At 36.8% G+C, this 144,179-nt stretch overlaps 1 protein-coding gene across 1 annotated transcript; it reads right to left on the reverse strand.

Annotated features, from left to right (window-relative positions):
- Positions 1–83,874: 83,874 nt before the first annotated feature.
- On the reverse strand, positions 83,875–84,494 carry LOC121478116 (cyclin-dependent kinase 2-associated protein 2-like). Its single transcript, XM_041732961.1, has one exon. The coding sequence runs from the start codon at positions 84,445–84,447 to the stop codon at positions 84,037–84,039; it is 411 nt and encodes a 136-aa protein (XP_041588895.1). The 5' UTR covers positions 84,448–84,494; the 3' UTR covers positions 83,875–84,036.
- Between the last annotated feature and the right edge of the window lie 59,685 nt (positions 84,495–144,179).

A 144,179-nucleotide genomic window follows, 5' to 3' on the forward strand; every position in this document is an offset into this window, starting at 1 on the left:
TCCAAGAAAACAAAACAAAACAAAACAAAACAGTATGAGTAAATCTGTGCTCCTCTTCCCCTACCCCAGGGTCAAAGGTAGAAATTGTCTACATTTAAATGAAAATGAGTGTGTGCTTTCTTTTCCTTCCTGTCCTCAGACAATCAGATAAAACTCCCTGATGTCCTGCCAATCAACAGGACAGTTAGTTTGGAGATGAGACTAGTACTGTGATAGTGGTATTTGCAAGTCTGGCTAGATCTGCTCTGGAGACAGCAGGGCTGTGGGTGGTCAGTCTTCTCTCCTTTTTGAAATCTTATCATTGTCAGCCTGGCTGAGATAAAGTTCATTCCTAACTTCTTGTTTGTGGGGAAGATTTCTGTGGTCCTTTATTTGTACTGGCCACTCAAGAGCCTGGTCCTATAACTCAGGTGGCTATATTAGTCAAGGAGAAAAAGGAATGATTGGTAGTTCTTTAACTTTTTCATTTAAATTAAAAATAAAAATCATAGTCCTTTAAGACTCAAGAGCTAAAGTTTGATGATGTAAAAGGCTTCACAAATTACATTAAGGTTTTTTTGAGTTTTTATCAAGATGATCTGTTTAATTTTCCATTTAATTTCTAAAACTATGTAGCACTGAATGTATGGATGTGAAATATTTCTACAGCCATAGATTTATATGAAAGTTATATGTAAATGTTTGCTTATTTTACATGAAGATTAAGACCAAGTACACTTTTACAAAGTCTGAAATATTACAATATTTTGAGTGTTAAAAGTCCAAAACTAAAGGCTATTTATGGATGTGTTTTGCAAACTTCATTGGAAGCAAGGTGTTTGAAATGGTTTTGAAACTGGGCCCTTCAGTGGATAATAAAAGAATAAAGATAAAGCCATTGTAACCATTTATGAAGAATAGTTAGTGTAATTTAAAGACCAGAAATTAGAGGCAGATCAAATTTGAAATCATAAGACAATAGTTTCTCTGAAGTTTTTGAAATATTGAATAAAAATGTAAAATTAACATTTAGGTTTGGATCATATATTAGGGAAAACTTATTTTTTTATAGCATTTGTGAGGCAAATCTGACTCGCAAAGAGTAAGTGAAATAGTTTAGGAATTAAAATTTTGCCTCTGGGTAGCCATACTTTATAGTGTTACCTTAGAAATAAGTACGATCAACCTCTTCCACATGAGAGACCCAGTAATGGCTTTCCCTTATACCTCACCATTGCATTACCTGAAATTCTCCTCAGAAGACATCCAAGATTTTGTCTTCAGCTCCAGGTAGCAATATTAGAACAAAACATATGGCAGCCCTGCTTAAAATATTGAGGCCGTCTCAGATGGCCTTGCCATTTGATAGGAAATCAGAATCAAAGTATGTGACACACTGCCCAAATCACAATTTTTTCCATATAAACCCTGATTCCACTTCTGCAGTTATATTTCAATTTAAAAGAATTTAGAAAGAACTGGGTGTCTATTTTATTTATATTAGTGTAGGTGTATGAATGAATAAATGAATCAATAATAAAATGAATAAATGAATCAAAGAACTAGACTTTTCCTGAGATGACTGCAATGTGCCAGGCACCTTGTAAGGTCCTTTTCGAATATAAATATTTTATTTAATCTCCACCATAATTGTCATTATAGATTAGGAAACCGGTACCCAGAGTGGTCGGCCCATGTTCAGATAACCTAATTAATAGCAGAACTGGAATTCAAATCAAGGCCTATTCAGTTCTGGGCCTACTTAATTATACCTTAATTGCCAAAACCCCTGTGAGATCCAAAAGTTTCATTTTAATTTTGTACTATTTCTTTCATCTAAAAATCTGTTTGCCTACCAACCTCCTTGAGATGTTATTGGCCATTTGATCTTGAATGGAGAGATGGGAGATAAGCTGAAAAACATTTTTAGAGAGTCATTCAACATCTTTTCCAATGCAGCCAAAAAAAAAAAAAAACATTAATATTATATATTTGTGGCTGCTGTAGTTGCTCTCATGTTGGTTAGAAAGCCTGGACGTGAGGTCACAGCAAGCTTTTCTTTTAAATCAAAAGCAGATCAGCTACAACTTTTTAAATCCTACCTGGCACACATGAGTGTGCTTCTGTGAAAGTTTATAGTAAAATGAGGAACTCAAGTGTCCTACAGCTGACAGGTAGCAAAGGAACAAAAATGTAAAATATAGTTAAAACACATACTTTGAATAAGAAAAGGATAAACCCTGCAATTTTGCAGATATCCATATAATGTGAAAGTTGATGTGAATTGATGTACATGCTACATAGCTGTCCAAAGCAAGCATAAAGCTAATTTAAAAATAAACAATTCATTCTTCAATACTTGCATTAAATTCTTATTCTTCAAGAAATGTTATTCCTAAAATGATTTAGACTTGCCAGATATCTAAAAAGCTGTACATCACTCAACTAGTGGAAAACAGTTTATCTGTATCAACAGGTGTCTACTAAGTGTCCTTTCACGTTTGACCTGTAGTTTATACAAATTCCTTCTTGTTGCCACCCTTCTCTTCCTTCCACTGTGTCTCTGGAGGTTTTCTATTTTACTTCTGCTTATCTAGGCTTGTTCTTCTCCATGCAATCTTTCCCACTTTACCTATCTTTTATGGACTCTTAATTCTATTGCACACAGAACGATGGACCCCTTCCAGTAGCTGACTTTTCACTAATTGTTAATTCTTAGACCGCATCTTTCTTACGTGCTGGGATCATGTTATATACTTGTTCTGTGTTTGCTATAGCTATTCTTAATGGGCTAGAATGAGGGATTATCTTTGTACATTATTTACTAAGAACTAAGGCCAGGAAATATATGTTATATGTAGAAACCATTGGACTCAACATAAGTTAAGACATTCTAATGAATAGAGCTCTGCATGAAGGAGGGTAAAAACAATGTTTAGAGGCAGGGGGGGTTTTCAAATAGAGACCAAATGATCCTTTAGAAGGGATTGAGGGAAACAGATTTGCAATTGACAATCAGTGAGGTATTCTGAGCCTGGGACCTGGGTGTAAGTGATGTTATTACCACGGATATTCCAAGGAAATAAAAGAATGAAGGAAGAAGGGTAAAATCTGTTTCATCATACTTCTTGTTAAAATGTAAATTCTCCCCCAAAGCAATCCCAACTGCAAGCAAGGTCATGGTCTCAAATTAGGTATTTCTTATTATCCATGCATTACAAAAAGTATTTGTGAATGGGGATGCTTTTATTTCATACTTATTAGAGTATAGTTTGCTGCCCCAGATAGTAGAAACCAAATAAAACCTGCCACCAGGTTGAAACTCATTTTACTTCAGTCTCTTTTGTTCTTCATATGAGTCTTTGATATATTGTTTTTCCTTATAAAAATAATTGTTAATTTTAACATTTAGGGGGAAAAAGATATCATAGAATTAGCTGGGTTTGTGGTTGTATGCTTCCTTCAGTTCTTACAGGATGAATTGAAGATAAGTGTGGATCCATTGCCTTATCTCTTTATTAAGGCAGAATGTAGTATCTTGGCCTGTCTGCAGGCCTCAGATGCTGACACCATGTGTATATAGATTCTGATAGCTTCCATTCTGTGAATGAAAGTGGGAAGAAAAAGGGAATCCTCAATCCAATCCATCATGAACACAAATACAACCACCTAGAGAAGTGTATAATGAGTATAAAAAGCATTCTATAGCCTTTGAGAGCATGAAATAAGTATAGCTCCACAGGAAAAGGGAAAGTATACAATAATCTATCCCCAGCCAGGTAAGTTAACTACCATATTAGGATTTTACTCTACAAACCTCCTGTTCCTTGTGAAATGCATCTACAATAAAGGAAAAAGCTGTAAAAACAATGGCCAGTGGCTCACTCTAATTACTATTATGTACCTATGCATACATATATTTATTCATTCATTTACTGAAATGTTGGTTTGGTTGAGAAAAACAAACGTGCCTAATTTTATGTCTTTACTACTCATATATTTACCTGTTAATCTGAGGATGCCATTGTTTCTGATTTATTATCAGGCTTTTATTACCCTCTATAAGAGTCTTTCAGGCTCCAGAAAGTTGTGAAGTCTTTAGCTGTGTTCCTAGGCAATGCATTCTCACTGATCATGCTCTAGAAAAAGAGTCTGTCCAGTCTAAAAGTCATGATTCTTCTCTGAAGAGATCCATAAAGTATTCCTCCAGTCTGTGGAAGTTTCTGTCCCTGTGACACCATTCTTTCTTGTTTTTGCAGGGTGATTAGTTCTGAAGGTTCCATGTGTTTGTTCCTTACTTAACTCTAAATATCGTTGGCAAGAATCATTGCAGTTTTAATAAATTGTAATTGTAAATAGGATGTTCAGACTGGCTTTGGAAAAATAGTTACATTGGCATCATCAATTCAGGCCTCCAAGCATAAGAAGTTCACAAAGCCTCATACTTGCAAAGATGTGGGTCCTCAAGCCCATCCCAGGACACACCTGGTAACAACAGTGCTGATGACACTGATACAGAGCCTCTGTGTCGGGGGGCATGTACTATTTAGGTGTATGCTGTATCTGCCATTACTGTGGTGCCAAAGGAATTATATCACCTCCCTGCAGCCTGGCAATACCAAAATACCTCTTGGCATCTAGCTGCAATCCTGTCATACAGATTCTCTTCCTTGAGACACACCAGCTATAAGCAATTAAACATGGAAGGTTAAGTTCAGACATAAATGTTTTATAGCTCTGAAAAATACTTTAGGAACAGTCTTATTTTCCCTTTGCAGCTTTATCCTTTTAAAACATTTTAAAAATCAGCTTTTAATTTTTCTTTATTTTGTCTGTGTTCCTTTTTTTCTATTCCAAGTGTAATAAGGCAAAACATAGAAACTGCAAAATATAGTCGAAATGAAGCCGTGAGTCATTAAAATGTAGCTGTATTTTCTCAAAGGTCAAGCTTGCCATTTTTATGCTATATCCTTGAAGGTCTTTTAGGCTAGGTTATTAGCTGCCTGCTTATGAACTACCAATGGTTCATGTCTGTGATGTGACATCAGCTATTTTCTTTTTGGATATTTGAGAGCAAATTGTTGCTGACAGGAGATTATATGTATTCTAGAGTTGTGATGTCTAATACAGTAGCCATTAGCCCCATGTGGCTTGTGAACACTTGAAATGTGACTAGTCCAATTGAGATAATCATACATCAAATTTCAAAGTTTCAGTATGAAAAAAAGAATGTAAAATATGTCATTAACAATTTCCATGTTGATCCCATGTTGAAACGATCATATCTCAGATACACTGGGTTAAATGTAATATCCCATTAAAATTTATTAAAATCAATTTCGCTTTTTAAAAAATCTTTGACTACTAGAAAGTAAATTTACATAGGTAGTTCACATTATGTTCCTTCTAGCTGACATTGTTCTAGAGAGCCTGCCACGTGGTCAGGAAGGCACCAAATAAAGCCTCTTGGAAACATCTACCTCTTCAACAGGTGGAGAGAAACTTTCATTCCACAGACCCTCAGAGATCCGAGCGGCGCACGCAGTTCTTTCACACTGTGGGGCGTACGACATGCCCTCTGTGCTCAGGGCGGATGAGCTCTGCATGAAGACCATCTTCCAGTTCCCACAGTTCACGGTCAGAATAAGCACATTTCGGTCTTCTTCCTATTCAATGCCATCTGAGGGAATGTATCGGGAGATGAAATTGCTCATGTCTTGTGCTTTCATCTAAGAATTCTAAATAGCCACCTAAATCAGGATCTTTTATTGTCCTAAGAGGAACATAACATTCTTATTTGAACTATCATGTAAAGGATGTGAAATTCTGTTCAAGTATAGACTGGTACGCACTAAGGGAAAGATTCCATGGATGCGGTCTTGTTGATTTTTCTTCTGTCAGGGGCCAGAATACATCAGGTAGAAAGGAACCAAATAGTCCTTTTCACACATGGAAACTTTAGCTGCTCCTTCCCTCCGCATGTGACATCCTGTTTATCAACAAAAAGTTACCTTGGTTATGAGAAAGTAGGTCCTATGCATAACTGACTCACATTTTCATTGCTTTGGTTCCTGTACAAGTGCCATTTTCTCTTGCCTACACCACTGTGACACCTTTTTCTTTTTCCCATCATGTCCCCTTCTGTACTCTCTGGCACAGCAGCCTGAGTAATATTCCAGAATTCTAGATCATGTCATGCCACTTTCCAGATTAAACCCCTCTGGTACTTTGTCATGGCGCTTGAAACAAAAGTCATGCCTTTACCTGGGGTGATGAGGCTGTGTATGCTCCGGTCTTTGCTTATCTCTGGTGTGTTCTCTCCTTCCTCACAAGGCCCTCTAGTACATTCTTCATTCTTAGAATAGACTAAGCTCATTCTTGCCTTTCGGCCTCTGCACTTGCTGTTTCCTTTGCGTGCCCTCTAACCTCCATTTTTCACATGCTTACTCTTCAGCTTTCAGCTTAGATGTCACCTCCCAAGAGAGACCTTCCATCATCTGGAAGCAGCCAACAAGTCACTTTCTGGCACATGATTCTCTTCCCAAAGGTGCATATCATGATACCATTTTATCTTGTTTGCGGATTTATTTTCTTCTTGACTGTCTCTTCCTACATCCTCACAAACACTTCAGCCCACTTGAAGAAAAACCCTACATATTTTATCTTATTCCCTGGCATATCATCATCAAATAGAACAGTACCTGGGTATATAATGTATGGCCTGGGACTGTGAAATAAATGAAAGAATATATTGCAGTTATATCAAGACAGACTCTTCCTTGCTCCCATACCCACAAGTTTCTCTTAGTAGTTTGAAGATGTCATGCTTCAGAATCTTTCATTTCTTCATCACAAACTGGTGAACTTTTCCTTAGAGGAGACCTCTTGTCAGAAAATAACAATGTGTAGATATTTTGTCCAATTTCAACTTGAAAAATGGGTAATGCACTGGTCACAGAAGGACAGAAGCTTTAGCTCTCTCTTGACTTTTACACTCCATTTGATATACTCAGGGTCTGTATTGCTATGGTGTCCATGACCCTGTGTGCCTGGGATTTATAACCTCCATAGTATAAGTCAAGACCAGTAGTTATGTTCTATTTTTTTTTTTTTTGTAGGCTCCACATCCAGCATGGACCCCAGTGCAGGGCTTGAACTCATGAACTCAAGACCTGGGCTAAGATCAAGACTCAGATGCTTAACCAACTGAGCCACCCAGGCACCCCTGTGCTCTAATATTTTTATCTGACTTTGAATGATGTCAGGAATAAAAACCTGATTCTTGGCTTATCTCACAGACTTAACCAATAGCCCTGTCTCTGTTTGCCATTTAAATGGTGAATTGTCAAATATACTAAACTCAGGGCACCCAGGTGAGGAAGCAATGAATTCAGCTTTATCTTCTCCTCTACTCTGACCATGCATACTTTGTAGTGAGTTGCAAGTCTTCTTGCCCACTCCCTCTAAGGAAAAAAAAAAAAAAGAAATAGAAATTAAAGACGTAGATAAGTCTTTGATGCCAGAAATACCTCATTGGACATGAACACCCTGAATAAGTTCTATATATTAAACAACTTTTTTTAGTCTGCATAATTGATAATAAATACAGTACAATCATTTTTAGTTTTTTTTAGTGTACTTTAAAGAATTTCTTTAGTGAGAATTTTTTTTTCAGAGCAGAGAATTCTGTACTTCTAATAGCCGACACATTTTTAACATTCTATGAATTCAATCTAGAGATATAATGCTGGCATCATTCTTTAGGGGCACTGGGGAACAGAGGACAGGAAATAAATAGTTGGACAAAGTTGTACCAATCAACAAACTATTTGCATAGTCTTATTTGAACTTAGTTATATATATAAAATGTAGCACTTTAATTCTAATTTTACTTTTGAATTATTGCTTTACTATTTGTGAAAGCATTTATGTTCTATTTATGCAGAATCATTTTTGTCCCCAAATTAGTAAATCTTCTTTTCAAATGTGTCCTATCATGGTTCATGAATTCACAGCCGACTTGATTTACAGAGAGAATGGCTGCTCATAAAATCTGAGCATAACGAAGTCTCTTAGATATGAAAGAGGTTGCCATTTTTGAGATTGCTGAAAAGATACCAAGAGGAGAAGCATGTCATTTTATTCTGATTCCTAGATGGAGCAGTGAATTCGATTTCTAAGAAGAACAAGATATTTAACTTCAGAATGTAGTCCAATTTTAGCAACATCATTCTTAAAATGTAGGGAATGTAAAAAAGTGTCTTGTTTTAGGCAACCTGTTCATTAGGCATAAAGAAAACTTCTGGTTTATTTATAGACTTCTTGAAATGTTTAGTACAGCTGAGGAATTCGAGTACCTCTCAATTAAAAGAAAAAACAAAGTCCATAAAAATAAAGATTTGGCTGGAGAAAAAGAGATGTCCTCTCAATATATCTTTTAAATGTTTTCTAAGGTGTTTTTTTTTTTTTTTTCATTTTTAATGAACACCAGCAGTGGAGCTGAACTCCAGGCTGTGAATAGATTCATAGAACAAAAGCAAACAAAACAAACTAACCAATTAAAAAAAATCTGTCTATAATATAGAAGTGTATTTATACTTATTTTGTATATTGGCTTAATAACTGAGAACGAAATGGAAGCATCTTTTGAAGGTTATGTTTAGCTTTAATCCCACCTCGCACTCTGACAAGTCTAGTCTGTCTCTTGGTGAGAGTGTTTTGGCAACCTCAGGTTGAGATGGAGCAGATTCACTCATTCCCCACAAACCCTAAAAATGTGCATCTGAAAAAAAAAAATAGTGACAGGGACTAAGTCCCAGAGATATTCCCCAGGAACTCAACCCAATCTGTGGTACAGTATGTGGTCTGACCCAGCTGGGCACCAGGCCGGCCTTGGCCACCATCTCTTCTGGCTGGACTCCTCCCCAAGGTAGGGCTTACCATCACAAAATTGCCAACCAGGGCCCACGTGGGTACAGAACTAATTTAGCCTCCTGTACACTTGATGAATGAAGAATTTCCTCTTGGGACTAAATTATAGGGCTTGTTGGAGTTGCTCTTTCGTGATCTGTTATTTGGAGGTAATTTTCCAAAAGGGCTGGAACATATGGCCATGAGCTAGAATAGGATTCACCATGAACAGCTGCCACATGCTGGCCAGCACATCCCACTGGGCTCATCCTCTCCACCAGCCTCCCCCGCCTCTACTCTTGCTTCTCAAGAGGAGGCCCAGCTAAGAGAACTGGACTTATGTTAGATCTTTACTCTCCTTCTTAATTAAACCACAAGAATGACATCTGCCCACCTTTTTCTACATCTGGGTTTCTAGAAATGTAACATCTTGTCCTAACACGCTTAAAAACAGATGAGCAGGCCTTCCCCTCAACCCCCAATGTGGATGATTACAACCTTCTGTCAAATTCCACTTACCCTCCCTCCCTGTTGGCTGGAAGATAAGCTTCTGATCTTCCCTTGGCTTTTTGAACTGTTGGAAGCTGTGTAAACACAAGCTGCAGGTTAGTCAGATTCTGTTTGACCCAGGGCCTGCTGAGTGCAAAGAGATTACATTTGAAAACTCCCTTGTCTAATTAAGCAATGGTGACCTATTGCAGGGTGGTTGCTGATGAGGTCAAGTAGCAAGAGGTTCCAGGACAACCTGCTGCAGCTGGTCATTTGCTGATAAATAAGGAACAACTAATTTTCAGTGAGCCAGCTTTCCTACAGAGGTCTCATTTCATAAAATACTTGAATTTGGTTCTTTTTCTGAATTTCACATGTGCATTTTGGCACTTCAGAAAAATCTTTAACAGCGAGAGTGATGAGGACCTGTCCTATAATGGCAGCCTTTCTGTCCTTGGCCTTTGCCCAGCAATGGCCCATTCAATGCTTTACCTGATCTGCTGTGCTGCTCTGCTGCACCTTGAGCTCTATTTGGACCACTGACTTTTTCCAAATCCTGAAAGTCAGATAAGGACCCCTTTTTATTATTGACATGGATGGGGTTTAGTGGTGAGGGTGGGAAAGGAAGCCCCAAGAAATAGATCACCAGACCTGGATCAAATTGTGTAATCATGATCCCTTATTGAGTATCCACCACCTAGCAGAAGCAGTTGTAGGATCTTCTTATATCTCCAACCCCTACCATGATCCTCAGAATAAGAGTTATTATTCCTGTTTTACTGCTGAGATTTCTAAGGCATACAGAGGTTAGCAGCTTTCACAAGAGTACACCACTACCAGTAAATGAAAGGTGTTGGATATGACCCCACGTGGTTAGGCTCTAGGGCTTGCCCATTCCAGGGAACTGCACTGCTTCCTTGTGGAATTGAAAGTGTCTGGAGACCCCTGATGAGGGCTAACATTTGATGAATGCCGATTCTCCTTGTGGGTAAGTGATAAAAGTGAAGATAAGAACTTTGGAACCTTGGAAAAGTTATCAAAGAAGCCCTCCCATTCACTATCATGCCCCTAGATAGGTTTATCCCTAAATCTCTTGTAGTGGGTATGTATTGTTTCTGCCAGCAGCATCTATTTCCCAGAGTTCTGGAAAAACATATGCAGAATTCCTTTGGGATACCATCCCTTCTTCAAAATTCAGCTCATATGTTCTGGCAGAGTCAGATCCCTCAAATGCCTTGCTTGCTGTGATTACATTTGGACCAATCGGAGTCTGTGAAATAAAATACATGTTTTTATGGAACACTGCAGAAAAGACAGTTTGCCTTCCCCTCTGTCCTCGAGTAAGGAGGACAGGCTGGAGTTACTTCTGTCATCCTGCCACCATAGGTTGCCATCTGAATGTATCTGAAAGACAGAAGGAAACTGGGTCTTGATGATATTGCTGGAATCCTGATACAGATGTGTGTGATCTCCCTCTGTGCTTCACTTTAGGAAATTCGGAATGTTTTAGATATTTTCAAACTCAAGAGTTCAAGAGGTTAAGTATTAATGTCCTGCCAGATCCATGCATGCACCTATCTCGTGATAAGACAAGAGTATAATGATGTCTGTCTGTCTTAAGAGCCAATCCTTTTCCATGGAATCACACTGCTTTTTGAGTTAGAGAAAGGACATTGCCACACATTTTCAACAATGTGTTTTTCCTTTGTGAGCAACAGAGGATGAAGTGTGACGATTCTAAAATCACATCTCTTGTAAAACCTTTCATCATGTCTGTCAGTTCACTTTTTAGCCTTCTCATAGGTTGAGCATATCAAGAGTTATAAATATTTCTGTTAATCATCCCCAAGAAAACAATGCAAACTCTCTGATGAAAACATTTTCTGATGCTCTGTAACTTTAGTTTTAGACAATTCGGAATAGTATCATACCTACATTTCTCTTGCTGTGTTTTTTTAGCTAATGCTCTCTTTAGATTATATGTAAAACTATTTTTCATATCCTTCAAAAGCTAAAGCAAAATTTCCCCAAATTTTCGGCAATTTTGAGGATAGTGAAAAGTATCTTGTCCTCTTATTTTTCATTAGAGGGCCTAGTTTCTAAACATCACAGACATTTATTTTTGCTCTCCTTGAAAGTCTTGCCAGCTTCTTTGTCATCCACTCTCAATAATGGGATTAAAAACTAGATCCAGGACTAATACCAATGCCACATCAATTCTGGGTATAAAAGAAAGATCACAACTCTTTCATGCTCTGCTCCTAAATGTGCTAAAATTACTAAACTTTCTTAGAGGCAGCTTCTCGTTCACTAAAATAACCCCAATGTGTATCTGCTCCATTGAGATATTTGGTAGCATCATATACATCTCAAAACTAATAATGATCTGTTCTACTTGTCCAGGTTTACGGAGTTTGCAGTTTCATGAAATTAATCTCTTATATTCCTTTTACAACCCTCTAAGGTTGATATTATTATCTGCATTTTAGATATTAGTATTAAATGGTTTAGGGATTAAGTCATTTGCTTAAATCTTCCTAATCCCACCAATGGTGAGACTGTATTTTACACTCAGGTGTCTCGATCTAAGTTCAGACTTTTTATGGTTCCAGATAACATATCAGTATTTGGAAAACTTCTTTGAATAGAGGGGAGGAGTTTGAAGTAAAAATGCCACGATGTTGCTTCTTTTCTCTAGGTTAAAGTGAGCTGATTCTCTAAACATTTGAGAATGGCTTATAATGTTTTCTGTTCATAGTTATCCCTTGTGGGAACCACAGGAATTTTGATTTTCCTGACCATTTGTCCTCCATTGGACCCAAATGTTTAAAGGACATTATTTTTATGTGCCAATGATTGCAGTATTTGCATGTGCAAATCAAGTAATTACTTAACTACCCAAATTGTGCATGCAACTAAGGTAATTATGAACCTAGAAAATTGCCATAAGAATTTGACCCTGGAAAAATTATGATAGCAGAAAATGAGTGTTGGAGTGGAAATTTCTTGCAAGGCTGATTTTGTTGTTGTCATTGTTGTTTAGTGGAAATCTAAGCTAGGCTGATTAAGTTGCTCTCTATGCCTCAGCTTTGACATCTGAAGAATGAAAATAATAATGCTTGCACTACCTACTTCCAATGCATAATTTCCACGTGAAGAGAATTAGGACAGTGCTAACAAGTGATTTGAAAAAGAATGACAAAATGTTTAAAAAGGGAATATTATTTTTAAGTAGACTCATTAACCTTCACTTTTGAAATAAATAGATATTAATATTTTTATATGAATCTTTGGCTCATCAACCCAAAATATGTCATATTGTGATTAAATAAATGTAAAAATTTTAAGATAAAGTGGTCAAAAAAGAAAATAATTGTTATCTATTTCTAGGGTGCATAATAATTTCTTATGTGGCTCTCCTAACAATTATATGTGGCACATGGAGAAAGACAGACTAGCCATGGTTATCTATGAGGAAATTAAAACTTACTAAATTTGGAGGGCTTGTGCCAGTTACAGGAGCATCTAAGAGGCAGTAAGAATTTAGCACCAGGGTGTCTGACTCCAATTATCCTTTTTTTATAATTTGGACATGCCTGTTAGAGAGACATTGGTAGCTATAGACATGAATAGGTCGTGATACTAAAATGAGTCAAGAAATGGATCTGCTTCCCAATAATTTGGTGAATGTAGTAACTTGAATTGGATTGACTTGGAGATTACTATTGCATTATAGGCAGGAAAAGGACTTGCTAAGAAAACTAATGATATACTTTTAAAAAGGTGGAGGCACTTAAAATTAACTTAAGAAAATAACTAAATCAGTGGATGTGATTGTACTTTGTCAAAATAGGTACAAAGGGATAGAGACTAGATCTATCTCCTTGAGCAGTTAGCTTGAGTTCCTGTCCCACAAGAAGTAACTCACTTTACTCTAAAGTTTTCTGTAATTCAACTAACCTTTGCCTTCCAAATGTTCATTGCAATGAGGTCATTATCATAATTGTTAGAATATCTGATAAAAGCATGCACGCATTGATACAATTCGGCAAACCATACTTAGGTTCCCAAGCCTTTCAGCTACTGTATTGGTTCTAAAGAGCATAAACAATGGAAGGAGTTTGACGTTTCCAGATCCAAATGATATTTTAAAGGTGATTCAGAGGGGGCAGCCTGGGTGGCTCAGCAGTTTAGTGCCACCTTCAGCCCAGGGCATGATCCTGGAGACCAGGGATCGAGTCCCACGTCGGGCTCCCTGCATGGAGCCTGCTTCTCCCTCTGCTGTGTCTCTGCCTCTTTCTCTCGCCGTGTCTCTCATGAATAAATAAATAAAATCTTTTAAAAAATAAAAAATAAATAAAGGTGATTCAGAGAATGTGTGGCAGGAATGGAGCATCAGTCATTGAGCCTGACTCTACATTCTGTTCTCTACTTATGTGGTGTTGCCAACTGTCAGCAGAGATCTCTCCAGACAGAAAATGACCAAAGATTTCTTGAATAGTAAATTAGAGTACTCCACAGGATATAGGCCACTAAGTCATTTATACCCCATGACCTGACAGGAAGAAAAATCATCACCTCCTTTTAGAGTGACCATAAATCTCAAATTGTGTTTATTATGGTAAAATAAACAGTCATCAACATCATTCACATTTTTTCCAACTTTAGGAATTGTCAGATATATTATATACCATTATTATATTCTATCTTTGACTCATCTTTTAAAGGTCAAGGATGTTATATGAATAGCTACCATTTCTTGAGCATTTACTGGGAACTGGTCCCTTTGCTAAGGATGTAATCTCTTATCTAATTTAGCCTCAACAATAGTCCTAGAAGTTAGGTATTACTGTATTCTTTTCCTACATTTACAGATAAGGAAATGGAGGCTTATCGAACTGAAGTAATTTGTCTAAACTCACAATGATTGACTTTTATATGTAAGTACTCCTGTGAGGTACTTCTGTAGGGTAAGAACAATACATCTATAGAATGAATTTTCTTTTAACTGAAGGCGCACCAAGTTCTACTTTTTCTACTCATATTTATAGATTCTAGTTAGGTCAGATCGGTATAATAGACACAGGCACCTATCAAGATATAGCTATGTGCTGGGTGCTGGGGATATAAAGATGATGGAATAATCGATCAGGAGAGACATCATCGCAACACATAGTTGGAATTTGAAAGCTAATATTGAGAAAAGGCTCCTAGGCAAGGTTCTCCAGCTGTGGCAAGGTAAAGGAAATTCAGCCTAGATCAGTCCTATATAAATACCTTAATTTCTCTAATTTAGGGTTTCTCCATTTAATTTCTACATTACAACTTGTTGATGAAAATTAAAAGGTAAAGATTCTTCACCAACTCCCTAGAAGATCAGTGGTAAAGGGAAGGTTCGTGTACTCCATTGTCCTGTTGTGATAGCACAGGGTCTCAAATAGCTCTAAAGTGGTACTAGAGCCCTAGCAAACTTATGATTTATCACAGTCATCTAGAGCTATGTTGTCCAATACAAGAGCTAATAAACACTTAGAGGGTGGCTAGTGGGAGTGGAATATGAAATACACACTGGATTTCTGACATAATGTGTGAAAATAATGCATAAAATCTAGCAATTTTATAATGATTACATGGTGAAATGAGAATATGTTGGACATATTGGGATAAGTAAGATATACTATTAAAACTAATTTCATCTATTTCTTGTAACTTTTTTAATTTGACCATTAAAATATTTAAAATTACATATATGGCTCACTGTATTTCTGTAGGATAATGCTGATACAGAGCTTACTTACTCTACTCGATATAGATTCTTTTAAAAATATTTCCTTGGAAGAGAGAATTTATATTTTATATTGAATGGCTTCTCAAATAGCAGAGAAACATTTTGAACCAATGCTGTTTCTTCCTCTACCACCCAGATTTTAATAAAACCTTTTAAATATGATCTATTAAATGCAAGAGTTTTCAGAAATCTCAAAAGAAAAAATATTTGGAAAAAATAGTGAAAGCAAATTTTAGAAATTAGAAAATTGGTGAGGGACAAAGTTAGAATACAATGTTAAAAAAATCCCTCTTTGGTCACAACTTTCTAAATTGTTTAAAATTAAATTTTACTTAAAAAAATAACAGATCATGGGATTTTCCTAATGTTGCTATCTCTTTAATTACCTTAAATGATTATGACTTGAGGCTTAGTGTTTGATAAAGACTTCTGTCAGGGGACTCAAGCCCTGGACCCGCTTTTCTCCAATGTGTCATTCACTCTCTTCCCTTAACTATTCATAGTAGGGAATGGAATAAAACAATCTTTATTTTTTTTCTTTAAACTGGCCGTGTTTTTGTATGCACCATACACTACATTTACAAAAAATTTATAACTGGAATGAAATTCCGAGTCTTCATGTGATTACCCTTCATGAAAGTTATCTGACTCAGTGTTTTCTGTTTTCTCCAAGTGTTGTGTTTGTTTAATTTTGATCTGTAGCCAAGGAAAAGTTGCATAATTTATAGATTACAATGTTTGAAAGAGTAATTATATTTCTGCACATTGAATGTTCTCTTCACAAGAAGTAGGGGAATAGACTACATCCAAAAATGTTTTCAAAACCTCTTAAAAAGAGAATGTGGCATATGATCTTCTCAATAGATGCAGTGAAAGCATTTGACAGTATATACAACATCAATCCCTGATTAAAACTCTTCAAAGTGTAGGGATAGAGTGAACATTCCTCAATAACTTAAAAGCCATTTATGAAAAATCCACAGTGAATATCATTCTCAATGGAGAAAAACTGAGAGCCTTTCCCCTAAGATCAGGAACACGACAGGGATGTCCACTCTCACTACTGCTATTCAAGATACTACTAGAAGTCCTAGCCTCAGCAATCTGGCAACAGAAAGAAATAAAAGGCATTCAAATTGCCAAAAAAGAAGTCAAACTCTCCCTCTTCGCAGATGACATGATACTGTATATAGAAAATCCATAAGACTCAACCCCAAGATTGCTAGAACTCATACAATTCAGCAATGTGGCAGGATACAAAATCAATGCACAGAAGTCAGTGACATTTCTATGCACTAGTAATGAGTCTGAAGAAAGAGAAATTAAGGAATCAAACACATTTACAATTGCACCCAAAAGCATAAGATACCTAGGAATAAACCTAACCAAAGAGGTAAAGGATCTATACCCTAAAAACTACAGGATACTTCTGAAAGAAACTGAGGAACATCTTAGGATTTGTATGGAATCAGAAAAGACTGAATAGATATAGGGATATTGAAAAAGAAAACCAATGCCAGGGGCATCAGAATGCCAGATTTCAAACTGTATTACAAAGCTGCAATCATCAAGACAGTGTGGTATTGGCACAAAAATGGACACGTAGATCAATGGAACAGAATAGAAAACCCAGAAATGGGCCCTCAACTCTATGGTCAACTAATATTCAACAAAGCAGGAAAGAATATCCACTGGAAAAAGGACAGTCTCTTCAATAAATGGTGTTGGAAAAATTGGACAGCCACGTGCAGAAGAATGAAACTAGACCATTCTCCTACACCATACACAAAAATAAACTCAAAATTGTTGAAAGGTCTAAATGTAAGACAAGAATTCATCAAAATAGTAGAGGAGAACACAGTCAACAACCTTTTTGAACTTGGCCACAGCAACTTCTTGCAAGATACATCTATGGAAGCAAGGGAAACAAAAGCAAAAATGAACTATTGGGACTTAATCAGGATAAAAAGCTTCCGAACAGCAAAAGAAACAGTCAACAAAACTAAAAGACAACCTACAAAATGGGAGAAGATATTTGCAAGTGACATATCAGATAAGGACTAGTATCCAAGATCTATAAATAACTTCTCAAACTCAACATCCAAGAAACAAAAAATCCAATCATGAAATGGACAGAAGACATAAACAGACATTTCTCCAAAGAAGACATACACATGGCCAACAAGCACATGAGAAAATGCTCTTCATCACTTGCAATCAGGGAAATACAAATCAAAACCACAATGAGGGGATCCCTGGGTGGCGCAGTGGTTTGGCGCCTGCCTTTGGCCCAGGGCGCGATCCTGGAGACCGAGGATCGAATCCCACGTTGGGCTCCCGGTGCATGGAGCCTGCTTCTCCCTCTGCCTGTGTCTCTGCCTCTCTCTCTGTCTCTGTGTGTGACTATCATAAATAAATAAAAGTTAAAAAAAAAAAAAACACACAATGAGCTACCACCTCACACCAGTGAGAATGGCGAAAATTAAAAAGACAGGAAATAAATGTCAGCCAGGATATGGAGAATGGGGGAACCCTCTCACACTGTTGGTGGGAATGCAAACTGGTACAGCAATTCTGGAAAACAGTGTGAAGGTTCCTCAAGAAGCTAAAAATAGAGATACCCTACAACCCAGCAATTGCACTACTGGGGATTTACCCCAAAGATACAGATGTAGTGAAATTCCAGGACACCTATACCCCAATGTTCATAGCAGCAATGTCCACAATAGCCAAACTGTGGAAGGAGCCTCGGTGTCCATCGAAAGAGGAATGGATAAAGAAGATGTGGTCTATGTATACAATGGAATATTACTCAGCCATTAGAAACGATGAATACCCACCATTTGCTTCAACGTGGATAGAACTGGAGGGTATTATGCTGAGTGAAGTAAGTCAGTAGGAGAAGGATGATCATCATATGGTTTCACTCATACAGGAAATATAAAAAATAGTGAAAGGGATTATAAGGGAAAGGAGGGGAACTGAGTAGGAAAAATTAAAGAGGGGGACAAACCATGAGAGCTTCCTAACTCTGGGAAACAAACAAAGGATTGTGGAACTGGAGGTGGGCGAGGGGTTAGGGTAACTGGGTGATGGGCACTGAGGAGAGCACTTGATGGGATGAGCACTGAGTATTATACTATATTTTGGCAAATTGAACTTCAATAAAAAATGTAAGAAAAAAATTAAAAAGAGAATTTGAAATTGATTAAGAGAAACAAGAGACTATTGATGTGATGAATAAAATATATAACTAATTAAATTCTATTGAGGGAGGCCTCTATTATTTTTGTTACCAATCTAAATCTGTCATTTAAAAATAACCAACAAAATCAAACTTTTGCAGCTTAAAATTGCTATGAGATTATAATAGAAAATAACTCATATGGTAGAACTATATTTTAAATGTATTTCATATCATTCATTATTAATGTTGTTGGTAATAATAATAATTTTATAAGATTATATAAATTAGCACCTTTCCATAGACACACTTTGTGAATGCTTAATATTTCATGATCTCATAGCCCTATAATAACTATTGTATTAGAAATGCTAGTAATTCAGGTCTATAAAGTAAATGAAAGGCTATTATAGCTGTAATTTTGTTTCTTAAACTTGCCACTTTTTAAATGTAGACATTAAACCTATGACTCAGGAAAAAAAATAAACCTATGACTCAGATGTCTTACGATATTATGCTTTTGTCATTCCTTATATATTATATATATACATAGATAAAAAATATATTAAAATAGTAGTTCCCTGGTTAAAAAAAAAGTGACTCTTTTTCTTCATAAATATGTACCAATTTGTTTTTTGAAGATTTGTAAGCCATGTGACACATTTTCATAGTTTATAATCATATCAGTTTAATTAAAAATATTAAGATGGTGCCTTCAGTGTTCCTTAAGGTTCTCTTTAAATGTCAATGAATGCCAGAAAGAGTTCTGTCTTTTGCCTTACTGTTCCAACTGTCTGGTTCTAACTTGCTAAAATGAGTAAGAATACTCATAACAGAGTAAACAGAAGATTGGGTTTGGGGAGGTTGCAAATTTCAGCTATATTTGAACTGTAACTATTGCATATAAATGTCAATCACTATGAAATGTTTCATCCTTCTACCCAAAGGTGCATGCATGCCCTGTTCAGCTCAAGCCCCTGCCTTTAGTATGTGTTCTGAAGTCACTAAACTGAACTTCTGTACCAAAGCTCTGCATTATCTATATAATTGAAAGGTTTGGCCTCATATCTTAGCCTGAATTGAAGTAGTTTTAGCAACTTAGACCCTTTGGACAATAACCAAGGGATAAAATAAGTAAATAAATACTGAGAGTATTAAGGTGAATCTACTGCTGGCTAAGGCAGGAAAATTTTATCCAACATACAGGAGGTGTGACCATGCTGGATGAGACATAGAGTATCAGATAATTTGAGAGAATTGTGAGTTAGATTGTAAATAGGTATATGCACAAGAAAACAGTCCCTGAAGATACCATCTCTCCAACCAAGGTAAGGGGGTCCTTTGCAAAGGCTTAAGACTTTACAAGGAAAAGGGACTAGTTGGCTCAAACATGTCTTTGACTTGTCATTTCTGGATTGGGTGATTGTAGGGTACTTTGGTGCTGGCCAATGGCTGAATCCCACATCTATTTGTGGTTTTCAGGAGCTGTGTTGACCCACAAAGCCTATTAAGGTTAAGTTCAGATAGTTTAGTTGAGTCACAGACTGCAAGGAGTAGTCAATCATCAGGCCACTTTTTTGCTGATTCTCATCTGTTTTGTAGAAAGGGCCACTCTAAGTTTTTCTTTTGGAGGCAGTAACACTCACTGTTTCACAATCTCATTCTCTCCACGCACAGGGTCAAATAGCAGGTTCATTGTCCTCAAATCACAGCAAAGATTTTCTGTATCACAGGTGAAATAAGAGCTTCTTAAGAGCTTGCTGAGAAATAGCCATATGATGAGGTAAATGTTAGTGATGGAAAGGAAAGTCACTCAAGGTTAACCCAGTAGAAAAAGAAATGAAAGGTGATTAGTTCCTCTTTAAAAATATTACTATCATAAGTACTGTTACTAAGAACCCTGTATGTGAATGAGTAGGTCCATTCTTTCAGGTCTCACTTTGGTTATTGAATTCTCTGATTTTAGTTTTCTATATGAAATAATGGTACAATAAGCACTCTGTGCTTTAGTTACTGTGGCATAGAATGATTCTGAACACAGTAATTTTCATCCTGCATTATTAAAACAAAGCAATTTTCTCAATCACCTTGTCAAACTTCAGGGAAATGTGTCAGTACTCTTATGGGATATTTTTGAGTCTTTTATTTTTGGTTTTTGATGTTTATTTAAAGATATATTCATCTATTCAAATATTCAGGTACTGGCAATTGTTCTAATTAATGTCTTATATAAAACATAGTTTTCTTTACTAGAAGGTGGAAAAGATATGTAAAGTCTAGTCTCTGCTCTTAAGGAATTTAAATCTGAGTGGAAAAGTAGCACAAGTTATCATTGTGGTGTTAGGCATAAAGAAGATTAGTAATAATTTTACCTGGCACATTAGAAAAAATCCTCACAGAATAGAAAAGCAAATTTTGAACTGTGTCTCAAAGTAGAGGTTGGGCAGGTGAAGAAAAGAATGAAATGAAATTCTTTTCTGGAAGAAAATACTCCATAGATATTCCATAGAGAGATGGAACTGATTACTATGGCCTGGAAATAGTGAGCAGGGACATGCAGCATTAATAGTCAGTGGGAGACAAAAATCTGGAAGGATAGGAATAGAAGGGAAAAAGATAGACCTTTAGATACCTGACTAAACATTCCCTTTGTTTTGTTACCTTTTTGTTTATGTTTATCTATTTTTGTAATAGGGAGCTCCAGATAAATTAAGTTGTTCCATCTTGCAGGTTAGGTAGACACCACTGTCATCATTGTAAAGGATGAATTAGAGAGCATTGAACCTGATCAAAAGTGGTCACAGGAGTCTAGGGAAAAGATCATGAAAATCTAGATGCTGGTGAGGGGTGAGGGAGATTGATTTTTGAGGCATCTTTGAAGGAAGACAGATAGATGTTGATCATCAATTAATAGAAGACAGAAGGGAGAAGGGGAAATCAAAGCAGAGTTGCTGTTTCTAGCAGGGACTCATGAGGATTGAAAAACAGTTCTTTTGGTTGGTGATACCACTCAACACAGATTAAAATAATGTATTGGGGCAAAAAATAATATTTGGTGGTTAAGTGTCTGACTCTTGATATGGGCTCAGGTCTTGACCTCACAATCATTGAGTTTGAGCCCCACATTGGGCTCCAGTGTAGGTGCTTATAAGAGTAAACCAAACTTTAAAAAATAATGTGATGGCTCATAACTAAAAAGTCCAGAAGTAAGATTTGGCTGAGATGTAGGCATCCAAAACACGCCACCATTTCCTCACCTTTCTTTATCTCTTGGCCTTATACCTTCCATGGTGGATTTATTCTCAGACTGTAGGTGATGGCCATAAGGCTGACAACAAAACCAGCCCTAAACCCTCTTACACTGTTGGTGGGAATGTGAAATGGTGCAGCCACTCTGGAAAACTGTGTGGAGGTTCCTCAAAGAGTTAAAAATAGACCTGCCCTACGAGCCAGCAATTGCACTGCTAGGGATTTACCCCAAAGATGCAGATGCAATGAAATGCTGGGACACCTGCACCCCGATGTTTCTAGCAGCAACCTCCACAATAGCCAAACTGTGTAAGGAGCCTCGGTGTCCATCGAAAGATGAATGGATAAAGAAGATGTGGTCTATGTGTACAATGGAATATTACTCAGCAATTAGAAACGACAAATACCCACCATTTGCTTCAACGTGGATGGAGCTGGAGGGTATTATGCTGAGTGAAGTAAGTCAATCGGAGAAGGACAAACATTATATGGTCTCATTCATTTGGGGGATATAAATAATAGTGAAAGGGAATAGAAGGGAAGGGAGAAGAAATAGGTAGGAAATATCCGAAAGGGAGAGAGAACATAAAGACTCCTAACTCTGGGAAACGAACTAGGGGTGGTGGAAGGGGAGGAGGGCGGGGGATGGGGGTGAATGGGTGACGGGCACTGAGGAGGGCACTTGACGGGATGAGCACTGGGTGTTATTCTGTATGTTGGCAAACTGAACACCAATAAAAAAATAAATTTATTATTAAAAAAAAAAAAACAGCCCTACATCTTTTAACTATCAAGTCCAGCAGCAAAGAGAGAGCTTCCCTCTCTTTCCCTGAAAAGTTTAATTTGGCACCATCTCTGAACCCGTCACTGTGAGCATTAACATGCATTCTCTGATTGAACCCTGTGAATAAGAATAACGGAGAGGGGTTCCTTAAGGAAAAATTGGGATCCTGTTTCCAAGAGAAAGGAAAATGGACTTTGAGCAAAACACTGCAAATCTTATCTTACAGTTTACTACCTTAGTGAAACCACTAAGGTAGTAAATACAGAAGGAAGGAATGTCCAGGTGGGTGGATGAGGAAGGAGGAATGAGTGGTAAGAATGGTTTTGCATGTATTGCTTTTCACATCACAATGCTTATTAATAATTATCAAGGAGGACCATAGTCCTCATTCAGAGCCTGATTCTATCAAAACCAGGCAATATATGTAGTGCAAAGATATTATATTGCTTTGTATTTTTCTGTTACACGTGTAATTCCCCCCCCAAAAAAAATTTGATGTGCACAGGGAAGGCACTTCTTTATTAATCCATTATAAATCAGACAATAATTTTCAAATGTATTGTAATAATGTTTATGAATATATGCAAAGATGGTCAAACACTTGTATTATTTCAGCTTCATTAATGTGACTTTTTCTTTTTGCTTAAATGTCTGAAGACTGTGCCAGATAATACTTTTTTACTTTTTTTCTTTCTTTGTCATTTTTCTGGAAATTTCAGTTAAGTGTATCATATAGAAATAGACTGCATACTGGCACATTTTATGATCAAGACTTTTATAGAAATTTTCCATTACATAAAATATTTGGGAACATACATTTTAATTAAATCATCAGTTTAGCTAATGGATAATTTCTTCATGTACCATGCATGAGTCTAAACAATGGGAATATGAGTTCAGTATACATACACTTTCCACCTGTAGTACTGAATGTTTATATTAAAATCTTGCAATACTAAGCTGCTATCACTATAGATATATTTTTGAAATGTCTGACCCATAATTAAAAATGTAGAAGTTATAAGTCAATGGGGATTTCTTTGTGCTGATCCTGTGATATAACCTGACAACCTAATTTTAATTTGATTCTCAATAATATTTATTACATAATGGCATAGGCATAATTTTTACATTTTCACTATTCTCATAGAAAATTTGCATTTAAAGTTAAATGGGACTCCAAGCTGGCTCATTTGGTGGCATGTGCAACTCATGATCTCAGGGTCATGAGTTCAAGCCCCACACTGGGTGTGGAGCCTACTTAAAAAAAAATATATATATATATATTTAAATATATATTTTAATATATATATATTAAAGTTAAATGTAGTTCTGAAATAGTCAAGCAATGTTAATAGAACTTTGATAGTTAAAGTTTATGGAGATGTCACATAGGAAAGCACTGGATTCAGAAGACACAAATTCAAGTTCTAATATTCTTATATTTTTAGTAGTATAATGTGGAGTGAATCCCTCACATTCTTAGAACCCCAGTTCCTTTTCAATAAAATGGGGAGAGTGGACTTATTAGGGAAGATAAATATAAGGTGATACTTCAGTGGGTTGGTTTAGAAAGCGGAGAGTGGAGAGTGGCCAGTGGTGAGTCCACTCAAACTTCATATAGGAACTCACAAGTTGTTAAAGTGGAGGAAGAATGAGTCACACACCATCTGTGGAAAGTTATGGAATTGGATATGGCAACACCTAGCCCCCCCCAATTTTCTCCCATACACGTTGTCCCAAGCTTGGTTTTAAGAATGGGACATTAAACTGTGTGTGAGTATATTTGGCAAATGGTAAAGCACGCTGTGAATGTATGATATTATTTTACAACTCATCTCAGAAAAATTGATATTTTTTTCATATAAGATAAAATGATACACTTTCTTTTTCCACTTACATAAATCTAAAAAAATCAGTCGTTGTTTTGTTTTCATTAGATAATCTTAATGTATGCAATAAAGGAATGCAGTGTAAGGAATACATTAATGTAAGGAATAAAATAATTTGAACCAATGGATAATGCCTAGTAAGTACATGAGAAAGACACAGGTTCCTAAGAAAATAGAGTTTACAGAATAGGGAGAAATATATTTTATAGTGAGAGACACACACACACACACACGACGCAGTAAGAGAGTGAGCTTTATATATATGTGTGTGTATATATATATAATCCCCCTCTCTCAGGATTCTAGATTGGATTCTAGAAAGCATTCCTGATGGGTTTGTTGGAATCAAAGCTTGCCATATAGATAGAATATTTAATTAAAGTTAGGACATATGTTCAGGGAGGAAAAAATCAACCTGTTGATGTAATCATTTTAGTCAATTTAGTGAAAAGGTTGGGCAGATTGGTATTTGGTTTTAGGTTGACACAAATATCTATGTTGGTATTTGCAGTAAACCTGGAGGTTTTGATGAAATGTGGAGGTGATTGAGCGAATTATAGTTTGTAGGTTCTCAAGAGTTTTGGAATCTTATTCTCTCTGTGTAGTGTGGAACTAGCTAAGCATGGTTTGAGTAACTAGTATGAAGTGATAGAAAGGGAAAAATAATTTCTTCTCTGTGGAAAAAGAAAATTTCCTAAATAATGGTTGCTGACTGTGGATGTATTAATAAAGCAATTAGTTAACAGAGTCTCTTAAAAAATGATGGTGAATTTTGACAACATTTCATTTTAATAAAGATTTATTTATTTATTTATTTATTTATTTATTTATTTATTTATTTTAGAGAGAGAGGGAGAGTGTGTGAGTGGGAGAAGGAGCAGAGGGAGAAGAAGATTCCCCACTGAATCCCTGTCACAGGGCTTGATCTCACAACCCTGAGATCATGATTTAAACTGAAACCAAGAGTTGGAGGATCAACTGACTGAGCCACTCAGGTGCCCCTGAATTTTGATAAAATATTTTAAACTCTACATAGAGGGATGCCTGGGTGGTATTGTCCATTAAATTGCTGACTTTTGGTTTCCACTCAGGTCATGATCTCAGTGTCTTGGGATAGATCCCCACGTTGGGCTCCATGTGCAGTGGGGAATCTGCTGGAGATTCTCATTCTCTTTGCCATTTGCCCTGCTCCTGCCTCTGTGTGTGCTCCTCTCTGTCTTTCAAGAAAGAAAGAAAGAAAGAAAGAAAGAAAGAAAGAAAGAAAGAAAGAAAGAAAGAAAGAAAGAAAAAGAGAGAAAGAGAGAGAGAAAGAAAGAAATAAAAAGAAAGAAAGAAAGAAAGAAAGAAGAAAGAAAGACAAAGAAAGAAAAAAAGAAAATGCATCTTTTTTTTTTTTTTTTTTTAAAGAATCCTTCAATATGTATCAGAATTAAGATGCTTCCTGGCAGAATTCATGGATACATGATTTGAAATAATTTGGCAAAAGTGAAGATTATAATAAACTTATATTTAACTTTTTTTTACTTATCAATTTACCTGGGATATTTAAAAAGAATAATGTCCAGTGCTGGATGAGGATACTTTGAAATGAAAGTTCTAGCATTACTGTTGTGTAGTATGATGTGACAATGAAAGTTGAATGTTTAAAAGATGTTCTATTCTTATAAATTTGCCCCCATAAAATGATGTTCAGAGACATAGGTACTTAGGGCACCTGGGTGGCTCAGTTGGTTAAGTGTCCAACTCTTGATATTGGCTCAGGTCTTGATCGTACAGTCATGAGTTTGACCCCCACATTGGGCTCCAATGTAGGTGCTTATAAGAGTAAACCAAAATTTAATATCACAATAGGGGAATTTTTTGGTAAGTTAGTTATAATCACTTGACAAAACAATATACAGCATTGAAATCACATTCGGGAACAATTGGTGAAGATAATTGAAAATATTGACTTTATTTTGAATTTTCTAAATAAAAAAGCAAGTAAACAGCACATCAAGTAAAACAGTATAGAATGTAGAATGAACAGAAAAAAAACATTTAAATACTGGGAAAAAGTGGTTATCTCTAGATAATGGTAAAAGGAGGAATGTTTATTTTGTGAGTGTTTTACTCTAACTTCTAAATTTTGTAAAGTATATATTGTTACATTGTGATTTAGGAAATAAATATGATAAACATTTATTCTGGGCCATTCAATTTTTTGGTTAAATGTCTAGCCTCCAACTGTCTACCTTTAGACTTAAACTCCCTCTTCTCTCAGTGTGTCTTATTTACACTGAATTTTACTCACATTCCAAAGGATTTTTCTTACAAACACACCCAAAAGAAAGCAAAAGGGCTAAGGCAGGCAATAATCAGACATCATCATAACAATCTAATAGATGTCTACCCTGCTCTTTCTTAACTATTTTCAACAGTCTGAAATTTTCTATCAACTTCTGCCTCTCATTGGTCAAATACCATGCTCACCTTTCATCCCAAGACCCAGGTCCTCACAGATTGCTGAGCGCTGAAAGCCCACTGAGACAAGGGGATTTATTCTACAGTATCAGAAGAGGAAAATCATTCTGAATAAATGCCTTAGCATCCTCTGAGCATCGCCCTTTTCCCCTTTTCCCCTCTACAGTTTATTAACAGTCTAGATCTTTTGAGACTGTAAACATTTTTCTAGTTTTCCAACCAGCTCCACCTGCTGGTGCTAACCTGTGTTTCTAAATAATCTGTACCCTTGTCTCAGATAATGTAGAAGTTTTCTGCAAAATATGACATCCTTTTCACATTTTCTTATTTCTGCATCACTTAGTTCCTGGCATGAGAAGAAAGGGGGTTAGATCTGTTTTAGAATATTTTCTTTTGGTTTTAAACTGTGCTTTATTTGAGTCACATTTAATTGCTTTCAGGTAAACAGATGAACAATACTAGAAAATATACCTCAGAAGAGTACACTGAGGTTAGGCTTGGAGGGACAAGCTGTCAATTACCTTCTCTTAGGCTTCCATAAGGATAACTTAGCAGAACTCTACTGTTTGGAGAACAGGATATTTTATTTGAGAATTCAGTAGACAGTGACTCAGATTTTGAATTTCTTGGATCTTTTATGATGTTTGACAAACAGGTATGAGGCCCCTACCTGCTTTGAAAAGTGTAACTAGAGGTCAGCTGGTTATTTTTCAGAAGTTTCTTGTTCTCTCTTGAATTCTAGTGGATAATTCTAGCCACATTTCAGATAGCTATTTATCTAGGCATCTGCCAGGGGTCTTTATAAACTGACCACCCTCCACCTACATCTCTGAAAAGTCTAAATCAGTGTTAAAATACTTATTGGAAAATACTTTGGGAAGCAAGAAAAAAAAAACATAGTGAGTGAGTGTTTTGAAGGAGTTGATACTTGGCACATTGGCTGTTGTTCCTCTTAGGGGCCCATTGATAATAATCACTCATTGATTTTTAGCATCCTCTTGCCCCATGCACTGTAGAGCCAGTAGTTGGCTTTGGGATTGATACTGTTGGCTGGATTAGCATGTGCCTGGTGAGATAGCAAGGGGAAGGTGCCAAGAACCTGGGAGAGAGGCTATGTTTCCCAATGTTTACTCTTTGATCTTACTCTTCATGTTCTCAACTCTTTACTTGAAGGGGAAAAAGTTTGTTGTAGTCAATCCAAAGCTTCCTTCCTGGTTATTTTCCCAGAGACTTGGCCTCAAAAGTTTACTCTAGATATATTTATTTGGCATATGGTATATTTGTTCAGTGCCCTTTAGCAAAGATGGTTAGGTGCACACACACACACACAACACACACACACACACATGCACACACACACACAAGATTCACCTCTTGGTTCACTATGGATTTCAAGATCATAAATCATGTTGAGCTATAGCTACTAACAATGAATTATGGGCCTTTTCTTGACATCTCCTCTACCTTGGGTTATCCTAGATTTTTAATTAGAATCTCTGCAATCATTGATGCATGGAACATAAAAGGACCCAAGTAAGAAGGACTGAAGATGTAACACTTGGTTCTGACATGACTTTTGGTCATTTTTTGACTGTTTACTACTCTTTCATATTTAAATTTAGTGTAATAGATTCTGAATCTATTATACACTAAAATATTTCTAAATCTAAGCAGACCTTACAACAATTCCTGAAAGACAGAAAGCATTTATGTTCTCTTCTCCAAATTTTTGAAGTCATTTTTGCTTGTGTGAAGGTAATCAAGTAAAAAGAGAAATCCAGACCAAATTATTTCTGAATACTTCCTAACAAATGTGAACATTTCCCCCAGTATTCTCCTACTTATTAATGAAAGAAAGAGGCAGCTGCTCTTTCAGATACCTTTGAGTGCTCACTAGGAATGATACCAACAAAGTTAACCAATTCCAGATATCTTCAGGTCTATGCATGTTGTAAGGATAAGGATAGTAGAGTATTGGTTTATGTCTTAATTTGACATGGCAAATCCCTGCAGGCTTCATAATATCTTTATGACATTTTCTCTTTGCTTTCTCTGATCATTTTGCACAATAGGTCCTCTCCACTCTTCCCTATGGATTTAGCTTCTTTTTTTTTTTTATCACTGCCACCTGGTTTTCTGCTGAAAAAAAAAAATTCCCTTTAACCTCTTTTACTTTCTAAATTCCAGTGTTCTTGACTCTACCATTTGGTTTTAAGTAGTGTAACCTAAGGATATATTAAAGTTCTGAGTTCCTCCAATTAAATTATTTTAGGGTTATCATTTTCAAAGTGGACATGGTTATAGATGTTATACATTTATAAGATTTATTCTATATTCACTGGTATGTATACTTAACCTCTCTCCTTGATCTGGGAAGTTATTTTAATGCCATAGGATGATGATACTTCTATTTAAAAAAAAAAAAAAACCATGCAACTCTATTTTAAATAAAAAAAAATGTATTTGATTAATTGAGAGACTATGTAAAAGTTCAAGGTTAAAGCCAGCAACATTAGTTTTATATCCCAACTTTACCAGCTATGACCTCTTTACAGGGGTGTGCTGAGAAATGTTCAAAACAATCAACTATAGAGCAAAAACATACCCTGATTTAGGGAGTTTGCCAATTTCCATGTAGTGTTTTCAAATCTACTGTGACTAATTTTAAGCTACAGACAAGAAGTTGGTAAATTCATGTTGGGAAGCAACATGTATAATTGGCTCTCTCCAGCCTGTGTGATTCTGGTCTAACACATGTCCTGTAGACATTGGGTGTGACACATAACTTCCCTGAGTCTTAGTTCTGCTATGTAAAATGGATTTTGTTAGGACAGAATGAAGTGGCCTATGAGAAAAACCTGAATATGGTATCACAATAAATATTTTTCCTGAAACTGTCCTTTAATGTAGCTACTATATTTCAGGGACATATTGTACATATAAAATATATTGTTTTCTTTAAATCTTTGTTGTAAAATGTAATTTTTTACCTCAATACCAAACTTTATTTATCTTAGTAATATTTGGGTTTTAGTGTTTTATTCTGAAATCAATGAAACCTAAGATATATAAAAAGAAGAATTCTATAATTATGAAGCACACTCTGTTCCTCAAGCAGTTTTATTTTGTAACAGCATTTAATGGTTATGCATTAATAACTGGATATTACAACTGAATTTGTAATCTTCCTCCTGAATCAGAAAGAGAGAGAGAAGACCCTTCTCTAATTTTGAGATTAAAATTAGGTCTATTTTTTTGCCCACTGGCAACTCTAGATCCCAAGGATTTGGGAAAAGAGCAACATGTCCCAAAGATTTGGGAAAAGAACTATATTACTGAAGAGATTTATTTAATTGAGTCATAAAATGTTTGCCCCAATCTCTAATAAATACTGCTAAGTTTTACTTTACATGAACTGTTAATTATTTTTAAGAAAAATCTGTCCTTTCCTTATCTTAACCCCTGAAAATTATGGGGTTTTACCATGTTGAGTCACTTGACCTTGTTCCTTTTTCTGTTCAGCCGTGCCAATGATAGAAGTACTCTAGCTCTCATTCAGTCTCTCTCCTTGACTTGACTGCTGGCTTTGTTTCAGTTGTCTGTTTCTTCTTTCCCAAAGAAAGTTCTGGAATGGTAAAGAGGAAGGTAACAAGAGAGTGAGTTAAACTGGTCAAAAATTAAGTGATTACCTAACATCTTCTAAGTCACATAGACTATGGTATACATTCATAAAATCTTCAGAGGGAGAGGAAAAGAACGAAGCCAAGTAGAGAAATATGGAAGGATGATATTTAAGGAAAGGTCCACAGGTGCAAGACAAGAATAAACAGTAAGGGGTCCATTTGTTTATATACAGTATATGCCTGCTATTGTGCTACAGTGGTAGAGTTGAATATTTGCAACATGGCCCTCAGAACTTCAACTATTTATTAGTTGGCCCTTTTCCAGAAAGTTTTGTTGACTACTTTATTGCATTTATTACTCCATCCTATTGTAAGTTCTTTCTTTCTTTTTTACTTCTTTTAGTCTCTTAGAATCACTTCTCCTTAGATATTTATATGATATCCTTTGAGTGAGTTTCTCATGGCTTTGACTGACTCTGCAGTGCTAGTTCTTAAGGTCATGACAATGATATATTTAGTTATTTGTGTTTTTTTTTAAATAATATTATGTTGTATATGTGCGACAACTTGCCCCTGCCTCTCCCCCACTCAGTGTATCATTTGCTATTTTCCAAATTGATACATTTTAGCAGTTGTATAATATTCAATCTTATAGACAGAGCATGAATTTAACCAATGTGTGGTTTGGTTGTTTCCATTTCTTAGCAATTGTAAATGGCTAAAAAAGACATCTTTATAGGTATATTTTTGTAGTACTATTCTAATAAGAAAGAAACACTAAGAAGTGGAGTTGCTGAATCCAAGAATATCTATTTAAAAATATTCATAGAGTGATTGCTGAAATGATCCCATCTTCTGGCTGTAGACATTTTGATGTCTTACAGCCCTCTGCCAAACTGCTACCAGAAAAAAAGAATCAACATTAGGACCAAAGGAAGGCACAAAGTATATAAAAGAGCTAAAAAAATAAAAAATAAATAGCTTACACATTTGTTTCAAATTGAGTAAAATGTATACAATATTCATAGTACCCAAAAGTGGATATGATATACATTTAACACTGTCTTTTTGTATTTCCCAAGGTAGTATTTCTTTTTGGAAAGCTAATTAGTAATCTATCTGTCTGCTTCTTCCTTATTCAGGTCTGGGAGCTTCCTATCCATTCAAAATTCCATTTAGTGAAATTCCATGAAATTCTAATGAAATAAATATAATGGCAGCAGACATATTCCCCTACCATAATTCTCTTCCATTCTGACATACCAAAAGATGACTTCATGGATATTTATTTGATGTTAGGGCTGTGGGATTTGGATTTTGAAAGTTTATATTTTTTCTTTTCACCAAAAGTGATAATTAGAGGAGGCAGATGACACAACAGTTAGAAATCAAACAGCTCAATGTAGGTAGGCATCTTTTTACATTTCAGCAAATTACTCAGTCCTGCAAAGCCACAGATAGTGTTGTTTCAATGTCATATTTCTAGATCTCTTGACCTTTTAAACTTCACAAGAGGAACTTTTTTTTTTTTTAAATTGGGCTCCATGCCCAGCAAGGAGACTAACATGAGTCTTGAACTCACAACCCTGAGATAAGGACCTGAGCTGAGAGCAAGAGTCAGATGCCTAATTGACTGAGCCACCTGTGCCTCCACAAAAGGAACACTTTTATATTTATATAGTTATCAAAATACAGATTTCTTATGCAAAAAAAATTTCAATCTTCTTTTTACACAAAGATGTTGATTTTCATAAGTTGGGGAATTGATTAGTACTGTCCAGTTGGTTTCTGAAAGGTATTGTCTATTATTCTACCAATAATCTATCCCTAGTAGATTCAATTTTATTCAGGTAGCATTAAACCTAGGTAATTAAACTCATTTATTATAATTTATATATTGTTGTTAACAAAATATGCAACTAAATATAAGCATAATTTGAATGTTTTGATATCTCTTTCATGCTATAGAGGCTGTACTTCCCTGACCTTTTTTTTTTTTTTTTTTTTTTTTTTTTTTTTTTATGATAGTCACAGAGAGAGAGAGAGGCAGAGACACAGGCGGAGAGAGAAGCAGGCTCCATGCACCAGGAGCCTGATGTGGGATTCGATCCCGGGTCTCCAGGATCGCGCCCTGGGCCAAAGGCAGGCGCCAAACCGCTGCGCCACCCAGGGATCCCCTTCCCTGACCTTTTGATTCAAGCTAACTTAAAGAAAAGAAAGCTATTAAATGCCTAGCTTTGAGGATGTAACCAGTATCTTGAAAATCTGTATTGACAGTTTACATAGTATGATACTTGAGTCAGACTTGGATCCAAATAGTAATATTCTATTTGCTCGTGTATAGCTTGATAAAATGACCAAACTCTCCAGGCTTTGTTTGATTTATTAACCAAATGGGATTAAATATATCATGGTTGCATGATTGCTCTGGGAATAAAGATGACCAATAAAGAGGAATGATTGCAAGTCTTTTCCTTATTAGTTTCTGAATTTTCCATACAGACGTTTATTCTTGATATTTTTTAAAGATTTATTTATTTTAGAGAGAGAGAAAGAAAGAGCACATGAGCAGGGGGAGGGGCAGACAGAAAGGGAGAGAATCTCAAGCAGGCTCTGTCTCCCTGCTGGGCATAGAAAGCTGATGTGGGGCTAGATGTCACCAACCTGAGATCATAACCTGAGCCAAAATCAAGAGTTGGATGCTTAACTGACTAAGCCACCTATGTGCCCTGACATTTCTTTTTTTAAAGAAAGGTGAATAGGAAAAGGGATTCCTGGAGTATAGTTGATAGGAGGCCATGTGGGTGTTGTTATTTCTGTCTTGAGGCTCTTCCAGTTGAGATTCTGAGAGCTGGCAGAGGAAAGCTCAAATAAAAACAGCTGCTTTTGTGTACCTTATAACATGATGTGGCTGTTTGCATCAACTTCTTTTTATAGTGAACAAAGCTCTTCAGGAAATGGCAAAGGTTTGGCTTTAAGATAAGAGTGGAATGGCACAAGAGTACTCATGTATTCCATGTAACATTTATAGACTAAAAGGTGCGAGCTTGTGGCAAATGGCTCCAAGCACAAGATTAAAAAAAAATATTTCCATCACAAAAAGAGGCAATGTAACAATAAGGAAATCTACAAGAGATGATCTTAAGGTTTTCATCTCATTAAACGTCAGGTCCATCTTTCATCAGTAGCAGGAAAAAGGATCTGATGATTGACAAATGTGTATAGAGCTTAGGAATGCCAAAAGCCTGCAGTGAATCTTATGGAGGAATAAAACAGCAGTTTATTATGTGTATGCTCTGTCAGTTATTGTAAGGCATTTTATGTTCACTGTAATGTACATCACATTATTTTTAATGGGGATACTGATGATCAGAAAGATTGGATAACTAAACTAATAGATTTGTACTGACTAATCTCAGAGGCCAGGATCCTTTCTATTTTATTCAGGTGTAATAGTGCAATAGGTGAATACTTTAGAATCTTTATAGTTAAATAAGCATATTCGTGAACAATACATAAATCATGTTGAATGTTGTCTTAAGTTGGGTTCTTTAAAAGCAGAGCTTGAGACAGAAGTTGGTATGCATGATTTATTGCGGGAGTACTCTCAAGTGATTGATGTAACACTATGTAGAAAAGCAGAAATGTGTTAAGCAAGAATATGGGTTCATGGCCTCCTGTAGGAGGATCCCTTGAGCCTGAATGGCACCACAATTTGAAGCAAAAGGGTCAGATTCTGTACCCCTGTATCAGCCATTGGCTGTGGGTTAGCCCCAGTGGGGACAGAGGCTGGCCTCCTAATCAGGGTGACTCCTGATTAGTCAAGGGCAAATCTATGAAGGAAGTAGCAGTGAGTTGGCAGCTGGGGCCTGGGTACACCAAGAGTGACCACTACATATCATAAGTGTTGTACACCTGTACCAAGAAATTAGATGCTATTTAACACATTCTCTACAACATAGAGTGACTTGCCAAGCTGGTTTCAAGTTAAGTCTTGAAAGTCACATGTCACATGTATAAATCTTACAATTTATCTAAAGGCCACAATAGTAAAATTCAAGAAGCTGAATGGCCACTAATAGCACCTACTATGCCATTCTCCAGAGTTTAAATCTCACAACATTCTTCCAGGGAGATGTAATTCTGCTATTCTTTAAGTGTGAAAACAAGTTATTTGGTGGTAAAATCTCTTCTGTATCAATACTGATTCATTTATTTTATAGACTTTATTACTTGAATTCATAGGAATATTTACATGTTTTAATGAAGGATTATTAATGAGTTTTAACACATAGTACCTTAGGTCCTACTACCAGTGTTGTATGATATACACAAAGTGTACTTTTTGCTATCACAATATCTGGAAAATTCTGAATTCCAAATCATGTGATTCACAATTCTAGAGAAGAGATTGTAGCCCTAGCTTATCATTCCCCTAAATGAGTGAGGAATGGAGCTCAGAAGCTTTAAGTGTCTTGTCCAAGACAAAATAGCTAATACAGGATCCTCCATTCAATTTGCATCTCTCTGAAAACACAATTACCTATATTGCATTTTCCAATATCAGGGTCCAGAGATGCTAAACCAAGACCTACTTCAGAAATATATGCCAGTTTTCCTTCCCAGAAGACAAACTATAAAAGCACTGAATTTTGAATTTGGACAGGATCTCTGAGAATCCATTAAGAGTATGACTTGCTTAATGTAGGAATTTGTTTCACAACATCCAACCAGATTATCTGGCAGACATTTTGCACATATCCAAACTCATTGCTTTGTAAGGCAGGTCATTTCATAGGACTCCAAGGTTTAGAAAGTCCTCTTTTGAATCAGAATCCATTTCCTATACACTCTACCCATGTGCCCTAGTCTTGGTCTTAAGAAGACTGTAGACTGTTAAGTATTTCTTCTACCACATTTTACCCAGCAAATATGTGGATAAATGGCAAGTTCTACCTCACTAGGATTTTTATTCTTTAAACTCAGTGTCTCCATGCCTTTTGCCATTCTATTGGATCTTTTTTTGGAAGATTCTTTTCACGAAGATCTGCTTTATGGCCTAAAGCTTTCAGAACTTTAGCATAAAGTGAGGAGAAAGAAGAAGAAAGTAAGTGGAAGGAGCACTGAAAGAAAGGACACATTCTTAGAGCCTTGTCCCTACTGAGAACCAGCCTTTTTCCTGCTTTTGAATCCAAAGGCAAATTCAACCACAGTTTAAGTAAGTGAGTATCAGAAGATTTGGCCATGTGATGGGCATAGAAGTAGGTGAAACCACACGATGGAGGTTTTATGGTTCCATGAAGTTATTCTGTTCACTATGGAACTGCTTGATAGTGACTAGAAAATACTGGGGTCAGAATCCAGTCCCCCAGCAGAAGCTAACTCGAACTTCAGATGCCCATCAGGATATTTTAGCACAATTTCCTCCTAGTGATTCTTGATTGGATTTCAGTCTTAAAAGTCTGTAGAGATTTTTCTGGCACTGAGCACTATGTAAGTTTTCAACATATATTTACTGAATAAATGAATGGATAATTGAATGGTTGGGTAAATTGATTTTTTCAGTTATTATTTTAAAGGTACCCATTTGGGATATGCCTCTCTTCTGTTTTTCAATGCCTGTCCATTTTCCCATCTACCATTTTCCCATTATTCCTGACACATAAAGGGTACTATTTGTGGCTCTGAGACTCTTAAATATTTCCAGAAATGTAATTTTTGTCTGATACCAGAGAGGTGGACTAATGCAATCAGTCTTTCTAATTTTTCAGAGGACAGTCTTGTTTGGCCACACTCAGGGTCATCAAAACCTACCATAACACATTTTAAGACAAAGCAATCAAGGCAAAGGGAAGCAGTGATTATCACTTAACTGTCACATGGTAATTCTAGGATTTGTCTTAATCTAATAACATGGAGAACCATAAAAATAAGACAGGGTCATAAGAAATAAAATTTACAAACTTGATTCATTATATGTCTGAAAAAATAAATTCTGCAGCTCAAATCCTATCCACTATAAATACCCCAAAACACATAGAAGATACATACTCTCTTTTGCAGTTTCTCTTTTTTCCTCCCCCAAAGATAATATCATTAAATTCTTTGAACCTTATCTTTGAGCTATTTAGAAAGTCTTGATAAATGTTTCCAATTAAGTATTTTGTAAAATAGATGCTTAAGATCAGGTTTTTTTTTTAAGATTTTATTTATTTATTTGACACAGAGAGAGAATTGCAGGAGAAGGCAAGAGGGGTGTGAGAGAGAGAGAGAGAGGGAGAAGCAGACTCCCCACTGAGCAGGAAGTCCAACAGCAGGAGTCTATCCCAGGACCCTGGGATCATGAGCTGAGCCTATCCCAGGACCCTAGGATCATGACCTAAGGCAGACACTTAACTGACTGAGCCACCCAGGCGCCCTGCTTAAGATTAGTTTTATGAGAATATTTCCAAAAGGAAAGAAAAAATTGGCACATCAGATTATAAACTGAACACCTTTATGTAAAAAGTGAAAGCTGCTTTTTATTAATTCCAGTCTTTTGACATATTGAAAAGCTTATGTAAGACTTTATAACTTACTCTGACTGTGTTATGCATTATCATCTTTTAAAATATTCCTCCTGTCTCTTCTGTGATAAATATACATTTAATAGCTTAATAACATATTGTTTTAGATATTGCCATTTGTGCTTCCAACAGCCATTATGTTCCCAACAGTTTTCTTTATGCTGATTAATGAGAGAGTGCATTGGAAAGACTACAAACTGGGAACACGGAGAGAGAGGCTTTGTCATCCTAGAATTAATTTCAGGTAACTCTATTGAGTTCTGATATCTGCTACATATTTGTTGCAATATTCAGGAGAATATTTACACTTTCTTGGACTTAATTGTGACTATATCCTTTTGATCTAGAAATCTGGAATTTTAGTTCCAAAGGATTTGAGCTTAGACTAGCATCTTCCATTTATAAATGGTGACTAGTATTATCATTTTCCTTCACTCCTTGAGATTAGTAATAAAAAACATTAGTGGCAAACAGATTTGTTTTTATAATAAAGTAATAAATGTTCACATAGAAAAATTGAGAAATGTAAAACAAAAAAAATCACTTTATTTATTTAAAAAAATCTTTTTAACCACCATTTATACAACCCAGACATAACTACTATGAATGTGTAGATTCCCACACTTTTTACTGTCTTTTTAAAATATATTCAATCTTTAAAAGATAAAAATACAAATATATGTGCAAAAATAGAACAACACAGAAAATTATAAAGTGAAATATTAAAATTCTCTTCTCTCCTTGCCAACTTCAGTTCACCTTCATACTTCCTGGTCTTAGTTTTCTCTAGTACTGTCTTTGCCAATGTGACATCTCTTGATTTGCCTTCTTTAGCCTGTACATTATAACTCTTTACTGAGAAAAATGAGGAGTTTGTTCATTTTTCATCACACCTGTTCCCTCCTTTCTTTGCAGCTTTTGATTTTGCATCTACATTTAGGCTTCTCATGGGATCAAAGAATTAGATTAACTCTATGTCTTTAAATCTGAAATTCATGAGTTTTTTCTAATTATTGAGGATGATGGTTCAAGCACTCATGCAAACTAGATTCATATTTCTGCTAACTTACCCGCAATTAATGGGGAGGGATCTTGGAAGATCATTTTTATTCTCTGGTTATTAGATTGTTTACTTATGAACTGTTAGATGTGAATTAAAGGTCCCTTGTGATTCTGAAATTTTACTATCCATGGGTTGTTGGGAAGAGAACCACTCTTACTCAATGCATTCAGTTAGAACAGTCATGGGGACTGAAGGGTTATCTCTAACACCAGAGGTTCCTATCTTATTTTATCTTTTTACTTTAACTTCAGTTGAAGTTAAATATATACATCTATATCCCAGTGATTGATGAAGAGTTTATTGGAGGCACATACTCTTAGGAATTATGTCATAAATAATGGTATTTCCAGCAGTGTGCTTGGAGTCAGCTTGTACTGGCTTGTTTGAAGCTAATTGTTTGAATCTCTTCCCAACTCCATGTTCAGTGTCATCATGTTAATAGGTTGAAATTATCCCTGATAGGAGTCTTTACACCATGAAAATCAGCAAACAATATGAATTAAAACTCTTTTTATCTTTTTCCTAGAGAGTCAGTGTCCAGAAAAGAGTCCACATAGCAGGCCTTCAACTACTATCTTTACCTAGTGTCTGAGAGGCTGCATTTGTGAGGCTTCTCACCCTACCCTAACTGATAAGAGTCCACATGGTGTCTAAGCTGCTTGTGCAAATGATGTAGATTATGCAAAACACCTGTTTTCCTTCCAAGAGTCTGGATTCTTGATGTGTGCTAGGCATAGGGTTATCTACATGACCAGTTTCAAATAAAAATCTTGGAAACTGGGCAGCCCGGGTGGCTCAGCGGTTTAGCGCCGCCTTCAGCCCAGGGCTGATCCTGAAGACTCCCACGTCGGGCTCCCTGCATGGAGCCTGCTTCTCCCTCTGCCTGTGTCTCTGCCTCTGTGTGTGTGTGTCTCTCATGAATAAATAAATAAAATCTTAAAAAAAAAATCTTGGGAACTGAGTCTCTAATGAGCTTTGCAGGTAGACAGTATTTCACATGTATCGTCTGAATTCAATATTGAAGGAACTAAGTGCATTGTCTGTGACTGCCCTGAGAGGAGTCTTAGAAGCTGACTCCTGGTTTCCTCTGGACCTTACTCCATGTGTCTTTTACCTTTACTGATTTGGTTTTGTATACTTTGGCTGTAATAAATCATAGCTCTAAGTTCAACATGCTGAGTCCTGTCAATCTTCTAGCAAATCACCAAATTTGGAGGTGGACTTGAGGTCCCTCAACACAACCAGTTTATCAGCACACCAGTGGTCATATCATTAAATTCTTTTCAGTCTTTACTATGAAATATCACCATATATAATATCCTGGAAGGAGGCTCATGACACATTGTAAAGGAGGAAACACACAAAGATATAATTCATTAAGTATAAAATGTGTGTGTGTGTTTCTTTGAAGCTATAGAAAATGATATGAAAGATTATATGTTAAGCCATTAATATTTATTGGGTACTTTGGAGGATGATATTGAGTACAGAATATAGTACTTCCTCTTCATGCTTTGTATAATAATAATGATAATAATAATAATAAATAAGATAGTGGAATTTATCAATGACTCATTTTATTTTCCAATAATATTGAAATAAAAATACAGATTAGGCAAAATTTTATCACTGAATGACACTAGCTATAATGTATTTTTAAATAGTCTATATCATGGGAAACTCCAAATTTTAGTCAGATATAACAAAATTTGGTGTGCTAAGGAGCCTCCAATGATAAATGACTAAAAGCATTGCTAATGGACATTTTGGGTATCTGGCCCTTGTTGGTTCTATTGCAAACATCAGGGGAATTTTCATGTCTTATGTTGAATTTTCATGTGCAGTTTGCCAAATCTGTCTTCTCAAATACTGTTGGTCCAAATTTATCAATTTGCTTCATTTGGCTTCTGGTTGTTCAGCAATTTTTCTCTGGTATATATTTGTGAATAGAGATGGATAATCATAGGTCACTTCAGTATCAGGATGACAGGTATTTGAATAATTGATATAGGCATATTGAAAACAAGAAGTAGAAATATGATATATATAGAATTGAAGCTTAGATTAAACCTAATGGCACTATTAAGAATAATGACCTAAAGTTTTTTTCTTCATTTTCTTCAATTCACTAATAAATAATTCAAAAGGTATTATTTTCTCCATTTAACTCAAATACTTATTGGTAAAATCATCCCCACATTTCTCCTCTTGGCCCCCACCTATAACTCCTCAAGGAGCTATTGTGTTCTAAGTAAATATTAGGTTATTACAGTTGCATTCATGCATATTTGCACAGTAGACAGTTAAATCAGTTCTGTTACTATGTTCTATAAAACTACATAATTACAGACCTTTCAGAGTGCATCTTATTAACTTGGTTCATGACTACTTCAAAGCAGACCTGCTGCAGATCAGTTGAGTCAATATTCACAAGGTATTTTTCAGCTTTCAGTCTTGGAGAAAGTAAAAATACTGAGGCTTCTGCATATTTTTTAATGAAGAATTGGACATTGAACTAAAAATTTCACACAATCATCCAAGATTTTTAAATATCTAGATGTTGGATCCTCTATTTTATAGCTTTATATGTGAATAAAATATCAAGTGATTTCCTGAATATATCATTTTTATGTGAAATTTGAATCAATTATTAAATACACTGTAGCTAGGTTCAAGAGAAGCCAATTGACAAATCAGAATGTAGGTTTATTTTATTACAATAAAGAATATGCATTTCCAGTGTATACACACCTAGATCTGTGATATTCAAACCTGATGCTCTAGATGGTCCCCAATCTTTGGCACCTGAGTTTTTAGAAAACTGAATTAGCCTGCAGAGGATTCTTTGGACATTTTGGAATAAGATCAAGGGATATGAATAAGGTTGGAGACCTTAGTGCAGACTCAGGTAAACCTAAGGGAACAGGTTCACCCTAATCAAGGAACACCTTGCTCATTCTCAAGTTCTTTCCATCCACATAATTGAGACAGATCAAGAAACACCAGAGGCATACTGTTGGCTTTTTCATTCTTGTTTCCTGGTTGATCACATTTCTTCGGTTTGATGCATATTTCCCTTAAATGTCTTATCAATTAGACTATATGTTTTTGATGACTCTATCCTCTTTAGTTAAATATTCCTTTCCCCACAAGGGACAAAGAGATAGGTTGCTTATTTCCTCACTTACTGATGCCGTGTCTGGATCAGGATTATACCACTGGACATCCAGCTATATTGTCACTGTCCCCATCTCATTCCAGTTGTTATCTTTTCCTTCTTTCACTGAAGAATGAGTGTGTTGTCTTCTTCACTCCAAGTCTTGCCATCATCCTTGGGGACTTCCACATTCACAAGTATAGCTCATCCAACCTCCTGACCCAAATCGATACCTGATTTTCAATAACTTGCCCTGACCCTAACTGAGCCACACTCTCTCATGGCTGAGCAGGCCAAAAGCAATACCTACTCTATTTCTGAACTGTTGAATGAAAATGTTCACTGAGTGATCGTATACCACCATTCCATCTTCAACCCCCTGCTTCATTGATGTCCTTAACAACCCATCTGGGAAAGCTGTAAAACTAGACCAATCCAGACATTTGCTTTCTTTATCTCCACAGTTAGACAGCTGGACATAGAGGAGATGGAACAGTCCAAGCTTCCCAGTATCTGGAACGGTTTAAGGCCTTGTAGTCTAAGCTTGAGGTCCTGGGCAGAGTTGAGTCAGAAAGCCTTTTGACTCTGACCACCCAGCTCATCCAAGAGCAGCTCCCCACCTGTGAAGCCAAGGATACCGTGACCTACGAGCAGAAGCTGCAGCAGTGGCATCTGGAGCACTTGATTTCGTATGCAGCTTTCTCTTCCCTTCTCTACTGGAGCCATTTCAAATTTCCTTAAACACTTCTCTCTGAACTCGGTACCTATTCCTTCACAGCTATTTTTACTTCCTATTTTAAAGATAAAATGAGTTCTGTCAGATGGGAACGATCACTACTTCCAACCTTTGTTCCATATTCATAGCTACCTCTATAATGCTTTGTTGACTATTTCTTTTCGGCCTTGTTTTCCTTGCCTTCTCTCTTTTATTTCCTGTCCAACAGTATTTCACCAAGTTCAGATCACTTGTAGATGAGTAATTAAAAAGAAAATAACAACCTACTTCAAGCACCAATTACCCCACAATACATGCTCTATTTCTTTTTTTCACTGAAGCCAAGCTTCTCCCCACTCCCCCCATTTTCTTATTGAGATGAAATTCACATAGCACAAAATTAACCATCTTAATGTGAACAATTTGGTGGCTGTTAGTACATTAAGAAAATTGAGCAACCGCACCTTTACCTAGTTCCCAAATATTTTCATCATATGAAAAGAAAGCTATGTTTCCTATTACTCCTTATCCCCCCTTTGTCCAAGCCTCTGACAACCAACAATCTTTTTTTTCCTGTTTTTATCAATTTATCTATTCTGGATATTTCAGGTAAATTTGCACAATTCACACAATGTGTGTCCTTCTGTGTCTTGTTTCATTTTACTCCGCACAATGTTTTTAAGGTTCATTCATGTTGTAGTGTTTATTAGTACATCATTGTTTTTCATGGCTGAAAAATATTTTGTTGTGTATACTTACCATGATTTGTTATCTGTTCATCCACTGATGACAATTTGGGCTGTTTCCATCTCTTAGGTATTGTGAATACTACTATAAACAAACATGAATGTCCATATATTTGAGTATCAATTTTCAGTTTTGGAGGGGTTATATATGTTGGGGTTGAATTGTTAGATCATATGGTAAGTCTATGTTTAACTTTTTGAAAAACTGCCAAACTATTTTGCAGAGTGGCTGAACCATTTTACATTCCCATCAGCAATGTATCAGGTTTCCAAATTTCTCCAAATCCCCCTGATACTTTTTATTTTCAATATTTTGTTGTAGCCATCATAGATGGTGTGATGTAGTTCCTTATTACAGTGTGGTAGCTCAGGAGATAGAGCTCCTCCTTCCCTAGTTTGCTGTTGTTGATATTTGATTGTCTAGATGTACATTTGTTAGTGACTTTTCCAAACAATTTTTGCAAGACTATATCCCTTCTACATGTGGTCACTAAAGTGTTCTGTTATCTCAGTGATCAGCCAATGGCCTGACATGGATTTCCTCAAATTATTTCCTTAAAGTCTGCCTTTTATTCGGCTGTGGAATCATACTCACTGACTGCACAGAGTTTACAAGACCCACCACAGGTGGGTCCTAGAGTCCTCTTTTGCACATGTGTTGATATTGGGCATTTAGGTTTCACTCTGTCTATGTGACGTGATGAAGTTTGAGTGAACTTCTCATAGAATTTCAGCCATCCTGTCCTTCATTCAACAGTCTGCAGCTACCCAAAGATTTCTCATTAGATTCCAGAGTTCCAAAAAAATTAATCTGTTAATCTTTGTCAGTTTATGATTATTTCAGTGGAGGGACCAGTTTTTTAAGGCCTTATTCCACCATTTTCTGTGATGTGACATGTGAAGCCAAACTTCTATATTTTGTCTAATACACTGCTAATCAAAGTATGATCTGTGGACAAGTACCAATCTGCAAAATATTGAGAATAACACAATATTAACACAAAATATTGAAAATAACACAATATTATCGTAATGTTCAAGTGGCAATCAGTACATTTGTCTCCTTAAAAAATAATGTAAATCAGTGCTGCATAATAGAAATGTACTACAATCTACATATTCTAGTAGTCTTTTTAAGAAAAAGCAAGTATCACTTCAAAATATTATCATTTCAGGCACCTGGGTGGCTCAGTTGGTTGAGCATCTGCCTTTGGCTCAAGTCGTGATCCTGGGATCCTGGGATCGAGTTCTGCATCAGGGTCCCCACAGAGAGCCTGCTTCTCCTTCTGCCTGTGTCTCTCCTTCTCTTTGTGTGTCTCTTATGAATAAATAAGTAAAATCTTTTTAAAAACTACTATCATTTCAACATGAAATCAAGTGAAATTGTTATTTTATATTTTTTATCCTAAATCTTTGAAATGCCCAGATAGAGAAATAGATTTGTGTGCTTACACACACACACACACACACACACACACACACACATTTCTCTCTATATATGTATACATAGAGAACATATCAATTTGCACAGTCACATCTCCAGTATTCAATACTAGTGGCTGCCACATTGGACAGTGCAGGACTGTGAAGAACTTGTGAATTGAGTTCCATGTAATGTGAGTTGTATAGTTATAGGAGTCCACAAATAGTTTGAGAGACATTGAATTAATGAACTGTCTCTAGGTTCTTACATCCTATTTACTTCTTAACTTATTGCATTATGGCTTCTAACTCCACAATTCACTCAAATAGCTCTTCTCAAGATCTTCATGAGTAACAATATGCTATTTATATCTCTTTGTGCATAAATAATATAGCAAATATTCCTTTGCTTGACTGCTTAACTACATTTAACTATATTGAATAATTCCTCTTCCTTGAAGCCTCCTGTTCACCTGGGTTTTATTAATTAATTTTATTGTTCATTAAACAAAAGTTTATTAAACAGTTGTTATTGACTTAGAAATGTGCACAGCACTGAGGATACAGTGGTAGATAGATCAACAGAGCTTTTATCTAATGGTGGAGGTAGCCATCATCAGAAAATAACAACAACAACAACAACAACAACAAAAAACAACTGTAAAATTGAAATTGGCAAGTGCTGCAAAAGTGAGATACGTGGTGCAAATAGCAGAAAATAATATTGGTAGTAAATATTCATGTAATACTTATAATGTGCCAGCCATTTTTCTAAACATGTTACATTTATGGACTCAATCTTCATAACAAGCCTGTGAAATAGATACTATTATTAGCCACACTTCATATATAAGGAAGCTTAACAACAAGGTTTCATAAATACCCAAGGGTATATATCCAATATACCTATAATATACCAAGTGTGGTATAAGAGTTTGAACCTAGGTAGTTTGGTGCTTATAAGCCATGCACATGACCATATTACTAAAGGGATTAGTTGAAATGGAGAGGGAAGTTTTTATCCTCTAGGAGTGATGATTGAATCATACAGAGCCGTGTAGGTGTGATGAAAAGTCTGTTTTTCATCTTACAAGAAGAGAAACTATTAAAATTCTTTAAGAACAAGTATAATTTATAGGGCAATAGTGGGTGGACCACCATGAGGAGAACGTATTATAAAAGGATGAGGATAGTTGGAGGAACACCAGTTATAAGCCAATGCAGTTGTCTCTGAAAGAGAGGTAGCTTAAAAGGAAGACAGTGTGTGGAAGAAATGGAGAACATTTCTGTCCACAGAACACACTTCAGAAATGTGTAGATTGTAAAAAGTCAGTATTTAGTGATTACTTGGGTATATGCAATTTATGAAAAAGAAATTTCAGGAATTACTTCTAACTACATGATGATGTGCATTACTAGTGAGAAGTTGAGATGAAGAACTCTTGGAAAGAAACATATAGGAGCTGGGAGTTTGGTTTTAGATATGATGCAGTTGAGGAACCTTTAGGATGTGCAGTAGAGACCAGAGGAGAGCTCTCAAAGGGATAAAATATATGATTATCTCTTAAAGGCAGTTGAGACCATGAGGTATCAGTCACCTAAAAAGGGAAATACAGAAAGAGAAGACAAGAGAGTCTAAGGTCAAGAGCTCCAGAATTTTATAGTAAGATAAAGGAGGTTGATGAAGTGAAGGAGAGAAGGAATGAGAAGCTTTAAGAGTAAGAGGAAAACTGGGGTCATGTCATGCCACTGGAACCAAGGAAAGAACATGTTTCAACAACGCAGTGGTCGTCACTATCTAATGCTGTTGAGGGGCCCGTGAGGATAAAGTCTGAAAACTGTCTACTAAACAGAAGGACACCAAGTTACTGGAGGGTTTATTCAGATCTTTCATGAAGCTTCCATGAAACAGAGTTCCTAATTTGAGAACCTCTTTCAGTAGGATTTGACACAATTATAACTTAAATTTGTTCCTGTCATTTTTGATTGGTGTATCTCCACCACTAGACCTTAAGTTCTAGGAGTGCATGGACTTCTTTTGTGTAGCAGTCTGTGACTTTATTTGCCATACATCAGCACTTACCCTACTGTCTAGGTCACTGTGGGAAGTGTGTGTGTGTGTCTGTGTGTCTGTGTTAAATAAATGAGCTATTTCGAAAAGAAGGATTAACTGTTATAACAGCAGCTCAAAATCCTGTTCTATTTTGCTTTCTCTTTTATATTAGACTGAAGCTCATTTGATTGCTACTAAAAGTTACAAAAAGGCCTCCATCATTGCAAATGATGGTACAGGTCATTGCTATGTGGGTAGCTTTTCCTTAATATTTAGGGAAAACTTTCTCATTCATGAACAAAAAATATATTATTTGTTTATGCTAAATGCAATTTTATTTTATTTTTTAAAGATTTTATTTATTTATTCATGAGAGACAGAGAGACAGAGAGAGAGAGGGAGACAGAGAGAAGCAGAGACACAGGCAGAGGGAGAAATAGGGCTCCATGCAGGAAGCCTGACCCAGGACTCGATTCCGGGTCTCCAGGATCACACATTAGGCTGGAGGTGGCGCTAAACTGCTGAGCCACCTGGGCTGCCCAATGCTATTTTATACATGGTGTAGTCTTCTTCATTTTCAGAACTTCCTTTCTGAACGTAAATACTATCTCAGTGTGACTGGACTTTGATTTAACTCTTACAGACTTTTCAATATTTTATTTTCCAAAAACTTGTATTCTAAATAGCTTTCTCAAAGAACTGAGTTTATAAGAATTTGTTAGATCCGTCATACCTATTGATTTTCTACCCCCATTTATTCTCTCTTGCTTATTCTCATGATCAAACCCTGTCACTACCTCTACCAATTACTGCCATTCACCAGGATGCTAGATTGAAGGCAATCAAACCATGGATTTTGAAAATTTTTTTCTCATGCATATTGGCATTTATATTTCTTTCTTTCTGGCTTCTAATGCCTAGATTTGTTTTCTCTTTGCCTTGAAAGTATATTGGGAATAGGACATTGTGTAAGTTCTGTTCTACTTGACTCATAAAAGAAGAACAATGTGCTCAGTGGTCTGACTCTGTAAATCATTCTCATTGTGCAAACCATCAGTGTCTCAACAGAAAAAGAAGATAAATATTGCAAAAGAGAGAAGGTTCATCACGGATTGAGTAAAAGCTTAGAGACTATGATTATAGAGTAAGGAAGTACCATAGGTAAAATTACACACTAAAAACCAGGTTCCTAAACCTTGCATGTTACTTTGTCCACAGGAATACATAGCTTTGTTTATAACTCTCAGTGATGTACTTTGCTCTACATACAGTCCATCCTTTACCATGCTGATAACTTGGACTCTGTAAAGCCTTCCGATTCCCATCCCCTCATTTTCTACCCACTTTGTTTACCTTCTCCTGTGCCATCATAGTAGTCTCTCCTCTCTCTGTTCTTTTTCTCATCACTCTAATATTTAACATGAACATTAGGAGGCTTGATTTCTGATTTGTTCAGTGCTGGCATACTGGGAAAGTCTCTTTTTCATGGCAAGCAATTTGGATTGCTCTAAGACGAATTTATTTTTAAAGTTCCACATTGCACATTGTTGGCTCTCCAATATCTTCTGGCAATAAGGCGCCAACAAGACAGAACACATAAAAAAGAAGAAAAACACCCAAACATTTTCTTTCCCCTTTTCCATATTCTCCCCAAGCCAAGTTTGGAATGGCTTAAGGGAGGGGTTTTTCTTTCCCTTTTTTCTTTGCCTAAAACTGGCTGCTGTTAAGCACCTTTTTGGATTCAGACACTTTCCTGTTGGCCTTTCCTGAGGGAATCTACCATTGAGTTCTAGCACATTTTACTTATGCAAGAAACACTGCTTAAGGGGGAAGCAGGTCTTCGGTTGAAGAACAACAGGCTCTACATTTTAAAGATCCTCTCTGTTGAGTGGAACTAACCACATTCCTTCAGATTTAAGGCTTGGTTAAGTCTTTAACCCATTCTGACCATTTGCAAGACCACGCACAAAAAATAAAAATATCAAATGTGCATGTAATAGTTTGTCACTATGTGAGGTGAATCAGTAGTAGAGGGCAAGTGTTTGGTCTTTGAAGATGGTTATGAGCAACAAACCTGAAGTTTCTGCTAAAGGTCTCAAGTCTTTCACTGCAAAGAACTGTACCCTTGGAGAAGGAGTTTAAATACACAATTCATCAGAGTTACCACTGAATCACTTCTCCTTTGTTTCTCCTTTTCTTTCATCATTGCATACATCTGCAGTCCTAAGTACATGAACATTCGTTCCCTACCCTAACCATTCCAGGTCATTGTCACAAAGGATGTTATCTAGATAGAATTTTTCCCAGTGAGTAGTGCACAAGTCACTTCACTCCACGGTTTTGCCTTGGTCTCCGAGCATCTGTGTGCTATAGAATGAAAGTATATAGAATACTGGTTTACCCATTTTCTTCTTAATAAAGAAGAAATAAGTAAATTCTTTTAACCCAGAAAAATTAGCCTGTCCAGAACAGATATCAAAGGCAGTGTTGTTTTTGTAGAACTTAGCTGAGACTTTGAATTACAAAGTAAACTGGCAGAGGCTGAGAAGTGAAATTAAGTTGAGACTGTACCACTGGGAGAACATCCTCTTTGTGTTTCCAATAGATTCTAGGAATCTAGAAACATGTTAAGCCCCTAGTTATTTTTTAAAGCATCAAAGACAAAATGATAATGAACAAATAAACTTGCATACCCACATACAGAAGTGCAGCAAAGAAATAGATATATACCACCTGAGCCTTACTGAACAGTTATATCTATTAATGATGATGAAAAAGTCCTTCTCTGATTTATTTGAGATTAGAATATAGAGATGTTGGGGTCAATGTTTGTGAGCCCCTTTACAGTCAGTCTGATGTAAGCAGATCATAAGCCAACATTCACAGGCTACACAAAGGAAAGATTTATTAAGCAGCCAGAAATCCAGACAGCTAGCAGGTTTGGCATTATTCTGCTCACCACAGTAGAAATCACCCCAGACTGTGTTAATGCCTGTTTGGTTGCAAATGTCTCACTGCTGCTCCTATGGTGCTCCTTGGGCAATAATCCTCATTTGGAAGAGCTGTTGGCAACCCACATTTTTTTTAAAAGAATAAACTGCCAAGCACCAAATACACTCATCATCAAATAACAATGATGGCAGCAAAAGCAAAACAAAGGGATTAGAATCATCTGATAGTCACTTTCTTTTTGGCCAATGAGGTTCTTTTTGTATACATTTATAGAGTCTTTATGTTTTACCATATTTCTCTTTTAATTATTTTATCCCAGAAGACACCAATTACATTTGTTCTGTCTTAAATAATACTTCATATCCCCCAGTTGTGGCAGAATTGTATTTTCTTGACCAAGGTTTGCCAGAGGAATAAGATTTGTGAGTGCACCAGCCCCATTGTCATGCCCTTAAAGACACTGGATGCACTTCCAAGAACTCAGCTTAAGTGCTAAGAAAAATGATCTGTATCCTTATCAGGATCAAGCTCAGTTTCTTTTTCTTAATCTCTCATTTTCTGCATAGCACCAGTCCTCACACTGCAAGATTTACACTGAGAAGGCACAATTCAAGTTTCAGTTAATTAAGTGAACATATCTTGCTTTTGGCTATCGAAGAACCTTTCACTCTTTTAGTTGGTGACGGTACTGTTTTCCTTTGTGAGCGTCATCCCTCCTCCACTCTCATGAGATGTGGTCTGGTGAGGCTAACATAATAATTTCTGGATCTTCTGAACAGGAGGTGGGGGCAGAACCTATAGTAGACTCTATTGGGGGTCTACCCATATCCCTTCACATCCCCTCTCCATTACTATTCCTATAATTCTGGCTTCCAGTAGCCAACAAAAGTATGATTGTTGGGAGACTGAATTCATGCTGATGAAACCTACTGTGCCCACACACAAGGCTCATGCATAGGCGGGTGAGACATACCTACAGGGAAAAAAGTCCCCCTGCAGGTAGCCCATACTTAGTAATTAATGGATGCAGGGTGTATAAATACCCCAAATATATTCCAAATACCTCACTTCTTGGCAAGGGTAATTCTTACATATTTGTTTTGCCAGGGAATATTCCTGCAATATTAAGCTCTGATTTTTCACTGGTATCTGATTTAACATGCCTGTATTGGCTGACTTCCCTGTCACCCACCTATGTTCCTTGCAACTTCCTGAAACTGTTTTCCCTGAAATCCTTGGCTCAGGATCTATTTCTTGGGGAACCAGAACTAAGACCGAACCAAAGCCTGGCACCTAAGAACATTCCATTCCCTGGCTTCAGCGACTGATTATGGATGCAAAGCTGACCCACGCCAGAGCAATGACAGACCCAGGCCTTTTTCTGGAACTGTTAAATGAGAAGTTTTTTTCTTTCTATTGGGATTTCTTAGTGTATGAAATGTAAGCTGATACTGTTCCTCATCTTTCCTATGACATAAGAAAAGCCCTTTGAGAGCAAAGTCAGCACATAAGAAAACAGTGCCAGCAAGTAGACAGGGAGATTTTCTTGATGGGTTCAGCCATGCCTGAAACTCTGATCTACTTCATTGCCTATTTTCTTCTCTCACCATTTTGAAAGTCAGGCTAAATTTCTACTTTTTGAAACTGAAAGAGTTCTGATTAATGCAGATATGGAATTGAAGGTTCAATTTCTACTTGCTTTCAATGCAGTGGTAGCCAGCAAGCTGGGGGTCAGAGACCATAGTCCTTCAATTTATGATATATATGGTGGTCAGCTGTTAGCTGTGAATGAAAAGCATGGGCTCTGGAATCTGAATACAGAGGAGCTTGTTTTTTTCTGTTTTTACCACAAAAGTTGAAACAGGCCTTACTCCAATTTTGGTTGGGAAAGAGGAAAAAATTCTTAAATATTTCACCGCCTTTCTTCTTACATGAGAATTTTTGTAAGATATGAGCAAATGGTCTTTGAGGACAAAGTGTAATATAGTGAAGAACTTTGTCCACATGACATAAATAATTATCTTAAATTTTGCTGTGTAAATTGCAGGCTGCATTTTTTCATTTTAATTAAGCAATGGCAAAAATGGTTTTGTGGCATTTTTCTTTTAGGATTGGGAACCTACACACATCAGCTTTGTGCATGAGAACCAGAAATTAAAACTGACCACAACTAATGGGAACCTGCTCAGGCCCATTTTATAGGCTCTGCTGAGGGAAGTGCAAAGAGAAAACAGACTAAGCAAAGAAGGAAAAACTTAATTCTGCCTTTTCAATAAGTTTTAATAATGTACAATCTCCCAGAAAGTAACATATGATCGGAATTACAAATTCTGGGTTTGTTGCTTTTCTACCATTAAGGATTTGTTAAGTACCCAAGGGGATTTGTTGGTCCTTTATATGTTTAATTCAACTCCAATGTCTTCAATTAGAGCATGCTGTCAAAGTAAATAGCATGCTGAAAATACGTGGTTGAGAAGGACTGATGCCAAATCTTGAGGTGTACCCACCCAAGTGGAAATTCAAGGGTAGGTGGTTATTTTTTTTTAAGATTTTATTTATTTATTCATGAGAGAGAGAGAGAGAGAGAGAGAGAGAGAGGCAGAGACACAGGCAGAGGGAGAAGCAGGCTCCACGCTCGATTCCGGGTCTCCAGGATCAGGCCCTGGGCTGAAAGCGGTGCTAAACCGCTGAGCCACCCGGGCTGCCCAAGGGTAGGTGATTAACTGAGGGAATCCTTGCTATCAAAGTGACCTCTTCTAGAATGGTCTGTTGAGTGTGCGCAATCTTGCTATTCTGTGCATATTCTGTATATGAAGCAACATAAAAACAAATGGGCATCCAGGAGATACTTGTCACAGTTCTTAGCCTTTTTTAGTGATCCCAGGAGGTATCTTCTGCTTGGGCTTTTTGAATCTCCTATGTTCTCTCTCTTTTTAGGCTAAGTTTTATAGAATGTTATGACATAGCTCTTCTATGAAGGCATATGGGAGCACCTAGGTATTCGAAAGCTCTCATGAGGGTTACAAAATATGCAGAGAGAGAGAGGTTTTATTAACAACTGTGGTGACTCCACAGCAAGAAAGGGCTGGCAAATGTACTTCTAATCTGATCTCTGCAAGTTGCTCTTGTCTTTGGGAATTTTTTCAGAATTCAGTTAGGGGACTGGTGTCCAGCTGCAGTTGTTTATGTTTATTTTTTAAAACTTCTCTATTTATTCAGTTGGCTTTCTTACATTAGACTTCATTACACATTGTGGCATTGTTGTGGCTGTTTTTTTTTCTTGTCCCTCTTTCTACGATTCTTCCCAAAGATGAGCTCCTTGCAAATGTGAGATGATCAAAACCAAAGAAAGCAGCCAGAGAGTTGTTTATAATTCAGTTGTAAATTCATTGAATGGAGAGAGATTCTATCAGTTACCCACTGAAATGTGACAAATCACCTCAAAACCTGGTGCATTTAAATGAGGATGTATTATTTTACATCATTAAGTAGACTATGAAGTAATCCTTCTGTTGGTTTTACCAGGGCTTCTTCAAGTGGCTGCATTTATCTGTGGATTGGCTGGAGTTGGAAGGTTTACAATAGCCTCATCTTCTCAGTAGTAAGGAAAATGCAAGTGGTAAATTCAGGAAAACCCTTGGTAAACTGCTTTCCTAATGAGTATGAGCTGGAGAAGATAGTCCCAGTACATCTTTCTCTGATACAGGGAATAGAGGGGTGTCTAGGCTGAAGCAGCAGAGCAGTTGAAAAATTATTACATTACTGGAGGTATTGTAAGGTAGAGCCTCATGCTAAGCTTCTGGCAAAGGTGAACAAAGTTGTTTGGAACAAAGAATCTTGCTTTTTCTATGGAGAAGAAAGAGGAGTATGTTGGTAAATGAAATGGTTAACAGTTGGTTCTCTGCAAATTGTATCTTGATAAAGCTATTAAGAACATTTAAAAATGTGTTTATAAAAAACAACAACAAAACTCTTGATCTGAAGCATTTGCCAGTTTCCTTTGTGTAAATGCTTCTTCTGTGACTAATACCACACTTTTGCTCAAGTTGGGGAAGCATGCACATAATGGACTCTTGTGAGCCTGTGTGAGCCTGCTCTAGCACACTGATCAGAAATAATAATAAAAAAAATAAAGCATTATAAGGAAGTGGAATATAGAAGGTCTCTTGTTTCTAAATACATTGGAATAGTGAGATAGAAATGTAAGAATAGGGTATGAGATAGATTCATTGGTGAAATATGCTACTTTTGTAAGAATAACTTAAGTGGTCTTGAAATGATAGCACAGGCCCAAATGCAAAACCAAAGACCAACAAAACAAAACAAAACAGAAAAGAAAAGAAAAAAATATAACAGGAAATAAGGGCAGGAAAGTTGAAATTGCTCAGTTTGACCCCAAAGTCACACTTCAGTCCCTGGGTTTGGTTCACATATCAGCACCTCTGAGAGATTTGACCTGAAGTGGGGTATAGTATAAGATATACCCTTCATTGAAGGATATCTGTGAAGGCTGGTGGAATGGAAAGAGCCTGATGAAAAATTTGGGAATCTGGGCATGGTTCTGGCTGTTATTAGCCCAATTTTTTTGGCCTTGAACATTCAATTTATACAAGTTCTGAGTTTTCTGAGTCACTTCTTTGCCCATCTTTGCTGTATAAATGTATCTCAAGGTAACAATGATCACTTTTTTTAAGAGTGATTGCTTCTATTAAAAAAATGTAAAATAGTAAAAGTACAATGCAATAATGACTTCCTTATTTTTGGCGTAGAGTCCAGGGTGGTCACTCAGGGAAGAGGAAGGTCCCATTGACTTGACTTAAAAGTGGGGAGAAAGCATTTATAGTTCTCAGAAATATCTTTGACAGTGGCAGATATTGGTCCCAGAAGAATACATGATGCTCTCAACGCCAGCCAACATGGGGGAGAAGGAGATGATGCCTTCAAACTGGTCCTGGGTCAGATGGTGATGCTGTGGCTTAGCTCACAAGTACAAACAGAGTCCCTCTCCCTCAGGGAAACAGCAGTAGAGGTGTTGACTAAAGTCTACCCTACACTCATCCCAGCTTCTTATACTGGTCAAATGGAGTTTTGACTTTGCTTGTCAAATGGAGTTATTATTCCTAGAGATCTGGTGACAATTTTTTAACAGCAGAAAATTACTCCTACAAAGGTTTTTATTTCTCTTAGGGGAAGATTATATATATATATATATATATATATATATATATATATATATATATATATCCCTTCTGTGATATCTGTCTCTAGAATAGCTCCGTAACTAACAAAGAAGGACCCGATTCAAGTTCTAGAATTGTACTATATGAAATTACCCAAAATTGATTCATTGTAAAAGTCTAATGTTGGCAATATCATAAAGTTTGCACACAATTTATCAAATATTTATTCAGCTTAGTAGAATCCTTTAAAAATAGCCATAAATACAAAGTGGGTCTCTTCAGCACATATGCTCCATTTCTAGAGTATGTCCTGAACTGATCTTCACAAACTGTGAATTAATTATATTAAACTTTCTGTTTTATTTCCCAGTGTGCATTCCTCTGGACCCATGACTCACTGTCCCTTCCTTGATAAAGACTTTGTCTTTTTCACTTTTATGGAGGCAAAGGCATAGGTGCTCTGACCTTCCAGTGCTGACTTCAGAGATTCAAACAGCTTCCAGGGACACCAGCCAATCCTGTTTATTCATGCAATATATATATATACTTCCATTTTGCCAGAACATATGCATATGCATATGTTTTTATGGCCACCTTGTGGTACTTGAGTGTCACTGAGTATATGGCATTTTGGCTTCTTGCTTGATACATCGGTTAAAGAACCAGTTGTGTACATATAAAGTCAATCTACTCTGGAGTCTGCTCACTCTCTGAGCCTCCAGGAGAACTATGAGAATTTAAGACACTCTGCAAGAGTGGAGTATGTTTATCTATTTACTGCCTCTGATGTGGAGGAGGGTTAGTCATAAGAGATTTCAGGTTCAACTCTAAGCTATTGGGACTGTGTTTGAAAGGATGTCATTCGGAAAGCAATTTCAAAAACATTTAGTTATCAGGACTCCTGGTTGGCTCAGTGGTTGAGCGTCTGCGTTTGGCTCAGGGTGTGATCCCGGGGTCCTGGGATCGAGTCCCACATCGAGCTCCCTGCATGGAGCCTGCTTCTCCCTATGCCTGTATCGATACCTCTCTCTCTCTGTGTCTCTCATGAATAAATAAATAAAATCTTAAAAAAAAAGTTTAGTTATCTTTTTGCCATGAGCTGACCAAAAAAGTTTAGTTATCTTTTTGCCATGAGCTGACCAAGATCTAAGTCAGATGGTCTGTTTGGATCAGTGACCTGATGAGTACAGGGGGCTAGTCATAACCAACCTGGTTATGTTTTTAGTTCAAGGCCTTTCTCAAAGCAGGGAATTAACCTAAATTTCTATGGGGAAGTATTCCTCCACTCCCACTCAGGAAGAAGTCCAGTCCAAACTTCATTCTTTCTCTTACCTTGAGGTGTATATTGACTACCCATGGTTTGGATATTTGGGCCCTGCCTCTATAACCTGCTGATAATAGATTCTAACAAAACAGGTGTATTTATAGCTGAATAGAAAAACTTGTTGTTTATTTATATCTTCATGTTGTCACAATTAGTGTCCATGTGCCCATGATCCTGCTACAAGTGTCCAAGTGGACTACTATGCACAGAGTGTTGATGTTTAAGACGCCTGACTTGAGATCCGTGAATTGGAGGGCTTTCCTGTGAGTAGAAGACTACTTTGTCCAACTGTACCAAACTTAGATAATTGGCTGCCTGAGAAACTATCTAGCTCACCACTAAAGTAGTTTGTCATTCAAGCACATGGCCTGCCATTGGGCTTATAGAGAAAACAGAAAAAGAATTGCATCTAATTACACTAAGATTATGACTATGATCTTATTTTGGGACTGGAATTCTTCAAAAGTGCAAATTCTATCTTAGAGCCAGAGACCTGAGCTACAGGAAATTCATCCATAAAGCTTGCAATGTGACAGTGTTCAACAGACACTTATCTGTCTCTTTTGAAACTAAAGTTCTGTAAGTATCTTGATTGCTGGTAAAAGTCTGAAAGAGTGTCAGGTGCTCACAAGAAATGAATTTCCAGGACCTCAAAAGGGATATGAATGGAAAGTTCATTGTCAAGTAAATTCATCTCATCCTTGGTTTTGTAATTTTATTTTGCCTGTGTAGTATCCCCACAGTATTGTACCTGTCATTAATCACATCTTCTAATAGCCTTAGGTTAAGAGATAATTAACTGTTTCAGAGATAGGTTGATTCAGTCTTCCCTAGGCTCATGATCTGGGATGTCCTAATGCAGCTATGTTACAGGTGTTGGAATGATGTGTGATTAAAACCAGGATTGGGTTAAGCTAATACCATGGGCTTGCAGGTCTCGCTTCAATTCAGGACTCAGAGCCTTGATATAGAGAAATTAATAAGGAATCCTCATGAGTTGGGGACTGGAAGTTGCATTGGGGTGAAACCCAGATAGTCACAGAAGGAAGGCTAAGATTCAAATTTAAATAAGAGTAGGAAAAGTCAGTGGTGTTGAGGATAGACATCTTTGATTTAGTCACAGAAAACCATGAAAGAAACTAGTCATTCTGAAAACTTGCCATGAGTTAAGAGATGGGGCACATGGTCTTGTTGCAACCATTTAATAGAGTCTTTCTCCAAAGGAAGTATGTAGGACCTAACACTCGAAAGGAAGATGGCATGTTATAGAGGAATTCTTCATTTTGAGTAAAGGCATGGTGCTATTCATTCTCAGTACAGGCATGGAGTGACACAGATGGCCAAAGAGAGTACTAAATAAACTCGGGACTCAGCATCAGGAGGAAAATAGCCATGACAATTACAGTTTATCTGTCTCCAGTCATTCTTAAATCTACATAAATATTGTAGGGTACAAAAGACCAAGTGTAGAGTGTATATAAAGCAAAAGAAAATGTATTAGTGATGAATGGTGGTCCCTTTCTATGACTCTTGTCAAATATAACTGTGTCAACTGCTCTCCTTAGTTTGGTCCTGTTGCTTTACAGCTGAGTTTCATGGAGGTTTATACTTCTTTTAGAGCATATACAGCTACTATAGAGAGTAAAAGGGATGTCAAATGCACAAAGCACTAGAGTCTCAACTGTTTCTAAATTGTTAACTCCTCTATTACCTTCTTTATTTATTAAGGTTACACTTTGGGGACAAAAGTTATGTTATTAAAAGTAACCACTAGCTAAGTTATTACCACCTGAAAATTTTGCATACTTTAATTTTCCCAGGAGGTATGAATATTACAACCTGTCTTTTTTTTTTTTTTTTTTTTTTAATTTTGGTCCTGGCCCCAGTTAGTACCTCTTCAGAGAATAGCAATTATCCACAAGGAACAAAGTCTTAAGGATCATAGAAGGCTTCATAACTACAAATAAGACCCAAGTGGGTAAATTTGCTCCCTTATTTCAATAGAAGCAGTTTATTAAATGATGAGGAAGTAATTAGTTAAAGACAAACTATAAATAGAAGGCTATCATTGGTGACTAGGTCCTGGAGACCTTTACCTTTCCCTCTTAGCATTCTTCTGACACTGCTCCTTTTAATACAATTAGTCATTTAGAGAGCAGAATTACCTCTTTACATTGAGAGATAAGCATAGAGTGCACTTAAGAAGTTTACTGTCCTGTGAGGGAGTGGACAGAGTCATTGTGAGTAATTGGGGCAAAAACAAGGAAAAACTCAGGGGCACAGGTGGAGGGCTGGGGACAGCAAGGTCAGAACAAAAATCCAAAAAGAGCAGAAAGTGAGTAGGAAGACTGAGTAGAAATTATCTGGAACACAGATAATAAAACAAGCAGTACAAAACATTAGAATAATAGAGAGCATGGCACATTGGAAGAAACTCAAGTGGTCCAATTTGCCTAGAGCAAACGGTAAAGGTGGAATACAAAATGAGACTGAAGGGATAGGGAAGGTTCTCTCTTCTTTTATAAACCCCTAAATCCTGTGGAAATTCTTGGCAAGAAACATCACAAGAGGAGGTGGATAAGAAGGAATTAGTGTCTTTCATGATAACAAGCTATTAAAGTGATTCAGCAGGGATTCCACATCATGTTTTCTGCCCATAAAATTATTCTATGAAATTAATGCTTCTATCTTTAGGACTATCAATAAAATCTAGGTTTTTATTGAAAAAAAAACCTAAAATTATGTGAAGGAAGATTACATACAAATATCTTAGGCTACATACCTTCGTGGTTTTGCCTCATTTTTTCATTAAAATCATACATGAGATATTCATGACTATGTTTATTTTACATAATTCTACATGTCATAAATCAGAAGATAGCATGTGATCTTGAAGAAGAAAAGGAAAGGTTTTTGTGTGACTCACAGACTGAAAATAAGGGAAATGCTTAAGTTAAAGGTTACACTCCAGAAATTAGGGTTGTATTGATATCTTCAAGACTTCTTATTCCATTCCATGTTCACCAGTTTGTGCAACCCATGAATTGTCACTCCCAAGAACCTAGATTTGAATAAGGTCTGGTACATTCTAAGTAATTCTCCTTCCTCCTATAATGTTTTCATTTTGTATTATGCTCTTCATTTTACTTTGACTCCTAAATCTTCTGAAGTTTTAAGGAGACAAAAAGCAGCATGGACCAGTGGAGTAGTGTCTTGTTCTATCACGAGACGCTCACACCACACCTTCAAGAAGTGTTCATAAGATCACCCTCTTGTTCTTGGGTGAACAGTCCAAAGCAGGACTCAGTCTCAGGACCCATGAAGTCATGATCTGAACAGAAACCAAGAGTCAGACACTTATCAACTTAGCCAACCAGGCATCCCTTAATTTATTCCTTCTAAGATGCTGGATGCCCAATGAGTGGCTGAGTGAGTGGAACACGAGTGGAATTCATGTTTTGGAATGGCAGACTTAATAATATCTGAGTATTCTTCTATCACATGATTTGTTAACACTACAGAATAATTAGTGGAAATAGAATTGCATCACTAGCCTGTGGATCTTACTCTTTCCCCATTAGAACACTAGCAAATCCGTTAGGATTTTTTTGTTTGTTTGTTTTTGTTTTTGTTTTCGTTTTGGTTGTGGTAGTGGTAAGGAGGGGATTCTAGGGACATATCTGGTCCTGATCTAATTTCCTATCTCCCAAATCTAGTTTTCATTATTTCCATGTTTCAAAATTGTTACACATTGTGTTTTTCAGAGTACCTATAGCCCTATGTCTTCAACTCCTCAGTGTATTGGAATATTGAGGTTACTTAACCACTTGGTGCCTTTTTTCTATGGTCTCAGTACAATGAGAAGTGTTTTTAAAATATTCAGTCTTGGGGTACCTGGATGACTCATTCTGTTGAGTGTCTCCACTCTTGGTTTCAGCTCAAGTCATGATCTCAGAGTTGTGGGATCAAGCCCCAGGTCAGGCTCCCCACTCAGCAGGGAGTCTGCTTGAAGATTCTCACCCTATGCCCCTCCCACTGCTTGTGCACATGTGCACACTCTCTCTCTCTCTAAAATCAATCAATCAAAAAAATTTAGTCTTTGCATAGAACAAGTTTAGTGTTAAATGTATAAATCAATGACTGTCACAACACTTGAGAGAGGACGTTTTTAAAGATTTTATTTATTTATTCATGAGAGACACACAGAGGGAGAGGCAGACATAGACAGAGGGAGAAGCAGGCTCCCTGTTGAAAACCTGATGCAGCGCTTGATTCCAGGACCCCAGAATCACAACCTGAGCCAAAGGCAAGATGCTCAACCACTGAGCCACCCAGGATCCTAAGAGATGGTTTATTGAGAATATATGGAAATTATTGAATTGGCAGAAGAAGACAGAACCCACTGAGATCATTTTTTAGAGAATAATATAAAAAGTTAGGATTCTTTTTTTTTAGTCAAAATGTAGCCATTATACTTTGTGATAGTCCCACTGATACTTTATTGCATTTATATTTTTACAAGTCTTTCTTCCTTACCAGAGGGCATTCTCCTGTATTCCACTCACTTTGTACCTTTACCACCCAGCATGAAACCTGGTATATATAGGAAGTGTTTAATAAATATGTGAGTCCCAAGTAGAGGAGTAACAGGTCAATGGATTGAGAAAACATGATCTGGGCTTTGAAAGAAGTTGAAGAATTTGATGTGATGAAGATGAGTTAAGAGAGCACATACAAAGACATGAAGGTGAATATGTTGGGGTATATTCAGATCATCATGTTGGATTGAGTATCAGCACTTCAATACATTTTTATTTTTTTTTATGTTTCCCATATATTGATTCTAAAATATGTTCAAAAGATTCCTTTTTCTACCCTGAGGATAGTGTGAGGTTTTTCTCTATCAGTCTACCATCAGGGTTATAATTAAGTCATTGAGTCTGTGGCCTATATTTATGATTACAATATATGATCAAGCATTATAAACACCAGGAAAATTGTATTATTACACTGTCTAATTATCACGTTAAGAGAATGACAGCAGACAAACGTTTCATCTCTTACTAGAAAGAAGAAATCTGACAGAACCTGGGAGTTCACTTTGATGTTGGATTTGTATATGAAAGTATCAAAGATTGAAACTATTTTCAGACAGAACTTATAATGTTGGTTTCATCCAGGCAGTTAGTTTTCTGCTCCACTATCATATTTTACTTTGAAGTGGCATAGCCTAGAGATTGTTATTAGTATATATTTATTGCAGTCAAAGGAATGAAATTCAAGAAGGTGAAAGAAAAATCAGAAGAACTCAAAGCCATCAACAGGTGTTGTAAGTTGGTCTATGAAATGTGTAAGTTGCTAAAAGATCTATGCAGTTAGTGTGAATGACCCAAATAGATCAGTGGTTACTAAAGTGTGGTCCTCACACCAGTAGCACCAGCAGCATGTTGGATGCAGATTCTCAGGTTGCACTCCAGACCTATTGACTCAGAAACTCTAGGAATGGGACTTATTTACCTGTGTTTTGATGAGTCTTCCCTCCAGGTGATTCTGTTGTCCACTAAAGTTTCAGAACCACTGACCTAAAGTAATGCATCAAATGGATCTCACGGATCCTCTTTACTTTTCTAATATTGGTGGTATGGCATGATATCTTTTGTGGGTATTCCAATCCTTTGTAAATTTGCTTTTCTGAGCAATTTTTCACTTAAATATGTTCTGGATTATGCTACTGTCTAATTGCTTTATATGTGTTCATTATGCATCCCTAAAATCTGTAAATGTCACCACAAATTGGTGTATCTTCTAGAACTATATCTTCCTGGCTGCAGAAACAGCAAAACACAAGGCATAAATGCTCAAAAACTTATTGATTTATTGACAATGCTAAGCAGTATCCATGATAGGCTCCAAAAAATGATTATAGAAGAAAATCATGCTACAGAGAGCAATTTCCTTTTATTTTCTCTTTCATCAATAGTGAAGAAGTCCCAAGTATCTCTTGCTATGCCGGTTTAGTTAGGAAGATGAAAAAAGAAAAGTGAATAGGATGAATTTTCATATTGAATTAGTTTCTAGGACAGAGACCATGTGTAGTTCATCTATATATGTTCATTACATGGCACAAGCCTGAAGTTAAAGGTGCCCCATGTTCATGACTTAGGCATTTAAGACTGATAGAAAAAGACAATATGACTCTAGTGCTGTTACCAAATAGTTATTTTATTTATTTGGTAGAGAGAGAGAACATGAGCAGGGGATGGGGGAAAGGAGGGGAGAAGCAGACTCCCCACTGAGTAGGGAGCTGGACATGGGGTTGGATCCCAGGACATTATGACCTGAGCCAAAGGCAGAAGCTTAACCAACAGAGCCATACAGGTGCCCCATGCTACCAAGTAGTTTTGAATGCCAATCAAGTTCTGTGTGGTGGTTGTTAAAAGACTTTGGAGTCAGCACATTTAAATTCAAATCATATGCTAGTGTCTTATCAGCAAGTTATTTCTTTTAAACTCAGTTTCCTCATTTTAAAAGTAGAAATAGTAATACTTTTATCATATAGTAATTTTGAAATTTAAAGAGAGAATCTAAATCTCTTCATAGTGAGTATAGCAGACATCTAATCAATGAAATTTATGACTACTTACCTCTCTGTCAGGGTTCTCTAAGGAAATAGAAGCAATAGGGTGTGTGTGTATGTGTAGAGAGAGACAGAGACAGAGAGAAGACTAAATTTCTTTTTCTGGAAGAAACTGAAAAATTTCAGTCTTTTCTCTTAAGGTCTTCAACTGATTGGTTGAGATTCACCCACAAAACAGAGGGAAATCTCCTTTACTCAGAGCTTAGTAATTTAAATGTTAATCACATCTAAAAAATACTTTTACAGCAACATCTGGATTGATGTTTGACCAAATATTTGGACACCATAGCCTAGCCAAATTGACACATAAAATTAGGTGTCACACTGGGTAACTCACTTAAATCCCCAGACTACTCCCTGTTATTAGGTTATGCCATTAGGATTTTTATATTTGTGTGAGTGAACTGGTAAGATCTGGCCCTTTTCTTTGTCATAATGCACATCAGTGCAAGGTTTAGCAGATGATAGATGGAGAGACAAAAGAGAAACAGGACCTAGAGCCTGGGAGGATTTGCGAGAATATAGTAGACCTCCAGGAAGGTCTCAGCTGAAGGTTTGAGAGAATCATGTCCTCCATTGTTCTCTTTCCATGCTTCAATGACTCTGGAAGCCACATGTTGAGATGGCCATGTCCAGAAATAGTGGAGTTTTCATACTTAGTATCGATAAGACATAATAGGACAATGGGAGCTATGAATAGCTTGCACTCCAGTTCCTCCTCTCCCCTCTTCTGGTGTCAGAACTTCCTAGCAGGTAGCTGAGTTTTTGCTCTCACCTTCCAGCAACAAGTTGGTATGTCAGCCCTCTTTCCCCAGGTGTCGGTTAGGACAATTAGCAGAGTAGAAGTCGCCAGCACCTCCACCAGAATCAAAAGGGAAGTTTGAACTAGTGCCCTATTTTTGCTGGCATGGTTTGGCAGGACCTAGCAGGAAGTAAAAATCTTCATCATGGGACTCCAGCATTCTTTCAGTCTAATTCTCTGGTTCTCACAGTGCAGCCCCAGAACTGTAGCATCATCACTTGGAAACTTGTTAGAAACTTAATTTCTCAGGCCCCACTCCAGCTCACTCCATCCATGTAGTCCTCCAGCTACACTTCAACAGATGGAATCTCTGCTAAGAAAGAAGATTAAATAGAATCCAGATTCTTACAAAATAATATTCAAAATGTCCAGGATATAATGAAAAAAATCACTCAAAATACCACGTACCAGGAAAATCACATTTTGATTTGATTGAAGCAAATCAATCAGCAGAGATAACTCAAAGGTTATAATTCTCCTACAAGAACTTTAAATAAAGCAGCCATCTTAGAAACACTTCAACAAGTAATTACAAGTTCTGTTGAAACAAATGAAAAATTAGAAAAATACCAGGAAAGAATTAAAAATAGTGAATGAAACCATATACAAATTTAAGATTGAAAAATAAAATAATTTAAATAAAAAATTCATTGGATGAGCCCAACCATAGAGTGAAGGTGACAAGGATGGAATAAGTGAACTTGAGGACAGAGCAACAGAATTTACCCAAACTGAACAACAAAGAGAAAACAGTCTACCAAAGGATGAACAGTCTCAGAGACTTGTGAGACAGTGACAAAAATACTAACATTCACATTATTAGAGTCAAAGAAGGAAAGGAGAGAGTGCAATTGAAAAGGTATTTGAAGAAATAATGTCTGAAAACTTTCCAAATTTGACAAAGATATTAACCTACAGATTCAAGAGGCTGAATGAATCCCATTAGGATAAAACCTTAAGAAACCTATGCTATGACATATCATAATGAAAACTTTGGGGAACTAAAGACAGATATCTTGAAAGTAGCCAGAGAGTAACAATACATTAGTTGTAGAGGAACTACCAACAATGACAGCATTTATTTTTTCATTTGATAATCATGAAGGCCAGAAGGAAGTGGCACATTTTTACAAATGCTGAAAGAAAAGATCTGTCAATTATAAAGTCTTTATCCAGTGAAAATACCCTTCAAGAACGAAAGGGAAATTAAGACATTCTAAGATTAAGGAATGCTGAGAGAATTTGTTCTTGGCAAGCCAACTCATAAAGAATGGCTACAGGAATTTTTCTAGGGGAACCCTGGGTGGCTCAGTGGTTTAGTGCCTGCCCTCAGCCCAGGGCGTGATCCTGGAGTCCTGGGATTGAGTCCCGTATCAAGCTCCCTGCATGGAGCCTGCTTCTCCCTCTGCCTGTGTCTCTGCCTCTCTCTCTCTCTCCCTGTCTGTCTCTCATGTATAAATAATAAAATAAAATCTTTAAAAAATAAATAAGAGAATTTTTCTAAATAGAAAGTAAATTTGGCAGAGACTGGCTAACTGGTCTTCAGTACCTATTTTACTTCAATGTTCAGCTTAAGTTAGAACATATTTCCAGCATCCCTTACTTTTAAGTATGACCATTTAACTGAGGTCAAGCTAATGAGATATATCATCCTCATTTGCTTAAGGACTATCTTATAAAATCTTCCATGTTTGGCTTTTTCATGTTCTTTTTTCATTGGCTTGAGTTGAAGATGTTGGAAGAACAATATGAAAGGAGCTTGAATACCTCAACTGCCACTTGGAATAGAGCTGTCTACCTTCAGGATGAGCTGATTTGGAAGTAAAAATAAATTTCTGCCATTGCCTGTCAGCATTATACATGTTCCATTTATTGTTACAGCAGCTGGCATTACCTTGACTAATATAGTAACTATCACTTAATAGATGGAGAAGACTAAATCAAGTGTACCTGTACTATTTTAGCATTCGGTGTTTATTCCTTTATCTATTATACCTGCAGATAATCTTTAAACAATCAGGAAAGCAGATTTTTTGTTTTATTCATGTGTTAGTAGGAGAGATTAAAATAAAGTCATTTTTCTTCTAACATATAACTGTGATTAATTTTCCTTGGGAAAAAAAAAGGTGGTGTTCAGATTGAAAGGACAAGTAATTTCACTTCCAGGGAAGTTAGGTAAGAATATGGTGACAGGGTAAAGGGATTTAAAGTCATCGAGCTGGGCAGCCCGGGTGGCTCAGGGGTTTAGCGCTGCCTTCAGCCCAGGGCATGATCCTGGAGACCTGGGATCCAGTCCCAGGTCGGGCTCCCTGCATGGAGCCTGCTTCTCCCTCTGCCTGTGTCTCTGCCTCTCTCTCTCCCTCTCTGTGCCTCTCATTAATAAATAAAACAAATCTTTAAAAAAAATAAAATAAAGTCATCGAGCTTCTGTAGCACAGTGGAATGGGGTGACAGGAAGAGAGAAAAGAAACCTAGAAACTGATTTGCTTAGGTCGTCACTCTGGTCTTACCTCCAATGAAAGTGGTAAGAAAAATTCTATAATAGGAAATATCAAGAAGCAGTAGGTTGCAGAGGTGGGGAGTGAATGGAAATGAGAATAAACAGCATAAAGTAGAAAATTCATAAGTAGTCAAAATGCATTATCTTAATAAATTAACATTGCACAATAAATGAAAATTTATCTGTGTGCACTGATATATAGATTGAGGGAAAAAACCACTAAAGTTTCAGATTCTAATAAAAGAGCTTGCTGTTTTGACCTGTCTGATATTTTTGGAAGAGATTTGGAAAAGATTTATCTCTTTTGTTTGTTTGTTTTTTATATACAGCTTCCTGCAAATGTATATGTGTTTGAGACACAGAGAAAGAAAGATGGAAAGAGAAAAAGAGTGAGACATTATTAGGTTACCTTTCTCTTCTCCCTTTCAAACGGAAGCCCTAAGAATATAAGGGTTGAAGGAGAACAGAGGGTCTCTTCTGAATAGCCCTCAAACAAAGGACTTTTAACCATCAAATGAAGTTTGTGATTCCTGTCCTTTCTGCAGTAAGCCAAGAGATCAGCAGTAATGCTGGAAAATACTTTCTCTGACCTTGAATGCATTTGCTAAGCCATTACCTGAGTTGAATCTCCTTGAGATGTTAAATGGAACTCTGCCAAGTTGTGCCAGAATGAGCAACAGGGATGTGCTTCCCTGCAGGACTTGTACAGTGAATCTGAGATGTTTCTGTGAGGTCTTGAGAACTATCATTTTGTATCAACAGGGGGAAATCCACAGAGCTTCTGTTTTAAGACACTGTGTTCAATAGTTAAGCATTTCTTTCAAGCCTTCCCATACTGCTTTCATTTAGGCATCCCTATTCTCTTGGAAGGCACAGTGATGCACAGACAATATGCGGAAGCCACATCAAAGATGATAGTGATCATGGCCAGGGGGCATTTTAGATTATGTGAATGAATGAATAAAAGCTGCTTTTCAAAAACAAGCTTTTTTTTCCTCTCTCTCTCTCTCTCTCTCTCTCTCTCTCTCGTTGATGTGCTGCCATAGATTGAGAGAGTGGCAACATTCTGTTTCCTGTTGCTGAAATTGTGGGATTCTGGTGGGGCAGAAGTGGAATTGTGTGTATGAAGGAATGGCTTGGCAATTTGTTTTTTGACCAGCTCTGTTCAAATTAAAGACTTGGTTTCTGAGAAATTCCTGGTTGTTCAGAAGTAATGCCTTGCTCTGGGTTTTGAAACACGTTCCATAATAATTTAATTTGTCCTAGGAACAAGAGCCTTGTTGGAAAGGAGTGTGGGTGGTCACCATGAGCACAGAAGCAGCTGAATATGGCAGAAAAGGAGAAGCTGGGGCCTCAGAACTCAACATTGGGGAACTATTATTCACAAGGAGCAAATATCTCCTCTTCAGGCCAAGTTAGAAACTAAACACACACTTTGAATATCTTAATCATCTATGCATACAATTCAGGATGTAGAACTGGAGGATATCACTGACCCCTGTTGCCTCTTCTACTTCCTACTTGGCTTTTGGTATCCTGCCATTGGCTTTTTTTTTTTTTTTAACATTTTTTTTTTAAACTTTATTTATTTATGATAGTCACAGAGAGAGAGAGAGAGAGAGAGGCAGAGACATAGGCAGAGGGAGAAGCAGGCTCCATGCACCGGGAGCCCGATGTGGGATTCGATCCCGGGTCTCCAGGATCGCGCCCTGGGCCAAAGGCAGGCGCCAAACCGCTGCGCCACCCAGGGATCCCCCCTGCCATTGGCTTTAAAAGATTTTTAAAAAGATTTAATGATGTAACAATTAACAATCAGTTATATCTTTAATATAGAATGTCCACATTCACTTCAGGTAACCATTTTTTATTCATTGAAACATTTCACACCCACACAGAAGTGACCTATTGGTCACAGTGTAGTCAATACTTAGATACCCGCTTGCTCAACTGAACACTAAAATGCTACAAATACACTTGAAGCCCTTGTGTCACCTTCTTATTTACATTCCCCTCTTCTCTTTCCCAACCACGGGAGTAAAGCTATGCTATCCAATATCAGCGGTCAACTCTGGTAAGTTCTGTTATCCTCTTCCCCACCAAAACTAGAAAAGTTTAGGTCAATTTTAGTAGATAATGTGAGTAAACTAAAATTGTTGAAGTGGAACTTCAATATCAACCTTAGGAGTCCAAAGTCTCTTTATTCTTATAACATGAGCTTACCTCTTTAGGTGCTAAAGCATTTATTTCATTACTAGGACGATCCTAGTATGGTTCATCATTGTGAACAGGCTATAAAAGATGAAAGGCTACAAAAAATTTTTGTGAAATCTTTTTTGAATTTCAAAGTTTATTAAAACTGTAACCCTTCAAATGTGCCATTTGATGGACCAAAAAAACAAGTGAATTTATTATGTATTAGGACAAGAAAGTGGGGGAGTAGGAATATTCTATCATCTACCAAATAATAATAACAGTAATAGTTACAAAGATTGAGTGCAAACTATGTACTAGTTACTGTACTAAGCACTTTATAAGGATATCTCACTTTAATAGTCATATCATGGAACACCTGGGTGGCTCAGTGGTTGAGCATCTGCCTTCGGCTCAGGGTGTGATGCCAGGATCTGGGATCAAGTCCCACATCGGACTCCCTGTGAGGAGCCTGCTTCTTCCTCTGCCTATGTCTCTGCCTCTTTCTGTGTGGCTCATGAATGAATAAATTGGGGATCTCTGGGTGGCTCAGGGGTTTAGCGCCTGCCTTTGGCCCGGGACGCGATCCTGGAGTCCCGAGATCAAGTCCCGTGTCGGGCTCCTGGCATGGAGCCTGCTTTTCCCTCCTCCTGTGTCTCTGCCTCTCTCTCTCTCTCTCTCTCTCTCTCTCTGTCTATCATAAACAAATAAATAAATCTTAAAAAAATAATAGTCATATCACTTTTCTGAAGTAACAATAATTATTATTCCCATTTTACAGATTAATAACTTGAAGAAAAAGGTAAATGACTTACAAATAACTTAAAACAAGCCAACTCTCTTGATTGCTCTGTAAGCCTATCTGTCCTCATCATTCTCTCTTTTATTAAATATGGATTGACCACATACCATGTGCCAAGCCCTTGTTCTGGATCAGTCCTGTCTGACAGAAATAGAATTCAAGTCACCTATGTCATTTCAAACTTTCAGTAGCTACATAAAGAGCAAAAGAGAAAATGAACAGATTAATAATGTGTTTTATGTAACTCAGTGTATCCAAATTAGTATCATTTCAACAGATATGTGATATTTTATGTTCCTTTTTCTTACAGAGTCTAGGCCCATTTTATACTCATGGAACATCTTAATTCAAAGTAACCACATTTCGAGTGCTCAACAGCAACATGTATCTAGTGGCTACCTTATGGAACAAGATTTGGCTTATGATTTGGGATACAACACTGAGTAGTAAAAGAATTGCTTTCCATTGTGAAATGTAAGTTCAACATATTAAGGAAAGAACACTCCTGTTTCATTGAAAGAACAGTCTTAAAGGTCACTACAAGGACTTGAATTTAGTGAGTGCTATAGGCAGTCTTCAGAGTGTGTTATAGAAAGGAACAACATGGTATGACTTAGGATCTCTCTGGATATATATTGAAATAGGTTGTAATAAGGAATTGAGGGGAGAGTGGAAGCCTGCAGGCCAGTTAAGAGATACCTGCAATAATCCAAGTATAATAGTTTGGAACATAGTGCAAATAGTGGAAGTGGTTAGATGTTGTTGGACTCTGGAGAGAAAGATATATATATATATGTATATATGTATAATATATATAATAATTATAATATATAATTATATATATTATTCTCTTTAAAAAATTCATGAAAATATAGTTGACATATGATACTATGTTAGTTTCAGGTGAGTTGGATTCTGTATATGTTTTATCTGATAGTTAATATACAAATTTAAAATGTGTGATAGATCCTTGCTTATAATGTTAAGAAAAACAACTCTAAACCTATAAAAAAGACTAAGAATATAGCTGCATTTTTTAAGGATTAATTTGTTTTCTAGGGGAATTTACAATTGGTTGATGTCCCATTCTATGAACTAAAGGCACACACTTTAAGTTACATGATAAGTTATTGATCTGTGATATAAATGAGTTTTTTTGCCCATTGGAAAAAAATAAACACTAAAGAATATATGTTGCCCTGTAGGGCATGAACCAGCCTTATACCTAACCTAGCAATCTTATTCTAACACTCCTCTAATAAATTCCTTATAAATATTCAGCTCCCCAAACATTCTTTGCTTTTTTTTTTTTTCACATTCTTTGAATCAGTCATAGCATCTTTAAGGTTTCCTCATTTTTTAATATGTTCAACAATATCTTTGACAAATGTGTTTTTCTAATTTGTATAAGTCATACTTTCAAGAATAATTTTTTTGAAAATCATTCTTTGATGTTAATGACATTGACAATAGATTCCAGTGGAATTTTGTGTGTTGTCTGCAACATCAGTGATCACCACTTTCATTTCCTTTCAAACTCCAGGTTTGCTCTGAGAGAAAACGCTTATCCCCTCTCTCTCTTTCCTTCCTTCTTCCTGCTACTTTTACTCTCTGACCTTATCTTGTTTCAGATCAAGCCAGTTTCTCCTGTATCCACCTTCTTTCCTGCCTCATTAATCCCCATAGTCTGTAGTAATAACGTAGTGATAATCCTCACTATTGCCCCTTTACTGTGTGTTTTCTCTAAATGCCTACTAACCAAATTGTTCAGATATCTGCAACTTCTGTAAACCCGAGGTCACAGAGTCTGCTGAATTAGTGCAATAGCTTATTCCTTCTCCCCTTTCCATTTCTGTTCTGGGACCAACTTCCATCACTGTATCCTCTCTGTATCCTCTCTAATCTGTGAATTTCTCCTTCTCAAAATCCTTCAATGGTTGTAATCTATCTTTGGTTGCAGATCCTTTGAAGGGTAGGCAAGGGTTTTTCCTAACCTGGCTATCACTCAGTTTAAATTTTGCCAGCCTTTTATCACACAGGCTGCCATACAGCACTAAGCTATGTGAAGTTCTTATAATAAGCCTTCCTTTCTTTAGCTTTTTGGCCTTAATTGTGTTGCCACCTTTGCCTCTCATGCTCACCCAGCTTCCCACTAGTGCCCCTGTAACCAGCTTCCTGGCAAAAATACCTGTTCTTCAAATTTCACCTTAAAGAAGGGAAAATAAATGTTGGGAAATATCAGGAAGGGAGACAGAACATAAAGACTCCTAACTCGGGGAAACGAACTAGGGGTGGTGGAAGGGGAGGAGGGCGGGTGTTGGAGGGGAATGGGTGACGGGCACTGAGGTGGACACTTGACGGGATGAGCACTGGGTGTTTTTCTGTATGTTGGTAAATTGAACACCAATAAAAATTAATTAAAAAAAATTCACCTTAAAGGTTTCATTGTAAAGCTAAATTTCTTTTTCCCAGGGCCAGGGTTTTTTTTGGTTTTTTTTTTTTTTTTTTTTTTTAAGATTTATTTATTTATTTGAGGTAGAGGAGGAGTAGGTAAGGGGGCAGAGGAGAGAGACTCCCAAACAGACTCCCCGCTGAGACCAGAGCCTGACTCTAGGCTCAGTGTGATGACCCCGAGATCAATGACCTGGGCTGAAATCAAGAGTCTGACACTTGGGACGCTGCGGTGGCTCAGGGGTTAAGAGCCTCCTTTTGGCTCAGGGCATGATCCTGGGTCCAGGGATCGAGTCCCACATCGGGCTCTCTGTAAGGGGCCTGCTTCTCCCTTTGCCTGTGTCTCTGCCTCTCTCTGTGTGTCTCTCATGAATAAATAAATAAAAGCTTTAAAAAACAAGAGTCTGATACTTAACCAACTGAGCCACAGAGGCGCCCCTTACCCCGCCCCCCGCCATTATTTTTTGAGAGAGAGTTTACAGACACCTGAGTTTGGATGAGTTTGGGGATAGGGGATGGAGAGGAGGGGTAGAGGAAGAGGGAGGGAGAGAATCTTATGGAGGGCTCCGTCTCACAACTCTGAGATTGTGATCTGAGCTGAAATCAAGAGTCTGATGCTAAGCTGGCTGAGTCACCCAGGCACTGCCTAAAGCTAAAGTCTAATCTTAAATGTTTCATCAATAAAGGAAGACTTCTGATGCTACTCAGCAGTCAGCTGTAGCTAACTGGTCTCATGTAGTCCCATGGAATTGTTCAATTTATAAATCCTTTGTAGCAATTACTATACTGTATTTTATTTATATGTAGGGGTATATGTGTTCCTGTAGACTTCATGAAGTTACTTGTTTTAATCTCTTTTAAACACTTTAATTTTTAAATGGGACTTTATCTTTCTTGCCAACTGTTTTTTTTTCTTGATATCTTGCCAACTGTTATTCATCAATTTTGTGGCTTTAATAATTTTACAATACATATTTAAATATTTCTGTCCTGAAATTCTCTCATAGGGGGACTCATGGAGATTGATTCTAAATGTATTTTGCAATTATATTTTTATTTTGAGTTCATTTTCCAGCACCGATAAATATGCTATTTGTTCTCAGAAAACATCTTTCACCGGGTACCCCAGATATCACTTATATGGAAATAACATTCTATTCATTTCTTGGCTTGAAGTTTACAAATTAGTTTGTGGGTAGATAAGTATTCTTAGATCAATTTTATTTCTTCATTATGAATTAATTCCAACTCCAAACCCCTATAAGAGCAAAATTGAAGGTAACAATTCTCAAAGGAGGTTTTTTTCTCCACTCAGATCATAAGCCAGAAGAGAAAAGATTATTTATTTTTTCCTGCTGTTTAATGGATTTTCTTCAACTCAACCATTTACGAATCCCCTGGGTATATAATCTCAGCTTTCTTATTGCTGCCATTAGACTTGAATTTTTGTTCCATTACTGCATGTTTTGTTAAGGCTCTGAGAACCAAGGCACACAAATGTCTGTCATGTACTCAAAGTGCTATTAGAAAATTGTTAATCATGAATCAATATCCAACAAAAATTCTCCCCCAAATTCAAAAAAGAAGTTAACACATTCCCAGTTTTGCTAATTCATCTAACAGTTAAAATCTAGTATTGATCCTATACAGCGAAATTTTTTGAAGTTTTTATTTAAATTCCAGTTAGTTAATGTACAGTGTAATATTAGTTTCAAGGGTACAATTTAATGATTCAACACCTGGTGCTGATCACAAGTGCCCTCCTTAATCCCCATCACCTATTTTAACCCACCCCACCCCCCACTTTCCCTCTGGTAACCATCAATTTGTTCTCTATAATTACGAGTTTATTTCTTGGTTTTCCTCTCTTTTTCCCCCTATGATCATTTGTTTTGTTTCTAAAATTCCACATATGAGTGAGATTATATGGTATTTTTCTTTTTCTGACTGACTTTATTTCATTTAGCATAATATTCTCTAGTTCTATCCACATCGTTGCAAATGGCAAGATTTCATTCTTTCCTATGGCTGAGTAATATTCCATTGTATATATGTACCACATCTTCTTTATCAATTCATCAGTTGATGGACATTTGGGCTCTTTCCATAATTTAACTATTGTTGATAATGCTGCTATAAACATTGAGATGCATGTATACCTTTGAGTTAGTATGTTTGTATTCTTTGGGTAAATACCTAGTAATTCAACTGCTAGATTATAGGGTAGTTCTAGTTTTAACTTTTTGAGGAACCTCCATACTGTTCTTCACAGTAGCTGCACCAGTTTGCATTCCCACCAACAGCTTAAGAGGGTTCCCCTTTCAATGAATCCTTGCCAACATGTGTTGTTTCCTGTGTTGTTAATTTTAGCCATTCCCCTTGAGGAAAATTTTAACTGTAGTTATATTTTCCAACTCCAGAATTTCCATTTGGTTCATTTTTATAATTTCTACCTCTTTATTTTATTCTCCATTTGATGCAACATTATCATCATACCTTCCTTTATTTCTCTAATTATGGGTTTCTTTAGTTCTTTACACACATTTATAATGACTACCTTGAAGACTTTGTTAAATCTGACATCTGTTTGCTTTAACTTTCAGGTACTTTCAGTTGCCTGCTTTTCTAGGGTGTAGGTCATACTTTACTGTTTATTTGCATGTCTCATGATATTTTTTTTTTTTTTTGGAAACTGGAAATTTTATTTTATTTTTTATTTTTTTAATATTTTATTTAAATTAAATTTGTTAACATATAGTATAATATTCAGTGATCATCCCATCATGTGCCCTCCTTAGCGTCTATCACCCAGTTACCCCATCCCCCCACCTTCCTCACCTTCTGCAACCCTTTGTTTCCCAGAGTTAGGAGTCTCTCATGGTTTGTCCTCCTCTCTAATTTTTCCCCATTCAAGAAACTGGAAATTTTAGATGATGTTACGTGGCAACACTGGGCACTAATTCCCCACTCCAGGGCTTGTTATTGCTATTTGCTTGTTTATTTGATTAGTAACTGGCTAGATTGTTTCAGTAAAGTCCATTCCATCCTTTCCCCTCCCCCAACACATAATATGATGCACTGTTACTCCTTAGGTCCTGCAATCTAGGGAATGCCTAGTCACTCTAAGTGACGGTGGCTTTGGTAAGCTCTCTGATTGTCTTTTTCCCTGACCCATATACAGCTTTCAAGATCTACTAACTGCCTGCTGCTTGCTCTCTTGTTTGCAATAAAGCTTTGGTAGTATTACTCTATAGACTTATCCAATTAAATTTTGGCTCTTTTGAAGGAATAGTTTCTGAGGTTACTGTTTGAGATTTGTTCTTATCCTAGGAGGGCTCCATTCAGCTCTCTCTTTCCCTAGTTCTCTTTGGCAAACTAGCCAGCCTACAGTTTAACCTGTATCTCCAGCAAATCTACCAGTCTCCTCACAGTTTCTGTGTTTGAGAGCTTTTTTAAGCTTGAACTTCACCATACTCTATTTCAATTGAAGACAATTTCATTAGGAAGAGATTCAGAGCAACCAGGACAGTACATTTACAATCTGCAAAGGCCTATAGGACCTTGGTGCTCTTTTCCCTTCGTGATTATTAAAAAAATGCAAATTTACTATGTGCCATGATAAACTTTCCCCCTTTTGTTTTATTTATTTAAACTTACATTTTGAGAAAGGTTTTTAAATCCTAGGCACTGCTCAAGGTGCATGAAAAAATATTAACTTGCTTAACGTCCATGCAACCAGAGAGGTAGACACAGTGAGTGCAGAGTTGGGGTTGGACACAGGAAGTCAGACTTCAAAGGCCCAGCTTCTAATCACTACGTTATGCTACATATATGCATGTGGTGATGCAAAATGTATGTATTTGGTGGTATGGTGGTACAAAAGTAATGGCTATTTTTGCAGAGAAAAAAGTTATAATTTAGACACTTACAGATTTGGCCAGTACTTATCAACTGAAGCCTCTGTGTTCTCATCTGTGAAAGAGCAAGAACAACTACCTAATCATGTTATTGAGGTGATCAAATGAGATTGTGTGTATGAAATGTCTGATAAGATGCTTGGGTTACTATTATCTTACTTTACCTTTAGAGGGTATTTTGCTATTAATTTTTATCTATTTTTTATGGACATCCTTATTTGTCCTTACCTATTTGCCACAAATTAGAGATCACTCCCTGAAAAAAGACTCAGAAGCTAAAGAAAGACATTTCCTTGAAATGTTAAAATTACTGCACATCAGAATCTAATTTTGGTGATAACATATCAATGAAGAAGCAGGGAATAAGGACTATAGAGCAAATGCATGATACTCAGATATTGCAAAGGGAAAAGGAATTTATGGTATTGATAGATAAGGACTGGAATAAAAGACCCCTGTTTCCTGGGTTTCTTTCCTTTGCAGGATCTCTGTTTTTCTAAATTGTTGGCTACACTATCCTGTTGCTTCCTAATGACCTATTTCCTCATCTCTGAAACACTTGGGGATCTAGTTTAGCTTATCTAGACTGTTAGTTATTAAAAAATGGTCTATGGACTATCAGTGTTAGCATCACTTGAGAATTTGTTAGAAATACAATCATACTAAGGCATAAACATCAGTGGGCAGAGCCTGGCAATCACTGGCAATTATGATGATATCTAGAGATATAAGATATTGAGAACCACTGCTTTAGACAATTACCACTGCTGCCATTGGACAGAGCTCTTTACGCATAGATCCTCGGCCAGAAGGCCCTGACTGGGACTACCTTTGAATCAAGAGCCCACTCATGGTCATAGGAATTGTCTGTGGTGAATAGTGTGTTAATTCAGTATTGCTAGAATTCCACCAGAAGGAAATTGGATAATTTTTCTTCTAGTCCAGACAAAAGCACTTATTATCATAGAGCATTTAGGAGAAGACCATCATCCTCTACTCTCTAGATTCCTGACTAATAGAGCTTTTTGGGTTCCTTAAAATAGAGTTGTTTGTTATTGCCCTTGGCCTTTGTCCAGCCTGTTCCCTGTGTCTGAAATTCTTTTTCTCTCTCTCTTTATCTAATTAACACTGTCTTTCTCCTCAGATTTCAACTTATGCTTCAATTCCTTGCATGTGGCATTTTCTGAGCCCATAATTGAAGTTAAGTCCATCATTCCGTCCTTCTTCCCTCCCTCTCTCCCTTCCTTCCTTCCTTCTTTCCTTCCTTCCTTCCTTCCTTCCTTCCTTCCTTCCTTCCTTCCTTCTTTCTTTCCTTCCTTCCTTCTTTCTTCCTCCTTCCCTCCCTCCTTCATAGAATGATTTCAGTTTTCAGTCATCATACTCCATCACACTTTTATCGATGGGGTGTTTGGATTCATTTGTCTGTCCCTTGGGAGACTGTAAGCTCCATGGGAACTAAGAGTGAACCAGTTTTCCTTCACAAATGCATTCTCAGTTGGAGCACTCAACAAAAATGCACAAATAAATGAAAAACAAAGTTCTACTTTATCAACATTTTGTGTCATTTAGTAGTTAATTTGTGCCCATGTGAAGAAGTATTTCATTCCTGATTATTTCAGCTTGGCAATTTATGTGCCAGACATTCTTTGGTGCTGGAGATGAAGAGGTAAGTAAAACAAAATACCAGCTCTCTTGGAGCTTACATTCTATCAAAGGCCTGTAAGTAAAGCTATGAAGCTAGGTTGCTGAAAATTATACATCTAACTTCTATAATATAAATTTAAAAATTTGAATTAGAATTTAAATTGAAGAAAATATAGTTAGAATTTTTTTTTTAATTTTTTATTTATTTATGATAGTCACAGAGAGAGAGATTGAGAGAGGCAGAGACACAGGCGGAGGGAGAAGCAGGCTCCATGCACCGGGAGCCTGATGTGGGATTCGATCCCGGGTCTCCAGGATCGCGCCCTGGGCCAAAGGCAAGCGCCAAACCGCTGCGCCACCCAGGGATCCCCCCTAGTTAGTATAGTTAAAGAGAACATGTAGAACTATATAAATTAGGGTAGTTCTTAATTTGGGATTCCTTGTTACAAAAATTATTCTGAAACTAACTAGGGGACTTGGTCTCCAGCATATATTTATAAAGTGTAAAAGATGTGTTCATATAATCACAGTGACATCAGTGGAAAAAATATATTTATATCTCAAAAATAAAATTTTAATTTGCAATAGAATAATTTATGTTTTTGGCAATGTAATGCTAATGGTAGATTGTTAAGGAGAGTGATTTAAAGTGAATGGGAGCAAGTTTTTGACTCAATTGGCAAAGTTTATTTTTAAAGGGAATTAGCTGCTCTTCAGGAGGTGAGCTGAGAGAGAATCAGAGAGAAAAACTGCTGATCTCACTGGCAAATGCATGCTTACATAATTTACACAAACAAATACATGGCCTTCAGTCAACAGAGCAGAATAGTTGTGTCTCTAGAAACTGGTTATCCTGGCATTGGTTATTTCAGACCCATTCTAGGTATTAGTCTCCATTGCCAGAATCACAGATTAAAAAACAAACAAACAAAAAAACATAAAAAAAAAACATAAAAACTGCTTGGAAGGATATTAAACCCACTGTTTTCTAGAGTTGTAGCTTGTTAAAGTGCTTGATAACTCCCAACTGTGTTTGGTCAGCCCTTATAATTGCCATCTCCATGTAGCAGCTGCCCCAAAGTCCCTAGCATGAGACAGGAGCAGAAATGCAGCTGCTCAAGCAGTTAAAAATAGATCTGCCCTATGACCCAGCAGCACTGCTGGGGATTTACCCCAAAGATACAGATGCAATGAAATGGCAGGACACCTGCACCCTGATGTTTATAGCAGCAATGTCCACAATAGCCAAACTGTGAAGGGAGCCTCGGTGTCCATCAAAAGATGGATGAATGGATAAAGAAGATGTGGTTTATGTATACAATGGAATATTATTCAGCCATTATAAATTACAAATACCCACCATTTGCTTCAATGTGGATGGTACTGGAGGGTATTATACTGAGTGAAGTAAATCAATCAGAGAAGGACAAACATTATATGGTCTCATTTGGGGAATATAAAAAATAGTGAAAGGGGATAAAGGGAAAAGGAGAGAAAATGAGTGGTAGTATCAGTGAGAGTGGCAGAATATGAGAGACTCCTAACTCTGGGAAATGAACAAGGGGTGGTGGAAAGGGAGGTGGGCGGGGGGTTGGGATGACTGAGTGATGGGCACTGAGGGGGGCACTTGACGGGATGAGCACTGGGTGTTATGCTATATTTTGGCAAATTGAACTTCAATAAAAAAATATACAAAAAAATAATAAATAAATAAATAAATAAATAAATAAATAAATAAATGCAGCTGAGCTCTCTTTATTAGTTGAAGCTCCTCACATCTAATTAGAATTTCTTCCTTCTTCCTCTCCTCTGTTGAAAGGTGATTTAGCATTCTTAATTAGTTCAAACATAATATGTGGCATCTCAATCTTGCCAACAACAAGGAATTATCCAAATCAAGGACTAATTCCTCCTGCATGAAAATGAAAGATTAAAAAAAATTATCTATGGGGGCACCTGAGTGGCTCAGTCAGTTGAATGTCCAGTTCTTGATTTTGGCTGAGATAGTCATGTTGTGGGTTGTGGGATTGAGCCCCATGTGGGGTCCAGTGCTCAGTGGGGGTCTGCTTAAGATTCTCTCTCTTCCTCTCCCTTTCCCTTTGCTCCTCCCCCTGCTTGTGCACTCTGTCTCTTCCTAAAATAAATTAATCTTTTTAAAAAATTATCTAGGATAATTTAATCTTTCCTAAGTGAGTGCCATTTTTTGTTTTTAAACTTGTCACATTGGAGACACCATTGGTTGTCAGTTATTGTTAATTCAATCATATATACCAGAAAGAAAGGAAAATGGAAGGGAGGGAAGGAAGGAAAGGAAAGGAAAGGAAAGGAAAGGAAAGGAAAGGAAAGGAAAGGAAAGGAAAGGAAAGGAAAAAGGGAAGGGAAGGGAAGGGAAAGAGGGAAGGAAGGAAGGGGAAAGGACCCCCCACACACACACCCTTCTGTGTTAGTTCAAGCCTTTTAGGGAGATTTTGTAAGCTTTAATGTGATACCTTCTCTTATTGTAACTTCCACCTCCCCCTTAACAAATAAAAACCTGGCATTTCTTTGAAGTCTTAACTGCATCAGAGACTAACTCCCATTAATTTTAAATTACCCTTCTAAAAGCCTGTCTATAGTTAGCAGTTCATGAAAAGGATGCCCTGTTTTGCTGTCCTCTGGCTTCTCAAAGCAGAAGAAATCTTAATTGATCTTCCTGACTTTTTGCATGAAATAATAGCAGAAAAATGCCACATCTATTAGAGATCCTTAAGGCAGATAGAACTGAAGAAATGTATCTGGCTCACACTTTAGGGTTCTGGATTTAGAAGAGAACTATAAATTGAAGAAATGAATTTATACTTGAAGCCAAAAAAATACTGGCTCTTGATTGGTTTCTGTGGCAGAGCGACAGTCAAATATTTTTGGACATAAATTAGCATTTTTAGGGTATTTAAAAAATTCAGCAATGTAACACAGTATTAATTGTTAGACTTGCAGATTTGAAGTAGTTAAAAATGTATTTCTTTTCTCTAAATCTTTACTAGATTTATTAAACAGATCAATTTAGTTTATTGTATAAAATATCCATATCTGTTTATATCATTATGTAATTGTTCTTTACATCAGGAAATTTTTCTTATATTTACCTATCACATGGCTGAAGAGCAGTATTAAGTAGTCCTTTAATTTTCTCCTCTAAACAATATACAAATATTGTTTTCACCACAAGATACAAATTAATTCAGAAGAGGGATAATAAGCACTTTTCACAAGATACAAATAAATTCAGGGGAGTGATGATAAAATCACCAGATTTGTGAGATTCTATCAAAATTATTGTTTGGACAAATACATCAACCTCATTCATTCTTTAGAAGACAACTAATTAAACTATGCTAGCTCTAAATTTTTAGATCTAAATTTTTATTTAGCAAATTAATAATGTTAAACTGTAGTTGGTTGTCTAACAAATTGAAGAAATTAAATTGCTTTACTTTTTTACATCTGTAATTTTCTAAAATGTATTGCCCTATTGTTTAATTTATTTGCAAACTATGAAATTAAAATTAAGTGCAGTGATACCACATATCAGGAAATTAATATTCAAAGTCTCCTCCTAAGTGACACTTTATTAAATTCTGGAAATAACAAGTCTAATAGAATAATATATTCTTCAATGTGTTATTTTCAAAAGCAAGAACGCAGATGATAACCAAAATTTATTTTATGTTATTAGAGCAGCTTGTCCATACTAAGCTCAGAATAACTACTTAATCTCTTTAAACAAGGGTTATGTAAGAAAATTATAGCTAGTGCAGAGTAGCATGTGGCTTCCTTGCCAGCGACTGCCAAGAGAATAGTTATCCAAATAACGAAATTAGACAAGCAGTTCATCAATAATGGGGTCCTCTCTCTAATATTCAAATATTTATGGTTCCACCCAACCTAAAGTGACACAAAACATATCTAGTCCTCTTCATGTCAACTATGAAATAAATCTCTTCTGGTATTATTTGATTATAGTGATACTTTGTAATGACACCCAGGAGGTCACTTTACAAGTGCTTGGAAAGGAAGCATAGTATTTTGAGACTAGCTAAATATCTTGGAAGTCACTTTATTCAAATGCCTCATTTTAGAGACAGTAAAACTAAGAGTCAAAGGCATTGGTGACTTGCCAAGGACACAAAATTTAAGCATGAGAAAATCAAGAATAGGGCCTGGCTAAGTTTGGAAACTGAACGTCCACCATTGAGTAGTAGAAACAAGCTTTAGTGGTAGAAAGAACCAATGGAATACAGAGGAAATATGATCCCAAGCACAATAAGAAGACAAGAAGCAAAACAGTGAATGAGCATAAGGAATATTACCAAAAGGTCCCACGGAGTTTCATGTTAGCATTGTGCAGCAATTTGGGTCATCTTGAAGGTCCATGTGTTAGTTCCATGGGGATGATTCCACTGACTTGAAACGGGCCATAGGAGAGTCAAGAGATATACCAGCACTACTGATACAAGTTATTAACGTGATCCTTGTCTTTCCAACTAGTTTATTGATATCTTCAATCTCATAGAGAAGCTTTTTTGCTGTCCTCCACCCTAACTGACTTACACAAAGCCATGGAGATGATTGATTAGAAACAGAAGAGCTCAGGCCAACTAAATTCAGTGATAAATCCCACTGAAGATAAGAGTATATATCTAACAGAAGATGTTTGACCAGGGTGTTAAACCTGGTTAAAAGCATGGTACCTGGGGACAGAGTGTCAGGGTTCAAATCCCAGTTCTGTCTCTAGCAGGTTGATATTGGGCAAATTGTTTCCCCTTGTTTTGGTTTCTTTAAATACATCTATAGGGGCATCCAAATAGTTTAGCAGTTGAGCTTCTGCCTTTGGCTCAGGTTGTGATCCTGGGGTCCTGGGATCAAGTCCCACATCAGGCTCCCCTCAGGGAGTGTGCTTCTCTCTCTGCCTATGTCTGCCTCTTTCTCTATGTGTCTCATGAATAAATAAATAAAATCTTAAATAAATAAATAAATCTATAAAATGGGAATAAGTAATAATAGGGCTGTGATCTAGACGAGATAACAAATATAAAATGAGTAGTGCCAGGCCCATAGGAAGTGATACTATGACATTTAGGTGATTCCATAGGAATCTCAATATAGACTTGGAAAGCACTTACTTTTTTTTAAGGTAATTCTATATTTTCATCTAAGAAACAATTGATCTATTTGGCATTATATAAAGTTTGAAAAGCTACACAAAATTTGAAAAGATAGTTTAGCTGCTATAGATGCCTTTGTAAAGAGGATTTGGGGAAAGGTGGATTTTTGCTTACTATTAATATCCAAAAAAATTGAAATCTAAATTTTTGGATTGTTAAAATAAGGCAGTAAGTCCTCTTAGATCCAAACATAAAAGGATTTGTTTTTTTAAATATTTGCAAACCTTGAAAATAGGGAGATATGAAAATTAGCATCTATTTCATAGCAACTATGTGCTAGTAATTATTTTAAGTACTTTAAGATGAGACTGAATAGAGACACCTGGGTGGCTCTGTGGTTGAGTGTCTTTGGCTAAGGTCATGATCCCAGGCTCCTAGGATAGAGTCCCACATCAGGCTCCCCGCAGGGAGCCTGCTTCTCCCTCTGCCTATGTCTTTGCCTCTCTCTGTGTGTCTCTCATGAATAAATAAATAAAATCTTTAAAAATAAGATAAAATAAAATAAAATCAGACCCAATAAACAACTTAAGTACATTTTATAAACATAACTGTGAGTAAAAAAATTCAAGTTGCAAAATATTACATACAGTACAGTTCCAATTAGATATAATTAAAAATAGGCAAAATTAATACTTTTAGTCTCATATACCAAACTGATAAAAATATTTTTAAAAAATCTATGGAAGTGATTATCATAAAAAGCAAGCTAGTAGTTATGTAAGGGAACGAGGAAGAGCATGTGTAATAGAGAGGAGATCAATGGGGGGGTCAAGGTTTCAGAATTGCTGGCAGGGTTGATTTCTGTACTTGTATCCCTGTACACTTATGTTTATCCACTTCTGTAGTGTAATATTATATTTCAGAATAAAAAGCAACAAAATTTTAAGAGGTGAACATTTAAAAAATTGCGTAGTTTCCATACCGTATATACTGTCTTGTTTGAAATAGTAACAATTGTGGTAAAGAAACCTGACTCAACCTGCATATGGAATCTCATTCTCAGCTACCAATGCCTGATTCCACAGGCAATTTGTAGACAGGAAATATATAGCAAATTAGTGCTCAGCAAATATACCCAACAACAAGTTTAATGAAGATGGCAATGTTTCAATACCAAATGAGGAATGAAACTTGTCAAAATCATGGTGTCTATAAAGGGGAATGATACATGAAGCATTTCATCATCCTCATCATGTCTTACTAAAATAATTTTGTGCCTTTTAAATTAAGCAATTGACTTGGAAGCAATGTTTCAACTTGTGGCCTTGTATTAAAGAAGCCAAGAGAGTAATGGGGCAAAATATACTTAGTGATGAGTCAAAAGTGAAACTGGTTTGGCAGATCTATCTCACCTCAGTGGCAAATAATTAACCTACGATGAAAACTGAATCTGACTACACTGAGGTATAACTGAAGGTCAGTTTCTGAAGGCACAGCTAACTATGAATGGGTTTATGGATCTCATGGACTATTGATTTATTATGGAGGATCAAAGGCATATATTAGCTCACTATATCACTCAATGAAGAAATTGAGTGATATATTGAGTTCATCAACTCCCAGTATTTCTAATGTTTGTTCATGAGGTTTCTAGATGGGTGCCAGATTGTATTTTCCAAAAGTGGCTGCAACATTATCCCCATTCACAATGCTCTTCTAAGTCCTTACTATTCCTCCATCATGAAATAAAATCCGATTCTCTCCATATGAAACCAGGTGAGTTTATAACTTATTTATAATCAGTAAACGTTGGTAAGTATGATAGTGTATAATTTTTGAGTCTAAGGCATGAAATATAGTACTACCTCTATCTTACTTGCTAGAATACTCATTATTAAAGCCTTCAGAGGCCATATAAATCATCAACTGCCATAAGGCTGCCATATTGGGAGGAAGGCTAAAATATTTATCACATAGAGAGCACATGGTGAGGACATGAGACTAAATGAAGAGAAAGAGACGTCCAGCTAGTGCATTGTTGCTGCAACCCTTCAACATTGGAGGTTGTTTTTTTTTTTTTTTTCCAAATTATCTTTTATTTATACAAAAAGGGCATATTTAGCAAAAGACACTGACTGAAAGGTTGTTTTTTTTTTTTTCCAAATTATCTTTTATTTATACAAAAAGGGCATATTTAGCAAAAGACACTGACTGAAAAAAGAGTCGCTATGGCCCAGGAGACAGGCAGGGAGGTGACAGGCCTAGGGAGGCCTTGCTAGGGGAGGAGTCTAGGAAAGGTGGTGACAAGTCCTGGGTAAGTGCTGAGTGGTGGGGGCCACAGAAAGGAGCAAGCTCCAGTTGGATCAACACTGTTGGCAGGTCATGGGCGGGACTCACAGTGACCTCGCTGCTAACTCTTGAAAGAGTCCCAGTCAAGTGCTGTCGGCTGGAGTGAGAGCTGCCCCCTGGTTCCTGGAGGGCACCCACCAAGGGACACAGGACAGGAAGCCCAGGTTGGGAAGTGCAACTCGGGGTGAAGGCCAGGGAGAAGCAGGTGCTCTGCAGTGGCCAGGAAAGGTCGACTCGGCGGTGGAATTGCGTCCTGTTCCGTGCGGGCGCTCCGCTCTGTCTCTGCCAGGCACTCTCTGACTAGGGCCCGGGCATGGATGATGCCTCTCTTCAGGCGCTCCATGGCGCTCTTGCTGCCAGCATAGGTGGGCCGGATCTCTTTACCCATCTCCTCTATGACCGACAGCAGGTCCGTGTAGGTGCTCTGGGAGCCCTGGGCGCCAGGTGGCTTCATTGCCTGTACATAGCCCATGGAGGGCGGTCCAAAGTCGTTAAACAGGGGCCTGATAGGGGCAGCGGCTCCCGGCACTGACTACAACCACAATTCAAAACCAAAATCATTTACAAATTCTCTTTACCCACAAAATTCATGCAGTAACTTAATATTTATTGTTGTCTTAAGTCACTAAGATTTAGGTTGATTTGCCACAGGCAGTAGTTAACTGACCAACTAACTAGATTATTCTCTTAATCCTCAGGGCTTTTTGTTCTCATTGAAGGATTATGTATGATAATCAGGAGACTTTATACATATATCCATGTGATATTTATAGTTGATTAGTTCAAGTTATTTGATCAACCTTGCAAAAGTTTGATATCATGCATTTGACTTCTGACATGGCTATTCATGATCATTTTGATAAACCCATGAATGCAGACTTTTAGTCCACAATATGTAATCTGAGGTAGCATCAGCGAAAATGGCAGAGTAAAACAAAACAAAACAAAAAACTCTGAAAATCCTTCCTCCCTTAAAGCAATGAGACCACCACCAAAAATTGTCAGGTTTAAATTTTTCACAACTACAGAAATTAACCAAAGGATTGAAGCAATTCCTGAAACATTTATTTAAGAAAAATGCTGAATCTTGATAAAAACAGTGAGTTTTGTGGCATCTTAATTTACCTCATTCCCAGTCCAGCTCCTCAGAAGCCTTAAAAACCAACAGCTAACAATCATCCCCAAAACTAGCAGCCTGGCAACCACTGGTGATGGCAAAAGGGATTTAGAGTTTCTTCAAAATCCCATTCCTAGAGGAAGATCATTATTTAAGCTGTCTAGTGGTTCATGGCATACAGTACTTGGAAGGCTGTCTTGTTTGACCTGACTAGGAGTTTGCTTCATATAAGCTGCCTTTTCCTTAGAAGCATTTGTTGCAACAGAGGCAACTGTACAACATCACGGTTGCCTGGGGTAGTAGATAAAGATTGGGACAAACAATAAGCAAATCAAAAAAGCTTAAAAGGAAAAGTAGGGAAATGGGATGTCCTTAAAGGATTTTGAAAAGCTCAAAGTTGTTTCTGAGAGTCTCGAATTATTCACATATGTAGGGCGGTGCCCATGCCTAGGACTGTAAGCATGCTAAATGCTAACCTCTGACTGACCAGAGGTTCTGTATAAGCAGGAAGTGAAGGCTAAGGCAGAGTTGTAAACTGCCTGATTGACTGTTGAAGGTTTACCCCAAACAGACAGAATCCTTTAGCAAAGACTGGAAAATTATTGGTTGCAGTTATTTAAGGAATCTCTGTTCAGTCATCAGCTATTAAGATAGCTGGATGGAGATTTCAGTGAACACACAACAAAAAATATAGACTGGAAGAGTTTTAAAGCTTTACTCTGATAGATTCTTGAGTTATCTAAGATTCGTTCCTAGCTAGATCTCTATTTTTCTCTTATAAATGGTATCTTCTTTTGGTTAATGTTTTTCCAGCTGTTTGTTGTATCAAAAGAAACATGTGTTTATCTCTATTAATTATTTCAACTACTTTAGTGCTCACTTCGGCAGCACATTATATTTCAACTCCAAAGAAATATATTGGAAGTGGGGTGTCTGGGTGACTCAGTCAATTAAGTGTCCAACTCTTGATTTCTGCCCAGTGTTGTGAAGTTGAGCCCTGCGTGGGGCTCTACACTGAGGGAGAAATCTGCTTAAGATTCTCATTCTCTCTCTCCTTCTCCCTCTGCCCTTTCCCACTCTAAGGAAATATAGATATATATTCTAATATGTATTAACAAGTATATGTATGTAATTTTGTGGCCTAATGTATGGTAAACTCTGGTAACTGATCAACAGTTCCTTTAAGAAGAATATGTACTCTGTATTTTTAAAGAATAAAATTTGATCTGTATCTAATATATCAACCTTATCCATTATTCGGATCTTATCTATGATTTCTTTTTTTCTATACTTATTTTCCCATGAATCGACAGGGGTAAAATCAAGTCTATAATTTTTGTTTCTGCTCATTTACCCCTGCATTTTTTATATTTTGCTTTATGTATTTGAGTACTATGTTATTTGTTGCATGAAATAAAACATTATGAAGGGTATTTCATCACTATGGATTGTATCTTTTATGTTACACTATGTCCCATTTGGTCCTATTCAATAGCTCTTGGCTTGAATTCCACTTATCTAATACTAATATAGTGACTCTAACTTTTTGTTTCATTTTTTATTCCCTTTTACAGAACTTGCCTCTATATTTTTCCCTTTTACAAAAATTTCCCCATTTATACTTCCCTTTTCTTTCCTTTTTAAATCAGCGTTAAGCAATACTTTAATGCAACAAATAACATAATACCCAAATACATAAAGTGTAAATAGTTCTTGATGTTATGATGTTAAAGACACCTTTTTTCTTAATTAGGAAATAATTATCATTTAAAAAATAATTGAATGTCACTTTATTTCAAGTGCATTAAGCATCCATATGTTGGATCTATTTTCTACTTTCATTTTCTTTTTTATTTTTTTTTTTAGATTTTATTTATTTATTCATGAAAGACACACAGAGAGAGGCAGAGATGTAGGCTGAGGGAGAAGCAGGTTCCTCACAGGGAGCCTGATGTGAGATTCAATCCCAGACTGAGGATCATGCCCTGAGCCAAATACAGATGCTCAACCACTGAGGCATCCTGTCATAATCTCTTGAAATTGCATTCATCTTTTTTCTTCTTCCTCCTTCTTTGTTATTATGTGCTCTATATGTGTATAAAAATTTGTTAGATTTCCTCTATCACTTTCTCAAATCTTTACCCTCAATAGGCTTGCTTTTCTCCTAATCTTTCCCTTTTGATTAATTTAGTTGTAATATCAGCTTATCTTTATACATTTCATGTTTTCTTTTTTTTTTTTTTTGAAGGAGAAATTTGTTACAAGAAATTTTTCCATTTCCAAGGGTATATTGACTTCCTGTGTTGAGTATTCAGCTTTTCCTCCCTTCTACCTTCACTTCCTCTCCCCCTTCTTCTTTACTTTCTTCTTCCTTCTATTTCTATAGCCTGCTTGCATTATTGGCATGCCATTTTGTTTAATCTTCTTTATCTATTTTACAAATATTCTTTGCTGGCTTAGATTTCCTCTCTAACCTTCTCATGCTCAGCGCTCTGGCCCTTTGACCCATATGGATGGCATCAATGGACTCTCTACTCTCTACCTTCCTATTGAATTTGACGTATGGTGAGAAGATTGCAGGGAAGAGGGAAGGATATTTATTCCTAAACAGTTGTCATAGGACATAGTTGTCCATGCAGCCATTCCTTCTCGCTATTTTTTGGGAGATTTGGGGGATTTTGTTTGTTTTTATTGTTTTGGTTTTGGTCCCACAGAGCAGAGGATATAGTTTGTACCCACCATGGTACAGATATCCAAATAAATAGTACTGGTCGTTTCTCTCTGCACTATTCCTGTGAGCTGTCTTCTGAGCTTTCTTCCTCACAAATGGGATGTGCTTGTTATATTTCTGTACACCTTTATTTTATACAGGTTTTCTTCAACGGTGGCAAAATTAACTTGACTGTAGTGGTGAACCAAAAGTATCCCTTTCCATCCTTATTCCTCACCCCAAGAAAATTCTAGATCATATGGGTGCTTGTGTCTTCCAATTTTCTCACAGTTTTTTTTTTTCTCTGACCTGAAATCATAGTTATAAATCAATCAGATTCTGTGGGCTGAAGGAACAGTATGCCACGGAGCGTGTCCTCTGGTAGAAGTTTTCCTCGAGTGCTAGGTGTTTGCCTGTGGTTACTGAGCAGGAGCTGCCTCTCTGTACCCCCAGCCCAGTTCACTCCTCTACGTCCATGTCCATTGTTGCAAGCAATATTCTTCTCAACTTTTATATGTTTACTTTAAATCAAAGTTAGTCTATTTGTATAAAATTTTTTAAAAATCTAAAATTAAAAAACATAGTTGGCTGCATTCCTTGTTTGTAAAGTACAGCTCCTATCAGGCAGCCCTCTCCAATTATGATAACCATGCATCAAATGCTTTTGTCCTTTCAGGTTTTGCAGTAGTAACAATTCCAATGTTACCAGTTTGGTGATACTATGCTATTTCTTATGATGTTTATATATATATATATATGTTTTTATATATTAATATATATATGTTTTTATATGTTTTACATATATATATATATATGTTTTCCCACTTGGGAAAATATACATGGTCTGAGAACTTTGATTTCCTCAATTTTCTCTGACCAGTTCTTGCTGGCTGAGGAAGCTCTTCCATCTCCACAGAGGAATCCATCCATCTTCTACATAAAAGCCTTATATCAACTGCAAAACTTGCACATAAGGGGCAGTCATGTCCCAAGCAGTCAGTTCTTGTCAGGACACATCTACACCATTCCTCATTGCCATCAGCCCTATAATGAGATTTAGATGTCAACATAGCCCAGACAGAAAGAACATAAGACCACATGAAAAGAGTATATCCCAAAGGTATTGTAAGATTTCACCAATCTGTATTGGCCAAGGTATGGGTATCATATAAGACAATGAAATATACGGGTCTTAGACAAAGAGAAATACAACTCTTGAGTAAGACGAATTATTGACATGAGTACACTCACCTAGAATTTAAGATTTAATGCACTGGCTTGAACACTTTAAATGATACTCATAGTCTTATAGGTTAGCTAACCGAAGTTTGATCAAGTGAGATTGAAATGCTGGAATATCTCTGGCATCTTGAGAAAAACTGAGACATCAGGGAAATGGAAATATTGGTGGAGATCTTCTGTGTGTAAATTACTCCTAGAACAATCATCTGGTTTGTCCAGGACTAAGGAGTTTCTAGGACATGGGATTTTTAATATTAACACCAGGACAGCCTGGGCAAACTGGGATGAATGGTTACTCTTAACTTCCACCCTTGAGAAACGGGAGAACAGTCTTTAAGAGGCATAAAGAAATCCATTGGTGATGGCAGTGGTGTGGGAGATGCCGAGCACTTTAAATGCTCTCTAGTGGTTGCTTTCTCTAAGCCAGAGAGATTATGGGGGCCACTTTAGTGGAATTAAGTTTCTGGATGCCAGTAGGAATACTGGGTTCCCACAATCATAGAAACAGGTAGTGGACCATGAAAGAGCAGCCCCATTCTGTGGTTATTTCCTGAATCCCAAGTAGAAAAACATAAATAGTTTACTTAATAATACACAGAATCCAGACATTGGCTCTCTGACTTATAGATTGAGAACTGTTATGGCAGGTCATATAGAATTTCCCCTTCTTCACATCTTGTCCCTCACACTCTTTCATATTGTAAAGCAAGAGCAATGGTATATTTCTAGGCATATCTCTCAGTGACAGAGCTTGGTATCTCCAGAAAACAGTTGCATGATGCAGATTGTGGTTCTTACCAGTTCACCATTTAACTTTCCTGTTTGACCTGTGCAAAGAGTCATATAGATTGTAAATTTCTGCATACCCAATCAGGTGGGAATGCTAATCAGAATTGTAGTTTTAGAGTGATATCTTGATATCTTTTAGAGTGATATATTGATACAAATCAATATAATTCCTGACAACTCTACAACTATTGACTTAGCTAGAGCTTTCTCTCTTGTACTTTGTAACAGGATAGTTGGAAATAGTTTGCCTACACTTGTTGAAAACAACTGTTTCTTTTACTATCCTGCTTAAAGGATGTGTCATCTTTCCTGCTTTCTAACATAAGAAACATATTTGCTTCATAACTACTTAATCCATCGATGACAACCCTCCTAAATGAAAGCCATTAATGTATATACAATTATATCGTTATATATATTATCCTATATAAATTCCATTGAGAAAATTATAACTAAAAAATTCTCAGAGATGGAAAAATATATTAATTGAACAATAAAAACAGCTTTGTGTCAGTATCAAATTAGAACTGGAAAATAAATAAATCTATGTTGTAAATAATATTGTACTCACCAAAGGAGGAAGAGAAGATTTGATAGTGGATGGTGGACAAGGGTATGAGGAGTTGTTCTTTGGAAGGTGATAGCAGATTGATTGATATTTAGGAAGGCATTCGATAGCAGAATCAGGTGTGCTTATGATAATATTCTTTCCCTTGAGAATGTGAAACTGGAAAGAAGCATCTAATGTGCAAGGATTTGGTATTTCTATAGAAGGAATTGAATCTGTGGGTAGAAAAACTGCTTATTTGAAACATGCGGAAATTATGTTTCTTCCTGAAACAAAGGGGCTTTTTATCACTCTCCCTGGGCCTGCATAAGCAAAGCAAAACATTTTAGGTTCATGCAAACATGGCATGCAAGTCAAATATGTTTCACATGGTATTATCTGGGTAGCATTGGCTAATTTAAATTGGTTGGTGTGTGTTTGCCTGAAATTTTATTGTTGAGGTATCACTTTCTTATAGCACATTTATTTGGTGTGTTTTGGGTTGAATTTTTGTTTAATGATAACAGCAAAAGAAGTCATTGTTCCAAGGTGGTTCTAACATTTCCATAGCCATGATAGCAAAAGGTCATTACTTTAATATACATCCCATGAATTAAACTTCTGTAGTCCAGAAGGACCCTGGTCATCTTCATATCTCAAAGAATATCACACTGGTCCATTATATTGATGACATAATGCTAATTCAACCTTGTGAGCTAGAAGTAATAAGTATCTTGGATGCCTTAGTAAGACATGTGTATGGCCAAAAATAGAAAGTAAACCCTCAAAATCTCAGGAACCTATGATCTGGAGGATTTCAATCATCTTTTCTAAAGTGACAGACAAGTTATTACACTTATATTGCAAACCACCAAGAAAGAGGCCCAATGTTTAACAGAGCTTTTATGTAGAGAGGCAGTATATACCATATTTAGGCAATGAGGCTTGTTGGGCCCATAATCTAGGTTATCTTTAAGGCTGTCCTTTTGAGTGGGGTCTAGGATAAAAAGATTTCTATAGCAGCTCAGATTTTGGCTGTCTTCTTGGCTGCAATGCTGCATGGGCCTTATGATCCACCAGACCCAATAGTGTGGGCACATTTGAGGCCAGAAGAGATTTCTCTGAAATCTCTGGCAAGTCTTAACAGGAGAATCACAGAGTAGATTGCTAGAGTTTTAGAGTAAGGCCACTTCATCTGCAGGCAACAAATATTCTCTATTTTAAAATCAACTTCTGGCTTGCTACTGGTCCCTAATAGACTGAATACTTGATTATAGAACATCAAGTGATTATGCAGTCTGAATTACCTGTCATGCACTGAGTATTATGTGATCCATTGAACCATAAAATTGGATGTGCACAGCAGCATTCCATTACAAAAGAGGAATCATATTTGTGAGACCATGACTGAGCAGGCTTGGAAGGCACAAATAAAATGGCATGAGTAGATAGCTCCATTTTACCTTTCCTTTTGCTGTGCTGCCTCTCCCTCATTCCACAAATACAAACTCAAGATAAGCTCATTATGACCCTGTGGCAGATTGAGTAAAAAGCTCAAGCTTTGTTTGTGGGTAGGTTTACATGGCATGCTGGCACCAACTAGAATTAGAGTCATTGCTTTCAACTCTATTCATGAATGGCCCTCAAAAATAGTAGTGGCTGTCATATAGTTCCTACTTTTTATAGCCAGGTACAAAGATCTAAGAATCAAATGTTTGAAATGGAAGTGACTACTCTATTATGGATAAGATCCACATAAAGAACGTTTGCTTCCTGCCTCCATCTATTTTGGACTTGAGAGCTTGGAAGGTCCCAGTGCTCATCATGGGAAAGTTTCCAGGCATCTGGTGATGGTTCTGATGAATTGACATTATCCTCTTTGTACCAGCATTCTGAACTTCCTGTGTCACTGAGCCAACAAGCAGAAAAGAGAACTAGTATTCTGGGTAAAGTGGTTGAATTTTATTACAAGGTAGGATTGAGGTTGGTAATATACAACATAGGCAAGAAAGACTATGTTTGGAACCTAGAGGGTTTTCTGGTAGCACCTGTTAGTACTTTCTCTGTAAATACACCTACAATGGATAATTGTGATTCATATCTCACAGGAATAGGATTGAGTCACCATTCTACTATAATATCCCACCCAGCCAAGGTACTAATATAGGACAAGTAAAACAAAAAATGAAGAAAGATGATTAATTAATACATTAGGTCACATCCATGGCCAGCTATAAACCATCTATCTCTAAGGGCTACAACAATCTCTTTCTTCCCAGATCTCTGGCTAATACTACATTATATTTGACATGGGAATTTCTCTTTGGAACTTTATTTTTTTTTTAATTTTTATTTATTTAGGATAGTCACAGAGAGAGAGAGAGAGAGAGAGAGAGGCAGAGACACAGGCAGAGGGAGAAGCAGGCTCCATGCACCGGGAGCCCGACGTGGGATTCAATCCCGGCTCTCCAGGATCGCGCCCTGGGCCAAAGGCAGGCGCCAAACCGCTGCGCCACCCAGGGATCCCTCTCTTTGGAACTTTAATTTTCACAAACAGCATAGCTGGATCTCCTTGACTACGTGCATACCTTATCTGGGCACAGTTTTTGATCTCGCTTCAGTCTTGAGTTTACAGTCTGGATATTGATGGTTGCGTTAAACCCACTTTCCAGTGTCTCTGGATGGAGATCCTAACTGGAGTTATGAGCTGCAGTGGTTTATAGATTGAGTGAAAACTTTTCAACATATCTTAATAAATTTTCTTGTAATGGAGCTCATTTCACCCGCTTTGTAGTTCATTTAGCATGTTGCCTTGGTTGTGGTGTTTGTCAACCATTAATATGATTCTCAAATTCATGAATTCTATCTAGATGTGTTTCTGGTAATGAAAATTAACACAGGGCTCTTATAATGTTGTTTAAATATCCTTTCCCAGAGTCAAACTCACTGTCAGACTATCTCAGAGAGAAGAAGAAATGGGTGAATCTTTTGTGAAATAAAGAGTTTTAATTACTGTGTTATTTCTGGATATTAAGAGTCAGATTTGTATGAAGGATTCCCTTAAGGGAGTTCACATTTCATTTGTTTTTGGTAATTCTTGTTTTTAATTCCTGGTGGTTATTGGTTAAAATTCTATTTTTTTTTTTTGCATTCTCTCAGAAGGAAACACAATACACATTGTCCAGATAAGAAACCAAAAATTGAGTAAAGATGCTGTTGAAAAACTGAATAGGGAAATAAGTGGAATAAAAATTGTCAAAATGTGTCTTTCCCAAAATACCCTATGTCATCTGACTCTTCTTCCAATTATCAAACATATTCCTTAGCATACAAAAATGTTTCCAATTGATTTTATAAAGGTAGTATAGCCATAATATTGAAATTATTGTTCACTGCATATTTCATCATTGGGCAACATTATATACATTATCTCATTATTTCACAACAACCATTAAGTATCAGATAATATTTTATGCATACCTTATGAATGAGAAAAGTAAGGCTTAAAGCAGTTGAGAAACTTGTTAAGAGTATGAGTCAGTATGTCAACTTAGATATATTTGTTGCATGAGACAATTGATAAAAAGCCTGTGCTGCCCCTGACTAGTAAATAAAAGTTCATTTGGTTGGAATGAGAGTGAATTTCAGAAAGAGAAGAACTTAAGCATGAGTGAGTTCTTAAGATGGAATTAGAGAGTCTAGCATCTGACTAACTTCTAGATCAAGGGCTAATGAACAGAAAGTCTGGACAGAAATGAGGGCCTTCCAAGGGCAGAAAAAGCGTGTTCCCAAATCAAGAGTAGGCTTGTAATCCTGAGATTACAGCAATAGGAAGTACCATAGAAATGTCCTCTGTGCCAGAATGATCCATAGAGTAGAAATGGAAACAAGACAGGTATAGCTAGTACATAATGAAGTTGCTCTCAGTCTCACACTCTGGTCTTCTGATGTCTCAGAGAGGTGTGGGAAAAGATGAAAATGTTTCTCATGCCAGAAGATGAATGACAACCCACCTAAAGTATCTTTACATTGTGGACAAAGAGATGGTAAAGTGATTTGCATTATTTCTTGAAGCTGAGAACATCTTGGCAAAAAAGCATTATGAATAGGTGACGACCAAAGGTGGGTGTGATAAACTACATTATGGAAAGTGGCAATAGAGAGAGGACTTCAAATGACCGGTTAAATACTCAACACTGACACAATACAAGCCATCCAGTAAATAGGATCTTGCATCAGGGAGGAAGGCAGAGATAAATAACACTAAATTAACAAGGTTTCCCTCCAAAGAGGCACCTAGCTACTTGCAGATTAGTTAGGCAGCCTGTTGATCTTGGCTGTGTTGGTTCATATGCTTGGGTGTTGGCTGGCTATTGACTGATCTAGTATGGACTTGGCTGGAGTATAATGGATGATACAGTTTTGCTCCATATCTCTCATCCTCTAGTAGACTAGCTCAGGCGTGTTCTCATGACAGTTGTATAAGGACAAGAGAAAAAGCAGAAATGCACATGCTGTTTTGTAATTCTCTGCAAACATCACACCTGCTAACATCCTATTGGACAAAACTAATCACAGGGCTGCATTCAGAATCAAGGTGTGGGGGAAATAAGCTTCTCTTCAGGGAAAAGAGCTAGGAAGTATTGTGACTCATGGACAAGTTGGAGGGGTGGGGGAGAAGAGAGTACATGAAATTATGAGAAATTGGAATCATTAAATACGCATTCTATCATAGGAGGGAAAGGAAAGGATGGGTGGGTGAAACTGAAAGATCTGCCAGGAGTGGTAGTACATAAGGATTTAATTAAGGAATAAACAGTAATAAAGAACAGCAAACAGTTTCAGATGCAGAGATCAAAAATTTTTCATTTCCATCTCCCATTAGAAACCTAGATTTAGAGGAAATCCTCAGAATCATTTGGTTCTTGCCTAATTAAATATCCATTAGGAGAAAATTCATATCCTCTGCCTCCCTCAGTTTTCATTGTCGATTTTTTCCTATATTAAGCTGTAATTATTTTTTTTCCTTTAAGCATATTTTTTTGTCTTTGCTAAACTAGAGAAAAGCAGTTTATAATCTTTCATTGACTCAAAAAAACATTTCCCTTCTTGATTGGCTATACCAATTTCTTAGCTAGTCTATTTCCCAGAAATATCTGCCTGATAAACTTTGATCATTTATATAAGCTTGCCTAATACATAAAAACATCCTTTCTAGTTGCAAGAAAAAAAAAATTAGTCTTTAATATACCAATAAGAACCTGATCACTGTGGCGAGAAGTGGAAACATGCTTCCAATGTTTCTTGGCATACTCCTCTTTACATAACCTAGAATCAAATTAATATATTAGCGGTCTCATTACCAGGCTGTTTATAAAACCTTGGGTCCAATCTGGCTCCTGGATCCTGTCCTGTTGTCTTTATGCCCAGGCAGCCCTCACCCCCATCTCGACTGATACAATTTCTCCTGAAAATGAGTGAGACATTCATTTAACCTTCCATTTTCAAATTCCAGTTCACTGTAGACAGCTGTTGAACTTCATGCTGAATTACCTGTTCTATGACCCAAATCCTGAAGAAAAATGAAGGCTGGTATTAATTTTGATGGAGATACCTCTTTCTTTGGAACAACTACTTCCAATCAATTTTAAAAGCACACTTTCCCATTTCCTGAAGCATAGTGTCTTTACTATAGTTTCATCTTCCTTCACTTATCAATCTCTCAACTCCAACTGAGAAATGAATAGTCTAAAATTGGCTTTTGTCTAGGGAAGGTGTATACTTTTTAAATTGCCTTTGATTTTGGTATTAGAGTAATGTGAGCCTCATAAAATGAGTTGGTGACTATTCCTTCACTTTCTATTTCTAGAGAAGTCTATCTAGAATTGGAAATATTTCTAAAATTTTTATAGAATTCACCAGTAACACCATTTGGGCCTAGAGACTTCCTTATTAGGGCTGTAAAATAAGGATTAAGTAAATATCTTTAATAGTTTTAAGATTATTCATGTTACCTATTTCATCCTAAATTGTGAACAGTTGTGGTTTTTGAGGAGTTGGTTCATCTCATACAAGTTCTCATATTTATGTATATAGAACTGTTCATAGCATTCCTTTTATCTTTTTTAAGTCAATGGGTATCTATAGTGATATTCTTTATTTCAGCACTAATTTATGAGTAATTTATATTTTGTTTCTGTTATCATTCTTGCCAGAAATACATCCATTTTATTTATTTTTTCAAAAGGCCAGCTTTTAATTTCTTTGATCTTTTTTCCTGTCTGTTTTTTTTCATTGGTTTGTTTTAAAATTTCAGTAATCTTGTATTTTTTAAATATTATTTCCTTCTTTTTTTGAGTTTATTTTGCTCTTGTATGGTTAAACAGTGGGAAGACTGGAAAGAAAAAAAATAAAACATTAATCTTCAAGCTTGGTGGTACTTTAAATTATGATCTTCTTGCTAAATCTGCCTGCTATTACTTATCTTTTAAGGTCCTCAAATATCTGACCTATGTATTCTTCCTAGGGTTTTGGTAGTATTCAATCAAGTAGAACACAGGATATACTTTTATTGGCTACTCAAACACATATTGGTATTTATTTTCATGATATGATTTTCTTTTTTGTTTTAAAGATTATTTATTTATTTTTAGAGAGACAGCACGAGCAGGGGTAGGAGCAGAGGGAAAGGGATACATCCTTAAGCAGACTCCCAGCTGAGTACAGAACCCAATGTGGGGCTCAATCTCATGATGCTATGGCCATGACCTGATCTGAAACTGAGAGTTGGATGCTTAACCCACTGTGCCACCCAGGCACCCCTAGCACAGTCAACTCTAAGCTAATGAAGGTAAACACTAGTGGTGGTAATACAAAAAAAAAAAAAAAATATATATATATATATATATATATACACACACACACATACACACATACATAAATATATATCCATTTAAGTCTGTTTTGTGTGTATATATATATATATATATACACACACAGTATATGTATATGTGTATATACAATATATACATACACATATATATATAATTTAAATTTAATTAATTAACATACACTGTATTATCGGTTTCAGAGGTAGAAGTCAGTGATTCATCAGCCTTATGTGACACCCAATGCTCATTACATCACATCACATGCCCTCCTTAATGTCCATTACCTAGTTACCCCATTCCCCCACCCCCTCCCCTGCATCAACCCTCTGTCTCCTGTGATCAAGAGTTTTTTATGATTTGTCTCTCTTTCTGATTTCAACTTGTTTTATTTTTTCCTCTCTTCCCCAATGATCCCTTGTTTTTTCTTAAATTCCCCGTATGAGTGGGATCTTATGATAATTGTCTTTCTCGGACTCACTTATTTTGCTTAGCATAATACCCTCTAGTTCTATCCATGTCTTTGCAAATGATAACATTTCATTTTTTGGCTGAGTAGTATTCCATTATATATATATATATATATATATATATATATATATATATATGTGTGTGTGTGTGTGTGTGTGTGTACACACACACACACACACACACCACATCTTCATCTGTCCTTGGACATCTGGGCTCTTCCCATAGTTTGGTTATCGTCAATATTGCTGCTATAAACATTGAGGTGTAGGTGCCTCTTCAGTCACTACATTTGTTCTTTGGAGTAAATATCCAGTAGTGCAATTGCTGGTTGTAGGGTAGCTCTATTTTCAACTTTTTGAGAAACCACCATACTGTTTTCCAGAGTGGTTGCACCAGCTTTCATTCCCACCAACAATGTAAGATGGTTTCTCTTTCTCTGAATCCTCGCCAATATCTGTCATTTCCTGACTTGTTAATTTTAGCCAGTCTGACTGCTGTGAAGTGGTATCTCATTGTGATTGTGATTTGTATTTCCCTGATGGCAAATGATGTTGAGCATTTTTTCATGTGTCAGTTGGCCATTCATAGGTCCTCTTTGGAGAAATGTCTGTTCACATCTTCTGCCCATTTCTTGATTGGATTATTTGTTCCTTGGGTGTTGAGTTTGATAAGTTCTTTATAGATTTTGGATACTAGCTCTTTATCTGATAAGACATTTGCAAATACCTTCTCTCATTCTGCTATGTGTCTTTTGATTTTTGTCAACTATTTCCTTTACTGCACAAACACTTTTTATCTTGTGGAAGTCCCAGTAATTCACTTTTGTCTTTGTTTCCCTTGCCTTTGGAGATATGTCTAGCAAGAAGTTGCTGTGGCCAGGGTCACAGAAGTAGCTGCCTGTGTTCTTCTCTAGGATTTTGATGGATTCTTCTCGCACATTTAGATATTTCATCCATTTTGAGCGTGTTTTTGTGTATGTTGTGAGGAAATCATCCAGTTTCACTTTTCTGAATATGGCTGTCCAATTTTCCCAGCAGCATTTGGTGAAGAGACATTTTTTTTTTCCATTGGATATTCTTTCCTGCTTTGTTGAAGATGAGTTGACCATAGAGCTGAGGGTCCATTCGGGTTCTCTATTCTCTTCCATTGATCTATATGTCTGTTTTTGTGTAGTACAATACTGTCTTGATGTTACAGTTTTCTATTTTACAAAGATGAGCCATGACAGAGCCCTGTGCAGTTCTATATTTTTGTAATGTATTAGTTGACATTAAACAGGGAGTTTAATTTTGTCTTTGCTAAATAGTATCTTATTTAGCTAGACACATCAGTTATATCTGTTAATATCATGTGGAGTCTTAAATTAATCATCCAAACAATTCGCTATTCTTCTAGTTTTGTGCAAAAACTTAATAATCCCATCATTTAATATAATTTAATTTAATTTATTTAAGAGGTTTAGAAATTTGTTGCAGAGGAAAGATACAGGAATATATCCCTTTATAATAGCAGAAGCCTTTTTTCAAGCGAGCCTTGTTCTATTGGACAGTCCTGAATTCCCACTTTTCTTCTTGTCCCCAAAGGTATTAAAGAATTCCTGGTCAAATAACTTACTGAAATAAAAGTTCTGTCTGTGTATCTGTTCATCTATCTACCTATCTAACTACATATATATTTGTTTATTTATATATAAACTCTACATATAAACTGGCTAATATTTTACTTAGGAAAAGAAATGAGATTAATTTGGTAGTATTTATTATAAAGAAGTAATATCCCGATTTATAAATGAGGGAACTGAGACACAATGAGAGTAATAAGTTTATCCAAAGTCAAATATCTAAGAGGTAGTGGACCAGGAAGTAGAAGTTAGGAAATCTGACTCTAAAATCTGTGACATTTCCATGAGATTGCTGTGATAAGCAGCCTGTATGATGGCATCCAGTGATCCCATTCTCCTGGTATTCACAAACTAGTAGAATCCCCTTCTCTTGAGTAATTTGCTTCTGAACAATAGAATACAATGGCACAACACTAGCAGTTGGTATACAAAATGCTTAGGCCAATTGACACTTAAACTGATGTTCATAGGACTTATATGTATGATTTCTGAAATACACTCATCAAATTCATTTAACTTGTGTAGCTGAATTGGGATTGAATCTATATTTTATATTTTCAAAATTTGTGTTCTCTCCTCATGTACCAACTTTACTGTGTTGTTTATTATGAGATCAAAGTTACTTTAATGTGTTAAAATTTCAGAACTTCTTGTTTATTATGCATATTCTGTTCTTTGATACATACATATTCATACTAGTTCCATCTATCTAGGTTTCCTCTCTAGTGGTTCTTGCTGTGAATTACTGAACACTTTCTTTCTATGTTGTGACTGTTCTCTTTATTAGAAGGGAGTTTTATAGTTTTATCCATATTGAACAAAGTGTTAGACACATGTACATGGCCATAATGAAACGTAATTCTTTATGCATCTGCTTCACAGTAGGATGCTCTAGCAATATCAATGGAAAGAATGTTTGGGGGCTTTCTCAATCATTCAAGAAATCTCATGAGGACAGAGCAGACCTTGGAGGATATTTTTCTCCAAGACACTTTTGGTAGAGAAGCTTTATAGGACAGTGTCCTAAAGGTCAGTTTTTATCAGAAATATAATTTACACCAACACTAAGCCATGATTAGAGCTTAATCACTGGTTCACTAAGTCACTAAGAAGAGAAACCCATGAGAGTACCATTGGGCTGTCAATTGGAAAGGCTAGGGCAGCTTCTCTTCTGAATTGGGGGTCAAGTGAGTAGGAAGGATATGACACAGGCAAAATGAGTGTGAGTGCTCCATGGCTGGAGTTGAGCTACTCTCATGTTTGTGACAGTGTGTTCCTGAAAACTAGAAGCAGGCAGTGAACTTATCTGAACTAGGCCAGATACAATCAACTCAGCATGTGTTTAGAGACTATTCTAGGTGCACATTTGGGAATATCTACTTGTGTTTTTCAGCACCCCTTACCCCCCTTTAACTTATTACTCCTCAAGGCTATAGAACATTGAGATTTGGCTTTCAACTGATGTGGTTAAAGAGGAAAAACAGCCAGCCTTAATTATATTAGGAATCTAGGCAGAACCTAGTTTTAACTGGTCTCCTCTTCTTCAACTTTTGTAGGCCAGATGTTTTTTTCAGTAACCCTCATGAAACTGTGCATCATACATAGATCTTATAGTCTACAGCAAAATTTCTTTTGTTCTTTTAATTTGGCTAGAGATATAATCTGTGAGCAACCTCAATACATAAGAATGAGAAACCACTTCTGTTTTGATGTTTGTTTGTTTGTTTGTTTTTCAAACCTAAATGATCTAAATGAATAGGGCTATGGCAAAGAGCTCAACCTACTAAGGCCAACTTGGTAGTAGGCCACCTAGATGCTATCAATTTTGCATTCCCAGCTGGTGTCCCTGTGTAGTTTTAATAGGAAGTCCTGCGCGTGGCCCTTACAAATTCCCCACTGCTTGCTGAGATGGATTAAAAGATGCAAACTCACTGAAATACGCCAAGGAATATAATGGTCTCTACAGAAGATCTGGCTGTGTCAACCAACAAAAAGTTCCAGCTGTGGCAGCCGTGTGGAACAAAGGGAACTCTTGGCTTAATGTGGAGTACATGCTTCTGACGTTCCAGTTCAGGCAAGAAATAAATAAAGCTATTACAAAGCCCTTGACCAGATGTGTCTAACATAGTCTAAAATGTGTTTGCACAGAAACTTCACTATCAACGTGGCTCATTCTTACGGCAATGGACATCTGTTCCTGAAGGTTAATGGGGGGTGCAGTCCATAATCACAATAAAGACCTGATCTGGCTGGCCTCTGAACTGCCTTTTCCCTGGCTGCTGTTGTTCACATTAATCTGCATAGTCTCGGTCATGTGTGGGTCAATGATTTATTTAACACAGAATCTAAATGCTTCTGTGTCATGGAATCAAACTCTATCCAATAGTCAAAGACTTGAAACTTTTCATTTGTTTTCCAGGAGCAATTGTGCACATTCCCCATAGATAACTTGACACTGTTATGCCCTGTCACAGTTTACATCTGTCTTTGACTTATATTGTTCCTAAGGTTAGCTATTGATCATTGTTCTCACATGAATCCTTCATTACTCTAATTGGAACCATTTATAAACACATTCCTTGGACAGATGACAAAAGGATCCATGATAGACAACTTCTTATTCAAAACAGCTGTTCAATATGTAAATCAAAAGCTGTTAAAGATTGTATTGAGCTGAGAACAATTATACAAGTTTCTAGCCTGTTGTGAATTAAAATGACTGCATTAGAACTTAAGGGATTTGTAAAGGGAGTCTTTCTTTTCAAGAATGCCAGTTCAAATATAGCTCAGGTCATTGACAAGTAATATTACGTAAAAATAATGTAAAACAAATCTATGCTCTCAGCTTTATTGTTAATAGATGATATCTTCTGAAAGCACTATTTACTATCGACAATCTTTGGTTACCCTACCTGAAAACCTAAGGACTAAAAGGTCTTAACTAAATTAAGGAACTACTAAGAACTGATTTTAAATTTCAGAATTTAGGAACTGTTGATCACTTTAGGCACACTATAAGATTTTCTTTAAGTTACTTTAGTTCTGTTTATACACACATGTGCATACCGCCAGGGTTTCTTCTTCCCATTTTTATCTGGAAATAAGATAAAAGTCAAAACTGAGTAATCATTTAGAGGACTATGGAAACAAAATGATTACAATGGATAACTAACACTTATTGGCTGTTTGGTCTATGCCAATTACTATTCTAAGTACTACAATAAGTATTAGCTCATTTATTTTTCATAATAACCCCAGGAGGTAAGAACTATTATAATCATTATCTCATAGATGAGAAAATTAAGCCAGTGAGATTAAAAAGCTTCACCCAATAAGTATAAACATCACGTAGCCCATATTCAAACTCAGAATGTCCAAACAAAAGTCTATATTCCTTTGCTATATTTTCTCCAAGGCAGGCACGTTGAATGCCAATATCTAGTCAAGTAAATTAAGGTTGGTTATCAATCTACAATTTTAAAGATAGATACATAGGTAAATGACAGATGCAAAGACAGATGAGGGACACTAGTATCTATTGAATGCCTCCATTATCTTCAGTACTTACAATTTTTAATTTAATGTCCCATTTTTAAAAGGTAAATTTTATTAGCCCCATTTGTTTTAACATGAAGACCTTGATATATAGCAACTAAGCTGAATTTCTAATTCCTCTCACCTATTCTAAATCATGTTGCAGGACTGCAGCAGGTTCTCTAGGCCTTTGGGGAAAATTGGTATCTTCGTGTGACTCTCATTTCAGATATGATTAGGCATGTGGAATCAGAATCCTATGTAATACAAAACGTCAGTTAATATAAATGTTTAAATTTGACTTCAGAATATTTTTACCATTACATATTTTTATATGTGTGATGTAACAAAGAACAAAGAGAGTTTTGTTGAGTTCAATTCCAATAATAAAGCTGAAGTTAGTGTCAGAATTATATCTGTTTCGTCTAGATATAAGCTTGTAACAACCTTCTCATCTCCAGCTTCTCTCCCAAAACAGATAATGGAGCAAGGTAAAGAAAACCAGCTTTGAATTAAATGGAACAGGGGAAACTTTTTGAGATGATTTACTATCCCTGATTATGTAATGCTACCATTTTTGACATACCTGATTATGTAATGCTACTATTTCAGCAATTACTCAAATAGCTTATTTAAGCCCAGAAAAAGCTATGTGATAAATATCTAAAATATTTGCCTTAATATTTGTGATATGTGTGTGATAAATGTTTTATAAAATATTTGTGATAAAAATTCTGGCTGACTGAATACTTCAAGGATTCAAGGAAAAGTAGAAATAGCCAACTAAACAAGAGAGATCTCTATCCTGTTCTTGTTCCTTGTCTTTTCCATTAAATTTATTTCTCTTTTATTCTTTAATTTGTCCCTGATCCTAATTCAGTATTACAGTAGACATGCCCTCTTGACATCAATAATTTATGCTTTCAGCCCTCTTTATAAATGACTATAATTCTGTTTGTCTTATTTTAATATTTATTTATTTATTTATTTATTTATTTATTTATTTATTTAATATTTATTTACTTATTTCGGAGAGAAAGAGAGAGCAGGGGTTGGGGAAGAGGCAGACAGAGAAGGAGAGAGAGTCCAAGAGTCCCAAGAGGACTCCATGCTGAGTATAGAGCCAGACATGGGGCTCGATCCCATGTCAACTCTTAATCTCCAATTTAAGGAGAGGTGGGATAACATTAAGAGATTAATCCTACTTTGATCAGTACAGCATAAGTTCTTTCTTTCACCCTTTAATGTAGTTATCAACTGAAAAACTCAGTTTTTAAATTAATTACATGTAGTTTAAAACACTATTTCAATCACTATGTCAATCTATTAATTAAAAATGTGATTAGGTAATAAGTTCTATGTCTACATTACCTTATTTTGCCTCCACTACCATACTACAAGAACCCTGTCAGAAGAGACCAGACCTGATACCTCCTCCTATTTCCACATAAGGTTTTAGTTGCCCTGTTTCAATAAAATACTGTCATTTAATTTGGTAAATAAAACTGAAGAAAGGAAAATGGAAATTAAGTGAATTGGTATCTACTGAGTACTTACTAGGTACCAGGGAGTATGGCAGGTACATTTGGCTACATCTAGATGAATGAAGCAATATAAAATATGGGCTTTAGAAACATACAGATTGGACTCAAGCCTTGTTTTGAAGGTCTCTTTACCTCTCTGTGTCTCAGCTTTCAAATGTATAAAATAGGATATGAGAAGTATCTGATTTATGGGATTGTGGTAAGGCTTCGATGAAATATCATATGTTACAGTACCTACCTACATGTAGAAGTGCCTAAAAGTAAAATAGTATTAGTTTATGACTAGTCTTATTAGTGTGCTATTTTCTCAATAATGCTGCATAACAAAACACACAAAACTCAGTGGCTTACAGCAGTAAATACTAATATTCTATTTCCATTTTTTTAGACCAGCATGGGATCTGCCATTGTAGACTATGTTTGACAGGCCTTGGCTCAGAACTATACGCTGAGTACAGGTCTGCTCCAGCTGTCTCATCCTCCTTGTCCAAACCAGTGACTACATTATTCTTATAGCAGAAAACAGAGAGCTACAGAGCAAGCCCAAATTCACAAGCACATTTCAAATCTCTGCTTAAAGAACATCTGCTAACATCCCACTGACCAAAGCAAGTTACAAAGCCAAGTTGAAAGTTAAAATGTGAACATGGGGGAAAAGAGCAAATATTTGTTAAAAAGTGATTCAATCTGCCATAATAGTTATTTTGGCATGTAATTTCAATCTTTAAAAAAATTCAATTATCTAAATACAATCTAAGTTATCTACATCTGAAAATCTATAGTTTGACTAATTTTATTTAAAAAACTATACAAGTGACTAATTTTAAATTTGCTTAAGGAAAAAGTAAGAGTTTTGTGTGCCTGGGTGGCTCAGTTGGTTAAGTGGCCAACTCCTGATTTCAGCTTAAATCATTAATCTCAGGGTCCTGGGATGGAGCCCCATGTCAGGCTCCACACTCATTGGGAAGTCTGCTTGAGATTCTCTCTCCCTCTTCTGCTGCTCCTCACCTCACTTTCACATGCATGCACACTTTCTCTCTAAAATGAGTAAATAAATCTTAAAAAAAGAAGGGCTCAAATATGGTATAGCTAATTAATTATGAAATCCCCAAAGATGAACAATATCAAAAGATAGGCAAATGATGGTCATGAATAATATATTTAATAAACAACTCACCATTCCAAACCTTTCTGTTTTATGCTATATGGGAAACATTGTTGCTCTGTGTTTTGGAGTGTCAAAGGAACAGGAGACAGGGACCCAATTTTCTGTGTCATTATGGCAGTTGGAAGCCAATTGTTTTTCTGTTTCTTAGTGTAATATTCATATGTGATTGGGCCTTTTCCACCCATTGGCTTTACCTAGTAATTTAATCATGCTTTTGAACAATTATTTTTGGGTGTCTACTCTATGCCAGGCTCTGTGCTAGTTATTGGAGAAATAACTGTTGACTCTGAGCAGCCTTCCAAATTGGAAACTTCTATTACATGAGTGGAAAAATAATTGATTTCTTTAAATTCCACAAAGCCATGAATGAAGAACAAAAGACATAATTTAGAAAAGGCTATGTGCAACCCTGAACATTTTGCATGTATATATGTGTAGCATATTCCCAGAAGAACATGGAATGAGACAAAACTGAGGGTTCCTAGGTGGACACTAATTGCTTCAACTGCTTTGTGTAAAGAGTGGGCATTTCTTATAGCATGGGCATACTGTAATTTCTCTCAGTTGGGTTTTTAATGAGATGTTTCATTGTTAGAATCCTTGTAATTTTTGTTTCTGTTGAAAAATGTTAATTAGCAGGTGTTTATTGATTTTGAGGGCTTGTGCTAAGTGTTTTCACACATCTCAATTCGAGTGAGTCTAGAATCACCACACTTACAAAGGCTTCAAACTGAAGTTTCTCAGAGCAGACCTCTGCTTCTGCTTTCCAAGTCCATGGGTATGTGTGAAGATGATAAAGATAATTCTTCTCTAAGATAAAGCACATTTTAAAGATGTTCTATGAGAGACTCAGTTCATTGGACAAAGACACAGAATCAAGTGATTACTCAACTGAATTAATACATAATGATCTCAATACCCACATAGAGATGTTGAGTGGGGAACTATGCTTTTTTACTAATTTCTTTCTTTTTCTTTTAAATAGCTTCCAACACATTTTAGTTGTTCAATGACAATTAGGGAGGGCATGGAAGTTTGCACCTTGACTCTAAGCCCTGTGGTGGTTTCTGTCTTATCGTCAACCTCAGAGCTCTTTGCAGAGAGAAAAGAAGAGGGTTGGTACTGAGTGTTTTCTAGAACTGTGATTAATGGTGTACCTTCATCTATCATCTTACCACCTTAAACCCACAACCTGACTTTAAGTGCACTCTATAAGCACACACCCAATGCTGCATTTCTGCAAATTTCACCAAAAAAAGACTACACTTCTCTTCTAATTACCATCACAACCGCTCCCATTATGGTTTGACCCTAGTAATTTAGTTATATTTATGCTGCTACAATGCACCAAATAGATAATAATGAATACTGATGCAGCCTAGGGTTGAAGCAAACTGTAATTACACAGGCTTAATGAAGTTACCAGAAAAGGCAGTATGTAAAAAACATACTTAGATTAAGCAAAGAAAAAATGAATATTTCACATTCCTAAAGCTTTGCTTTATACTTGGAAATTCCTGGACACCTGGGCATGTGCTATTCTCTGAGAAGACTCCTTGATTTCTGGTCTGTGATTTCTGGACTTACACCATCACATTCTGAGCTTTCTTCTTTCATTTCCCACTGTCTAACTGTATTTGACAAATCGAGACAAACAGTTGCATGACTTACAGAGTAAATCAAATGAGACACTTATTTGGCAATCTCATTTTGTCCTAAGTGTGCTGAATTAAAATTTAAAATCAGGAGTTTGGTCAAGATGTTGGCAACCAGATCCATCAAATGAGGCAGAGCTCATGGCTGGAGCTCCTGAGAATAGCAGGTAACAAAGTTACTGGACTTGTAAATTAAAGTCATAGCCAGTTAGCATCTCAGGATGAATGAACTTGAGCCAGAAATTGCTTTTGTGAAAGTTGAAGTTTAATAAGTGGTGTATGGCAGGAAGAAGCAAAGGGGTGGTGGTGGTGTTATCATATATTACACAATAGAGGTGCTCTGTTGGAAAGATTTGGGAATCAATGAGACAGGACTAAAGAATCTTACATTCCCTAGCGTTCAGACCATTTTAAGTTCATTGAATAATGAGATATGAAACAGAAAAAAAGACATACATCTGTCTTAATATTTCATATTTTTATAATTATTGTGGTACTTTTCCTCTTTTCATTTGTCCCTGAGGGAAAAGTAAGAAGAAATGTGGTTTCCATGGACAGGGTATGACTTTGAGAAGTGGGAGAAGGAGATCCCGTGGGCTTCATATTCTTCATCCTGTGCTTATCTATCCTAATCTTCTGTAAACCTGAAGAATAGTCATTCTTTTATCTCATAAATTACTTCCACAGTTATCAGTTTCTAAGAAGGATGGAATCCTTAATATAGAGTCAAATCCTCACAATAAAAATTCTCCTAATGGCATAGAGGTCATGTGAAATTATGTGCGGCTACTCAGGTTCAGTTGGCTGAAATTCCAAAAGGTCCTTCTAAAGAGATTTCTCTCATTCTCCTCGTTGTTGAATAGTTCTCAACTATTTCATGCCCCAGTAGGCCCACATTCCTATTTTAAGTGCATATCTGGGTAGCAGATTAAGAGAAAAAGGATAGAGGCAATGTTTAAACTTGCCAAAGGATTATTTTTTTAATTTGACTGCCCCCCCCCTGACTATGTCTCTTCATCAGTTCATAACTAGAAATAAATCTTGGCCAAATACATTTTTATGCTTCCTGATGTATTTCATATCCACATCACTCACTCTCTGTTATCTCTACTACTTTGATCCATCAACTGCTCCTTTCTCTGTACCAGGTGAGCTAGCTTTTTAGCTGTAGAGGGATCCAGCTGTTCATCTGGGAGTCATTTGAGTCCCCAGTATTGAGGTGGAGCTGCTGTATTTTGCTTCACCTGCTATACTTTTTTTTTCTGTCTTTGTAATTGGATTTCCTGATGAGAGTGAAGCTGCAGTAGGGACAGATGTTCTTAAAATTAAAAAGAAAAAAAATTAAGGACCAGAGAAAGCATATAAATATAGGTAGGGGTGATTTGCATTGTTAAAAATGAAGTTTCTGTGCTTTGGATTTCATACACATTTTTTATTAAAATAAAGTGAACCTGGATTTAAACAAAACTTCACTTTCTTGCAGACAGGAGAGAAGTGGGCATGAGGGAGAAGTGCCCATTATCCCTGGTAGGTCCCAAGAATATCAGGGACTCTTCAGGAAAGTATCCCTGCTGAACCTAATCAAGGAGTTACAACAAAGAGAAGTTTGTGACCAGACAGAGTTGGGAAATGTATGTTCTTTCTTTGTTTCAAATATTTTGACTCTGGCTCAAATACATTTGCCCTTAGTCAGATTCTGATTGCTATGCCATAAATAAAATAAAATAGAGTAAAATAGAGTAAAGTAAAAAAATGAAATAAAACAAAAGTCTCCTTGTGATCTCCTAATCACAAAATCATTTCTCAATTATTAATCTTCCTCACCTATACACATTGGTTGCATCCATCAGTTGTATCATGAAGTTGGCTTAAAACTGAGGATACATCTTGTCTTTCACTACACATGATGGATTCCAGATGTTCGGATTAAATAATGGTGTTCCCTTGTAGACATAACGGACCATAGCAGCAAAGTAACTAGGCAAAATGAGCAAACCAGGCACTGCAAATGATCTTAATTATTTCAACTATGAGAGAACAGAAAAGCACTGGGTAATACAACAAACAGCCCTTTGAACGAGCAAACAAAAAGTCCTGGTAATTTACATTTAAGTCAAACCTGCTCCCTGCAAAGTATAATGTATGTGGAATAATTCAGGAAGAAATCTAGCACCATACCATTTTCATAATTGGTATTCTATGCCAAGTCTCCAGCAGCAAGTAGCATATAAATCATAATGCTAATATTGGTATGCTTTTCAATTTTTTAAAATGATGTCCTTATAGTCAAAGTATTACTGCTGAAAATATGAATGTGCTTTTATATCATTCAAGATGTCTCTTGTGCTTCCAGCATTTGAAAAGGCAGTTACAAATGCCACAACTGAGGTGGGTCAGATTTATACTGCATGCAGATGTATATAGATGTGTGGAATCAAATCTATATCTTTAATTTCTCCTTTCCATGATTAAAAGACAGTACAGCTGATATTCTACTTGGCATAAAATTACCCAAATGCAGTCTTCCAGGCCTTGGAAATGGAGCTAAATTGTAGTTCATGTCAATGCTGGACCAAAAGGTGAATTCTGCCCTAGCAATCTTTTGTGGTTCTGTACTACGCTGTAAATTAATCTGTCCGAACCATTGACACTCTTCCACGAAGCACAGGTGGCAGTCTCCTTTCATGCACACCAAAGAGAGTGAGATAAAAATAAATTGTGCTGCCATTAAAAACATGCCAAAATAATATTTTTCCCATCTGCTAAGCCTAGCCCCTGTGGTAAGTGAACTAACAGGTTTCCACGCTCATACTTGATGAACAGACACCACAAGCAATTAATTACCATTAACACGGACAGCAGTCAATTGGATTTCTCTCTTATAGACATTAATCAAAGCCAAAAACAGAACATGCACCTTGTATAACACTCAGACTTGTGGGTGTTCAGATGTGGCTGCTCTAAAACCCATTTCTGTCTACATATTTGCAACAAAGTTGGTCTGCTCAACATTCCTATCAAGAGGGACTCTATGTCCTGGGTGCCATACTGCCATGGCCAGCAGACCCATCTCAGCTTGGCCTCCCTCATTTTCCTGAAATGCACACCACAAACAAGGACAATCCAAGGTTAAAGTCTATTTTTGCAAAGAACTAGTTAACAATACACTTTACAGGTCCTTCCCATTAAAAATGTATGCAGACAAATATGTATGTTTTAAAATGTTGGTCTGGGGAGTATTAGAAAGTCCACCAAAAGATGAATCTTGGCATTAAGACACTATTAATTATCTTTACTTTCATACTAAAGGTATCATAGTTTCGTCAATACTTATGGTAATATTAAATTTTTATTAAAAAATAATTTAAAAAAAAGTAAATAAATAAATAAACTGACAAAAAAAAAAAAACTTTTATAGAAATAGTTGGCCTAGGGGCAGCTCCATTGGCACAGCGGTTTAGCACCGCCTGCAGCCCAGGGCCTGATCCTGGAGACCCGGGATCAAGTCCCACATCAGGCTCCCTGCATGGAGACTACTTCTTCCTCTGCCTGTGTCTCTGCCTCTCTTTCTGTGTCTCTCATGAATAAATAAATAAAATCTTAAAAAAAAAAAGAAATAGTTGGTCTATGGTTCAAAAACAAGTTTGAATAAATGGAAAAATTAGAAAATAGGAAATCTAGCGAAGTATCCTTCAAAAAACCTCAGGCCAGGAGAATATAGCTAGTAAATTATTTTCAGACTTCCAACATAGAAATAATTCTTTTTTTCATACAATTTATTTTTTATATTTTAGAGAGAGAGAGAGCAAGCAAGAGAGAGAGTGGAGAGGGAGGGGCAGAAAGAGAGAGAGAGAGAGAGAAGAGACTCTCAAGTGGACTCCCTTCTGAATGTGGACAGGAGGCTTGATCTCATGACCCTGAGATCATGACCTGAGCCAAAATCAAGAGTCAGACACTTAACTGACAGAGTCACCCAGGTGTTCCAATAACTCTTCTATTTATTTTTTTTTTTTTCAAAAAAACAGAGAGGGAGGTAAACCATAAGGGACTCAACTGTAGGAAATAGACTGAGGGTTGCTGGAGAGGAGATGGGTAGGAGGGTGGGATAATTAGGTGATGCACTTTGAGGAGGGTACTTGAACTAATCAGCACTGGGTGTTATATGCAATTGATGAAGCAGTAAATTCTACCTCTGAAACTAATAATACAGTATATGCTAATGAAATTGAACTTATATAACAAAAATTAAAAACACACTCAGAGATAAATAAATTTCTAAAGTTCTTTTTAGAAATCCAGCATGACAGTGAGGTTTCATGACTTCTAAACTGGAAAGAGATCAATATTAGAATATTGGAGACAGTAGATAAAAATTAATGAATTGATCCCTCTATTTATAGCTCTTCATTTTTAGTTGAGTCTCAGTGTGTAAACCTAGGTGAAGGAGTGGGGAAAAGTAGGCTCAATAACACAGTAATGGAAAAAAGGAATAAATAGCAGAGATGTGACATGTGATTATAGTTTACAAATAACCTGCCTATGGGTCATTAAAAAGAGAGAGAGAAGTCTCTTGTTCTATTAAATTATTGTGTCCTGGTGTTGTTCTGGTAATGCTGACAGGCTGACAGACACTTCTGGGAGGCCAGATGATGGCAGAAAGAGGGCTCTAGGTGTTATTTCCCCTTCTCTCCCTTCCCCATCCCTTCCCTTCTTTCCCCTCTGTTTCCTTCTCCTTCACTCCATCCTTCTATGCTCTCCATCTTTCCTTTCCTAAACTGCTTCTTGGATGCTAATAGTTATAATTAACCCTGTAACTAGAACAATCTCTACCTGATTTCTTATGCCTAACTCTTCTTGTTGAATGGATGTCAGAAGGGGATGCATCTTGAGTGGTGGCTCAACCCAGAGGAATCACTAAAAACAGATCTTCAATAGTTATTCATTTTTTAAAAAAATTCATGATAGACACACAGAAAGAGACAAAGACACAGGCAGAGGGAGAAGCAGGCTCCTCACAGGGACCCTGATGTGGGACTCAATCCCAGGACTCCGGGATCACTCCCTGAGCCGACAGCAGATGCTCAACCACTGAACCACCCAGGTGTTCCAGATCTTCAATAGTTATTCAAATAATGAATCCTGTCTGTATCTATCTGTCTTCATCTGTCTTTCTCTTGTCTATCTATCTGTCTATCTATCTATCTATCATCTATCTATCTCCATTTAAATCCATTCTATTTTAGTTACTCCCATCAGCATCTGTGGCAGATAGTATTTTCCAAAGATGGCTACAATAATATCACTGCAGCCACATGTTCTTCATATTCTTCTAGAACCTTGCCATTTCCCCATCAAGAGATGAAGTCTAATTCTCTTCCCTTTATTCTGTGACTTCCTGTTAACCAATAGAATATGGCAGAAGTAACAGTGTGTGACTTCTAGTGCTACATCATAAAAGGTGTTACAGCTAGGATACTTTCTTTTGGAAACCACATAAGAACCCTGACTATCCTGAGATTGCTATGCTGAAGAGGCCATATGAGGCCTCAGCTGAATCTCAGTCAACCATCATAACCAACTGCAAGCCAGGTGGGAGAATCTTCTTGAACATTTAACCCACTTGAGCCTAAAGATAAATAACTGCAGCTCCAAGTGGTATCTACTGTAACCATATGTGAGACCCTAAGCTAGAACTACCTAGCAGATGCTTTCCTAAATATCTTACTCAGACAATTATGAGCATGTTTTAAGTCACAAATTTTTGAGTTCATTTGTTTGTTAGCAATAGTAACTGGAACAGTCTTCAACATTTCAAGGAATGACTTCTAATTAAAGCTTGTTGGAATGAAGCACACACAACTTTAGGGACAAGATTATACAGAGGAAGTTAAATGTCATTGTATTTTATAGGAGAAACGTTTGGAGTCATACACTTTTCTAAAAGCATCTTCTTCAGTGTCAAAGGCACTGAGGCATGACAGCCGTATTTCCTGTTTTCAGTTCCTCTGGTGTCTGGTATTCTCATGGAGAAAACATTGAGTTTCCTACCCTACAATATTCCTTATCCAGTCTGATTAATATATTCTGATGTCCATTCAAGACACTCTTACTTCTATATAAACTGGCCACATTGATCTCTGGGGGAAAAAACAAGGGAAGGAAGGAGATGGAAGTTCAAGAAATAGAGGTGAAGAATTTGAATGATATTTGAGAATGTCTCAGTTTTCACTTTAAGAAACTATCAAAAAAAACTATAGTTGACTATTTTATATTATCTTGCACATTTTTATAATAAACACCTACATAGAAATAAATATTACTGTGGGTTTTCTAAATGTACAATTTACTGTTAAGATTTTGTTTTAAGTAATATTAATATATTAACCAAATTCATATTTTCTTAGCAAATAGCTTTACTTCATTATTGAATATATAGAATTTCTGTGTATACTTTTTTTTTTTTTACTTTTCAACCAATTGTCTTAGTATATGGTCTTAAGCTCAGGAAAATAATCGCATTAACCTTTTAGTCTGTTATTTTATTAGCTATAAGCTGTGAAGTAATCTATGATTCAGCTTGCTTATACTGCTCTGCCCTTGTTGGGGGATGATCTAGCTGATGACAATCTGGCAGATTTATGTCCAGGGAGAATCAGTCCCACCCTGTGTGGGTGTTGGCTTGAATGGCTCTAGTCCCCATGGGGCAAAGAGGTCTTGTCACCTCAACAAGCAAGGAGGGCAAGTTGGAGCCAGCTAACATCCGTCAGGAACTCCACAGCCAAAGGCATGATCTGAAAGGAAGAACTGAGTTCACTGTCAACTATACTAAATTGAAAGGGAAAAATAATATAAGTTAGGTCATCTACTTGGTCCCAATCATAAGGAGAAAATTGCTAGCTGTAAAATAGCACTAGTAATTTATCTTTTAATTGGGAAGCCACTTCAGCATATTTATGCTAATAAATATACTATAGCCGTTAGTTACTATAGTGAGAAGAGTATGCATATTATTCTGCTTTGGAAATACAAGTGAAGTAAAAATTGCATTTGGCCATTGAATGCTTTGATGGAGTCTTCATAAGGGAAGTGCCTAGAGCCAGAGGATCCAGAGTCTAAAGCAGATCCTCAGTTATCTTAAACACACACACAGTCTCTCTCTCTTTTTAACTATAAAAGGAAGGACTTTTAAGGAGGTTTCTATATACAAGATTCTGAATCCTAAAAAAAAAAAAGGCTTTAATTAAAAAAAGATTTTGAATCCTGAATAACATCTTCATTTATTTAGAATGCTTTAGAATTTATAGGGCACTAACTTTCAAGTTAAACAGCTGTTTTTTAGGTTGGAATCTTACGTGCCCTTAACCTAGCAAACTTGCAGGCAAAAGGAAGGTACTGTTTTGTACAGCAAACATCTCTTGCAAAAAGAGAGTACCTTTTTGAGTTTAATGTAAATGATTTGGAAGCATAAAGATTTAATTTCATATTAGTTGGGGGGATTATGAATACTTAGGCTTTAATCAAAACCCTGGTAATTGGAAAACAAGGTGGGTATATTTAAGAAAACCAAAATTGATGTTGGAGTCACATGTTTTCAGACAAATGCACTTATGATGCATAGTATGAAATTGCAAAATCCTTGGTGTTTATTTTTATAATTGGATTTACCTTGAGATCAGAGTGGACAGCTAATGTTGGGTTTGATAAGTTATGGCTTAGAGTGTAATAATGTTTAGGCTTAAGGTGTCTTATGGAGATTCTGAAATGCTATGTACCTTTAAATTTGGAAGAGTTAAAAATAATTTATTTCAATAACACTAACAATGATGAATGGATAGATAGATAAATAGATAAATAGGATAGATATATAGATGATAGAATATATAGATATATAGATAGATATAGATAGAATATATATAATATATTATTAATAATATATAATATAATAATTATATATTATATACATATATGTGTGTGTGTGTGTGTGTGTATATATATATATATATATATATATATATATATATATATATATATTTGAAAGACAAGAGGTCCTTAATGTCAGTGAAGGCCCAGTTAACTAGCTAAAGTAAGGAGGCCCTGCCCTGCAGGAGGACTATATTTGCATGGACAGGTCAGATCTTAGTCACCATTTTGGGGTTGCTGGCAGGCTGATGAAGTCAACCCAGCTTTGTGCTCTAAATAGAGCAATATCTGGGTCAAAATCCGGGCTCTGCCTACGTAAAGAGGAAAACAGGCATGGGCAGTTCAAGTAGTGAGCAGAGGTGTAGTCTGAGCTCAAACCCATAGCTCTCAACAAGAGTAGGCACATTTTGGCTTAGGGTTGGCATGAAAAATAGAAGCAACTAGTTTTCTTGCAGGCAGTGTAGCAAAATCATTCCTGCAGCTTCTAAAAACTTGGGGACACATTTTAATTTATGCAGCAACTCATAAATTTTCTGATCTTGGTTAGGATGGCTGGAAGGTTCCTGAAAATTTTGTGGTAGGTCATCTAGGCATTGCTTTTTAATGTACACATAAATGGTTGAAGATTTTGTTAAAATAATGTTTCTGATTCAGTATGTGTTGGGTGGATCCCAAGTATTTACATTTCTAGTAAGTTCCTGAGTGAAGCTGATGCTCCTACCCATGAATAGAGAGACCAGCCATTCTGGCTATATAGGACGTTTATTATAGATATTATATTATCTGGTTATAATATAATCACATGCATAGGGTTACCAGATTTAGCATACAAAAATACAGGATACCCTGTTAAATTAGAATTTTGGGTAAGCAACAAATAATATTTTAGCTTAAGTATTTGGAACAAATAAAATATTTGGGACATATTTGTTCTAAAAAATTATTTCTTGCTTATCTGAAATTCACAATTACCTTAGCATTATCCACTTTGTTTGGCAATCCTACACGGAGACTATTTTGAAATGTCAATCACTGCTGAAGTTCTTGCTTTAGATATTCTTATTTAATTGGTCCAAGGTGCAGCCTGGGCATATGGACTTAACAAAATACCCTAAATGACTCTAATGTTCAGTCATGGTTGAGAGTTACTGATTAAAAACTCGCCTTCTTATTAATCAGATGAGAAAACTGAAACTTAAGGAGTTGTGTAGTCTGGCCATACAGAATAGAATGGGGTTTAAAGTTTAGAGTTCCAGGAACTTTTTGCCCTATATTCCCTCCATCTTGTATAGAAAGCGTATTGCTTTCTTAGAAGCTTAAACAACAGCCTCACCTGGGAGCTTCATTTGTGCCTAGGTCCCTGAGGTTGAGGGGGTTGTCTTCCCTCATTTGAGTTCTCCCTTGAAGCCCCTGCAGGCCTCATCCCAGCTAAGCATTCAGAATGCATTTTGAGATCTGTCTACTATGAATCTTAATTCATTGATACTTTAAAATTCATTTATTCTCATTCTTAACCTCACAACTGGGAAATTTAAAAAACAATGGTGTCTGGGTGCCACTCCCAGAGATTGTGATTTAATTGATTTGGGATGCAGCCTATGCATTGGAATTTTTGGAAAGCTCCCTGTGTGATTCTAATGTGCATATGGAGATGAACAGTACTGTTCTATCAGAGCCTTTACAGGCAGTGGACCTGGGGCCTGTGACTCTGAAGTTGTCTGTAAGTGGTGGGTCCAGCTGAGCCCATCACAGATGTGTGTAAATCAGCAACTTCAAAGGCTGGAAATACTGAGCTTGACTGCAGGGTAAACCTGGAATGCCTCATATGTTATTCTTTCAAGACTTGTCAAAGCATCTGAACCCGTTCTAATTAAAAAATACATAGTTTCCTTAGATTCCAACATCTTAAAATACCTATAGGAGCCTTGTATGTATTTCCACTGGCCCTGGGATATCCTGTTTCTCTGATGGAATGCAGAATAAATAGTTATTTTAGAAAAATAATTTAAAAAATAGGTAGGGAATGGGAAGGGGAGAGAAAGCCAGCATTTGCTCAATCTGAGCTTTCTAACTAGCAGTTTCAAGGTCCTAGAAATACCTCCCTATCCCTAATCCTTCCCTGTGATCTTGTACTTTTCCTACTCATCAGAAGAAAGTGGACCAAGTTCCTAATTTAGAAATAGCTGCATATCAGGCCTTACATGAAGAAGGAAGATTTCTTAGGTGAAGTATTTGGCAAGAATTAGGACAATAAACAGTAAGACCATGAGCTTCCTTCCTGCTTTCTCCTTCAAGAATTGAAATGCACTCAGAGCAAGCCATGGATGAATCACTACTATTTAAGACGGACAAATGAGGGTCTTCTGAAGTCTTGAAATTCTGGAGCATTATTTCATACACTTGTAAAGATCATCCATGGTTTTTCTATAGGAAAACAGTCTTCCTACCCATCAGAGAGTGGTGAATATTTAGAGTGCTTCTTACTTAGTCTGATCCCATTATATTAAACTACCCGATTACACCTCTATAAGCTTGGTGAATGTACTTAGGTTTAGAAGACTGGATCACATGATTAGAAGTTCACCAACTTGTCCTACCCAGATTTCCCAACTCCTAATCTAAATGTTCTTCATAACTAAGATAGACTACTTACTACCCATGATTTCATTGCATGGTTCTGGTTTAAGTATTTAAATCAGATGGACTTTGATTCTATTCCTTCTATGTTAAATTTTTTTTTAAATTTTTATTTATTTATGATAGTCACAGAGAGAGAGAGAGGCAGAGACACAGGCAGAGGGAGAAGCAGGCTCCATGCACTGGGAGCCCGACGTGGGATTCGATCCCGGGTCTCCAGGATCGCGCCCTGGGCCAAAGGCAGGCGCCAAACCGCTGCGCCACCCAGGGATCCCCCTTCTATGTTAAATTGAGAGAAATCTAGGCCACATAAAGGGAAAGAGTTATTGACTCAGTACAAGGCAAGAGCAATCTCTCCCACCCCTACTCCTGTCAGCCTCAACCCACCTGCAGGTCCTTAGAACCATCCTATAAAGCTAGAAAGTATAGACTCCACAATAGTTTGTTCAAAAGTGTCATATTTTTTACTGAATTACGATATGTGCTTTGTAAATCTAAAGAAAAAAGCAAAAAGGAAAAATGTCATATTTAGTAAGTGGAGCATCTCCTTAAATTGCTATTTGTCAGAAAGCTATATTGAGATATTAATTTGCGTTATGATCTCTTTTATTTTTCTTTCCTCTCTTCCAATTCTCAAGTACTTCTTTGTCTCCAAGGTGGTCGGTATGACAGAATTAAAATAGATGTTATCTTTGGACTACCTGGATTCTAAGCTTGACTCCCAGACAAGTATGGGTATGAGGTGACCAGTAAAGAAGCTAAGACCAATGAAAAATTTACTGTATTGTATCCAAGAGGATGGAATGCAAGCTTGGGTTGTACCTCCTAGAATTTGCAAAACCTGAATTTGGGCCAGACAGCTTTCAGAGTTTGGAACCAGTGCTTATCAATAGGATTTGCAGGCTCAGACAAGAAGTAGGGTTGTAAGTTTTGGTCCCTATAGGACACTCAATAAAATTTGAATTTCAAGTAAACATTGAATTGCTTTTTAGTCTAAGTACATCAGTGCAATATTTGTCACATATTTATGCTAGATGTTACTCATTTTTATCTGAAATTCAAAATTAGGTAGGTGCCCTGCATTTAATCTTGCAAGCCTAGCAAGGGAGGGATTTCATTACTGATTATGATGAACTGATAGGAACATTCCCTGGCTTCTGTTTACCAGACAGCACACAAGCCTTCTGGGTTCTTGGGTAACACTAGGTGAGAGGAAGTGCTCTCCTTTAATGACTAAGATATATTCTCTACCAGCTAGACCAGATGAAGTGTCAGGTCAAGTTTTAATTGATTTGACTTTATTTTTATGTATTTATTTCTTAAAGATTTATTTATTTATTCATGAGAGACACACACACACAGAGAAGCAGAGACATAGGCAGAGGGAGAAGCAGGCTCCTCGCAGGGAGCCCAATGTGGGACTCAATTCTGGATCCTGGGATCATGCCTTGAGCCGAAGGCAGACACTCAACCACTGAGCCACACAGGCATTCCTGGTTTTATTTTTTTTAAAAGGTTTTATTTATTTGATAGAGAGAGCTAGAGAAAGAGAGGATGAGCAGGCAGAGGGGAGAGACTCCCTATTGAATAGGGAGCCCTACATGAGGCTCGAACCCAGGATCCTGGGATCATGACCTGAACTAAAGGCAGATGCTTAACCTTCTGAGCCACCTAGGTGTCCCAGATTTAATTGATTTTAAAGAAAAATATTTTAAAATGGCATTTCTTGCACATTGAAGTCTCATTGTAGATACATACTTAATATAAATATAATCCCTGTTTATTGTAGACATGTTTCCTAGGGGATATGAGACAGGGTATTTGTTCACTTTCCTGTAGAGAAACAAGGAGGTAGAGAGAGAGAATTCTGAAGGTTCGCTTTTATTTTTCCTCAACATGACAAGAGGTCATTGGTTATGGTCTAAAAAGAGATTGAGAGACTCCTGGTGCCATGTTTCTAAAAGAGATAATGCCTACTGTCACCAGAATGCTGTTGATTTCATTGGAAAGTAGGCTTTATAATACTTCTCAAAGAATGAATGGTGGATTTTTGTCTTACAAAGTGTATCATGTCATGTAAGTATATGGCAAATGCATTAAAATCTGGATGACCAGGTTTTCGGGAAGAGCCAAACACTGTTTAGATTCTGAGGGAAATGGCTTACCCTTTCCATATGTGTCTACCCATATAGGGTAAAGAACTAACACAAGATATTTATGAATGTGACCCACTAAGCCAACTATGGCTTACACTTTCATTTGCAAGAGAGCAAGGGAACAATATTGGATGAGCCATTTGTTCCTGGGATGGAACACAGCTGCTAATGGGTCTGATGAGTTGGGGAGGAACCACATCTTGGGACAGGAAGTGAAGAGGCATCCTGTTCAGGTCAACTTAAAGGTGAAATCGAGGCAAACAGATTATAATGTTTCAAGAATCAGTTCAGGCCAGACAAGAGGATTAACATTCCTTCCCCGAATGACATGATGCCAAAGGCTTTTTTGTTTTATTTTATATGTGTGTATATATATATATATATATATATATTATTATTATTATTTTTTTTTTTTTAGATGAGCAACAGCCTTCAGATCCTGAGTTTAAAAGCCTGATCCAGACCTGAGTCATTGGCACCACTCCCTAACTCCTCTCTACTGCAGGTGTGCTACAGGTCTCCTTCCAGCTCTCACTGAACCCTGCCCCCTTTGCCTATCTCCCACCTGACAATTGTAAAATTCAAGAAGATCCTCTCAGGGTGGTATAGCTTCAGGCATATGAATTCCTTCCGGGGCTCTTTGAGCTTGGAAGCAGTTTAAAGGTAGGAAGGTTTGAAAAGTGAAAGAATTCCCAAGGATAAACATGTTTCAAAGGAACCTTGAATGAGGGACTTTGTTTTTACAGTTTTTTTTTTTCTTTTAATGACATTTGCTTACTTAATGTAGTAACTCCTTGAACATATTGCCTCGTATGATATAATTTATTTACATAATTCTGGATTGGAAAATTATAAGCAAATCCAAAGAAAACTTTAAGAAAGAAGAAAACTTAGTTTTGTGAGGATTTTAGAATGAAATATATATATATGTATGTATGTGTGTATATATTCATACATCATGTATGATGGCCGTGTGTAAGGCCATATTTCTGGTAACTGATAGTGTTTAAAACAAGTGATTGTTGACCTGGTAAGTGATTGCCTCTCTCCAGAGGGTTACTTTGGGCTCTTTATTATTTTTTTAAAGATTTTATTTATTTATTCTTGATAGACACAGAGAGCGAGAGAGGCAGAGACACAGGCAGAGGCAGAAGCAGGCTCCATACAGGGAACCTGATGCGAGATTCAATCCCGGGACTCCAGAATCATGCCCTGGGCAGAAGGCAGGTGCCAAACCGTTGAGCCACCCAGGTGTCCCAACTTTAGGCTCTTAAAATGCTACTTGAATTGATCCTTAAGCATAGAGTCCACTAATTATGTGAAAGAAAGCATGATTCAATCAAAAGAGTTAATGTCTAACATACTAATTTAAGAAGAGTAATTCACAGATGACTTTTCTCTAATAAATAAATTCCCTTTTTCCTAAAAATCCAACAAAAATACATACTACATATATATATTTCATCTTAAAATCCTCACAAAAACAAGTTTTGTTTTTGTGTTTTTATATATGTATATGTGTGTATTATATACATACACATACATGTATATATACAGGTATAGGTTATATACATATATAGAGAGATTTAGGTACAGATATTTGGGAAAGTGAGCTTAAATAAATTTAGATCATGAGCTAATTTCCAGCCTGTTTTAATTTATGCCAAATTGTTTCCAATGGGATTCAAAAGAAGATGGTGCTTTGTAATCCAATCCAAGTTTTTGCTTTTGTGAGCATTCAGCTTTTGCTACATTGACATATTATAAAATGGAGGAAGACATTTAAGAACTGAACAGGAGAGTTGGCAACTCTCATAGCAGAATCCTAGTAAAAGAGGTAAAGAAAAGAGTTTACCTTCTGTGCCTCCTGGAAAGAGAAATTCCTTCTAATAGTGTGGAGAGGTGAAAAATAGGAGAAAGGAGTCTTTCTTTCTAGAAGAGTGACCATAACTTGTTCATTTTCTAAAAAAAAAATTTTTGTCACCTAAAATAGGTTGTAAGCTCCTTCATTTTATTTATCCATTTATTTATTCCCTAACAATCTCCCTACAGTGAGACTGGTTTTTTTTTTTTCTAAATCTTGAACTTTGGAAATGTAAGTAGTGGGACTGGGGATAAAAGAAATACAGGAAAGGTGGGGGTGGGCCGAAATCAGACGAACTTTTCAATTATAAAAGCAGTGGAGCACATTATCTAAAATGCCGAGGCCGATAACACAGCCAGACTGAAGATTTTGGTTGTCTAGAGAATGTGCTTTACCAGCTATGTTGCTGAAATAATTCACATTGTTAGAGAGAAAGCCAGAAGGATCAGTATAGACATTCTACCATCCAGGTTTATCCTGGATTTTTAAATAAAATATTCCTTTTTAAAATCATTATCTCATGACTGACAGACATATCCCTAGGTAACAGGAGCCTAAGGATAATTGCAGATGAGAAAGTATTCTGTTTAGGATGCTGAAATTTTTCTTGTTGAGAAATCTGGAGGGGAGGGGCCAGTTCTTTGGCCAGGCATCATTAGAGTAAGGATGGGACATTCAAAGTGCAATATAAAAAAAGGAAGCGACTCTAAAAAAATTATTTATTTACTTGAGAGAGAGAGGAGTGGAGTGGGAGGAGAGCCTAGAGGAAGGCAGAGGGCAGAGGAAAAGAGAGAATCTCAAGCAGACTCCCTGCTGGACAGGGAGCCTAATGTGGGTCTGAGATGTCCTGAGATGACCTGAGCCAAAATCACGAGTTGGAAGCTTAACCAACTAACTGAGCCACCCTGACATCCCTAAAAAAGAGGTGACTTTCAAATCAAGTCACTGGCTATGTTGATTTTTCCAAACCCCTTGAGGAAGCTTAGCTTGGAATGAGGTCTTGTTTATTTATTTTTTCTATATTTTGATTTTCCTTTCATTGTAATTCTAACTGAATTAAGTTACATCTAAGCCACTTGAGTGGCTCATTGTTTAAGTGTCTGCCTTTGGCTCAGGTTGTGATCCCTGGATCCTGGGATCAAGTCCTGCCTCAGGCTCTCTGCAGGAAGCCTGCTTCTCCCTCTGCCTGTGTCTCTGCCTCTCTCTCTCTCTCTGTGTCTCTCATGAGTGAATAAATAAAATCCAAAAAAAGAAAGTTACACCTAGATCCCAGGGCAATTGTTTTAATCATTGTCTATTCATTGGACATAGAAAAAGATTTTAATGAGACACCTAGAAATTACCTGTTCCAGATATGATTTTTTAAAAAAATCTAAAAAAAAAAAAAAAAAAGAGAATCATACATTGACTTTGTTTACAGTTTGGAGGAGATAATATCACTAAAACACTCTAGAAGCCTCTGGAGTTACAAAGGGTTACCTGGGAGTCTCTGTCTAGAGGTAGAACATCTACTGATAACCTTTTGCTTCAATAATTTTTTCCAAAGTTTCATTTCCCATGTCAGAATTCTCACCTGGATTCTGTCTACAATAAACATCTCATATACACAAAAATAGTTGGTAGCATTTCTGATTCTGATATTGGAGTAAGAATGACAATAAAAGTAATGAAAGCAGATTAATAATTAAGATAGTATTTATGAGAGTTCTTTCTTATATGAATCCAGTAATATGAGGATGTTAGTCACCAGGAATTATCTACTGAATGTTGGGGGGTTGTGGGTAGTGGAAGTCATGAGAAAGTGTAAAGAACTAGATTTACCATAAGATATTGTGCATTTCCTTCTAAGCATATTAAAGAATAGATTCATGTTACTGCTGAATTTCTAGCTATCCTAGAATATCCCAGCCTGAGTAGCACACATATTCTTGCTGGAATAAGAGTATCATGTAGGAAATTCAAAGAAAGTGTTGAGAAAGGAAAGCACTAGAGCTGCTGAGAGATACAAAAATTGTAGAAAAAGATTAGCTGGATTCTTTCAGAAGTGCTCTTGTAGGTGGCAAAAAGGTAAACCCTTTAATAATCTTGTAGGGGAACAAGTACTTTTAAATTACATTTAACTAATATCCTATGTTTCTATAAATGAGATCATAAGGTTAGGCTGAACCATTTGGCATACCCTGATTATTTGGGTTACACAGACATTCTATAAGCCCACATGGAATGTGAGTTTTGTAAAAATAAGTTTTATCTTTTCTCTCTGCATCGTCATGTCCTGTTGGTTCATGCCCAATTAGTGATGATGGATTGATTTCTAAGCTTATCGTTTAGATATAGTGCTACTAAGTAAAACCTCTCAAAATATTAACAATAGTGATAGTAACATATTTATAGGGTATTTTACAGTTTATAAAATGTTTTCCCAATGTTTTATCCTTATAATGCATACCTTTGTTTCTGCCTTGCAATATCTTGAAGGAGCAAATGTTATCCTAACCAGAAAGCATAGTATGTTTGGTTAACATGAACTCACAGTGAACTCTAAGTTGTTTTTGAGTTCAAATAGAACCATCCTTAGATGGGTAGTGGTCTTCTTGTCTCGTCCTTTACAGCCATCTCCTCAATCTCTGGCTCCATCTGGTGGAATATTGTGAGGTCATGACCAAAGGCATCAGTGTGCCTAAATCTATCATATGGGGCCAGTACTGTGTCTTTATAATCCTCCAAGGAAATCAAAGTATATCTGTCAGACTCTGAAGATTGGATTACCTGTTGTCTCTTGCTAATGTTATTGCCTGGGAACAGAATGTCTATTTTGTAAAACCCTTCCTGGTAGGGTTAAAGAAGAAAAGACACGCACAGTTAAAAGAAAAATCCCATCCTGCTCACAAAAAATAATCTACGTTGTTCTTTTATATTCCTCTTTCTTTCACTTGACCATAAAAACATGTTCCATGAAGTAGGAACGGAAAACTGAAACCTATAGTATGAAAAAACTGAAAAAACTGTCCCAAAAACAAAATTGAAGAGGCAGAGAGAAGACCAAAGGCCAAATGTTGTGATCATATATACATGTTTATAATGTGCATATCACACTATTTAAAACAAATTAACAAATAAACCCTTATTTTATGTCCCATAATATACCTTTTACATATTTTGGATGTCTTAAATATTATACAATGAAAAATTAAATATTTAGAAGAAAATCTCCTTCTCCAAAAGGACAAAAAAAATCGAAACCAAATCAAAAAATTATATTACAGTGAATCTGTATAAGAAAATAAATAACAAAAATTTATTCATTTTTAAAAAGTTGGTAAATTCCACCAGCATCATAAAATATATGGAGAAATATACAGAGAAGATAATATTTTTATTATTTCACTGTCAGATGCATCTCAGTATTTTTCCCCCTGACATTTACTCTGCTTATACTTTTATACAACTGAATATTGGGAGAGTCTTCCACAGGCCAACGTCTGACTGCATACACTTCAAATCTTATTTATCCTCCACCATCCACATAGACTTAGTACTGGAAGCCGTAGGATAGATTCATGTCAGGATATGATCTTTGGCCCTATAGCTTGGGGCCAATACCAGTGTTCTAGAAGTGACTCCTACATCAGAATTCCAGCCACACATCAGCAGTGCTTGAAAGTCAGTGAAAAGACATGCATGTATCTCATATTCCCAAAATGATGTTTCCTCCAACTCAACTTTCACTTAACTCCTCCCCCCAAGTCCCTGTGGCACTCCAGTGCCACCCAACATGAAAGGAATTATGGTAAAGAAGAAATTGGAAAGGAAACAAATAGTTACAATCAATTGTAATTAAATATCCTATTAAATTAAAAAAGAAAAGTACATATGACTTTGTGAGAACATTGCTGAGCCTTGAAAGGGTTTGTGTAAGTGAAGGACCCTGAATTTAAGCTTCATTGTCTTTATGACAAATCCATCTTTGATTGCCTTTAAAATACCTTAACTAAAAGAGGCTTATTTAATGTTGGCTTTATCATCACTATTTCTTGGGGGTCCCACTGATCTTCAGTTTCCAGTGTTGTATGAGGGATATCTTTGAAAGTCAGTCTAGGTGTTTTCTGTTGCTGCATTTCCAAAGTTTGGATATGGCTGTCATTGGAGAAGAGAGTATGATTCATATGTGACAGCAATTGGGTTATCCACATAGTAGCCCATGCAAATGATGGCCTGGCTCTAGGCACCAGATGAGCTTGAAAAGGATTTCATGTTTAGCTTGCAATTGTTTTCCTCTATATAGTTTCTGTTCTGTCTTTTCTACCTCCCACTTTCCTTCCCTCCCCTAACTCCATCCCTCCCTCCCTCCCTGTCAGGCAATAAATAATAAGTTTGGTCTGTCTAGCTATGGCAACCATTACTCTTGATCCGAAAATGGTAACTTATATTTCTGGTATGCTTTAATATTGGAAAAAATACTGTCTGGTCAGTTCTTAGCAACCATTCCACAGCCGCTTCTTTTAATGGTTGCTGAAAAGGTTCATCCTGTCCTAAAGCAGTTGTGGAACTTCTCACACTTAGTATATGGGAAGTAGTCTCATTATGGAAGGAGCATGAGAGACTCTGCAGTGTAAAGTGATAAGCAGTGAGAAGGCTGGTGGATTTTTGAGAACCCCAATAGGCTGCTCTCTCAGGGTACTGTGATTTTAATTTCCTTTTTTTATTAAAGATTTTATTTATTTATTCATTAGAGACACAGAGAGAGAGGCAGAGACACAGGCAGAGACACAGGCAGAGGGAGAAGCCTGATACGAGACTCAATCCCAGGACTCCAGGATCATGCCCTGGGCCGAAGGCAGGCGCTAAAATGCTGAGCTACCCAGGGATCCCCCTATTTCCATATGATTTTTTAAACAGACTTTGTTTTTTGGATCAATTTAAAGTTCATGGAAAAAGTAAGAAGATACAGAGATTTCTTGTAAAACCCCTACTATCACATATGCAAACATTGCCCTGATATCAACATTTCCCAGCAGAGTGGTAACAATTGATGAATCTACATTCACATATCATTATCACCCAAAGTCATAGTTTACATTAGGTTTCACTCATAGTGTTGTACATTCTACAGGCTTGGACAAATATATGGAAAAGTATTTATTACTATACTGTCATACAGAGTGGTTTCACTTCCCTAAAAATTCTCTGTGCTTTGCCTAATCAACCCTCTCCACCTTTTGCCCTCGGTCCCTAGAAGCTGCTAATATTTTTGCTGTCTCATAGTTTTACCTATTCCAGAATGTCATATTGTTGGAAACATACAGTATGTAGCCTTTTCATGGTGGCTTATTTCACTTATTAATATGCATTTAAGTATCTCACATTTATTTTCATGGCTTGATAGCTCATTTTTTTTAGTGATGAATAATATTGCATTTTCTGGACATACTAGAGTTTATCAGTTCATCTACTGAAGGACATCTTGGTTGTTTCCAAGTTTTGGCAATTACAAGTAAAGTTGCTATAAACATTTGTGTGCAGAGTTTTGTGTGAACATCAATATTCAACTCAACTGGGTAAACCAAGGAATGGATTATATGGAGTATGTTTAGTTTTATAGAAACTGCTAAACTATCTTTTAAAGTGGCTGTATCATTTTGATTTCCCATCAGCAGAAGGTGGAAGCATTTGGTAGTATTAGTGTTTGGGATTTTGGCCATTTTAATAGGTGTATAGTAGTATCTAATTACTATTTTACCATGTGACTTTAAAAACAAACTTGCAAGGTGGAGAGCAGTCAAATTTCAGGAGATACATGACCTGTCTTGTGGTCTGTCCAAATCTCTGTGGTAAAGAGAAAGGTTTCTACCCCCCCCCCCACTAGCTATGCCCTAAGGGCCAAATCACTAATATCTTTGGATTTAATCTTACCTACATTAAGAAAGAATTGAGTTAGAATTCCAACCTTGACTGCACATTAGATCCACCAGAGAAGATTTTCAAAAGTATTGTTCCCCAGGTACCACAACATATTAAATAAATCAAACCCCTAGGAGCAAGGCTTCAGCATAGTATTTTACCTTAAAGAGTCCTATGAAATTCTGAAATGCAGCCTTGATTGAGTCTTACCAGCTTAAGAACCAACCAGCTTAAGGACCTATAATGTCTCTGTTAGTCCTTAAATTTTATGGCCATATAGTTCTGTATGGCACAATCTCCATCACACTCCTGTTTGGTAATATTTAGCTCACCCTTGAACAATATGGGGATTAGAATCACCAACACACTCTCCCACCAGCACACAGTTTAAATCAGTGTTTTAACTTTTGACTCCGCAAACTCAACTACTCATAGGCTACTGTTGATCAAAAGCCTTACCAATAACATAGTTGATTAATACATATTTTGTATGTTATATGTATTATATGCTATATTTTTAAAATACAGTAAGCTAGAGGAAAGAATGTTATTAAGAAAATTATAAGAGAGAATACGTGAATAGTGCTGTGCTGTATTTATTAAAAAAAAATCCATGTGAAAGTATATTTGTGCCGTTCAAACCCATGTCATTGGAGAATCAACTATCTAAGGGGCACCTGGGTGGCTCACTTGGTTAAGTGTCTGCCTTCAGCTCAGCTCATGATCCCAGGGTCCTGGAATTGAGCCCTGCATAGGGCTCCCTGCTCAGTGGGGGAGCCTGCTTCTCCCTCTCCCACTCTCCCTGCTTATGCTTATGCTCTTTCTCTGTCAAATAAAAAAAAAAATAAAAATCAACTATCTATTACAGCCACTTGTTAACTGGATCTCCATTCTCAGACACCATTGTACAGGTCTTTCAATTCTTATTTCTTTATGCAGCATCATATTATCTTTTGCCTTACTATTGAGGAGGGACTGGAGAGGAAATCTATAGATCCCTTAAAGTCTCTTAAATAGAGACTTAGAGGGTGGCTCAGCGGTTTAGCGATGCCTTCGGCTTAGGGTGTGATCCAGGAGACCCCGGATCAAGTCCTGCCTCCTGTGTCAGGCTCCCTGCATGGAGCCTGCTTCTCCCTCTGCCTGTGTCTCTGCTTCTTTCTCTCTCTGTATCTCTTGTGAATAAATAAATAAAATCTTTTTTTAAAAAAAGTCTCTTAAATATACAACTCATATGGAGAGATAAATGAAATTTTATTTACAGAACTGTTGTTCTGTTTGATGAAAAAAAAGTCAATGAATTTAATACCCCCTTACCTCATGCACACAAAATAAGATTGGAATAGGGCAAATTAATCACCATGGCAAATATTATCTTGTTACCCTTTCATACAGTTGTGTGGTACTACTACAAATATGTGTGTGTTCAGCCAAGTTCAGCCCTTAATACTGCATACCAATAATTTATTTATCTACTGTCAGCTTCCTTTCCCACCGTTTGGAAGCTATCCCCTAAATTTTACTTTTCTTCTTTTAGCCCTTAGACATATATTATATTGCATTCTAAAAACATAGCATGCAGCCTTTATATGATAAATTTGATATAATCTGCCATTAAATTTCTGACCTTTCCCACCCACTCACTTATCTGCTTCTGCAGTTTGTTCTGTCTTTGTTGTATCTGTGGGGAAATAAGTTACTTTTTCACTCTGCATTCCTTATAATTCTTCCTATGGCCTCAATCACTACCCATCCACCTTTTCAGATCCTTTGATTTCATTCACTCATTTATATCCAAATATGACTCAGGATAAGTCTACATGTTGACCTTCATCATCTTACCGATTACTTCCTGTTAGTTCTTTCACTGGCACCTCAAAAAATAGCTCCAAAATTCCACCCTATTCTGCTTTAGTTGTGGCCCAAAGTAGAGTAGATCCAAGAAACAAGGGTCCTCCATTCAGCATCTTTTACTGGCTATTAGATATGTAAAGATACATGTCGCACAGCCTTTATCCTTGAGGAACTCACAGAACTCTTTGTTAATCGGGCAGATAGGATGTACGATATATATTTATCATACCTCTGTATGATACCACCTCTGTACACAATCACCAGAAAAGTAAACAAGCAGTGCAATATAAAGATCTGCCACATGATAGGAAATCCATCCCGGTACTTATGCAAAAAGTGAACTTTTAAATGAAACTTTAAATTGCTAAACGAATTTCAGGTATTTGCAGGGATTGGCATTCCTGGTAAGCAAACAGAACTGAGTAAGTGCAGAACATAACATACTTGTAGAAGGAAGGGCTTGGGAGGTAGTGAGCATGTGTCTAAATTTGTGGAGAGTTCCTCCAGACCTTAAGCATGACTCACTCACTAATCTCCTATAAACTAATTCTCAACGAGGTGTCAATGGCTTAAAGATACCCCTCATAGGACATTAAAGGATTTTTTTAGATGAGTGTTTCCATTTAAAGGGCTACATTTCCAATGTTGAGGGGGCTTCACATAAGATGGTAGGATGACTTTGGGGGATATTTGAGGATAGAGGAAACTTTTAGCATCATCACTTAAACCATACCACAAAAACAACTGGGGCCAGTCCCAGTGAAAGATGAGCTGATAAAATGCTGTTGGTTTTGGAGTTGCTGTGTTATTATTGTTATTGTTATTGTTAGCTGTTTGGAAATTGCAGTGCTTCTATGGAGAGGTGGATGAATTTTAAAATAACATGGTAATTGTATGTGAGTATGTGTGCTTGTGTATGTTACTGTGTTTGTGCCCTGGGGCGTCCTAGGTGAAGGGCTCCCTTGAAAAATTTGAAACAAATAAATAAAATGAGAGCTGACCTAAATTTTTGCCTCAAACTGGAACGGAGTTCAAACTTTTGAGGAGGATCAAAAGCTTGATTAACTGTTGTTTATTTGTTTTTAAAGGCTTTGCTTCCCTCCAACTCAAAAAAGTAAAAGTGATCAAACACTACACTCTGAGAGAGACTCTTGTCTCAATATTTCCAACCGGGTTGAAACCAGAAAGTACTTGTGAGGCAACTGGGAAACCCAAGCAACTTAGAGCCCAAAGTCCAAGATTCAAGGGGTTAGGAGGAGTTCAACTAAATTTCATGTTGGCATCCAAGGAAAACACAGCAGTAGTGTTGTGTTCAGTGGAACTGAGATCCTAGAGGGCAGAAAACATCATTATGTGAAACAGAAAAAGTACATGTATTTGTGTTTTTCACCAATGTCTGGGAAAAGCACATTTATCTATTGGTTAAAAAGTTAAAAAAAAAAAAAAAAAAAAAGATCCATGGGATGTGCTGAAACCTGTGGGTCAACTTAAGGCAGCTGGTGTAAGGCGAAAGCCACAAGGGAGAAGTCAGGGGACTTGGAAGTGAGGCCCTCCTCTCACAGCTGTGTGACCTTGGGCATGCTGTGTAGCTCCTACAGAACTCGGTGTTTGAATCTGTAAAATATTCACTTGCTCAGAAATACCAGTGGCCTGTCATTCATGACACACTGAAATAGTGATGTGGATCTTTCTGAATTGGGTAAGAACCAGTCGTACCCTTGAGAATAGTAAAATTCAGGAGGGGGGACTTAAGACACATGCCAAAATCATTTTTTAAAAGAGATTATGGGCTATGAGAGTTTGGGAAAAAGAAAGGGTCACTTGGCTAAACTCCCATGCTTTGGAAGGCTTTATAAAAATAGAATTGAAAATAGGTAGGGTTTTGGCATAGAGTAATTCATTGGATGGAGGACATTCCAAACAGAGGTGACAACCGTCTGAAAAAGGACCTTGACAAGAAAAAAGTAGAACTTAACATAGCAATAGCAAATAGGCAAATTGGGTACATGAACTGGAGAACGGTTAGAGGATATGTTTGGAAACATCATTGAGGCCAAAGATTGGATGTTACGGAATCCCAAGCTGCTAGTTGAGATTTTATTTTATATGGGGCAGGGGGGATAGAGGTGTAATTTGGAGTTTTGTTCAGGCATATGAATAATTATAATCTTTTATCAAGATTAAATTCACAATGTGTGATAAAGTGAACTAGAAAGGAAAGATAATAGAGAGAGGCTAACTAGTCAAGAGACCATCACATCAATGTAGGTAAGAGATGGTAAGGCCCCAGCCAAGAAAATTGTCATGCTTGTAGAAAGGAGGTTGTCAATCTTCGGGTTAAGATAGAAGTAGGATTGAGAGAATTTGGCCTACAAAGGATCCAGAGGAGTCAAGGAGGTAAGGATTCACTGTTGAATAACTTAGGAATTAATTTAAGGAACTTGGGGTAGAAGCAGGCTTGAGAGAAAAAATGTGAGTCCAGTTGAATTTACGATAGAGCATCTTGAGATCAAGAGCTAGATGATGACTAGAGACAAAGATGGAGAGTCATCTGCATAGATATCACCATTGAAATTATGGAAGTACTAGATGTTGATGGGCATTATTCAATATCTTTTCTTGAGTGTGATGCCAGCTATATAGGTATTTTCCTGGGCTTTGTTGATAAGCTTCCCTGTGTGACCATGTCTTTGTCCCTACAACCTACACCCATCTCTACTGAGCTATATTTCACCACTGACATGAGTTATTGAAGCCTGATACAACATCTGCTACTCACTGCATGTTCTGACCTCCTTAGTATTTATCATGTTCTCAATTCATTAAGTCCATGAGCTGCAGCTCCCATGTTGATAAAACTTAGAAATGCCTATCAAAACATTTTCCAGAGAAAAAGGCCTCAGGCTTTTGTTTGTTTCTTTAGATTTGTGATTTAACTCTTTCAGAAAAACCCATGGGTTAAGGATCTGAAAGCATTGTTTAAATATAAGCAGTGTGCATTTTAATAATGCATTTCCAAAGAACATTCCAGGAAAATTTCAATACCAAGAAAACATGAGAAATTCCTTCCCTGTATATATCACATTTTCCCTGCTTTTTACTCCTCCAGAAGACTTCATATAGATCACACAGGTGATTCTTTAATATTCAGAGACTTGTGAAGATAAGATGATAAAATTATACAAGCCATATCACCTGCATTGAGGCCAGGCTTTAAAACTTTGCAGTTACATGATGTTTGATAAACCATGTGAGTTTTCTAAGAGGTACCTTAATAATAGGAGAATTCAATGAGGTTCAGAATCATTCTCTGAAAGCTATGAAGAACTAAGAAATATAAAGTATTGTAACATTGGATAAAGGTTTAATAAAGAAAAATTATTCACCATAATCTAGAATACTAGAAGTGGTACCTAACATAGTAACTTTACATGTATTTTTATAATTAGTTGATTAATGGTTATAATCAGTATCAGATTGCTAGTTATATGATGAAGAGTCTATGTCAGCGTTTGCTCATCATGACATTAGTAGATAGTACTGCATTTACCATACATACAGTAGATGCCAGTAAAAATTTTTGAATGAATAATTGAATACTTTGTAGCTTAAATGTCTTAATCAGTATAATAAAATGTATAACTTAGATGCATTATTAAAATGCACACTTTGGATACAATTTATGGATGAAAATTGATGGTAGCAAAATGAGAAAAGACAGAGATGATTGAAAACACTGTAGCCCTAACCCTGTTTTCCTTTGGTCCTACAGCTGGAATAAACCAGTACTGACTCAATTTGCTACTAAATAGTCTTTCTTGTGTTATATGTTATATTCCCTTTGCTTTGCTCTTTCTGTGCTTCTATTGAAATATATGTTCTTCAAAGAGCAAACAACACTCATGCTTCATCCTCTTTCCTATTATTCCTTGAAGTTCTATCCTTATCTATGGACTGCTGTTGAATTTGCTCTTAAGGGGGTTCACCAGCAGCTTTAGAGAACTTTTCCCTTAACTGTGCTAATGACTTTCTTTCTTAAGTCTCATTTCCTTTGGATTTTATAATTTTCCTCTCTTTTTAAGCTCGCTTTGTCAGATACACTCTTTGGCCCCATCTACAACTCCTCAAACAGAGAGATGCTCTGTAAGTCTTCAACCTCTTTTAAGTTTTTCTATATATTCATTAGGGTTGGGGATTTTTTTTGTTGTTGGTTTTTCTTGTTTTGTTTTTTGTTTGTTTGCTTGTTTGTTTTACCTTCCTTCACCTATATGGATCAGGTTTCCATAGCCACTTGGACATTTTGACGTGGGTATATTCATAATATCCCAAACATAGTTTATCCAAAATGTTTCCCAAACTGAATTTATTCAAAGGTGAATCATTCTTATATTTATCCATATTATTCTTATTTTTGTCCAAAGTTAAAACTATCAATTTATTTCATTTTCTACCCCCCCCAGTTTAAAAGTTACAGTTTATCTAAAGCTGATCAACTTATATTTTTTCATTCTCACCCCGCATACTGATAAACTCAGTTTATCCAAAGCTGAGTCTGTAGTTTCTTACATTTTTCCACTCCCACCCCTCATGCCATCTGTCTATACCATTGGACTTTAAAACTACCATTTAGCAATCATATTTGACTCTTTAAATCAATCTCTCACTGGAGTGCCCCCAGGTGACTCAGTCAATTAAGCCTCTGACTCTGGGTTTTGGCTCAGGTCATGATCTCAGGGTCATGAGATTGAGCCCTGCACTGGGTTCCATGCTCAGCAGGGAGTCTGCTTCAGATTCTCTCTCCCTCTGCCCCTCCCTCCCTCCTGTCTAAAATAAATAAATAAATCTTCAAAAAAAAAAATCTCTCTCTGTGTGTGTCTCTCTCTCTCTTTCTCTTTCTGCCTCTCCCCTCTTTCTCTCCCTCTTTCTCACTTCCCACACCTGATAAGACTTCTCAGTTTTACTTACTAGTGCCCATTATGTCACTCCCACTTTTCTGCTCCAGCCATCACAGCCCGGGTTCCATTTGGCTTCATTATATTAAATCTGTCCTGATATGTCACTTCTCTGTCATGTGATACACTACTACCAAAATGATCTTTCTAGAATTCACATCTGCATATTTCACCCCTCTCTCTTCTCAGTTTCTAAAGTGAAAGGCCTTTTCTAACATTCATGATCTTTTATTTATTTTTTATTTTTTTAAAGAATTTTGTTTATTTATTCATGAGAGAGAGAGAGAGAGAGAGAGAGAGGCAGAGACACAGGCAGAGGGAGAAGCAGGCTCTATGCAGGGAGCCCGATGTGAGACTTGATCCAGGGACTCCAGGATCACGCCTGGGCAGAAGGCAGGCACTAAACTGCTGAGCCACCCAAGGATCCCCCATTCATATTATTTTAAAATAAGGATCCAAGCTGTCTTGCAAATCTTTTTTTTTTTTATTTTTAATTTGTAAATGACATGATGTATGATTCACGTACCATGAAATTCACATATTTAGAGTATACAGTTCAATGGTTTTTAATATTTTCACAGAGTTGTGCAATTATCACCACAACCAATTTTAGAACATGTTTAACACTTCAGAAAAGAAGCCCAATATCTTTTTTTTTTTTTTTTTTTTATGATAGTCACACAGAGAGAGAGAGAGAGAGAGAGACAGAGACACAGGCAGAGGGAGAAGCAGGCTCCATGCACCGGGAGCCCAACGTGGGATTCGATCCTGGGTCTCCAGGATCGCGCCTTGGGCCAAAGGCAGGCGCCAAACCGCTGCGCCACCCAGGGATCCCCCTGAAGCCCAATATCTTTATTGGTCATTCCTGCCTGCCTGATTTCCCTCATCCCAACCCCATCTATAGAGGACCTTTGTAGCTATTTATCTTCTATCTCTGTGTAGATAGATATTTCTGTTGTGGACTTTTTATATAAATAGAATCCTTCATTATGTGCTTTTCTTTCACTTATCATAATGTTTTTAAGGCTCACCCATATTATAGCATGTATAAGTACTTTTTATTGCAAAAAAAATTTCATTGTATCTATTCATTAGTTATCAGTCTCCATTTGCACTATTTTTTCCTCTTGCCATATGTTGTTCTCTTATTTTTACATCTTAGAGTCCTTTTCCTCAACTTACTTGAGTTCTTTGTACTGGAAAGGTGTATTGGTTCTTTAAATTTCTTAATTTCTAGTAGGTTTTATGATTGTTCTTTGCTCTTCCTTAGTTGTTATATTCCTAGAATTACATTTTTTCCATCAATAATTCCATTCAATAGAAATGTATTAGATTTACTGTTTTAGTATTTTGAAATAGACATGTAGGGGATATACATTACCATTATTTCTCTTTCTCTCTCTCTCTATATATAGTACACAGTACTTAGTTTATAGTGCATATATATATGTATATATATATATACACACACACAGTTGTAGTATTTACATATAATATACTATATATTAACTGCATAGCATAGTAAATACATACTATATAATATTACATATTATGCAAAAAATGATATATATGCTATATATAGTATCCATGATGTCAATGTTTAAGCCTGCAGTCATACACATACGGTCATTATGCTTATATAATTGATTCAATCATCTTTATTTATACATGGAACAACATTATTATTGTCATCCTTGATGGCAGATTATCTGCATCAGTTATTTGGAATTCCTTTGCACAAAGATTTTTCTAGTCTCTCTATTTATTTAGATCAATATGGATATGTAGATATTGATTTTATATTTTGGATTATAATTTGATACTGTTTTGTTTTGTTTTTGTTCAAATTGTTCCAGCATTGGCCATTGATGGCTCTTTCAGACGATGTCTGTGCCCTTTGACATTTCCCATCTTTCTTTTTTATTTTTCTTACTCGATCTGAGTAAAACAAGATAAAAACTGGAAAAAAATACAGATATCTCTAACTCTAATCCAGTACCAATGAATCATTCTATCCTCTCCATTGCCTTGCTCAAATGTAACCTCCCACTCTAACAAACCTGTAGTGACAGAACATTGTTCAATTCCTGTGCATATGAAATGCACAGTGGCCTCAAAAATTTTATCCCATACCCCCTTGAGAAATAACTTTTGCCAAATAGAGTTTTATAGTCTCACATACAGAATATGTTCCACTGATTGTTGGAGTGGCAACCCAAAATAAAACTTAGTCTTCATCATTCTATAAATCTAAAAGAACAAGTCCTTCAAGAAACTCTAGGCTATAATATCCTGGACCTATTTCTTTTAAAGGGAAAAAATGTAATTCACAAAAGTTTTTTAAAGGACATAAAAGGCATCAGAGGTAGACAAGATCCTGGAAAAAAAAAAGGAGTACTTTCTAAGCAGTGCCAGCAGCTGCCAGTACACATACATGCAAGACCTATTTTGTTAAATCATTCATGGATTTAGAGTGTTTCACTATGGTTCCTCCTAATCTGAAAGACAGACACCACACAGAGTTTCAGAGCCTTATGAAACCAGAAATGTGGGGGTGCTTGGGCGACTCAATTGGAGCATCTGCCTTTGGCTCAGGTCATGATCTCAGGGTTCTGGATCGAGCCCCACATCAGACTCTCTGCTTAGTGGAGATCCTGCTTCCCTCTCTCATCCTTGCTGTGCTCTCTCTCATTATCTTTATCGCTATCTCTGTCTCTTTCAGAAATAAAGAAATAAAATATTTTAAAACAACAACAGAAATGTGCAACAAGCCCAGGGGGGTTGAGTTTTGGCCCATGTCCTCTTCTTAGGAAAGCTGTACAGATATGACAGTACATCAGGGGCTGCAGGACCAGGGAGAAGAGGGGAGCTGGCTGCACCACTGAAAGGGGTTTAGCTAAAGTCCTAGTGATCCAACAGCTATTTTTTTTTTTAAATTTATTTATGATAGTCACAGAGAGAGAGAGAGAGAGGCAGAGACACAGGCGGAGGGAGAAGCAGGCTCCATGCACCGGGAGCCTGACGTGGGATTCGATCCCGGGTCTCCAGGATCGCGCCCTGGGCCAAAGGCAGGCGCCAAACCGCTGCGCCACCCAGGGATCCCCCAACAGCTATTTTTGATGGATCTTCCCAGGAAAGATACTCATTCAAAATAATTGGCAGGTTGTTGTTGTTTTTTTTTTAAGCAAATGACATCCTATTTCTTTAATTTCTTATTAATTTCTTATTAATTTAATTTCTTATTAAAATTTCTTATTAAAATTATGTTACTTCTGCTAAGAAGGAAACCAAAATTGCCCCATGTGAGAATACATCATTGTTTTTTATCTCTCAAGTCCCTTATTATATTTTTCTCTACATTCAATTACATATGGTCTATAGTATAGTTTTTTGTTTATAATGTTGCATCTTTTCCTGTCCAGTCTGTATAGGTATGCTCTTTAAGGATGAGGACTTGGTCTCCTTGTTAGAATGCTTATTGTATAATAGGTGGTGAATGAATATTGAATGGAAATTCAATAACATCATAGGAAAGAATGATTCAACATTATAGCTTTTAATTCACAGATTTCTCCCCTGAAAGTGAATGATTTCCTTGAGTTTATTTAGATAAATGGCTTTTAACCATGAACATTCATACTCATAAAAGCAGATTTTCAAGAGGTAGTTTGAGGAATGATAGTGCCTTTTGAATCTCGGGGAGCTAATTTATTCATGCTTCTTGCAAGCTTTCTTTTTAATATCATAGGATTCTTCATTATATTGCTGGAATTTTGTTATATTATTTAGTTCCTGCTGTCAAATAGTGGATTAGCAGTATCAGAGTCCATGTGAGGAGATTTAAAAATTTAGATTCATACACCCAAAGTTTTGGATGCAGCAGAGTTGAAGTTTAGCTTGGAAGTCTGTCACTTTAAGACACTTCCCCAAGGGTTTCTGATTGGAGACCCTGCCTCCCCTTCTGGACTAGGTGGTTAAAAACTCTCAAGGTTGTATTCTTGCACTAGCAAGAAATTAGTACTGAATCGAAAGTCATCATCCACGTGTGTATTACATCAAAAGTCTGTTTATTTCCGAACTCCCCTGGAGATCGAGCTGGGTTTGCCTAATTACTGGTAGCAGCACCAGCTGTATGGAAGCACAGACTGGCTGAAAAGCAAAATTTGCATTTGGAAACCATATTAACAACATAGGTCAAAGAGAAAGCCAGTTTCAACACAGATGAGTGATAAGCTTTCCATACTATAGAATTATCAGGACTTCTCCTTTATCAGTTAACAAAACTGCCTGCCAGTTCTTTTTTTTTTTTTAACAACTTTATTTATTTATTTTTGTTTATTTATGATAGTCACACAGATAGAGAGAGGCAGAGACATAGGCAGAGGGAGAAGCAGGCTCCATGCACCGGGAGCCCGACGTGGGATTCGATCCTGGGTCTCCAGGATCGCGCCCTGGGCCAAAGGCAGGCGCTAAACCGCTGCGCCACCCAGGGATCCCCCTGCCAGTTCTTAATATCAAATAGATCTGGGGTTTCCAGCATTTGGGGAAAGTGATTTTCTGTCTCTTACTGTCTACCTGTATGTCTTGTGAAGCACAAACCAGTATTAAGAAACAGGCTTCTCTGACAAGCTCTGAGCCTCAGAGAACAGCGCCATCTGCTGTTTACCTGGGACATAGATTACATGAAAACGGTTGAGTTAAGTATTTGGGAAAGTGGCAGACGTTAATTATATATTTCCTGGCTTTCTTACCACTGCTGCTTATAACACCCTGCTGCCAAGCGCCGGGCGTTCTTTCAGCTCATTGTCTGCAATGAGCCGGTATTAATTGGTGGGTGTTTTTGTTACTTAAGGGTGCACACCTCTCTGAGTGCCTTGGCTTTCACTAATTTGTATTTCAATATATTTGTAAGCCTCAGGTAGATAACTCTGCCTATAGGTGCTCATTCATGATCTAGGGAAGCTCAGCACTCGGGAGTATCAAGAGTCGGAGCTATCAGGCAAGGCACAGCACCTTTGCCCACAGCACCTCTGCTGATTTATGGACAATATTCTGAAGAGTTGGCCTACAATGGGGGGAGTGGGTAATTTCATTTCCTACATAGTTTTTCTTTAGGACCCAACAATAGCAGTCCACAGTTAGTGCTGCAATACTTGAAGTTCCCCTATGTGCCATTTCCTGCTGGAACAGGTCTAGCAGGGCAAAGCGGACCCCAGGGAAGCCCAATTTTGGTCTAGTCCTTTAAGAAACTATGTGCTATTTCCCCCCCTTGGTAGTTTATTTATGTGTTTGTTTTAATGTTAGGGCCTGTCCTTTATGATACCTTCCCCAGGACCAGGAAAGGGGAATGTTAAAAAGCAATACCATGCACATGGTGTGTGTGTGTGTGTGTGTGTGTGTGTGTGTGTGTGTGTGTTCTAAACCAGGCCTTTGAAAGATAAACATTTGATGTAGGGAAATGTTGAAAGTAAGAAAGTCATAAGCAGGTTTCATTACATTTTTCTAAAAATATTTGGCTTTCAAAATCAAACCCACTTAAAGTTTTCCTCCTTTTATTTTCTTTTCTTAGTCATTTCGACATATTGTAGGGGGTTCCACTGTGTCATAATAATGTTATTTTTATACAAGTTTTAATAGTGAAAATAAAGTCAGTGGACCCCATTGCCCTCCATACAGCTGAAAGTGCAATTCTCTGCCCAATTCTTCCCACACTCATGAAAAAATACCAGGCTTAAAATTAAAGTTCAGCACTTAAGCTCTTGTGAGGTCCTGTAATATTTGATCACTGTTAAAGAAAAAAAATCTATGGCATATATTACAAATAATAGTGGGAAATAAGTGCAGATGGGACTAATCAGACTTTTCCATTTTGATTTTACCATTTTCAAAATAAAGCATTTTATTTTTGAACTAAGTTTATTTTTTTCTGTGTTCAGAGTGTATAATCCAATTTTCACTGCTGCAAGAACAGAAGTGGCATAAACACAGTCCTATGAACTCTATTTCTAGACTAGCACAACTTTAGTCACTGAATTCCAGGTGCTTCAACTTAAAAGTTGGCTAGTTTAAGTGAATCAAATTTGATATTATTGTAATAATGATTATTAATGACAGCTAATGCATTGTGAACATTTTTGACCATGTTTTTCATATGTTATGTGCGATAATTTAATCCTAAAACAACCTCATGATTTAGGTACTGTTACTTCTCCAGTGATGACAGAGAGAAGCTAAGTACTTTGCCTAGAGTGCATGTATCTAGTAAATGGTGGAATAGAGAGAGAGAGAGAGAGAAATATACAGATATAGATATGCAGGGATAAGGCTGGGATGAGATCCCTTTGCATGCCCTGAGGATACTGCTTTAAATTTTGCCCCTGAGATGTTCCATCCATATCAACCTGGTCGTGGTCCTGAGGCATCTATCAATATCTATCTACCAATCATCTATCTATTTACCTACACAGACAGGTATAGATACATATGTGAGTATGTGTGTGTATTTAGAGAAAGACAGCAAGAGAGAGAGATAATTAATATGGAGAGGGTGAATAATACGGACAATATTAATTTGCTCTTCTCTTTTGTCTTTCTGCCTGTGAGGTACTTCTTCACTAGCTTCTTGATTACTCATCTCCTGGGGACTGGTGATCAGATTTGGCTCTTGCTGTCCAAGAACTTTCAATTTCATAAGCTAAGTAACACACACACACACACACACGCTAATGGCTTTAAAATGCTCAGTGCTAGAAAATGTTCCCTTTAGTAGTAGTTGAGAACTGGAGCAAGTTCTTCCACGCTGGGGTGTGGAGGAAAGAGGAGAGGCTTTGGTAGCAGAGCCTTTTGGTAGCATCATGAACCATTCAGGAGGTGGAAGTAGAAGAACATTTCACCAATATGGATGAGCCCATGGAACTCTGCGCAGGGAGCAGAGGGGTATGTATAAAATATAGAAATCCCATCCCATATGTTCTCCCACTTCTCACCATTACCTGTCTTTGCAACCTAGATAACTTAGATGACTTACCTGTAACAAAGTTTCTCTCTTTAAAAAAAAAAAAAAAACAACAAAAAAAAAACAAACAAGGTTTCTCTCTCCTTTCCTTCAGCATGAGTTACTTTCAACAGGACTAGTAATAAACCACAACATTCAAGTGTTTCAGCTCTGGAGAGATACAGCCTACTGTACGGTTCCCACTGCCACTGCGTAGCTGCTTGCATTTAAGGGAAGATGAAAAGGTAAGAAAGGAGCAGGAGTAGATCTTTGCAGCAAACAAGAAAACAGAGAATTTTAAAGGAGGTGGGACAGAAGCAGAGAGCCACTAACAGTCTTAAATGCTACAAGGAGGCCGAGAAAGAAAACGGCTAAGACCTTTCCTGTATCAGATGATTTAGTATGTGAGCACCATGTGTGATTTTATTTTTCCTGGTAATCACATCAAAAAGACACAGGTAAAGTTAGGTTTAAAAATAAATTTCATTTGGGGCACCTGGGTGGCTCAGTTGGTTAAACATCTGACTCTTGATTTAGGCTCAGGTCATGATCTCAGGATCGTGGAATCAAGCCCTGCAACAGGCTCCGTGCTCAGGAAAAGTCTGCTTCGGATTCTGTCTCTGCCTTTCCCCCTCTGGTCGTTCTCTCTCTCTCTTTCTCTCTCATAAATAAATAAATAAATAAACAAACAAACGAATAAATAAATAAATCTTTAAAAAATAATAAATTTCACGTAGCCCAATATATAGTAAAAATAATTTAATATGTCATTGGTATAAAGATTTATATTTTACATTCTTGATTTCATGCTGTCTTTTAAGTTCAGCATATATTTTAAACTCACAACACATCCCAATTCAAATGAACCCCATATCAAGTAATCAGTCGTTCCTGTGGTTCATGGCTACTGATTTGGATGGCACAGATTTAGCCAATAGTAAGAAAGTGTAGGTAGATAAGTGGGACCAGAAGTCAAGTTCTAAAGATTTAGGATAGAGTGGCTGGTGTGGACCCAGGAGCATGAGAGCACGAGAGCTTGGACACTTGGAGGGTAAAGAACTGAGACCATTTTTTAAAAATTCGTGCTTTAAGGTAACTGAGATGAGGATATGTTTCATGGAAAGAGTCAACAAATGAAGAATGAGAACTTGGGGATGTAAGGAAGAAGTTACAAAGCAAGCATTTCACCCTGAGGGCGAAGCCTAGAGGGCCTGAGACGATGATAGTCAGCGTTCTGTTGTGTTGGTGAACAGACACTAACTTCCAAGGGTCCAGTTTGGCCGTAATGCAGTCTGCTTATCACCTCTTGTCTTCAACTGGCCTGGTGCCCACACAAGTTAACTAGATGCCTTCCTGGAGGAGTTAATGTTTGCACCTCTTAAGGACACTGGTGGACAAATCAGTCTTTTCTACGATACTGGAGGAGAATTGGATATAAATGTACATACAGATTTTCTTCTCAAAACCCAATGTTTTAGTGGACATTTCCTGTTCTCATGAACTGCTAGGTTCATTTGTCATTCATTAACCTATTCACTCTTCAATGTAAAATATTTATTGAACTTATACTAATTTTTTCTTGAAACTTCCAGCCAGTGCATTCACAAACTTTCTTTGAGCCCACTCACTCTCCTTTTTCATGATTAGGACCAATGTAAGGCAAAGATTTTACATGGGTGAAATTGATTTGGGGCATTTTTTCCATCTTGCTTTATGCACTCTCTGTTTTCTAATGCTGACTTATCCTTTTTTGACCTTGCCCTAAGAACCACATCAACTAAACACAATGGTTGGCCACCACCATTAACACTGCCCCCATCATCTTTCCTACCACAATTTTCACCACCATCAACAACAATTAAACTTCTGTTTCTATTCTAAACTGTACTACTTATTAGAAGAAAAAAAACAGAGGAAAGCAATATAAATATTTCAAAGATTTGATGCCCTTATCTTTTCCAGAAGCGTTGGCATTATAAAAAGAGAATGGTTATTAACACAAATGAATCTCTAGTTCTTGCAAAGTAAAGTGAATGACAATAGCTTCTTCCAATATTTATTGATAGAGCGATGGTGAATGAATACATTTTATATCAAATACCCATATACCTACCACCTAGAATCCTCAAATATTTTCTTGTTATATTGCTTTCTCGTGTATCTATCCATTTATTATCTCTCTATTCTTTAATTAACCCATATTATTTGTTCACATATTTCAAAGTAAATTGCTTTATGAAGACATCAGAATATTTTTCCCTAAAACTTTAGCAAGGACATTAGCTAGACTTTGCTATTTCCTTTGAGATAAAGTTGAAATGTGGTGCAGTGGATGGAATCCTAAGTGCAGTGGATGGAATCAATGCAAACAGCCATGTAACCCACACCTCCATCAAGGTGAACATTACCACCATCCCAGAAAATTCTCTAGAGCAATCACTCTTCTGATTTTTTCCTACCATAGATTTGTTCTAGAATTTTATATAAATTAGGCTTCTTTCACCCAAAGTAAGGTTTTTGAGATTCAAATAATATTGTATATTTTAGATGGAAGAGCTCCCAATTCTGCCAGTGATAACATTCCTGCTCCAGAGTTTGCTCCTAGAGGAGCTTACAACTCCTCCCCAAGGTCCCGCTGCTTCTC

Source organism: Vulpes lagopus, chromosome 18, assembly GCF_018345385.1.
Source record: "Vulpes lagopus strain Blue_001 chromosome 18, ASM1834538v1, whole genome shotgun sequence".
Lineage (NCBI taxonomy): Eukaryota > Metazoa > Chordata > Mammalia > Carnivora > Canidae > Vulpes > Vulpes lagopus.

Bases quoted from the DNA above. Each gene is read 5' to 3' on its own strand.
- LOC121478116 (XM_041732961.1), bottom strand. From the start codon at position 84,447: ATGGGCTATGTACAGGCAATGAAGCCACCTGGCGCCCAGGGCTCCCAG.